General features: G+C 33.3%; 7 protein-coding genes across 9 annotated transcripts in view; 4 read left to right on the forward strand and 3 right to left on the reverse strand.

Annotated features, from left to right (window-relative positions):
• Positions 1-2,021: 2,021 nt before the first annotated feature.
• Pdk (pyruvate dehydrogenase kinase) lies at positions 2,022-48,455 on the reverse strand. Its single transcript, XM_090117473.1, has 9 exons — positions 48,168-48,455; positions 12,938-12,995; positions 8,937-9,086; positions 7,327-7,511; positions 6,801-6,995; positions 6,178-6,344; positions 5,825-5,939; positions 4,771-4,880; positions 2,022-3,743 (listed from the first exon to the last, which is right to left on the reverse strand). Exons 1-9 carry the CDS (start codon positions 48,268-48,270, stop codon positions 3,612-3,614), a joined length of 1,215 nt encoding a protein of 404 aa, XP_089973599.1. The 5' UTR covers positions 48,271-48,455; the 3' UTR covers positions 2,022-3,611.
• A 394-nt stretch (positions 48,456-48,849) lies between these two features.
• LOC149896570 (putative gamma-glutamylcyclotransferase CG2811) lies at positions 48,850-51,598 on the forward strand. Of its 3 annotated transcripts, none has more exons than XM_090117570.1 (5): positions 48,850-48,974; positions 49,370-49,565; positions 50,284-50,389; positions 50,846-50,977; positions 51,482-51,598. In XM_090117570.1, the coding sequence occupies exons 1-5, from the start codon at positions 48,906-48,908 to the stop codon at positions 51,528-51,530; spliced, it is 552 nt and encodes a 183-aa protein (XP_089973696.1). In that variant the 5' UTR covers positions 48,850-48,905; the 3' UTR covers positions 51,531-51,598. The 3 variants fall into 3 exon arrangements, with proteins under 3 accessions (XP_089973696.1, XP_089973695.1, XP_089973697.1); XM_090117569.1 differs by having other exon boundaries at positions 50,846-51,039; positions 51,482-51,589; XM_090117571.1 differs by having other exon boundaries at positions 48,930-49,052; positions 50,846-51,039.
• A 1,698-nt stretch (positions 51,599-53,296) lies between these two features.
• On the forward strand, positions 53,297-55,310 carry LOC149896571 (G patch domain-containing protein 4-like). Its single transcript, XM_090117628.1, has 4 exons — positions 53,297-53,447; positions 53,523-53,674; positions 54,186-54,454; positions 54,838-55,310. The coding sequence occupies exons 1-4, from the start codon at positions 53,402-53,404 to the stop codon at positions 55,289-55,291; spliced, it is 921 nt and encodes a 306-aa protein (XP_089973754.1). The 5' UTR covers positions 53,297-53,401; the 3' UTR covers positions 55,292-55,310.
• A 2,469-nt stretch (positions 55,311-57,779) lies between these two features.
• LOC149896572 (putative NADH dehydrogenase [ubiquinone] 1 alpha subcomplex subunit 12) lies at positions 57,780-60,369 on the forward strand. The gene is made up of 4 exons (XM_090117552.1): positions 57,780-57,955; positions 58,332-58,473; positions 59,007-59,063; positions 60,134-60,369. The coding sequence occupies exons 1-4, from the start codon at positions 57,855-57,857 to the stop codon at positions 60,269-60,271; spliced, it is 438 nt and encodes a 145-aa protein (XP_089973678.1). The 5' UTR covers positions 57,780-57,854; the 3' UTR covers positions 60,272-60,369.
• Positions 60,370-61,806: 1,437 nt separating this feature from the next.
• LOC149896573 (uncharacterized) lies at positions 61,807-91,231 on the forward strand. Its single transcript, XM_090117469.1, has 16 exons — positions 61,807-61,997; positions 73,314-73,414; positions 74,642-74,789; positions 77,007-77,188; positions 77,615-77,677; positions 78,354-78,439; positions 79,198-79,298; positions 79,689-79,833; positions 82,693-82,798; positions 83,428-83,509; positions 83,895-83,988; positions 84,313-84,558; positions 84,996-85,759; positions 86,599-86,680; positions 87,983-88,067; positions 88,610-91,231. The coding sequence occupies exons 2-16, from the start codon at positions 73,322-73,324 to the stop codon at positions 89,921-89,923; spliced, it is 3,591 nt and encodes a 1,196-aa protein (XP_089973595.1). The 5' UTR covers positions 61,807-61,997; positions 73,314-73,321; the 3' UTR covers positions 89,924-91,231.
• LOC149896574 (cilia- and flagella-associated protein 263) lies at positions 80,802-82,031 on the reverse strand. The gene has a single exon (XM_090117405.1). The coding sequence runs from the start codon at positions 82,029-82,031 to the stop codon at positions 80,802-80,804; it is 1,230 nt and encodes a 409-aa protein (XP_089973531.1).
• Positions 91,232-95,171: 3,940 nt separating the features above from the next.
• The window catches only part of qsm (Zona pelucida superfamily protein qsm), a 66,702-nt gene continuing 17,694 nt past the window's right edge, over positions 95,172-144,179 (reverse strand). Inside the window, exons 3-10 of the mRNA XM_090117464.1 lie at positions 108,192-108,287; positions 106,346-106,452; positions 102,733-102,878; positions 101,874-101,954; positions 101,053-101,202; positions 99,620-99,767; positions 99,169-99,307; positions 95,172-96,126 (exon numbers count right to left, since the gene is read on the reverse strand). Coding sequence (XP_089973590.1) covers positions 95,936-96,126; positions 99,169-99,307; positions 99,620-99,767; positions 101,053-101,202; positions 101,874-101,954; positions 102,733-102,878; positions 106,346-106,452; positions 108,192-108,287 — 1,058 coding nt within the window. The 3' untranslated portion in view covers positions 95,172-95,935. The remainder of the gene's footprint in view (positions 96,127-99,168; positions 99,308-99,619; positions 99,768-101,052; positions 101,203-101,873; positions 101,955-102,732; positions 102,879-106,345; positions 106,453-108,191; positions 108,288-144,179) is intronic.

Genomic DNA, 144,179 nt, shown 5'->3' on the forward strand with positions numbered 1-144,179 from the left:
GCTAACATTTACATTAAAATACTACAAGCTTGTTTATCTGTACAAAATTATGTCTATCTCATTCCCACATACACATCACGCGTTTGCTAGAGTGAGATAGAATATGGCTTGATGCTTTCTGTACTTAGACAATCTTGTACTAATGATTAATTTTATTTTACTTACAAAAAGATGATGAAATATGGTAAAAGTGCATTATTATTTAATTGTAATAAATACAATAACTGCATAAAATGAAATATAAGTATAATGAACTCAAAAATAATAAAAAAAGTTATGATATCCAACGATAACCGATCTACCAATTCTAATTATTTACTCTATGATATATTTTTCTTAAATCTACTTAAACCTAGATTATCTATTTACATTCGTTATCTATGGTCCGTCTTCTACGGTGTTGCTAGATTTAAATCATAATAAAAAAGTGAATAAATGTGATATGCTATGCTATATTATGAATATTTGCTACTTGCGCTAGTTGTTTTTATTTACAATGAGAAGACATTAATTCCTTTTCGCATTTATCATATTTCCGTCTCTTTCCATCACCCAGAAATATACGTTGATAGAGGGAGATAGCTAGTTATTAATTTTTAATGTTATGGAATTGCAACATTTGAAAATAATCCTTCCCTTTCTATCATATTACATTTTCGAATAACAGAAAGAGAGATGATGACAATTCGATACACATGAAATGTATGTATTCAAATAGCAATGTTAAAAAATCCAGTTAAATCTGGTTGAATATTAAAATATATATTACGGACGTGTAATTAAGTTCAGGGATAGTTATTTTCTAAAAATCGCACGTCACATTGATTCACTTTTTTTTTAATTTGCGCCATTAGCGCCAACCACAGATAAAACAATCTAAAAACGAGTATCACATAAAAACATCTCGCAGGATTCAAATCCCCATCGATGGTAATGAAAAGAAACTTATATTTTACGCAATTCCTTTTAAAATGTCAATTTTACATGCGCACGTATAAACTATCTCCGTCTCACTCTCACATACGCAAAATGGGCAGTGTGTGAAAGAGAGCCACGTTACAAGGGGCTGACATATCAATTTTTTCTGTGGCTATGGATACAAGTCCTTTTGTGCCATTAATAATACTTGTGCGACATATGTCTTATAAGTACTATTTTTTTTGTATTGTCAATTTTTTTGTCAAAATTAAAACAGCCCCCACTGAGTATTCCGCGAGTATTCTAGCATCTTCCGTCTCGCTCTGACGTCGCACGTTAGAGCGAGAGAAACGATCAAGTTATCACATACCAAACGTAAATTTAACCTTAACGAAGTTTTGGTCTTTTCATTGAGCCAAAACAATAAATAGCACAAATTATGTATGTCTACATACATATAGGAAACGGATTATTTTTTGGCCATATTGGTAAATTATTTAAAATCGAAAATATTAACATATAACCCAACTTTTTTGTAGTCAAGTTGTCAATAAATTTGCTGTCTTGCTCATTGTCTATAGAAAAATACGGGACAGCTTTATTAAAACTTAAATTTAACACCGAACATTCCACATATACCCGTCCCGCTCACACAACACACGTGGGAGAGAGACAGCACCACGCATACCTGCTTCAAATTTGGTCAAACCATCATACGATACACGTACTAGTAAATAATTAAATATATATATTATTACAATCAAAAGGCGACAAGTAATATCAGCCAACCCGCACTTGGCCAACGTGGTGGATTATGGCCTGTACCTTCATAATATGGATTGAATTCATTATAAAAATTGGTTGTCTGTAAAGTCGGTTTACTGACGATAGTTGAACGTGACAACGTCCGATTGTGCTTCTTTGTCGCTCGTTCCGCACTCTCGCTTGCACTTCAAGCCTTACATGGAACGCCTCAGAGCGAGGTAACGCCGCATGAGTCATGTTTTTTCGTGCGTGCAGCCGGCTCTATCGAATTATAAGACGTCGTCACGTCAAAAGGTGTAGATAGGTTAACTACACAACATTTGAACTTCAAAAACGGACACACAATTAGACGTCAAAGTGGCATGGCATGATATCTATTGGCCAACTATCGTTAGCGAAAAAGAGACTGAAGTAAAATGTGGCTAATTAGCCACATTTCAATGTGCCACCCACGGAGCTCTTATAACCTATCTACACATTTTAATATTATCATTACCTATATCCCTGCAGTGGTAATATAATCGGCTAGTTATTATAATTATTATTACAATAATTTGTCCTTTTTACCTCTACACGTATAATTAAATAAATAAATAAATAATAAATAAATAAATATTATAGGACATTATTATACAAATCGACCTAGTCCCACAGTAAGCTCAATTAAGGCTTGTGTTGTGGGTACTAGGCGACGATAAATATAATATTTAATAAATACATATATAGATAATAACACCCAGACCCAAGAACAAATAATTGAGTTCATCACACAAATATTTGCCCTGACCGGGGATCGAACCCGGGACCGTCGGCTCAGTAGGCAGTTACTTTACCACTGCGCCAACCGCGTCGTCAATACATATTATTACAAAAAATAATCCTCATACATTTATCTCGCTCATGCACGATATGTGCGAAAGAGATGAAGAACCAATTTAAGTTATACCTATGTACCAAGTTATACATATTACCAAAAATTGTACATCTATCTCGCTCGTGCACCATATGTGCGAAAGAGATAAGAATCAATATACATTATACATATGGCAATCATTTCTCACAACAAAATAAGTTATTAAGGTTAGTGCACACATTACAAAGATAATTATTATAGAAAATTCAAAGTACGAATATTTTGCATTGTAAAATTTGTGTGTGAAAAATGGTCTAAAATAGATGAATACAATATCTTTATTAATATATTTTAAAGTTGTATGTGTGCACTAACCTTTAGGGTCTACATACATCTAGCTTTGACAGCATATGTATTTAGTCCCTTAATAAATTTACTACATTTATTCGTAATACAATCTCTCACTTTTTAGTCAATATATGTGGGGGAGTAACAACATCTATCCGTGCATGTGTAACTAATATTTCGTGTGAAATAACTACGCTTTATACGGAATAGATTACTAGTTCTCATTTTATTATATGTATTTAATATACATATTTAAACTAAGTCATATATCTATACGACTACAAAAATACGCAGACTGCTACAACATAAGGTATACCAGCGGGACAGACTTCACCAAAATCTACCTGCAAAAGATAATAATAACTTAGTATATAAGTTCAACCAGTAAATGTTTATTTTAAATAATCATCACTTGATACTACGACCTTTATATCCCCCCTCCCTGTCATATAATAACACTATCAAAAGTAGTATTAAACATCCCGCTCGAAATACTCTATATAAGACATACATAGCGCCACCTACATTACTATACACAATGTAACTCAGTACAAACACTATGTATGTTAAACAGCGCCACGTACCCCGCTATCTCTATCCCGCTCGCACCCACACGCACCGTCACTGCCCACTATCTCTATCCCGCTCGCACCCGCACACTACACTATACTACACTACACACTCACCGTCACTCCCCACTTTCGCCGTCCCGCTCGCTCCCACAGCGCTACGCCGAGTGCGAGAGGGACGGGCGCGGCACGGGCGCCGACCAGTCCGCCAGCACCGGCCCCGAGCGGTAGAACTTGCTCGATGTTCGGTTGAATATTGGTAACAGTTCGTTCGCTTCGTTTGATAACGCCTGTAATAGAAGAATTACAAATAAATAATCTTAATATATATAAATCTCGTGTCACAATGTTTGTCCTCAATGGACTCCTAACCCACTTAACCGATTATAATAAAATTCGCACACCATGTGCAGTTCGATCCAACTTGAGAGATAGAATAGTTTAAACATGTAGGTACCACGGGCGAAGCCGGGGCGGACCGCTAGTTTTATTATAAAATGTAGAATTAAAAATTAAATATAAAGAGCAAAACTGGAGATATTCCTGTTTAATTCGAGAAATATATAAAATGTGTGACATTCATTCCAATCATTGACTCAATTACTATAATTGTAAAATGAAGCGTTTAGCATATATAATATTAAAACTATACAGGGTGTCCCACTGTTGGTATAATAAGCTCAAAGGAGGTTATAGTTTTGCATACGCTGAGTACGTGAAAAATACTTATAAAATTCCAGACGCAGTTTTTTTTTCAAATAGATGAATACATAAAACTCTATGTGTACACCCATAACAAGCAACCCGCCCAGCTTTGCCACCAGCACGTGACCTATCGTTTAAGATTATGTTTCCATAGATAAAATGCTCACATTAGCGAAGCGGTATATGCCGGCTGCGCGAAGCTAGAGAAGACAACATAGATTTTCAGAAAAAAAAATTGCAAAAATTTTTTGATGTAATTTTGTTGTTTAAGTATTTTTTACGTGATCAGTGTATGCAAAACTTCGCGTCCCTTCGCGCTTATTATATCAATAGTGGGACACCCTGTATACATTTTTCAATCTCAAAAAACATTTATTTAACCTAACCTTTGGAAACACATTTCAATCATCAAAATACAAAACGAAATTATTTTTCATCGGTTTGAAAAGCTTTTATAAGGCTAATGTAGGTTTAAGCCCATTTTAAACAAGATTACTAAACAAATATAAAAATTTCAGAAAAATCTTTAGTCAATCAATTACTGCAACAACATTTTGTTTTCAAAATTTACCTAATAACAACTTATTTAACATTATTAATAACAAAACTTACCTTCAAATAAATAACGGCGTCCGTGCCAAACCCTTCGCAGGACATCAACACCAGATCGCCGTGGAAGTAACGCGCGTACAACCGCGAAATTGGCAGACCGTAGCCGTAGCCTGGAAGAGTTATAAAATTTTAACTAGCAGTCCGCCCCGGCTTCGCCCGTGGTACATATTTACGTTTTCTCTACATAAGAACCATCCTCGTATTTCAAGGAATATAATAAAAAAAGAATTAACGAAATCGGTTCAGCCGTTCTCAAGTTATGCGCTTACCAACACATTTTGGGATTCATTTTTATATTATAAGATTTAAGTGTATTGTTTTGTAAGTGGTTGGGTAATATTCATAGGTATATTATTAAAGGTAAAAATAAAATAAAATCTTTATTATATTATAATGTTTAATTACCATGTTAATGGGTTACCATATTATACTGTAACCAAGTTAACGCATAACCATATTATTCTGTAACCATGTTAACGCATAACCATATTATACTGTAACCAATTTAATGCGTAACCATGTTATACTGTAACCGAGTTAATGCATAACCATATTATACTGTAACCAAGTTAATGCTTAATCATATTATAATATAATCAAGTTAATACGTAACCATATTATAGTGTAACCTTGTTAAAGCGTAACCATATTATACTGTAACCACGTTAAAGAGTAACCATATTATACTGTAACCACGTTAAAGCGTAACCATATTATACTGTAACCACGTTAAAGCGTAACCATATTATACTGTAACCACGTTAAAGCGTAACCATATTATACTGTAACCACGTTAAAGCGTAACCATATTATACTGTAACCACGTTAAAGCGTAACCATATTATACTGTAACCACGTTAAAGCGTAACCATATTATACTGTAACCACGTTTAAGCGTAACCATATTATACTATAACCACGTTAAAGCGTAACCATATTATACTGTAACCACGTTAAAGCGTAACCATATTATACTGTAACCACGTTAAAGCGTAACCATATTATACTGTAAACACGTTAAAGCGTAACCATATTATAGTATAACCAAACTTACCAGCCAGCGGAACGGTATGTGAATCAGACTTTGAAGGTTGCGGCGCCGTACTGTACATGTACTTGAACAGAAGGTCTGTCACACTGCGGGGGATACCACCGCCGCGGTCTGACATCTTAAAATAACAAGTAATTTCATTGAAATGTTGGCTTTCGTTATCTATAGAACGGTAAGTAATTATATAGTAAATACTTAAGTGAATTTATAAACAGTATAAAAAGTATAATTTTTTGATGAATTAATAAACAGTAGATGAAATAATAACATTTATGAATGTTCGTAATCTGCAATTTGTTTACATAATATATTTTTTTATATTGTCACAATATCCTAACTTTGCTCGAAATACTCACTTTGACCGATATATCCTCCTTCCCCTGTACAATGTTGACAGTGACCGGCGGCGGTGAATTCTCGTATGTCTCCATGACTGCTCTCATTGCATTCTTGAATAGCTCGAACAGCATGTGATAGAGATGGGATGGTACGTAGATTATCGGCATTGGACGTTCGCTTGGCACTGGAAAAATTGGAAAATATTATAAAGCGAGAAGAGTTTGTTCTGCGCCATACCCCACTAGGCAATTGACTTCATACCTTGTTTCTCGATCTCTGTTAAAAGGGTAACGACCCTCAAAATATCATGAATGAATTTCATACAAAAATGGACAAAACACGGCAGATGTAGCCACCCAGATGGCCGGAAGAGCGTGTTAGCATGCCTTAGGTATGCTATAGTTTTATTAACCTCGTGGGTTCAGTTCATGAACTCAAACTCAAACATTTATCTATACTTCTATAGGTACTAATACTAATACATAATATTATAAAGCTGAAAAATTTGTTTGTTTTTTTGAACGCGCTAATCTCAGGAACTACTGGTCCGATTTTAAAAATTCCTCACATAGTTCTATATACTCACCATTGTTCTGACACAAATTACCAACCCATTTACCCATTTTACATATTAACTTACCACCATTCTGCAATAGCTCCAGTTCCGGCGACGCCAAATAATATCTATCGCAGAGAAACCTTGCGTTTTCGTACGCGTCCCGCACTACCGCTGCGACGTCACACGCCGGGTCTATGGAGCCGATGTGACGACCTCCATTGCCCATACCGTTCACTGAGGCTTGTTTTGAGCCGATCTGTTCGCCGAAGAGAAGCGCTGGAAGGGATAAATAAATAAATCATTTATTTTCATATTATAATTTTACAAATCAAAGTGACCCATGCTATGTTTTGATATAGAATTAATGAAATAAGGTATTAGCATATTGAAGAGCACTGAGCACTATAAATGTGACATCAATTCAATCGATTCGTCCAAAGTCGGATTTCCTGGAGAAATTAACAAAAGTTTATATGATTCTAGCAATTAACTCTGCATAGCAAGATTTGTATGAAATAATAGTCTTGCGCCATTGTTTGTACCATTTCCACATGCCAATTACCTATGATCGCACCCCAAAAACATGTTAAAGCTAAACAAAACTTACTGTGCTGGTTGATCAGCATCCGTATAGATATTCTGCTCATATAGAACCGATCGAGGAAGTATTGTATCGAGCTCTCGATCCCTGGGTCCACTTCATGCGATTCCTTCAGTTCGAGCACGCCTTGCGCCATCGTTTGTACGACGTCCGCGTGGCGGTTGCGTATGTGTATGAGGCGCTCGCAAAACCTGGAAGAGAAGTTTAAGTCAATTTAGCTAACAGAAACTGGTAGGAAAATCTTAAGTCAAAATAACATTGGCTTTGAACATATGCAACAGTATTTTGAATATAGAATAGAATATCTTCCACGATATCAGAGGTAATATAATATCTTGGAATTCGAAGAGGCATAAAGAATGTGGACCCATAATCTGATCTAGTGTTGCATGACTCAAATCTTGCATATAACTTAACTTTTAATTCTTCTTCTTCTTCTTTTTCGTTTATGGCCAACCTTTAATTCAAGAAAGCTGTTAGAGCGAGCGCGCACGAGCAACTTTGTCTCCGCAACTATTTTGTCTCCGCAACTATTTTGTCTCTCCACCCATGGGCTAGTATGAAAGTGCGCGCACGTAGCGACGCAACTCCCCATACAAATTGATGGGAGAGACAAAATAGTTGCGGAGACAAAGTTGCTCGTGCGCGCTAGCTCTTAAAATTTAAACAGACGATACTTATTGCACGCCTCATAAGCGAAGCGTTGAGGTGGGTACTACTGTCACTTCGCGCAAAACATCTGATTTTTCAAACTTAAAATGTCTTTATGTATCATACATTGCACTTGTAAGATAATACATACACACACATATTAAGAAAAAACACTATTTTTAACATTCATGATATTTTTGATGTCATTTTTGTTATTTAACCCATTGACCACCGTAAGGCCCGATCGGGGCGCGACACAATAGATTTTCTATTGTGTCTGTGATTCCGAGGACTGATGGATTAAACTAGTTAAAAAACAGTTTAAAAAAGTTCTGTCTTGGACGTACGTGTGTCTGTATGTGCGGAGGATTTTCTTGTTAACACGATAGCGACCGAAATACTTTACTAATCTTTTTTTTCTCTTACGCTTGAGTATGCTCAGGAATAGAACCCTTTCATTTTTCAGGGTCTGATTCGATGTGGTTTAATTGTTATTAAATAAACAAAAATAATAATTAATAAATAATTATTAAAAAAAAATTATGAGGCGTGCACTTTTGGATTTTCCAAATTTATTTTTGATTTTCATCAATTCTTCGTTAAAAAACACGAATAAGTATTTAACTTTCCACTGCTAATAGCAGAATCCTGCATAAATACCCTATCAGACACATTTATGGCGGCCGTACACGGACTGCTCGAGCAGTAAACGGTTGAGCGACGTACAAGGACTGCTCGAGCGGTCGGTCGTTGACTGCTCGAGCTGTCGCTACAAACCGCGCAGTTGACGGCTTGAAGCGGTCGCGACTGCTCGAGCAGTCATGTGTACGGCAGTGAATAAACGTCTATAGTTCACCGCGCGGTCGCGGCTTCAAGCCGTCGGTCTCAACTGCTTGAAGCGGCCCGTGTTCTTCCACCCTTCGACCTGCTTTTTCCAACAAATTCTATAAAAAACCCATACTTACGAGCTCAACACCGGCTGCTCGGGCTCCATCTTCTCAAACTCAATGATCTCCTCAAAGGACCGCTCGTACCATTGGTTGACGAGGCCCACTGACGGCATCCGCAGTAAATTAGCTGGTAATAGTGCTATCTCTTTCATTATGTTCGCTAATCTGAAATTTAAGAAGACAATTGGAATTTTTAAAACTTTATACGAAAAGCTACCTTTGAAATATGGTATCATTACTAATATTATAAATGCGAAAGTGTTTTGTTTGTCTTTCCTTCACGTCGCAGAACGGTTTTATGATATGATCTTTGTGTTAGATAGGCTCTAGGCTACTACCATAGGCTTTTAACCATGGGTAACGGTATATCATTATTAATGGAGTGCCATAGTAATAAAAGAATAAATACAAATACATAACTTTTAATATTTTAAGCTATTGCATAGCTTCTATCGCGGGCCTTGAGCGCGGGGACCGAATCCAGAAATTCTGTAACGAAAAAACCTCACGCTCCCCACTCCGACGGGCACGGAGGTGTGGCTTGAAGGCATAGCATGCAATAGTTTAACCGCGGCAGTCCCCGAGTGCCACACGTCTTTTTTTATTAGTTTTTGGTTAGTATAATATTCGATACTTTGCTGAAAATCTAATATTATGTAATATCTCGTAACATATTTTATTATTGTTACATAGTTATGTTCAAATTATCTAACATTTCATTAAATATTTGTCTTAATTGTTTAATTAGTAATAGCTAACGAGATGATTGTATATTTGCTTTCTAATTGTGTTTTCTATAGTAATAGTTTATTAATTATAAAATATATTTGATATTATTGATCAACCAATTAATCATAATTAACAAAGAAATATACAACTCTGATTAGATTCAAATAAAAAATTCAAGATAAGGCGTGTATCAGATTTCGTAAACTGCTATTATTACAATACGTAAGATTATATTATTTATCCTTAGTTTATTTCTTTAAACTTAAACATATTTAGAAGTTTTGTAATCGTAATTTTCATCGTTTAAAACAAATCCGTTTCGAAGGACCAATTTTGCCGTCTACAGCAAAATCGTTTAAATTTCAACTTTATATGTTGAGTGTGTAATCTATACTAATATAATAAAGCTGAAGAGTTTGTTTGTTTGTTTGAACGCGCTAATCTCGGGAACTACTGGTCCGATTTGAAAAATTCTTTCGGTGTTAAATAGCCCATTTATCGAGGAAGGTTATAGGCTATATATCATCACGCTACGACCAACAGGAGTGGAGCCACGGGGGTGAAACCGCGCGGAGCAGCTATGCTTGATAAAAGTATTATTCTTATTATAAACTAGATTTTGAGAAGCAAGGAATAAACATTGATTGTATATCTTACAATGTAGTCTCATGGATATATCCATTTAAAAAAGGGGGTGGTCTTAAGCATATATTCCCACGCGATAATCGGATACAATAAACAATGTGTGTAAACCTAGGTCATGTATACACGCTTCAAGTATACTAAGCTTCAAGAAGGCAATAGTTTTGCATACGCTGAGTACGTAAAAAATACTTTTAAAATTCCAGACGAATTTTTTTGACAAATAGATGAATTCTTAAAACTCTATGTGTACACCCCTAACAAGTAACTCGCTCAACTTTGCCACACACGTGAGCTATTGTTTAAGATAATGTTTTCATAGACAAAATGCTCACATTAGCGAAGCGGTATATGCCAGCTGCGCGAAGCTAGAGACAAAAACATGGATTTTAAGGAAATATTAAGCAAAAAATTTTTGGCGTAATATTGTTGTTTAAGTATTTTTTACGTGATCAGTGTATGCAAAACTACAAGTCCCTTCGCGCTTAGTATACCAATAGTGGGACATCCTGTATACACTTTTACTGCGCAGTTGATCAAGGTCAGCATCAGTTTGATGGAAGGTCTAGGCTTACGTGATCACGTAGGTGGTAGCGAGATAAACACTAGTTATATAGGTCGATGCTGCTTGGGTAAGATATAAATTTTAACTAGGAATTAATAAGCTATTCCATGTCACGAAAATGAACCTTAACGCGATTGAAATAGGGAAAACAACGTCTATAGTTACTGTCATAAGCTATCGTGACGTGCAAATTTGTCATCAAATTAAATTGGATTAACCGTCTCCCTGTCCTTACTATCAACCCTGGCACTGGCTCTACACACATCTACATCATACATAATAGGCCCTCTTCACAATGGGCAGCATTGGCCCAACAAATAATCGTCGATGTTTGCCGCCATTACAGCGATTATGAATAAACATCTACAATGACGGTCGATCATAGACATTTGGGTCTTCTACACTATCCTGATTGCCTCTACTCGCCCAACGCTGCCCATTGTGAAGAGGGCCTTATACATAATACGTAACGGTGCATTTTCATTAAACGAACATAGAGCTAGAGCAAGAGCATTATTTCGTGATGTTTTAGTGTAAACGAAAACTGGAATTCAGTGTTGTATTAGAACATTGCATATAATCATTTTGAACTCACTAAGAACAAAGAAAGAATGCTCTACGCCTGTTTACACTAAAATAATTTGACATAGTAGGATTAGAATGAGCATTCGATCGTTTGATGTAAATGGACCTTTACATTGCACACGATCGCTCGGACGTCATTGCGAATGACGTGACGTCTCGTCATCCGACAATTACCGGTGTTGAATAAGCGGCAGGCGGAAATAACCCATCTTTCTATATACCACCAGCTGGCGGGTGCTAAAATTAGTTTAGTTTAGAACCACTTATGTGGTTCGCGAATTCGTGCAATAACTTCTCGTTGCAATCTACATCCGTATCTTTTTTAAGGCTATCATTAGAGCCCTGTACCATGATGTCTTAAAGCAGTATTTTTACCAGTGTAGAAAAATGACATCGCTATAATATACAGTGTGGACGTTTAATTAGAAACACCTAACACGATGAATTAGTCATCAAGTATTAGGTGTTTCTAATTAAACGTCCGTAGGTCGTCTAGCACCATCACTTTCCCACACTGGAAATAATCTAATATATATTATAAAGGCGAAAGTTTGTAAGGATGTATGGATGTATGGATGTTTGTTACTCTTTCACGTATAAACTACTGAACCGATTACAATAAAATTTAGCACACATATAGAAGGTAACTTGGATTAACACATAGGATAGGTTTTATCCCGGAAATCCCACGGGAACGGGAACTATGCGGGTTTTCCTTTGAAAATGCGGGCGAAGCCGCGGGCGGAAATCTAGTACAGCTATAACTGCTATAAGATATCATGATAATCTTCCAGTTTAGCCATCTAATCCATCCAAAAATGAATGCAGTTCTGTAAACCTATTCTGTCTTACCACAATAAACTTTAGACAGGGTTTAACTTTAAGCGCGGGTTCTCTTTAATCTGGTTTTGTCGTATTTCACATATACAACTATTAAAGTGACAGATCCTTGTTTTAAAGTTAGACTGTGTTTTAATTGTTTTGTGGTAAGACCAATTAGGTCTACTTTTGAATCCAGTGCGGTCATTAGAGCAATTGGTATAATCAAGCACTGGACTGCATCACTGGCCTACTATGTATGTATAATGTAAACCAAGCATGGAAGTAAATAACTCATAAATGCTAAGAAGCAGATGTTGTTTACATCTTCTGACTCCTAACTCCTGCTTTTGGTCACGTACTCATGTGGCTGAATCATCAATGAGTACACTACGTTTAAGGCCAATTTAGTATACCCATATCGTTGAATTGTTTCACTGTTTGATATGACATGATATTGTATAGAAAGTTTAACAGTTGGTTATTCATCTACCTGGTCCGGTTATTACTATCATACCCATTCCCTACAGTCAAGAGAAAATGTAACATTTGCCATTAGACATGCCCCAAGAATTATATTATCCTCATAACCATTTAGTAAACATTAAATATATACAAATTACGATACTAATTAAGATATTAACAAACACATGTATTAGTAATTGGAAAATCTTACCTCACTGGTAGCTCCTTCCTGAGGAACAGGTAGGACTTCCGCTCGCAAGCGTTTAGACCTGTAACAATTGATAAATAGCGTTATTTTACAGTGCCACTTATATCATTGCATACAATACAATATAATAAATGCGAAAGTGTGTTTGTTTGTCTTTATTTCATGTCACAGGAGTTGGTTGCTTTTTTATATAATTTTTAGTATATAATTTATTAGGTTTTAGACAAAGCGGGCGAAGCCGCGGGCGGTAAGCTAGTATCCAATATGATGCGCATTTGAATCACTACGACATAATAAATAAATTCCTCTAGATGCCGGTATATTAAAAATAATACATGTAAGACAAAAACTGGTAATTTTCTGTGATCATGAGGTCAAAGAAAATTACTATTCAATCGTAACAGATGAATCTATTTGTTTGCTTACTCCGAAATTACAATTAATCTGCATCAGCAGTTAAACCAATGAAGAGATTCCTGGCAACGTCTGTGTAAAGATAGTTATTTCGCTAAAAATTCCTCATTGATATACAATTAGATTTCAAAAGTGACCGCGATAAATGTTCGTCACGATGAGAAGCAAAGTCGCAGGTCATGGAGGACATTACAACACTCTTTGATACAATTTTTATTCACAGCACATTTTTATTAACATTTAAGCTGATTTTATTCATACTTTCTGGTCACGTTTCTATGCTGTTTTATATTCAATTCTATTTCTTAGGTCGTAGACTATAAAATCACGTAACATGTCGAAGAGTATAGTATACCTGTAGCCTGTAATCGATTTTGCCGACCGTACGGTTTGTTCAACACTCTAGTTCTCAATTGGACCTAATGTTTGCTGAACTAATGGTACATCTTTTAGTTTGAGCTAACACGTGTTGTATAAAATGGATTCCTACTACTATCGACTAAGTATTGTGTAGGTATACTAACTCTGAAGGGATTTCCGGGATAAAACCTATCCTAAGTGTTAATCCAAGTTAGCCTCTATATGTGTGATAAATTTCATTTTAATCGGTTCAGTAATATTTGCGAGAAAGAGTAACAAACATACATACACATACATCCATCCTCATAAACTTTCACATTTATAATATCAGTACCTACGATTTAAAATGGAGCCTCACACCCTAATTATATTGGGCGACAGACTAAAACCTATTTGTTCTCAATATATTCTTTCAGGTCACCGCTCTGCAAAACACTTATTGCTAAGAGCCAGCGCGCACGAGCAACTTTGTCTCCGCAACTATTTTGTCTCCGCAACTATTTTGTCTCCGCAACTATTTTGTCTCTCCACCCATGGGCTAGTATGAAAGTGCGCGCACGTAGCGACGCAACTCCCCATACAAATTGATGGGAGAGACAAAATAGTTGCGGAGACAAAGTTGCTCGTGCGCGCTAGCTCTAAGCGTAAATTTCAATTTACCATCCTATTGTCCCGCCATTTTCCGAGCTAATGATCGAGAAAACTAAATCCTTGGAGACATTATAGCTTCGTTCATGTGATCTAAATTGTCAATCGTTTCAGCTGAATGAACTGTCATTATACCACCGATAAAAATAAATAGTTTTCAAATGTTCACGACCCAACCGTATTTTTAATCACTATTCATAAGAGTTTTCAAACTTCAATTATGTATTGAGACAACAAACTAAGAATAACATAATTAGTAATTATTACTACCTACGTTTTATGTCATACACTACAGGCCCATGTTGAAAAAGTTATGGGTCATTTGAACCACCAGGTGACCTATCTAGAACGATATAAGAGCATAAAATAATAAGATTCAGCACTATGCTGTCACTAGTAAGCTGTCCACCTGAGTGCAGATGAGAATTCAAAATGTCTAAAACCTTAATTATATACTAAAGTCTAAAACCTTCCTCTTGAATCACTCTATCTATTAAAAAAACTGCACCAAAATCCGTTGCGTATTTTTAAAGATTTAAGCATAGGTACATAGGGATATAGGGACAGAGAAAGCGACTTTGTTCTAAAATATGTAGTGATTATATACGCAGTACCAAAGTCCACAATATTTTCGTATATATGCCCGTGTTATGTATTTCTAGTTGAAGGTCAAACTTGTTTATAAATAATGGAACGGTGCAAAGTCCAACTCTGTTTCATCCATCCGGAAATAATTTAGCTTTCTTTGTGAATGCGTTTTACGTCGACTTCAAAAAGAAATAAATTTTAGTTAACAATGAAATTGGAATTTCGTATACGCAAACTTAAAACGTTTTACTTCAGAAACGGATTTCATTCATTTGTATCGTTCAGCACGTTTGATTTTAATGTGAATACATGTATTTCGCCTATTATTTTTAAATGGAATGCGCGAGTCCAAAACCTTTAAATATAAATTCAAATACATAATTCGAGTCTAAAATCGGAATCCCAAATCTCAAATTTTCTACGGAGCACTATATTAGTTGCTTCAACTAAATTTAAACTGAAACCTATTTGTTATCAAGATAAACAAAAATCTAGATCATTCGAAGTTCACCTAAAATTACGATGTCGGTAAAAAAATTCCAAATCCTAAATGTCATTGACATTGCGCCAAAACTAAGAGAGATCGTTTACCCACTGTGTTGTCGCGCGTGAAAAAAATAAGAGCAATTACAAAGTACGACGTTTTTTAATGTTGAAAAATTGAAAATATTACAATACAACTTCATAGTATCTGTATTAAAACACGTAAATGGTTACACTAATATATATACAGTGCAACCTCGGTATAACAAATCTGAAGGGAACAAATAAATATTCGTTATATCAAGTAATTCGTTGAACTGAGGTTCGTTATGTTGAGGTTAGGTTGGTCTAAAATTCGTTATAAAGAGGTCTTTTATGTTTCTGATCCATTTCAACTTGAATCTTTAACAATAGTGACGAGCAGCAGTGTTCACATTACTTTCCAATTTAAATTAATACAAAAATGATCGTTTTACGAACAAAAGCATGTCGAAACCTGCCGCGACATGAATCACATACTATGAGATTAAGAGTCATTACATTGGTTGGATCTTTATATAAAGGTTTTGGGTTGACGAAATTCGTTAATTAGAGGTATTTATACTTTTCTTGATAGTTAAAAATTCGTTATAAAGAGGATGTTCGCAAAAAATGTTCGTAATGTAAAGGGATATTTTATATTGAATCTTATGGACAATTCAAGGGGATTACGAAAAATTTGTTAAATCGAGGAAATCGTTATATTGAGGTTGCACTGTATTTCCTCTCGTACCATCGGGAAGTGAATCAAAGTTACTTGCTACATTTCAAACTAGCAGTCCGCCCCGGCTTCGCCAGTGGTACATATTTCGCAATAAAAGGTAGCCTATGTTCTTTCTCAGGGTCTAAAGGTTATCTGTGCCAAATTTCATCAAAATCGCTCCACTAGTTTATGCGTGAAAACCATACCATACATACATACAAACAAACCTTTCCTCTTTATAATATGTACATTAGTATAGATGAGTCATCAAGTACAGACAAAAATGCTTATCAAATAAAAACTACTGGGCCTATCCGAATAAAATTTTTAGGGGACCAATTCGACACCATCCCGCATTGAACAAAGAAAGAATCACGAAAATCGGTTCTGAAACCTCGGAGTAATCGGTGTAATAAAAAAAAATATACCGACCGAATTTATAAGCTCCTCCTTTTTTTTGACAGTTAATTAAAATATCAGCGTTGTTATTATACACATCATTCAATTTAATCAATTCGCAGTTTTGAATTGCTATGCCCAATGTTTAATATAGAACATTGATTGAAACAATTTTAATTCTTTGCTTTGATCACAGCAAAATAGCGTAAACAACGTCTTCATTAAAACAAACATTACTACGTTAAACGAATAAACAGTAGATTTGTATAACAATATCTAAATACCAAACCCACAGTGTGTAAATGTTTACCATTACATCGTCTATACGTAAAGATTTCTCTAGTATCGTGATAATTTTTAAATAAACCGGCCAAGGGCGAGTCAGACTGGCGCGGGCGCACCGAGGGTTCTGTATGAAACATTTTTTTTTTATATGTTGATACATTAAATTTATGATTTTGACACTTTTCCTTTATCTTTGCTATAAGACGTTCCGTCGTAACAAGTTTCAAGATTCTTTGTTCACGGGAAGTACCCTGTAGGGTTTGATTCCCTTGTGAATATCGAAAATGTGCAGTATAAGCGACGATTAGGGCATGCACCCGGGTTTACCCGGTTCCGAAAAACCCGGGTAAACCCGGGTTTTTTGATGATCTTGAGAACCGGGTCTGAATAGTATGAAACCCGGTTCTCCCGGTTCCGACCAAAATATTAAAATATGAAGTATTATTTATATTTTTCTGCATTATTTTAACAAAATAATTCTATCTAGCAACGTCAGACTCACGTGCATCGCGAATTTTCGTGTCAAGCCTCAAGCGTGGCTCTGATTGGTTGTCTAACCTTAGATGCTATAAGTTTCCTACCAAAAAAAAAATTAGGCTTCGAAAATGACAAAAATTAGGCTACTGAAATATTTTTCGATTTTTCTTTAGGGACAAGTAGGTGATCAGCCTTCTGTGTCCTGCCAGACCGAGACTTTTTTTTTCGTCTCCACCGGGAATCGAACCCAGGACCCCTCGGTTCTACGCTCACGCGTCAACCACTGTACCGAGGAGGCGGTCTAGTCTCATGAACACAGAGCCTTTAAATTTCGTTAAAGTAACGTCTTATAAGTTATAACACAGATAAAGAAAAATTGCTAGAAACATAAATTTTAAAGTTACAACATTATAAAAAATAGGTTTGTTCGGAGCCCTCGGAGCGCGAGTCCGACTCGCACTTGGCCGGTTTTTTGCTTTACAGTTTGGGTTTAAGTTTATAATGTGATACTAGCTTCCACCCGCGACTCCGTCCGCGCGGATATGCGTCTTCGCGTGGATGGTTTATTTCTCCATATTGAGTAACTCTGACAATGACATTTTATAAAAAAAAAGAATACACTGCGGGTAACGCAACGTGTGTTCGCAGTTTCTACAGAACAGCGTGTAGGTATGGATAAAACTGAAAAATTTAGATTCATTTTTTTTCCACGTATTTTTCCAGGATAAAAAGTATCCTTTTTTATGCCCAGGATAATCCATACTAATATTATAAATGCGAAAGTAACTCTGTCTGTCTGTCTGTTACTCAATCACGCCTAAACTACTGAACCAATTTGCATGAAATTTGGTATGAAGATATTTTGATACCTGAGAAAGGACATAGGCTACCTTTTATTGCGAAATATGTACCACGGGTAGGGTTGCCAGGCCATAAAATGCAAAGGCCGGACTGCGCACTATATAAGGCCGGACATTTTAGCCTAAAAGCCGAACATGTTTTTTTTATTGCCAAACATAATGTTTTTACAGCTGAGCTGTTGAAAAAAGTATTTATACGTGGTGAAAAGTGAGGATATTCGATATTTATTAAAAGATGGACATAATATTTATAATAAAAAAACTCGTTTACGAATTTGAAATGTTTATTAAGTTACACTATTAGGGTGCACTCACACACATCAGTCACCGTCAAGTCACCGATGACTGATCGGTGACGGTTTGTGTACGTATCCACAAACACCAGTCACCGTCATGTTGTCCGTCAGTCACGTCGCCGGTTTGACTGAATCATTGAACACATACATCAGGTTAGTCAGTGATTAGACGTGTGTCACGCTAGAGAACATGTAGCAATTATTGACGGTAGCACGACGCTGACTGAACTGAGACGTGACGGCACCGGGTGAGTGGGGATATAAGTATGATACATGTATGGAAAGATTATTTGACGTGCCTGATCGGTGACGTCACTGATACATTTCGTGCCGGCGACTGTCGTGTGGGAACAGAGTCATACTAGAACTATTGATACATATTTTTTTTTAATCCTGTCCGGTGACGTGCCGTCACGGTGACTGATGTGTGTGAGTGCACCCTTACAGTTTTACTTACAAATGGATCATCAGTCTTTTGTAGATAATTAAATATTATTAAAACTAAAAAACAAATGAATATAGCTCTCTTTTGGCATTCTTAATACTATAAACTAAAAAATATAATAAAACAAATAAAAATAATCATTCTTCTGGAAAGTAACAAAAAGATAATATTAATTTTACGGCTAGGTAAGAATTTACTTTATAGTAGGTATTTATAGAACAATTTAAAATCTTTAAAAAATAACAAAATCTAGTTATACTTATATTTGGCACTTGCACCTACTTTGTCAAGAATTTCGTTTTCCTTAGAAATCATATCGTAAAATTCTTTACATGTTAATTTTAAATTGCATAACAAGAACATCATCTTAGCAATTGTATCTGTTTGTAGTCTACTGCGTTCCTTTGTCCACTGGGCGTTTATTAAAGAGAAAACTCTTTCAACGTTGGCATTGTGGCCTGGTATTGCAAAATAATATTCTGCCAACTTAAGCAGTTCCGAATAAAATTCTTCATTATTAAATGATTTAAAATACGAGGTCCACTTCTGATGTGCCAACAGAGTTTTAAAGTCAGAGTCATCTTCGTTCAGGTCGGGCGCTCGTCCGCCCATCGTCGTACGAATCGCCACTCTGACAAAAAGCCTGACAAAAGCCGGACAGGCCAAACACGTACATATTTGGCCGGACGCGACTGCAAAAAGCCTAACATGTCCGGCTAAAGCCGGACACCTGGCAAGCCTAACCACGGGCGAAGCCGGGGCGGACCTCTAGTAAAGTATAATAATTGTACCAAGTTTTATCGAAATCGAACCGTTAGTTTTCCCGTGATGTCAGCATATACAGAGTACAGACACACAGACAGACAGACCAAAATTTTTTTAATCACATCCCAAATATGTGATTAAAAAAATTTAGTATCGATCCAGTAACACCACCTGCTATTTATTTTTTCAATATTTTTAATGTACAGAATTGACCCTTCTACAGATTTATTATAATATGTAAAAATTATGATAACAAGGTACTTATAAAAGACTGATAAATAAAGAGAAGTATTGAAATTTTGTTTCTTTATTAATTTAATAAAACAAGACACAAGCCGCGTAAAATAAAAGGCCTATCAGGTACTTTTATAGTTACTTTTGTTTAATTTCGTATTTTTTTCCGAGGTATTATAAAAGAACCGGGTAACCCGGTTCTACCCGGTTCTGAGCTCGATTTGGAACCGGGTTTCAGAAACTTGGAACCGGACTCGGTTCTGCATGCCCTAGCGACGATAGACTTCGAGCATCCAGTACTAATTTTAGCTTGATACCTCTAAGTATTCTGGAGAAAAAAGGGTCTTGACTGACCGACAGACAAAGAAATGATCCTAGGATTCCGATTTTTCCTTGAGGTTCGGAACCCTAAAATAGAAAATTAATGTGTAAAAAACACATTTTATTACTCGTTAATTTTCTAGACGTCATGTTTACGTAAAACCGCGTTTACTGTGCTAAGCGTCACTTTATCTAAAAATAAACATAATTTACATTTTATAAATGTTTACGTTACCAATAGACCGGGAGATACTGACACAAAATTTCGAGTCATTTGTAACAGGATGGCGGTTCTACAGGGGTCTTAGTACGCAATGACAAAAAGAAAAACGATGGTGTGAACGCTGGTACCGGCGGCTTACACGCGTGGGCGTTAGTCGAACTCGTCGGAAAATAGCGAAAGTCAAACGATTTGTAACAGTATGGCACTTATTTTTCCTGTAAGTTTGAGGATCAACAAATATAAATACAAAATTTCAAAGATCTATGTGTTGGAAATCTTCACTTATATAAATTAATAATAAATTAAGTTTTCAAGTATGACAGCACTTTTTCCCCCTACTAGAAGTATGGCAAATATAATAATGGTCACATTTTATCAAATACTCTCCAAAAATCCAAATGCAATACTGGTACAAAAAGTTTGGCGAAATAAAAATTTTTTGCAGATTTTCGGCGGTATGGCGACCATTTGGAATCGTCCGAAAAGTATGGCATGGCGATTTTCGTAAATGGCTGCACGACGATAGTTACCTGTGCAAAAGTTAGCCTGGTACAAATGGTTGAATAATTGTTTTATTTAAATCAACACATTCGCGTCGGTATGGCGGGCTGTAAGTCACACCGGAAAAGTATGGCATGACACTACCGCCTACTTCTTTTTTATGGGCTATCGGTAAATTCTAAAATTTTTGTGTTACAAATCGTTTGACTTTCGCTATTTTTCCGACGAGTTCGACAAACGCCCACGCGACTAAGCCACCGGTACCAGCGTTCACACCATCGTTTTTCTTTTTGTCATTGCGTACTAAGACCCCTGTAGAACCGCCATCCTTGTTACAAATGACTCGAAATTTTGTGTCAGTATCTCCCGGTCTACAAGTAGCAATCTATATTTATGAAAATATCGCGTTTTTATGGTTTCTAACACCTTGAATTTCCTTTACTAATTTTCTTTGACAATTTTAAAACGAATGAAGAAAATATTATGTCCTATCAGCAATTATTATTTATTACTAATGTAGGTAGGTGATGGTGGTTGGTAGGTGAACAAAAATGGATTAATAATGACAATAAAACTTAAAAGCAATATGCATGAAGATTGATGTATTTTTTAATTGATATTATGAATAAAAATAATTTAAATACTAAAACACCACTTTAACATTATTAGACCTCACTAATGATAGTACTAAAAAATCAACCAGAATCAACCTAAAACATCACAAATATCTTTTATCTCTAACCCACTTAACGCAATCAAACAAACATGTTATTATTGAACAAAGATACTCTCACTCGAAAACAGATTTAAGTAAACATATCACATTATTTTCAAACACAATTAGCGGTGAGCACTGATCACGTCACAACTCTCTTATATCAGCTCGTATCATACTGCTATAACGGTGCATTTACATCAAACGAACATAGAGCTAGAGCAAGAGCATACTTTCGTTATTGCACGCCTCATAAGCGAAGCGTTGAGGTGGGTACTACTGTCACTTCGCGCAAAACATCTGATTTTTCAAACTTAAAATGTCTTTATGTATCATACATTGCACTTGTAAGATAATACATACACACACATATTAAGAAATAACCGGCCAAGTGCGAGTCGGGCTCGCGCACAAAGGGTTCCGTAGCAGCAAATATAATAAATTACAGTTAAATCAACCTATCTCAAAAACTATAAGAGATACTTTGATCAAACCAAAAATCGTTGAAAGAGTTAATTAGCATGCATCACCTCTATTTTTTTTAGAATTTTATACCCCGTAGTTATAAAAATAGAGGGGGGGGGACATACTTTTTACGACTTTGAGAGCTGATATCTCAAAAACCGTTCACTTTAAGAAAAATGTTTTTTAGAAAACTTTATATCATTTTAAAAGACCTTTCCATTGATACCCCACACGGGTATGTACATCGAAAAAAAAAATTTCATCCCTCAGTTACATGTATGGGGGGCCCCACCCCCAATTCTTTTTTTTACTATTTAGTGTCATATTTTTGTAGCGGTTCATACAACACATATTCCCATCAAATTTCATCACTGTAGTACTTATAGTTTCCGAGTAAATCGGCTGTGACAGACGGACAGACGGACAGACGGACAGACGGACATGACGAAACTATAAGGGTTCCGTTTTTGCCATTTTGGCTACGGAACCCTAAAAACACTATTTTTAACGTTCATGATATTTTTGATGTCATTTTTGTTATTTAAACTAGTTAAAAAACAGTTTAAAAAAGTTCTGTCTTGGACGTCCGTGTGTCTGTATGTGCGGATCCTTTTTCTTGTTAACACGATAGCGACCGAAATACTTTACTAATCGAGTCTTTTTTTTTCTCTTACGCTTGAGTATGCTCAGGAATAGAACCCTTTAATTTTTCAGGGTCTGATTCGATGTGGTTTAATTGTTATTACATAAACAAAAATAATAATTAATAGATAATTATTAAAAAAAAATTATGAGGCGTGCACTTTTGGATTTTCCAAACTATTAGAACTAGGGATGTAACGATACCGATATATCGGCCGATATATCGGCAAGCCGATATATCGTTATCGCCGATAATAAATCAACCGATACCGATATTTTTTTATTAAATTCTTTCTTTTCTTTTATGTTTTTGCATTGTATTCATTCATATTGTTTAAAACTACTTTCTGGCCACAGTGATCTGAAGTGAGTGTATTGAGAATATTTTTCTCTAAACAGTTGCAGTCGCAGTATATATTATCAATACAGGTTGCAGAAGTAGGTGTGATTCGTGTGGGTTCATTAAAAAGTTTATACAGATTAAATGACTGAAACAAATTAACAATTCGTGTTGCCGTTTGTGTTTGTAAAAGTATATCAATATTAAAATCACCACATACTATAACTTTTTTTTTACTCCTACTTAAATGCTTTAATATTTCTTCCATGACTGTCTCAAACATATTATAGTCACTGGAAGGGGGTCTATAAACGCAAACAATAACATAACGCTCCAGCTCCACACAGGACAGTTCAATGGTCCGTTCTACAGAAAGACTAACAATGTCAGTTCGTTCTTTACATTTTACACTATCATGTACAAAAATAACAGAACCTCCGTGAATAGCCTGTGTCCTAAAGTAATATTTCTGTTTATATATTAGTTATTTATATATTCTGTTTCTGTAATAGTGTTAAGGAAGAGCGGAACCTCCTGACACAAGCATTTTATTTGCTTACTAGGAGTGTTCCAATCACAAATTTGTTTATGTAAAGGAAAGAAATAAATAATTTTGAATTTTTTTAATTTTTAACGTGATAACGTTTTTAAAATCGTTTTAGTCGGGTGACATGTTCATAAACTTGTGTCACACCAAAACCTCACGAGCGCGATCGCAGGTATAACGAGAGAGAGACGGACCGATCTCCCGTTTCATCTCGAGCGCTGCCACTGCATTATGTTATCACGTAAACATCTCGATCGTAAACCTACTTTGCAAACAACCAATTTTTTTGATATCAAATAATTCAAAAATCCGCGCCCAATGAACGATGCGGGAGGCCGCCCGCGCGTGCGCACTTTGTTTTCTGAAAAAACTCTACCAATATAGTAAACTTTTATTAGGTACTGATTGTATGTGTATTACTTAAAGTTTAACTGACTTCGTAAAATAATAATACTAAAATAAATGGTTTTGTTGTTTTTTGATTTGGCATTTTTATTTGAAAGAATACGATTAACAGTCGTCTCTGTTAAATGTTGGTAACTTTTTATGCATAATTCACTATTTATTTTCTACCAAGCCATCGATATCGGTATCGGTATCGGTATCGCCGATACATTACTACAAATATCGGTATCGGTATCGTATCGGCAAAATCATGTATCGTTACATCCCTAATTAGAACATTGCTTGGGTTTTTTTCGAACGCACTAAGAACAACGAAAGAATGCTCTACGCCTGTTTACACAAAAAATTTGACATTCTGGGGTTGGAATTAGCATTCGCTCGTTTGATGTAAATGCACTGTAATAATATTATCGTCACGTTGTCGATACGAGGTTTCGTATGCATACAATAATTACCGTTAACATACCTAAAATGAAATTGTATATGGTAAATCTGGAAATGAGTTCCAGATTTTGGATATTTTAATTTTAATTGAAAAATAAATCAAAAAAAGGTACACACAGAGATATCGAAACATTGGAGAACCCTTACACTGCAATTACTAATTAGTAGTACAAGCCGATAGGCTTATAATTCTTGTACATAATATTATAATGAATTGTGAATTCGTACATTTGTATGTACATATATGACTTGTAAAAAATGTTAAATTAAACCGTTTTTATCTTCTATCCGTACCGTTTAAAAAAATGCCAGAAGTGTTTCCTTGTAAAAACCAAACATTTTGTTGTGTAATAAAAATACACGTGGAACCGCAAACTAATCACTACATAGTATAAAACAAAGTCGCTTTCTCTGTCCCTATGTCCCTATGTATGCTTAAATCTTTAAAACTACACAACGGATTTTGATGCGGTTTTTATTAATAGATAGTGTGATTCAAGAGGAAGGTTTTAGTATATAATTTATTATGTTTTAGACAAAGCCGGCGAAGCCGTGGGCGGAAAGCTAGTATAATATATATATATATATATATATATATATATATATATATAAATATCTTCATTCAGTTAAACCCAGTTATATTTAAATGAGGTGCACTCAACGTAATCTTTCATTATCCCACTATTACTTAGGCCTTCTAAGGTAATCCAAATCAGCTTAATGGATCTTTTATGATACCAACTAATCAAACAAATGTATTCCAATAAAGAGAAAATAAGGCCAAATGTTGAATCGGTTCGAAAATATTATTTAAAAACAGACTACTGATTCATTTTCAAACTAAATAATATACATTGTAAATAATCGTCAATGAATAGGTATTTGTTTAGTGTAGGTACGTCATTTTCTATACTACATCCTAAAGTACAGTTTCATGAATGAATGAGCAACTATTTTTGGAAACACGTCAGAGACGGCGAAAGTGACTAATATTTTGAAATGAATTATTAAATATGATTTCTTATTTACACGGATTCCTTCAAAATGTTCCTGAAAGCGAACAAAGCCTTAATATCATTGAACATCACCTTTATCATTTAAAAAAAGGTTATTACCTAAAACTCGGTTGACTTTCATTAAAATAACCATCCATTTAAGACCAACACAGAACATTCTAATGGGCAGCGTTGGGCGAGTAGAGGTAATCACGATAGAGTAGAGGGCCTTAATGTATGATCGGCCATCATTGTAGATGTTTGTAATGGTGGCAAACATCGACGATCATTTGTTGGGCCAACGCTGCCCATTGTGAAGAGGGCCCATAACACTAATCGGTCAAATGAAACAGTATGACAAGGCACCTTAACGCCCACTAGGAAAATCATGCGCAGGCTCTAAATACAAATCCGATAATCGTGTAATTCTCGTCTTTTAGCACTTTGCTTCTGTCACGACGTAACGTGTGACGTCACGTTACATAATGACTGCTATAATTACTGCACTATAGTTAATATATTCACACTACAAACTAGTATTTTTGGAGTTACTTTTTGTTCGCACCATCTGCTTCTTTTAAACCCGATTTTATTAGCTTCATAGTTCATATAGATGAAGCTAATAAAATCGGTATATGTAACAGACTCACACAAGAGTGACCTTTAACTAGAATATGGTATTTCTAAATTTGAGACAAGTCTAACGAATTCCTACTCTATTTTCACATATAGAAATTATAATTATAATGTATATAAAAGCACAAATACCTAAGACAAAGGTAAAAAGGTACAAAGGTACAAAGGTTTCTTATATATTCGTTATCGGTTATATCTACTATATGAACCCTAAAATAATTATCAGTTTTACTTTGAAAAAATATGTGAGAAATGTCACCTTGTTACATCGTTTCAAACAATTGTATAGTTTTTTCATTGTCATCATATTATTGATATTTCATACAATGTATCCTAAGGTCAAATAGGCGATCAGCATTCCTCTCTCATATATTGAATTACTACGTACATCCATGTTATGTTAGAATATACATATGTATACTTTGTATTGTTATTTGTTGATGGAAATTGGAACTGTTTAATATACAGGATATATTTTAATTATTAAGTTTATCCATGAAATGCTCGTGCCATAAGTTTTTAACCAAAGACTTCTGAAACGATATTTATGAAATTCGATATAGGTAAAGCAACAGAACAACATTTACCTGTTCTATATAATTTAAATCATACAAATGAATCGCTAAATGTGTTGCTAAGCTTCAACTTGAGGACGGTGGAGAGAAAACAGCACGAAAAGGGTGCAATAGGGCAGACAACGATTGCCGGGACAGCTAGTGTTCTATAAACCTAATGAGCAAACCAATTCAACCCACTACATATCAATAATTCACTTCCCCAGTACCAAAAGTTCCCAACCCTACAAATAGGCATCTAAATTCTCGAACATTCGAGAACAGGTCCCAAATCCCAACCCTATAACTAAACAATCAAATTCTCGAACCTTCCAGAAAAAACGAGAACAGGTCACCTATACCATTAGTTCCCAACCCTATAACTAAACCATAATATTCTCGGAGCTTCCAGAACAATCGAGAACAGATCACCCCCACGTAGTATATATACTTACACTCACTATAAAACATGGTTCATGTCAATGACAGGTCAAGGTCAGGAAGCCCTATTGTGAGATCGGAACAATGTTGACGTGCTGAATGTGTTATGTAAACATCGTGTACTTGGGGGTATTAGTTTTCTGGCATCGTATATCGGAGATGTGGAGTCAGTTTAATTTTTATGGCTAAAGGTTTTAGTATATAATCGAACTTAAATAAAATAGTAGAGCCATTTTAATTAAGTTCGATTATATACTAAAACCTTCCTATTGAATCACTCTATCTATTAAAAAAACCGCATCAAAATCCGTTGCGTCATTTTTAAGATTTAAGCATGCAAAGGGACATATGGACAGAGAAAGCGACTTTGTTTTATACTACATATGTAGTGATAAGTACGGATATTTTTCAGCAAGGACACTAAAATTGAATGTATGTAATGCTATTCGCAGTATATTCAATGTAATTAATAATAATTGTTATTATGAGGATATCCTCGTTATGTCTGTTATGATAATAATATTAATAGTCATAACTGTTTCGGTGAAATTATATTAGATGAAAACACACGTGGTACATAACTAATTTACATAGGTACTATATTGTGGACTTACTGAAAGAGAAATATGCAAAAAATTGTAAACAGACAGACACACACACGGACAACAAAGTGGCCAGCTAAGGGTTCCGTTTTTTTTTTAATGTAATTGTTGGCGTTTGTTTGTCTGTTACGAACTTACAAATGCATAAACCGCAGCACTGATTAATATTGGCAAATAATTCTACCTAGTTACAGGTCTATTGTATACTCTTTCCCCGTCCGATTAGGGCCCTTCCGGCCTCCTCCACTCAAGCGACAGCCCAAGCCGAGGTTCGAGATCCCCGTCAACGGTCAAGGGGGGACGCCCTTGCGCATATGGCCAGTGACCAGGGTGAACCTTCAGTTCACCCACGCGTCCGCGTTAAAATGAAGTAGCCCTTCTGGCTAACATTGAGAATCACCACACAAAAAAAAAGTAGGTATACTCTTTTTTAATAATAAATGTTTCAGCAGACGGTTCTAAATTTAATTTTTTATGGCTTCTTATAACAAATAATATTGTTGTTTTTTATTTAATTTCTTATTATCATAACATGCGTATATTATATCAGAATTTTTATGATTTCTAAGTACACCTTGATTAATGTAATTTTATTATCGACTATCTACTATCAATAACAACCTTGTATAGGCCTTACATCTGGAAACATCCACTTATTGATTAGAACCGATAAAAACTTGTTTTTTTTTTTTTTAATCTACACCTACGCACTTTTATTGTTATTTTTATTTAAAATGCGTCAAAGATAAAGATGTAATGTGTATAATATCATTGGGTACACTATAATCAACAAAAACGAAACAGCTTGTACGAACTACTTACATACCTACATCACAACTCTAACATCTTTATACGGCTTCATTACCAAACCGAGACAATCAACAACCAAACTAAACATGTGCTAAACATTCACAATTTCTTCCAACCTTGACACAGTGACAATCAAATTAACCCGTTTAAGATAAGGCCCTGTGCTGTGTGCAGAACGACTTGTTTTACACGCATGTATAAGGAAAAATGGAGCGACTAATTCGTCGTATATGCAGATTTGGAAATTGTGCCCACGTCTTTATGTTTTGTTAAAGTGCAAGGATTCCTAAATGTTCAGGATTTATTTGACTGTACAAAAAGTACCTATTACACCACTAATCAATTTACAAAATTTACAAGTAGCTGTCCACAAGCTTTAAAAATATCAATTAATATTGGAACAGCAGTTTAAAAGATGTTAAAAGTTACATCAAAATTTTTTCAATGTTAAGTCTATATCTAGAAGTGGAAACCAAAATATATCAAGCCTCTTATTCCTAAAACTTGGTTGTGTAAGTGAATTTATTCACACCAAGTTTTTCAACTACAATTTATGCCTAAAACAATGCCCAAAAAAGTCCGCTCACACCCATTCTGCACACAATCTTACTCATGCTAGCCAAAAATACGTTAGTAGGTCAGAATCAGATAGTTTAGAGACACCACGATTCGCGCAAGTAAATAACGTTACTGGCCAAGTGCGAATTTTTATGAGGTACCTATTTTATTGTATCAATCCTAGACCCAAATAGATTTGTTTTATATGTATACGTATTATTTTTGCTCTATATTAGCTAATATGTATCAAACAAATTTTCTATTTACATTTTTTTTCTTAATTAACATAATATAAACTCATCAGTGTGTTCTATAGCCATATTTCCTAAAATATAATAAAAATCGAACGAACAACGTAATTGGTCATAAGTTATTTTCATAAGTAGAGCAAAATTAGCGCTACATCGAGACGTTTTTTATTTATTTTGAGCATAATTATTACTTAGAATAAAAGTTAATTATTATACTTAGCAATATTAACAAAATAACCTATCTATGCTAATACATATTATAACGCTGAAGAGTTTGTTTGTTTGTTTGTTTGAACGCGCTAATCTCGGGAACTACTGGTCCGATTTGAAAAATTCTTTCGGTGTTAGATAGCTCATTTATCGAGGAAGGCTATAGGGTATATATCATCACGCTACGACCTACAGGAGTGGAGCCACGGGGGTGAAACCGCGCGGAGCAGCTAGTTAATAATATAGTTTATTAAAGTAAAAGTTTATAAAACAAATAAAAAAAAGGCACGTGTAAATCCACGCGCACGATAATTCTATTTATTTAGGTTGAAGAATGTATGATTATTAATGAGTAGAAAGGTTAATTATATGCATTGGAATCTAATTCAAATAAATGCTATTGATTACGATCTATTTACTTACTCGTTTATTAATTGCTAGAGTGTCGCTATAAGCAAAATTGCTTTCTCCATTTTGAAGTAAAATTTGAACATTTTTTAATCTGAATATGAATTGCTGTTGCAAATTTTGCAAGAGAATAGAGCCTAAAATGCAAAAACAAACAATCATTTACCTAATGAGAGGAGCGAGCCAGCTTGTCACAAAATTCTAAACGGAATAATAGTTAAAATTAAATTAACTTTCAATGATAAATTAATATTACATTGTTGGGTTGCCTGGTAGAGATCGCTACCTAGCCATAAGGCCGCCCTTTGCTGATTCTGTATCTTGTTTTTGTTATATTATGTATTTAATATTTATGTATTTTCGATGCAATAAAGTATTTTTCATTCATTCATTTTCATTAATTTATTATTATTTATTAGCCGATATACGTTCCCACTGCTGGGACACAGGCCTCCTATGAGGGTACGGGCCATAATCCACCACGCTGGCCAAGTGCGGCTTGGCGGATGTCACATGTCTTCGAACTTTTGATTCTCCGACATGTCTCGTTTCCTCACGATGTTTTCCTTTGTCGTTTCGAATGAAATAATTAATTATTTTAATTCAAATGTAAAACTTTAGTTAAAGTAACCAATTCGGTTAATAAAATTCAAATGTGGTATAAATCTGACGCCAACTTGCGCAGGCGCATAACCGGTTACCACCGTGTGATTAAGCAGTACACTTTTTATCGTTTATTATTGTTTTCATTTGGGAAACGAGTTTTTAAACTATTTTCTTAGTACCACAGATTACTAAAGAGGTAAGTACTGGTAGTACATGACATGTTCTATGTACTAAACTGTGTACATGTCTTTTTAAATAGAACAAATTATATAAAACAGTGTGAGATATGAATCGTCGATACTCGATACTAATTACTTTGTAGTTTGTATGTTTGTTATGTTTTCGCTCCGCTGAATATATTATAATAAATTATTTATAATGAGAGCCTGGAATTTTTATGAGGTACATGATTAAAATTATTAAGACAAACTTATCGAAAGGAAAAAAATAAAAAATCTAATTTTATAGTAACTAGTACGCACCTAACCTTATTCGTACACAGTCATATACCTATATAAATCATATTATCTTCCCCAATGTCAAAGAAACACCGACATTCCGTAATTGTCTTCAAGCTGTTAATCAGTCCAAATATACACCCTAATCCTCATTGTATAACATAAAACATGGTAGCATCTTTACAAGGGGGCTATTATGCACAAACACTATCAAAGCCGCTATTATGTAATCGCACGATAAACTTATCTTTCAATAAAAACCGCATCAAATCGCCATTCGCAATAACAATGTGTTATGATAAAAAAACATTACCTTGAATTAAGATAACGATTTATATTTCTACATATTGCATAAATAAACACTTGATCTTTGGAATATAAATAATAAATTCTTTAAATAGACTATAATATTAATATTTAATTGAACAAATACAACAATAACAGTAAATGGATTGCAGAGTTGCAAAAATAAGATAAAGACTCTAAAAAGTTGATGCAATTGGCATTAATTGCATGGTCATGTTTTAGTTAGATTTCTGTTTTGTTTGTTCTGTCTTGTGGAGTCGTATAAACGTTTATTCCTTTCCTACTTTCTATAAAAAAAATTCATGACATCGAATAAGTACATAAAAAATAAAAATAAAACTAAGATAAGAAGCCTTCTTCTTTGAAGTGACTTAATAACAACAACATTTTCATCATTCCTAATACAAAACATTACACATCATTTCTAATGTAGTATCTCAATCTAGATTTTTATTTATCTAGACCTCGCTAAAGGACTCAGCCTTCAATAAGTACCGATAGAGAACAAAAAACAACCACTCGAACTGTATAAAAGTGTTTATGTACTTGTCACATGTACTATAATCTGTACAAATATTTGTGAAATGATAAGTGCTAAAATGTATCTATTGTTTTCTATGACGTCGATTGTTTTGGATTAGCGTTGACAAGTAGTATGTATGTATGTGTGCGCGTATGTGTATAATGGCGCGCGTGTACATGTGTGTGTGTGCTCGTGTATGCATGTGTGACGATATTCACACGTGTATGTGTTAATTAGATAATCGACTACTAGAATAATTATTATCACATAATAGATGTGATAGATACAATTTAAGAAGTTCGTCTTACAAAAATATACACACACATACACACAAGTAATTATTATGTATTTACCTTTTACTATATATGTATCTAAAGTATAGATAATCCATCTACTCAACATAATAACCTTATCAAACAAAAACAATAATACGTATACGCACGAATCATACGAATACTTACAAAAAAAATCGGTCAAGTGCGAGTCAGACTCGCGACCACAGCTCGCGACACTTGTTCCGTACATATTATACGCTATTAGCTTTGCCGCGCGGTTTCACCCATATTGCTCCGCTCCTGTTGGTCTTAGCGTGATGATATATAGCCTATAGCCTTCCTCGATAAATGGGCTATCTAACAACGAAAGAATTTTTAAAATCGGACCATTGGTTCCTGAGATTAGCGCGTTCAAATAAACAAACTCTTCAGCTTTATAATATTGGTATAGATATAGAATAAGAAGCAGCAGCAAAAAAGATTTCATCTATCCAATTTTATATCGCGCCAACCGTTGATTTACCTCGAATTTATATTGTTATAGCGACAAAAGAAATACATCAATTTTGAAAAATTAAACGGTCTAAGTAATTATTACCACGGTTCATGACTCATGAGATACTGTTTAGTGACAGACGGACGGATAGACAGCGAACTCTCAGTAATAGGGTTCCGTTTATCTTTCGGTACGGAACCCCAATAAAATGATATTAAAATAAAATACACAAGTAATAAAATAAAAATGATTAAGGTGAATGTTCGTTACGATCTTGAACTTGTGAAGATAACCTCTTTTTTTATATGTTTAAAATATTATTGCACATCGCACATATCTTTTGAGCAGTTCAGTAATAAAGATATGGCATAATATGTTGTATAACCATACATAAAATATACCCTTTGTTTGTTACCCTTACACGCGAAAACCATTGAACGGATTTTGATAATACTTGGCAGTGATGTAGCTTGAGTACCTAATACATTAACTACAAAAGTACTAGCTTTTGAGGTGGCGTAACTTGTTAATTAATTTATAAATTATACAAATTTAAAGAGAAGAATATTTAAGTTCTAAATATATCCCACTATCTGTGTTACACGTGATAAAATGATTATAATAATTACGCCACGGGAGCGGCTATTTTTGGCGCCAAAATATTCTTCAAGTAGCGTACAATTTACATCACCACAGACTACTTAATAGTAGCCATCTCTACATAGTAAAAAACAAAGTCGACTCTCTGTCCCATTTTCCTTATTCCCTATGTATGCTTAAAGAGAGTGCTCGAAACTGTTTTCCTCGGTTCCACAACTGTTTAATTATTTATTTAATTGTATGACAAAAATTCTTTGAAAAAAGTATAACGTCGAGGTAAGGATAAGACCAAAACAATCATTGTTTAAGATTCTCATAGTTTTAATAACTCGTAATTCTTTTAACCTTTAAAAAGAGATCAAATAATCATCTTACATTATATAATTAAAAGATAGAACCTACAATTACATTTAATTTTGACATTAAATACAAGAAACCCTATAATGAATCTATTTTGATATATAATAAGGCAATTTTGACCGACATATCTATTTTGGTAAATAATAGACCGACAGATCTAATAACTAATTCATTGTTAATTGCGTAGAAATCTGTTTATTGGGGCATAATATGGAATATTTATCGACACGATACAATTTATTGGGAGCACGTAAGATAAATAGCTATGCATTACTAGTTGCTAGCACTGGATCCGTCTGTTTGTCTTTCTTTCAGGTTGCAACGGAGCGATTTTATGGCAAAATATTGCCTCATCAACTTTCATCTCCTATTTTATCCCCGTATCGGTAGAATTTACCAAAATTCTTTCTTAAAGCATACCTAAATTATATCTATAATAGTGGAACTTCTTATGTATGGAGGCGGGCGTTGGCACCTGTGCCGCAGCTTATTTAAGCTTTTATGGGTGCCATCGTTCATAAAGTTTTTGTAAGGTGTGTTTTTATTGTTCCAAATAAACAATTTTGATTTTTTTTTTGATTTTGACATAATAATTATGGCTATCTGGCTATTATCATTGTGGCTTTATGCAGGCTAAATTTCAGCCCGATCGTCCCAGTAGTTTTGGCTGTGCGTTGATAGATCAGTCTGTCCTTTACGTTTTATATAGGTAGATACTATGTATTAAGATTTTTGTGTCTGGAGAAGGAGATAGAAGGGGGTCTATATCGGGCAAAGCTGTGGTCAAGTACCTGTTATGATTTACATAATATATTGTTAAGGGCCCTTAGTAGGTGAAAACGGAAAAATGGACTGTTTTCTATGAGCTATAATTGAAAATATTGAAGTTTTTTCGCACTGAAATTTCTAATATGTATTACAGAACGTATGTGTGATGGGATGACTGTTTCCAAAACACGATTGGAAAAATTTTGCTCGATAAAAAAAAAATCCTGAAGTTACCTCTAAAATATCATATAAATTCATGACATCGAATAAGTACATAAAAAATAAAAATAAAACTAAGATAAGAAGCCTTCTTCTTTGAAGTGACTTAATAACAACAACATTTTCATCATTCCTAATACAAAACATTACACATCATTTCTAATGTAGTATCTCAATCTAGATTTTTATTTATCTAGACCTCGCTAAAGGACTCAGCCTTCAATAAGTACCGATAGAGAACAAAAAACAACCACTCGAACTGTATAAAAGTGTTTATGTACTTGTCACATGTACTATAATCTGTACAAATATTTGTGAAATGATAAGTGCTAAAATGTATCTATTGTTTTCTATGACGTCGATTGTTTTGGATTAGCGTTGACAAGTAGTATGTATGTATGTGTGCGCGTATGTGTATAATGGCGCGCGTGTACATGTGTGTGTGTGCTCGTGTATGCATGTGTGACGATATTCACACGTGTATGTGTTAATTAGATAATCGACTACTAGAATAATTATTATCACATAATAGATGTGATAGATACAATTTAAGAAGTTCGTCTTACAAAAATATACACACACATACACACAAGTAATTATTATGTATTTACCTTTTACTATATATGTATCTAAAGTATAGATAATCCATCTACTCAACATAATAACCTTATCAAACAAAAACAATAATACGTATACGCACGAATCATACGAATACTTACAAAAAAAATCGGTCAAGTGCGAGTCAGACTCGCGACCACAGCTCGCGACACTTGTTCCGTACATATTATACGCTATTAGCTTTGCCGCGCGGTTTCACCCATATTGCTCCGCTCCTGTTGGTCTTAGCGTGATGATATATAGCCTATAGCCTTCCTCGATAAATGGGCTATCTAACAACGAAAGAATTTTTAAAATCGGACCATTGGTTCCTGAGATTAGCGCGTTCAAATAAACAAACTCTTCAGCTTTATAATATTGGTATAGATATAGAATAAGAAGCAGCAGCAAAAAAGATTTCATCTATCCAATTTTATATCGCGCCAACCGTTGATTTACCTCGAATTTATATTGTTATAGCGACAAAAGAAATACATCAATTTTGAAAAATTAAACGGTCTAAGTAATTATTACCACGGTTCATGACTCATGAGATACTGTTTAGTGACAGACGGACGGATAGACAGCGAACTCTCAGTAATAGGGTTCCGTTTATCTTTCGGTACGGAACCCCAATAAAATGATATTAAAATAAAATACACAAGTAATAAAATAAAAATGATTAAGGTGAATGTTCGTTACGATCTTGAACTTGTGAAGATAACCTCTTTTTTTATATGTTTAAAATATTATTGCACATCGCACATATCTTTTGAGCAGTTCAGTAATAAAGATATGGCATAATATGTTGTATAACCATACATAAAATATACCCTTTGTTTGTTACCCTTACACGCGAAAACCATTGAACGGATTTTGATAATACTTGGCAGTGATGTAGCTTGAGTACCTAATACATTAACTACAAAAGTACTAGCTTTTGAGGTGGCGCAACTTGTTAATTAATTTATAAATTATACAAATTTAAAGAGAAGAATATTTAAGTTCTAAATATATCCCACTATCTGTGTTACACGTGATAAAATGATTATAATAATTACGCCACGGGAGCGGCTATTTTTGGCGCCAAAATATTCTTCAAGTAGCGTACAATTTACATCACCACAGACTACTTAATAGTAGCCATCTCTACATAGTAAAAAACAAAGTCGACTCTCTGTCCCATTTTCCTTATTCCCTATGTATGCTTAAAGAGAGTGCTCGAAACTGTTTTCCTCGGTTCCACAACTGTTTAATTATTTATTTAATTGTATGACAAAAATTCTTTGAAAAAAGTATAACGTCGAGGTAAGGATAAGACCAAAACAATCATTGTTTAAGATTCTCATAGTTTTAATAACTCGTAATTCTTTTAACCTTTAAAAAGAGATCAAATAATCATCTTACATTATATAATTAAAAGATAGAACCTACAATTACATTTAATTTTGACATTAAATACAAGAAACCCTATAATGAATCTATTTTGATATATAATAAGGCAATTTTGACCGACATATCTATTTTGGTAAATAATAGACCGACAGATCTAATAACTAATTCATTGTTAATTGCGTAGAAATCTGTTTATTGGGGCATAATATGGAATATTTATCGACACGATACAATTTATTGGGAGCACGTAAGATAAATAGCTATGCATTACTAGTTGCTAGCACTGGATCCGTCTGTTTGTCTTTCTTTCAGGTTGCAACGGAGCGATTTTATGGCAAAATATTGCCTCATCAACTTTCATCTCCTATTTTATCCCCGTATCGGTAGAATTTACCAAAATTCTTTCTTAAAGCATACCTAAATTATATCTATAATAGTGGAACTTCTTATGTATGGAGGCGGGCGTTGGCACCTGTGCCGCAGCTTATTTAAGCTTTTATGGGTGCCATCGTTCATAAAGTTTTTGTAAGGTGTGTTTTTATTGTTCCAAATAAACAATTTTGATTTTTTTTTTGATTTTGACATAATAATTATGGCTATCTGGCTATTATCATTGTGGCTTTATGCAGGCTAAATTTCAGCCCGATCGTCCCAGTAGTTTTGGCTGTGCGTTGATAGATCAGTCTGTCCTTTACGTTTTATATAGGTAGATACTATGTATTAAGATTTTTGTGTCTGGAGAAGGAGATAGAAGGGGGTCTATATCGGGCAAAGCTGTGGTCAAGTACCTGTTATGATTTACATAATATATTGTTAAGGGCCCTTAGTAGGTGAAAACGGAAAAATGGACTGTTTTCTATGAGCTATAATTGAAAATATTGAAGTTTTTTCGCACTGAAATTTCTAATATGTATTACAGAACGTATGTGTGATGGGATGACTGTTTCCAAAACACGATTGGAAAAATTTTGCTCGATAAAAAAAAAATCCTGAAGTTACCTCTAAAATATCATATAAATTCTCATTACAACTGTATTTTACGATAATAATTCGTATAAAATCACAAATACATAGGTATTTACCTTCTCGATTTCGTGACTGTTTTAGATTTAGAAAATACTAAATATTTTCATTCACTTTTTGATAAAAATGTGAATGGCGCTTACGATTTTCAGTTTCGAGCACGTTGATTCCATACTAAACGCGGACCCCCTCACCGCTTACCTCAGGCCCGAATAGCTGAATTTTCGCTGACCGCCTAACCCCCCTTAATGAATAATACGAAATTGTAACTAATAAAGTTACAATTTCGTATGCCATATCCGACATTGACCCACAACGCATGGCCGCTCGCCAAATAGTACTGTTGGCAACACAGCAAGTTTCCTCCATACATAGGTAACGTTGGAAAGTCGAAATATTCATACATGACGCGTAGGTACACTGTACAGTGATAAATTAACTAAAATTAAAGTATCTACAATTGAACGCGCTAATCTCAGGAAGTACTGGTCCGATTTGAAAACTTCTTTCGGTGTTAGATAGCCCATTTATCGAGGAAGGTTATAGGCTATAATAGCCTATATATATCATCACGCTAGGACAAACAGGAGCGGAGCACTGTGGGTAAACCGAGGGGCAAAGCAAGTCTAACATATACGTAATTGTATATATACACATTTCATAATATTTAGATTACCCGTATGTTGCAGCTAAAATTTTACCATAGAGCGAGCGCGCACGAGCAACTTTGTCTCCGCAACTATTTTGTCTCTCCCATCAATTTGTATGGGGAGTTGCGTCGCTACGTGCGCGCACTTTCATACTAGCCCATAGGTGGGAGAGACAAAATAGTTGCTGAGACAAAATAGTTGCGGAGACAAAGTTGCTCGTGCGCGCTAGCTCTTATGATAACAAACTGTATCTACCAAGGCCTCGTGCCAAAAATGAAGTTTATACTAACTAGCCAGTTTTGAACTGGGATATAAATTAAACAAGCAAATAAAAAACGGCGTGATTATGAAACTTTTTAAATTAAATAGTCATTGCAGTAATTTATTTTTTATATACAGCGTCTTATACATAATTATAATAATTTTCATAAGCTGTTTAAAATTTAAGAGACAAACAATAAAATGTACATACTGGTTACAGTACCAATACTACAAGATACACGCGCAAAAATAAAATATGCAAGACGTAAAATTTTAGACGAAATATATTCCGTTCCTATTCGTTTCTATTCGTTTAGCTATCCGTTTCTGGAATAAACATCCGTTCCTATTCTAGTCATTATAAACGATGACGTCATTATACTACACTTAACATAAACATTGTTTTGACATTTCTCGCGATAATAGAGGCCGATTGAAACCGCTGAACGATAAAATTTATTGTTGTTTATTTCGCGATGGACATGTGTGTGTGTGTGTGTGTGTATCTACATATACACGCTTTAGTGTTTGTGTGCGTGCCATTGATACAAACATTTATGGGTAGTGATAAATATTATGTATACAAAATATGAAAGAAAGATAGAAACAGTATGAATATTATTAGACAGTGCGCGCACGAGCAACTTTGTCTCCGCAACTATTTTGTCTCTCCCACCCATGGGCTAGTATGAAAGTGCGCGCACGTAGCGACGCAACTCCCCATACAAATTGATGGGAGAGACAAAATAGTTGCGGAGACAAAGTTGCTCGTGCGCGCTGGCTATTAGCTGCGGATTTTTTTATTTTTTGGAACGAAGTTCCTTATCGCGCGTTACGAAAGGGCTAGACGGAAAAAATTAAGACGAAAAGTTGTAACGACACGTGTATCTCAGTCTCTCTGTATCCAGGTGTCCCTTGACATCTCTCAATTTTTTTTTTAATTTCTCAATATAGCAATACAGAAAATTACTTTTCAATACAGAAAATTACTTTTCAACACAATGTAAACATAACGAATTTCCTATTCATAATTTTCCGCGATCCTCGAGGAAAATCGCAATATAATTCGGTCAAAATTAATAATTATTATAACATGACGTCAGCAAAACATTGCACCGTGCCAAGTTTTTGGCGGTTGAAACAAAACTACCGTTGGTGTCTAATCATTAATGTTTATCAAATACATAATGTAAACATACTTAGTTATGATATTTACTGGATCAAAGTATAATCTAAAAACTAGAAACTGAAAACTATCTATTCATCCAAGATAATATAAAAGACAAAAGTATTATATTTTTTCATTTTATGTTACGATTTAATTCGAAAAAGTCGAAAACTACTAAACCGGTTTTAAAAATTATAATATGAATATATTCTATAAACAGCAGTAAAAACAACTATCAAGTTATCAACCTTAAAAAAAAATGTTGTGTGGTTTTATGAAACCACGGTAAAAGTGAAACTGTTCGAACGGTTCCGAACACTGCTTTGTGTAGCGCATGTCGCGTGACGGTAGGTATACCTACTCGGCAGCCGCGATACACGCGACATGCGCTACACAGACCAAAAAGTTTGAGACGATGTAATAAAAGTTTCACTTTAAAAACCTATTCTTAATTCTTATCAATCTAATATTCGGAATAAACGGTATTATATAATCATGACTCATAATCTGATTATAAATTATAATGCAATCCATAATACTAACACAAGGTCACGTCACGTGTTATTAATTCTAATAATATCACAAAAACAATAAAATAAAGATGATACTATACCTACCACTTACCAGACTATACAATTATAGTCTTATGACCAGACTTTTGTATACCTAGTCTGGTCATAAGTTCTGTCATTATTTTCCATTTTCAAACTTTAAATGTGTACCGCTTTTCTTTTCACGTTCGATTTCTTGAATATTGCGTATGCGTATGCGTTTAAAAAAGAAACAGTTACGAATTAGAGCTAGCGCGCACGAGCAACTTTGTCTCCGCAACTATTTTGTCTCTCCCATCAATTGTATGGGGAATTGCGTCGCTACGTGCGCGCACTTTCATACTAGCCCATGGGTGGAGAGACAAAATAGTTGCGGAGACAAAATAGTTGCGGCGACAAAGTTGCTCGTGCGCGCTAGCTCTTACGATGCATTTAGATCAAAGCGACAACTATAGCAAAAAGTATCGTTACAACTTTTCGACTTTCGCAACGCGCGATAAGGAACTTCGTTCCAAAACTAAACATGAAACAAAATACATAGCTATAGAAATATTTACTAGGAACGGCTTATGCGAGCGTAGAACTGCATTCTTAAAACTAGTATCTTTGTAAACCAGGTCAAGGTCTATCTTAATGCGAAATATCATCAAAATCCATTCAGTGTTTTACGCGCTATTGCAAATCAAACTTTCACATTTAACATGTAAATCTTTTTAAATATCAAGATTGTTATGTTATACTATAGTAGAATAGATAATACGTTTTATAGCTGACTCGAAAAACCGGACAAGTGAAACCGCAGCGAGGGTTCCGTATAAACTATTTTTTATAAGTAACTGTAAATAATTTATACTTTTCACAATATAATTATCTCTATAACTGTGCTATAAAACGTTGCTTCGTATCAAATTTCAAGATTCTGTATCGACGGGAAGTACCCTGTAGGTTTTGATTTCATCATAAACGGCTGTATATTCTGATTTCAATGAAATGAACCTTTATCGGTTTCAGAAACGTCACATAAAAGGCAAATATTCACCAAATTAAATTATCTAAAGCTTCCTAATTTATTTAGCAAACTAACGAGCCTCTAAAGTCTAAACTCTAAACTGATACTCATAATGTACGTATACATAAGGTACACGTGTTTGCGTACGTGACTTCAAACTGCTTTTAGCGTTAAAACTTAAATTATTATTTGTTTGTTCACAAAAAGCTTTTAAGAATTTCACTTGCCTCATGATGCATCATGCAACATCCTTTGTGATTTTTACTGCAGTTTTCCTCAAGATACATCTTTATACATTACTCAAGGTACATTATAAGAAATAAGGTACTCGAAATTAAGCAAACTACAATGATCTTATTAACTAGCGATCCGCCATTTAACTCCAAAATAATAGGTACCAAAATATAGAAACGTTTCTTAACTTAGATCACTACATAGTATAAAACAAAGTCGCTTTCTCTGTCCCTATGTCCTTATGTCCCTATGTCCCTTTGTACGCTTAAATCTTTGAAACTACGCAACGGATTTTCATGCGGTTTTTTTTAATAGATAGAGTGATTCAAGAGGAAGGTTTATATGTATAATAACATCCATTAAATAGTGGAGAAGTACTGTTATTTTTGAGGTTTCTAATGTGATGTCGTAAAAAATTACATTTTTTCCGCTTACATTGCAAACGCAGGCTGAACCCTACGAGTTTTATCAAAATAATGTACTAAGTATTATACACATTGAAAAGGTCTACAGAAAAGTCCGCGATGGTATATGTCTATCTCTTGTGGATAACCCACAATAACTTTTTTTTGTCATTTACTTTTTACGACAAATAATGGCTAATTTTCGAAGCGATTTTAACCAATACACTATTAATCCTTAACCAATTAAATACATTGAATACATTATTCATTTAATATAGATCTATATGGCCCTTTACACCGTATGATTTAAGTGAATATTTTCGAAGATATTACAGATTTAAAAATTGCGGGACGTAGCGTTTGCGGCGGTACCGGCCGGCCGCCCGGCTATATATTATTATATTGTATACCCGTGCGCGGTGCGAAGCCGGAGCGGGCCTCTATGTTTTTATATATGTATGTACAACGTTCTCAGTTTTTCTGTAGTGTATTTAGTATCAGCATTGAACCCGTGCGAAGCCGGGGCGGGTCGCTAGTTAATATTAATAATAAATAATAATTCGTTTGAATCACCTGTGACGTCACACAATTCCTATCCTTAGTTGAATCGCTGTTCTAGAACATTCGACACCAAAACAATGACACTTATATCACATAACATAAAACATACATATCACATAACATCATGCATGTACGACACTACCGCAGAACCTTGTCCAAGGTTTCACCTCAACCTTCGCAGGACACGCTGCACTTCCGTTAATAACACCTCGTGACTTTATTACGCAGTTTATCTTCACTACATAGTACATAATATGTAGGTTATATTATATAAATAAACATAGTTTAGAAAACTAAAAAAAAACGCTCTAATGAGATAACAATATACTATGTATATTGTTTAGGCAGCACACGCAACGGATTACGGAAGCCCTCAAAAAGGAGTATTTTGCCGGTCGTGCAATATTTTTCATTACTATGCCCCGCTCCGATTAGTCGTAGTGTACTTTGTACTTAACTTTGCAAATATAAAAAACACGTGATTGCAAACAATTGTAATAAATAATAATAAAATTATCTTTACTGTGATTCCTAGTCATCTGATAAAAACTCAAATCGATAAGATGAAGAAAAAGCCTAATTTTACCCTTTTACAACTCTGACACACCCACCTCTCGAACTATAATGATTGACCACGAAATTATCTAGTTTGTGACGTCAAAATACCTACATACACATACATAATAATTAGAAAAAACATTAGCCCTTTTCCGTTAAAATCGTTTAAAAAAAGCATACAGATAACACATGTTTGTTTGTCATGATATCAAATTCCATAAAACAATAGACACTGCATTTATCATATTCGATGTAGGACAGCATTAAGTTACTATTGAATGGCATAATTGTTTCTCACATTAGCGTTGTTTTATTGTGCGCTGTTTAGCCGTTTAGATAGCTGTTATCATTGATATTAAAATAGTTTTATCGTCAAATGAACGTGACAGTGTTATGATATTATAAATTACTAGCGGCCCGCCCCGGCTTCGCCCGTGGTACATATGAAAAATAGATGTTGGCCGATTCTCAGACTTACCCGATATGCACAGAAAATTTCATGAGAATCGGTCCACCCGTTTCGGAGGAGTATGCAGACTAACATTGTGACACGAGAATTTTATATATAAGAAGATTATCAATATCTTCCATAATATAAAAAAATGAGTAGCAAAATGTAAGCACATAACTCTAGAACGGCTGAACCGATTTCGATAATTCTTTCTTTATAATATTCCTTGAAGTACGAGGAGGGTTCTTATGGAGAGAAAAATTAAACATGTACCACGGACGAAGCCGGGGCCGCTAGTTGATAATAATCCAAGCATTGTGGATACATTGCTAGCATGTTTATTTTCATTATTTTTTTAGCGTTGACGAAAAACCTTTTGTGACTTCCTAAAAGCTTTTTTAATTTACATTCAAACATCATATTCATTGCAAACATTTTATGAGCAACAGTTTATCAAAAATGTTGCCGGTAAGTTTCTTTAAATGCTGTCAGATGTCAGGATAAATTTTCAAGGTCGCGTCATGGCAATACGGTCACGTCATGGAGTAAGGCGACGATTTTTGTATCTCTGAATCTTGCCAAAGAAGTTTCACTTCTGACACGTGTGCTCGGCACACACGCTGTTTTTTTAATATGTATTAGCCTGCGATGTTTCGAATCCGAAACACCACGATTGTTACGTTTACGACCTAACCACTGACCCAACGCGTCAATCACAAATATATGTAACTAGCTTTCCGCCCGCGGCTTCGCCCGCGTTTTTAAAGAATAACCCGTTCCCGTAGGATTTCCGGGATAAAACCTATCCTATGTCCTTTCTCGGGTATCAAAATATCTCTATACCAAATTTCGTGCAAATTAGTTCAGTAGTTAAGGCGTGATTGAGTAACAGACAGACAGACAGAGTTACTTTCGCATTTATAATATTAGTATGGAATATGGATTAAATTCCACTAATTTAATTTAGTTCTTGAAATTACATGAACCATCGCTTTCGTAATTCCCAGTTTAATTTCACTTTCGCGAAGGTTTCGTATGAATCAACAGATCATAAGGAAAATTCTTTGAAAACAGTTGTTTTGCAAGCTCAACCTCACAAATCACAATAACAAAGTTTAATTAATAAAATACAAAAGAAACGGCGGAAAGGAGAATGGGCAAATTGGGCCTGAAACTTGGGCTAAGACCAATACACACGAAATATTGTTTTTGAGATAGATCATTACACATACCTTACGAAAAAAATAAAATAAAAAAATAAATCAACCGGGTTCTTGTACAGTCAAGGCAAAAAGTTTTATTTATTTGGCTCTTATTTTGCGCACAATAACGGTGTTTTTAATTCGAGTGAAGTAAATATAAATCTAAATGTCACTGGAGTGACTGAGTTTAACCACAAAAAAACGTCTAACTACGTTGAATTCTTGTTGAATTATAATAAACACGGTATATAAAGAATTATCGAAATCGGTAATTGAGATACCAAATAGAAATGGAAAACATCGAAACAGCATCAATTAATCATTTTTCTGCAATGCAGATATTCTGCCAATAAAAACACTCTGAACACTTATAAATACCACTATCTTTGAACACTATGTTAATGCGTTGTATTGTTCCCATTACATATTTTATGAATATTATATTAATTTATTAAATTAAAACTGTGACTGTAGGTATACATATAATATTTTGATTGTATGTTACTTGTTTGCACTTCAATGGCTGAAGAAATTTAGATGAAATTGTGTGAACCTGATTGTGTGGATAGAAGATGTGTTATGTATATATGATTTTTTATTCATTTTAATTTAACCGTTAATATTTACTGCTTTACCAAATTCTCTAAATTCTTCACCAGTAGAAAGCTACACTATTCCTACATAACATATGTAACATTTTATTTTGTCTAGATAGGCAAAGCCAGAGCGAGCAGCTAGTCAACATTAAATAGAACAAACTCTGCCCTATTTAATTTAAACGCAAACATTGTAACATTGCTTTCAATTGAACTCAATATTCATTATTATTAATTCTACATTCAGCTATTATTGTAGGACGTAATAACAAAACAATGTATATATTGATAGAAGACGAATTGCCATGGGTTATGTTTGTTTCATCATCATCATGTTATAGTGAACTCGCTGGTCTAGCAAATATAATTCTCACAGGACACTTTTATCAATTAGAGGAATAATAATCCATACTAATATTATAAATGCGAAAGTAACTGACTGTGTCTGTTACTCAATCACGCCTTAACTACTGAACCAATTTGCATGACATTTGGTATAGAGATATTTTGATACCCGAGAAAGGACATAGGCTACATTTTACCCCGGGACATAGGATTATCCCAGAACTACCACGAGAACGGGAACTTTACGGGTTTTTCTTTGACTGCACAGGCGAAACCGTGGGTGGAAAGCTAGTATTAAATATTTTTTCAAAAATAAAAAATAAACTAACTTTAGGGTGCACTCACACACATCAGTCACCGTCACGGCACGTCACCGGACAGGATTAAAAAAATATATGTATCAATAGTTCTAGTATGACTCTGTTCCCACACGACAGTCGCCGGCACGAAATCTATCAGTGACGTCCCCGGTCAGGCACGTCAAATAATCTTTCCATACATGTATCATACTTTTATCCCCACTCACCCGGTGCCGTCACGTCTCAGTTCAGTCAGCGTCGTGCTACCGTCAATTGCTACATGTTCTCTAGCGTGACACACGTCTAATCACTCACTAACCTGATGTATGTGTTCAATGATTCAGTCAAACCGGCGACGTGACTGACGGACAACATGACGGTGACTGGTGTTTATGGATACGTACACAAACCGTCACCGATCAGTCATCGGTGACTTGACGGTGACTGATGTGTGTGAGTGCACCCTTAATGTTACTGAATTAATTGAAAAGTACAACAATAATTAATACAGTCCGTTAAAAGTGAATCAAATTTGAGTCTAAAACAGTTGGTTACAGTGGTGAGTGGGTTATAAACAAACATACATAAGTGTGTAAAAAAAAAGGTAACAACATAATATTTTTTTTTGTTTATGTCAGAGCAAGCAAAGGAGCAGATGGGCCACCTGATGTTAAGTGGTCACCACCGCCCATAAACACTTGTAACACTAGGAGTGTTAATATTCTCAGGCCTACCAAATGTACAAAATAAATTCTATCAAAATCAATCAGAGCCCTTACAGGAAACAATATAAAAAAATATGTTTGGAAAGTGTTAGGTACATTCTGTTTAATATTTTATTAATTTTACATTTACTTTACTAAGTATCTGTATCATTTCATTCGGAGTTAAAAATTGTTTATCTACTATGTATTATGTACTTAATTTACATTCACTAAAATAAGTCATATAAGTCACTACACTTAGACTTATATAATTATTATTGTATGATAAGCTTCAGAACATATCTTTATCATATTACTAGCTTTCCACCTGCGGCGTCGCCCACGCAGTCAAAGAAAAACCCGTATTGTTCCCGTTCCCGTGGGATTTCCGGGATAAAACCTATCCTATGTCCCGGGGTAAAAAGTAGCCTATGTCCTTTCTCGGGTATCAAAATATCTCTATACCTACCAAATTTCATGCAAATTGGTTCAGTAGTTAAGGCGTGATTGAGTTACTTTCGCATTTATAATATTATAGTCCTTTTCATTTAGGATGATTCCTGTGACACTTCATCGTGTTCCGAATTACGTCTTTTATGTTTAAAAAGTCAAAATAATTTTAGTGCATAATATTTTTATTTTATGGCGGCATTATTACCAAAAATATAAAAATGAAACATCTTAAGCTTATAAATCAAAAACAGTATTGTTTAGTTTAATATAATGAAAAATAAAATAAAATAACACAAAAATATAATACCTACGCAATTCGTGTACATGAAATGGATCGTTGAAAAATCATAGAGTTGGAAAATCATATAATCGGCGCCCATCTTGTGATCGTTTGTCAATCGAGTCAATCGTCTGTACGAGTACGTCAACCTTGTATACAAGTTTCATTTTTATATTGATACTTTACGTGGTATTCTGTTATTTTTACTAATTGTTATTGTTGACTTTTTGTTGCTGTTGTTTGCTAAGTTTCCTTAGTTAATTGTTGGCGAAATGCCGAAAAAACTAATTTTGGTACTTTATTCAAATCGATTTCATTTCCATATAGAATATTATCGATTATCGGAAACAATTGATACGATTTCAGTAACCGACATCTCTACACGTGTCAATAATCGATGTGTCACAGAAATCATCTTAGGTGGAAAGGACTATAGTATGGATAATAACATTGTAGGCCTAAACTGTATAATATATTTAAATTAAACCGTCCTTGACTGACTTTCATAACGTGTTTTAGTATCAAGTAGTACTATTACTAGGACCTTATTCATCCATAAATTATGGGATATCCATTTGACCTTGAAAGTTTGTTATGATGAGATATCAAAAATCGATGTAGAAGAATGTAAAATGAAGTATTTTTTTAAGACGAAATATTATAAATTATAATATTTTTTTAATAAAGCAAAGATACAAAACAAACTACGAACGTTTAATATAGTAAAAGATATTGCGTTCATAATGAACTCTGATCCAATGCTTGAAATGGCTTGATATAAATACAGGAACTCGCTTAAATATAAATGTTGACTTACCAAAATCTATAAACTGCTTTATTGAGAGCGGCGATGGATTAAATTGCGAATAAAAGTCCAACATCTTCGTCACATTGCTAAAAATCGTGCCCGCCAGCCTCATTTTTATTGATTTCAATTAAAAACACAGCACAAAATACGAAAGAGTGTTAGTTATTGTTCGATAGTATCGAAAAATACTAAAGTTGATTGCAAAACATAGTGTTTTATATTCAGCGAAATACTGTATCAATTTTTTATCATCACTAATAAACACAACAACTGCGTCGCAATACAAAAAATCAACTGAATGGCGAATGCCTGAATCATGAATGGCAGAGTGAATGACTGAATGGGAGTTGGGACTGAGTCGAATAACAACGGATGACGTTTATAATCAATTTTTGGAAACCAAATCGATATGTCATTGACCGATGGTCGTCGATTTTATTACAGATTCTATAAAGATTTTTTTGTTGTTTTTGTTAGGTATATAAATAATTATTGTTATTAATAATTAATTAATGCTGTGCGATTACCTAATTAAAACAAACTCTACAAAACACTAACAAAGACTTTTAGCACTTTGCTACAGGCAAACTCAACTTTACTTACTCTGTGCTACATAGGTAGCAATGTCAAATGCCAATGTCATAAGTTTTTAATTCTGACTTTTCAATTTTTTGCGAAATATCAGGGGCGCGGGGCGCCCAATTTTAAAATAATGTTAAATGTTAGTTTCAAAGTATTTATTGATTAATGATTAAGGTTTTGAGTGTAGTTTTGATAACTAATTTTAAAAATAATAATTTCATCGCTTATCGAGACGTTAGTATTTTCTATAATAATATATTGACTAATATTTGTATTTTAATTAGATCTCCTTTGATAGACAGGCAATAAAAGGTAGTGTTAACAGTTAACACGATAATATTTAGTAATATATAATACAGTAGGTATCTCGTATATGTTATTTAGGTAACCTTACTATAAATGCTTAATTGAAGGATAACTACATCATAAAATTGTTCAATTGTTCTCTGACATTTACATAAACCAATATTATAACCATAAACCTATGATTGTACTATTATCATGTAATTTAGAATTAATAGTGAATGTAGTATGTATATCATTGTGATAACACATCCTTTAAACATTAAATGATCATTCAAAAGAGATCTGTTATAAACTAATACTAATTAATTGTAATTATTTTATAGATGTCTCACAAAGTATTTGTGTATGGAACGCTAAAACGCAATGAGCCCAACCACCACTGGCTTACAAACCCTGAACATGGCACAGGAACGTTTCTATCCGAAGGGATTACTAAGAATAAGTACCCACTTATTATAGCTACAAAGTATAATATACCATTTCTCTTATATAGCCCTGGTGATGGACATCATATTAAAGGTATTTCATTCATTTATGTTCATATATTTTTTTCTTTGTGTGAAATTTTATTTATATTAGTTTGTAATTCACAACTTCTGGATATAATATAATGTATGGTTTAATAATTAATTGTCAATTAAAATTAAAAAGACGTGTGGCACTCGGGGACTGCCGCGGTAAAGCTATTGCATGCTATGCCTTCAAGCCACACCTCCGCGCCCGTGGGGAGCGTGAGGTTTTTCGTTACGCAATTTCTGGATTCGGTCCCCACGCTCAATGCCCGCGATAGAAGCTATGCAATAGCTTAAAAATATGTATAAAATTTTTGTATTAAAATATTATGATAATTATGGATATAATCATCAAGATATGGCTAGCAGGATCTATGTATTTCATTTTTTTGGGCATTATTACTTACTAGCTTTCTGCCTGTGGCTTCGCGCTAACCTAAACTCAAACTCAAACTCAAACATTTATTTATTCAATTAGACTTCTTCGAGAAGCACTTTTGAAACGTCAATACATACAGATAACGTCAATACACCTAGATTATAAGATGGAACCTATCCAATGTCTATTTCAGTTTATTAACTATCATTGTACCAAATTTCATGCAAATTGGTTGAGTAGGTAATTTAAGTAGAACAGACAGACAAAGTAACTTAAAATATTAGTAGGGATTAGACTTATAACAAGCAAGTTTGCTATATTTAATAAAGAAATCTGATATTTTCAGGAGAAATCTATGATGTGGATGACATCATGCTAAGCAAATTGGATATTTTGGAAGATCATCCCAAATGGTATATTAGAGAAATTGACGACATACTGGTTAAGAAACCGTATGTACTTATATATTTTTTTTAAATTTCAGTCTAACTTGTTTTTGGTCTTATTAATAATAATAGAATAGTATCTGAGTTTTTTATACATTGAAAATTAAGTTCTTTGTCTCTAGTATCTAGTCTATGGATTTGAAAAATAAAAAGATTATGAAGTATTGAACATTATAAATGCAAAAGTTTGTGAGGATGGAAAGTACATATATAATATGAGGCTAAAACCACTGAACATATTTCGATAATACTTGGCAGTGATGTAGCTTATGTATCAGAATAATACATAAGCTGTAGAAAAACTTGCACCTGTTCATCCACAGGTAGAACCGCATGGCTCAGCTAGTAATTAAATAATGAATAGATCACCTTTAAAATTAATTTAAGAAAGTACTAAGTATCAAAATTTTACTGTTATAGTCATGTATTAAAAAAAATCTAATATAGAGAAACAATTTTCAGAGGCTCCAATGACGAGGAAATAGTAAAATGCTGGGTGTATTTCTTGAAAAACTTTCGACCGGAATTATTGAAACGGCAACTTTTTGCATGCTACTCTTCTAGCGGTACACATGGCTTGAAATATTTGGAAAGGTCAAAACGCGATCCTAATCATAACCATTATTCTGAAGTTAAGAAATAAAAAATGCTTTTGGGTATGAAAAATTAAGTTAAGATGTCTATGGTTTTGCTAGAGTTTTTGGTAATGGCAATTCTTTTGTGATTAAGCTTGTCTATGGTGTTTTTATGAGTGTGCAACCCTAGATGAGTAATAAAACTCCTTTACATAATGGACCATATAGAATCAATTGTTTATACTTTATGTAATAATTTAAAATGTTAAACACAGTATCTACCTACCTTATAATGCTATAGCAATACCTTTTTATTATATGCACTATGTTAGATTATTCATATATTTTATAAAGATTATAGTTAACTATACCAAATAAATATATGACACATTTTTTGTGATATAATAACATAAGTTTTTAGCACTTTTTAGTCGGCTCGTATATTTTAAGCTAGTTTCGCTTTTTTTATCGAACCAGATAAAATTGCTTCTTCTGTATTTTTATTTTTGTATTTTTTTTGCAGTGAAGAGAACGAAGCAACCTTTGAAGACCTAAAAGAACTGCAGAAGTAATAAATATTGTATCAATATCTTTGTATGATAAATTATTCATATACATATTTTATATTAATCTTTATGTAGGTACCACAGACATGTATCAAGATAGACTAAGCGAGTGTATGTACTTCCCGTGTCCAAACTAAGATTATGAAACTTACCTGACGCTGGCCTACACTCAGTACGCGCTTGCAGTTCGCCAAGGAAAGACGTGAAGCTGAATAAAGTAAAATGCCGAATTACGCCGTTATAAACTGTAGAAACTCCACAGCTGTGAGTGGCCGAGTTAGCAGAGATGTTTCCTTCCACCGGTAAGTAATTTTCTAATCAGAATATGCACTATTTATTTTAAAATCAAATAAAGAATATCTGTGGAAAACGATCGTGACAAACACGGATACCAAATCATACGAAATGATTCGGAATACATTGCGGCTTTTACTTGGCACGGTAAAGATCGAGTCGTATGATAACAAGCAATGAATAGCGTCTTCTCATTTTTCTGTTCTCATTCTTCTGTCCAATTTTGTGGTTAGTGATGTTCATTTGATGCAACAGTTCTCGATTCTAATCGATTTTATAATCGAACAGAAAAATGATAATTTGAAGGAGCAATTTTTCAGAAAAAAAGGCATAGATTTTTTTTGTCATTTAATACGACTTGACCTAGAACTTTTAAGTATTTTAATACAAAGGTACTAAAAATAAATATTATGACATGGACGCCATTAGTTAAAGTGTCATCTTGGGAGTTTTTTAAGAAAACTCCTTATTGCTTAGACTATGTTTGTTTTTTCAGTTTTCCAAGTAACCCGAACATAAAAGAAAAATGGATTGATGCAACGGGACATAAAGATTGATTGATTGACAGTTTCATTACTTTCTTTCGATGGCCTCTCTAGTACGTAGTACATGGTAACTCAATGGGCATATGTAAGAAAAAGCTAAAACACATTAGTTTACTTGTTAGAATATTAAAAGGTTTATAAATTTATTTTATCATTCCTCTGTCTATGGTAATTATCATTTTTCTGTCTTGAATCGATTTAGTAATCGATTACGATTCATTTATTTAATTACCTCTTAGACATAGATCTAGTTTGATCTGATTTCTTTCGATTTACTTCGATGGGATAGGACGATACTAGAATCGCCGCGCGAGTGGCGTCCTAATCGATTTAGCGTAAAATGAAATTACCATCACTAAAAAGCGCTCGTGACGTCATAACGCGTCAAGGTCAGTACAAAAAATATGACACGCTTGGTTTTCATACAGATCGCGGTACTTGCGTAGTCTATCTATGTCTGTGGTAGGTACCTACCTGTGTAGTTGAGACATTCCTATGTGATTGAAAATTATACATCGTTTGTTATTATAATAAAATTGTTCCTATAGAAGATGTTTGAAATTTATTGTAAAACAACTCATTAATTAATTATTAATGGATAACTAATGCTCAATTTTATATAATACTAGTTGTAGCACGCGACTTCGTCTGTGTTGCTATATGTACAATGAAGATTAATAGTGTTTATCTCTCATTTTTAACTTATTAAATCTGAAATGTTAGTCCTTTTTTCATTACACATAATTATAATATTAACTGCTTTTCTACCACATTTCTTACATATTACATTATACATTATAATGCAATTTTTAATATTTAGCATGCTTTTCAGAAAACCCGTTATGTAAAAGTTCTTATTTATCTTTGTTAACTTTTAGCCTATTTAGATAGTCTGTAAGAATTTGTCATGTGTCAAAATCATTCGACACTTTCAAAACAAATCAATGTGGTTAATTTTAGGTTAAAAATATTATCATAACAATTAGTACTTTATTTTTATTATTAAGAGTTATGATTTAATTTAAATGATATAAAGCAATGGATTTCGCACGCAAACAATTGGAGAAATATGGCTGGACCGATGGTAAATATCAACAAACCTCAACACAACTTTATCGTCGATAGTTTTACGTAAATATTTGTTTTTAAATTTTTTTAGGCAAAGGTTTAGGAAAACATGAAAATGGTATATCGGAAGCGTTAAAACCGAAGTTGAAGCGTAGTGTCACGGGTATTGGGCATGATGCAGCCGCGGAATTTACAGAACATTGGTGGACGAAACTGTACAACACGGCTGCTAGTAATGTTGAGGTAACTACGTTAATATATCACTATAATCAAAGACATACTAGCTGCGCTCCGCGGTTTCATCCACGTGGCTCCGCTTCTGTTTGTCGTAGCGTGATGATATAATAATATAGCCTATAACCAACCTCAATAAATGGGCTATCCAACACTGAAATAATTTTTCAAATCGGACCAGTAGTTCCCGAGATTAACGCGTTCAAACAAATAAATTTTTCAGCTTAAATTAGTATAGATATACAAAAAAATACGCTTAAACTCATGAAATTATTGTCACTGATTGTTGATAAGTGTAAGTTAGAATTAAATCTGTCTGTTTAAAGGTCAAAATCAACTCTAAAGGAATTGATTACATACAAACCAAATTTATATGAATTGAATTCTTATGTAACTGAGAAGGTGATTTTTAAACATAATAGCAGCAAGTCTATTATGAGTTAAATGTTAGAAAACTGTATTATTTGTATAAAACAGTAAATAATTAACATCCTCATACATTCTTATTTATAAATTTCAGGTTAAAGAGAAAAATGGAAAGACAAAGGCAATAAAAACTAAAGATGACGAGTTTGAAATAACAAACAGTTCTTGGACCTACAAAAAGAAGAATAAAGATAAATCAAAAGAGGAATATACAAACTTTTTTGTTAAAACCTCCATACTATCAAATGGCGGTGCTAAAACTGAAGATTTGAATGATCAAGGAATTGTAGAAGAAACAGTACCAGGTGTGAAATTGAGTGATGAGGAGCTATTTGCAGCTTGTGAAGGCAGAACTGCTCATAAGTATGGGATTTGTATTGCTATTAATATTATATTTTGTACAGTTTAAACTTTAAAGTAAGTTAAAAAAGTTGCTTATTATAAAAGAGACTTTTTTACATAAGCCTGGTCAGTACATATATATGGCATATTTCAATATCTTGATGTCCTTCAAGTACCTACTACCTTTTAATTTCCATGTAAAAATAATTTAGATAATTTTTTTTACATGAAATTTTATAAAAAACTTTTCAATTTCAAAATATTAAAGTTAGCATGTTCAATATCTATTACTATTTTAAATATCTTTGTAAACAAAAAAAGTGTCACTGTACTGTGTATTATACTGTTTCTAAAATTGCAAAAGGTTTGCAAATTTTTCATTCAAAATATTATTTATCTTTCAGAGGTGCCCGTCATGGTCTAAAAGCATTGGGTAAATTAGCAAGGATTGAAATGCAAGAACAGGCATTATTACAACAGGCTAAATATAAAGGTTACTCTCAATCCAGGAACAATAACAGTGAAGATGATATTTCAAACGAAAAAAAAGTAAAGAAATCCAAAAATAAGTCAGAAGCACAAGAATCAGACCGTTGCCATGAAAATGAACCTGTAAAAAAAGTAAAAAGGAAAGCAAATGACAGTGATGCCAGTAGTGAAAATAAAAATGTTGAGTTAAATGATCAAGAGGAAGGAGTAAATGAAATTGATACTCTAGATGAAGAAACAGTTCCCAAAAAGAGAAAGAAAAAGAAAAAAGATAAGAAGACTGTTGATGAAGAACAAATTAGCCAGACAGATAATATAACCGAGACAGATGTGCCTATAAAGAGTAAAAAGAAGAAGAATAAAAAGTGAAATGGGATTTAAATTATTTTTTTTAGAACATTTATAAATATAATTTACACTTGTATTTTTTGCTCTTTGGTATCACTTTTTAATACTTTCTGCCCGCGGCTTTGCCTACTTTGTTTAACACCAAATAAATTATGTAGTAACTTCCTCTAATATCATTTAAAAACCACACCAAGATCAGTTGCGTAGTTTTAAAGATCTAATCATCACACAGACGGTGGATAGTTTTGTTTTAAAATGCTTTAATCTTAGATTATACATTTAGCTTGTTAATGTAGCAAGCTATATATGCGAACCTTTTTTAATATGCTGTAAGCACCAAGCACACTGCAGCTGTAACTTTGAATAATAGACTACAAGCCCGCATAGGACAAAAATATGGGTCAAATGAACCACCAGGGGACATATCTAGAACGATAGCTGAGCAAAAAATAATAAGATTCATCACTATGCCGTCACTTGTAAGCTGTCCAACTGAGTGCAGATGAGAATTGAAAAGTACAGGTAGACTCGGTAAATTTTGGTCATATATTTTTGTACGGCATTCTTAACCATCGATAGATCCATTAAAAATAATAACAAACCGCTCAGTGCCGTACAAAAATGGTGGTCCAACAAGTCGGAATTTTTATTTAATTTCCGAGAGTTACCGGGGGTAAATTTGGTCATTTGACCATGTACGGCATCTGTGTCATACTATTGCTATACTGCTTTTAATCCATTATTCCGCAACGCCGTACAAAAATCATGGGGACAAGGGGAAAAAATCGAGAGTTGCAATCCCCTCTCTTTCCCCACTCCAGAGGGTCATTTGACTAAGTACGGCTTCGGTTCCAAAACATTATCTAGCACTCAAAAGTACTATTAAAAGCAATGCCGTCAAAAAATAATTGTTCTTTTAAATGTATACCAATAATCATCTTAATTTCATCAAATTCTTGATATAAAGAGCTGTAAGGTCATTTGACCCTGTACGGGAACTTTTTTTTTAACATGATATTGTAAAATTCAATTGTTGTATAGTATTGCCGTTCAAAAGAAACCGTTCTAAAAAAAGTTATAGAGAAATGCAAAACCAGAAATTTTGTTAAAGTTTAAACATCGTAGATTAATGAAATATAATAGTTTTCTACACTTTATCCGTTGTTTTAAATAGTATCAACATAGATAAATTATAAAAAAACGATGCCGTACATTTTTGTGCAGACCACATCTTTTAGGCTGATGAAAGCGACGAAAGCTACAATTTTAAGGGTGCTTTATGGCCATTTGATACAGTACGGCATTAACATATTTTTACCCAACTACGGCAAAGCAAAAGGAGGGTTATGGTTGTTTACAGGTCATGTATGTATGTTCATCTATTCCCTCGTAACTTCTAAACTACTTATCAGAATTCGACAAATGACATATCATTCGTCGCGTTTGAATTGTTCACTGGATAACCAGCAACCAGCTAGCTAAAGGCTATATGGGGTTTCACAAAATCTAATGTGGCGCCCTCTAGCGGACAAAACATACAGAGTAAAAAAATAAAGTTAAGATAAATATGCAGTGTTTGGTATCATTTGAAAGCGCTTTACTTGTACATTTTGATATGTATATATTACTAGCATTTGCTTGTGACTTTACCTGTATTCATGGACTGATTGCATATAATTCACACCTTTTCGTTCATAGCTTTTTTATTAGTTCATCAATTTAACGGAGTCCATTCCACCTGACTCCGACTTTCTAAGGTGATAATTAACCACCTCGAGCTTCTTAATATTAATGTATATTTATATTTTATTATAAAAATATAAAGCAAACATTTCGTTATATGGATTTTTTTCTTTTTCAGATTTTTCCCCTTTGAACTAACGAAAATGTACGGCACATGAAAAAATATTATCTATGCATAAAATACTTTAAAAATAAATTTATTTCGTGTTGTGTCAAATGACCCCCTGGAGTGGGGAAAGAGAGGGGATTACAACTCTCGATTTTTTCCCCTTGTCCCCATGATTTTTGTACGGCGTTGCGGAATAATGGATTAAAAGCAGTATAGCAATAGTATGACACAGATGCCGTACATGGTCAAATGACCAAATTTACCCCCGGTAACTCTCGGAAATTAAATAAAAATTCCGACTTGGTGGACCACCATTTTTGTACGGCACTGAGCGGTTTCTTATTATTTTTAATGGATCTATCGATGGTTAAGAATGCCGTACAAAAATATATGACCAAAATTTACCGAGTCTACCTGTACTTTTCAATTCTCATCTGCACTCAGTTGGACAGCTTACAAGTGACGGCATAGTGATGAATCTTATTATTTTTTGCTCAGCTATCGTTCTAGATATGTCCCCTGGTGGTTCATTTGACCCATATTTTTGTCCTATGCGGGCTTGTAGTCTATAAGACCCAGACTACATTATTTATTTTTACTACAAAATAATATTTATTCTGGCAATATTTTTAATTCGTCAAAAAAATGACAGCAAACATCAAATACACTTTTACGTCAAAGTCAAAGGGGAAAAATACGAAATTCAGCTGATATTTTTCATACACTGTAAAAATGTCGATCGCCAAATACTTGGCGTTAGATAAAATATCCACACTTTTTAATACGATAAAACAAAACGGGGGCATTCGGAGCTCCTTGTTCAAGTTATACAGGTGATGTTTTGCTTTTGTTATTATGTAATTTATCAGGTAACCTATGTTAGATTTCTGCTCATTTTTGATAGCATTATTTATAGCTTCATCATATAATTATTAATAGAAAAGTATTAAGTGAATGCATCCATGCAGAAAGTTACAGAATATATTTTGCAGTCGTGTTTCTTGTTGATGTTCAAGTGTCAGGCTAATGTTTTCATTTCTATGAGTTATCACATAGCTGTAAAATATCCATAATTTCACTATAGAAATAAAGCTAAAAAAGACTTCGAGGTCGCCTTAATACTTAACAGTAATTAATCAAAAAATAAATACAATTTTTGCAGCACAATACCACACAACATATTTAACAGATTATTATTTTTTATTTCAGACAAGATGAATTAAAAGATGGTACACTCGTCGGCGAAGACAGGTTCGGTAACAAATACTTTGAGAACCCAAGATACTTTTTCGGCAGAAATCGATGGGTGGAATACTCGGAGAAGTTCCATATGAACTATGACGGTAGTCAGGTTCGTATTATTCTTTGTATGTATGAAGATAATCTTAATAGCCATGACGTTTCTTAAGTATAAGTAGGTAAATATATTTTTATAAGCTTTCCGCGAGCAAAGAAAAAAAAACGAATAACATTTAAATCTCTTTCCTTCATGATATGATCAAAATTATAATTTACTAGTTGTGCCCCTCAGTTTTCAACTCCATTCCTGTTACTTGATAAATGGACTATCAAACAGTAAAATATTTTTACTAATATTGGACCCATGGGTCCTGAGTTCTGCGCATTCAAGCAAACAAACATGAGTATGTTTGTTGCAGATTTATAATACTATTAGCATAGATACTTTACGAAAAGATTTTCCTCATACCATTATGAATATATCCCTGCTTATAAATTATTTAAAATTAAACTAATTTAATAATCTAGGTTCCCAGTTGTCTTAATTCTTGTATTCTGTATCAATATTGATATACTTGGTTGGTAATTTTAAGATAGAAATAAAGAAAAAAGTTTAAATTATATTAAAATATTGTTGAATTCCAGGTGCCCGCTGAATGGTTTGGCTGGCTCCATTACAAAACTGATCTGCCCCCACATTTGGTAAGTTTAAGAAGGATAAGGAATATTACTTACTAGCTGTGCCCTGTGGTTTTACCCACATTGCTCCGCTTCTGTTGGTCTTAGGGTGATGATATATAGCCTATAACTCCCTCGATAAATGGGCTATCTAACACCGAGAGCATTTTTCAAATCGGACCAGTAGTTCCTGAGATTAGCATGTTCAAACAAACAAACTCTTCAGCTTTATAATATTAGGACATATAGATTTTTTATTTATTGCATCAAAAATTATATCAAATCTCCATAATATTAATATCAAGTTCTGTTCTTGAGTTATAAGTGGTGTAAGTCGTAACTAATACTACCTTCTTTTACAAGCATCTTTTAGATTTTTGCAATTTGAAAAATAAGGAGGTAGTCTTATTTGTACCTTTCTATTTTGTTAATTTCGTTTTATTTGTAAATGGTAGATAGCTACTAAATAGTAAATTCTTATTGCAGTCCCATTTTATATGATAGTGATTTATTATGACAATGCACCATTGTGAGCAAGTACACACATCCTATATCAATAAAAATAAAATGACATATAACTGGTAAAATATTGTAAAATGATAATATTAAATAAATAATGTAATAAGTATACTAACATAGTAATTAAGAAATTACTAACAAGTAACAAGTGGACCTATGTTGTTCTGATAATAAATGGATTAAATTAATAATGTATTTGCACGCTCAACTATGAGCAGAATGTTTAAGGATCTATATTATCTGTACCTACCTAACATCTTTGTAATTCTACATTCTGCAAATAAAGCAACTTGAATTTGAATGCATACTTAGTTAACTTTGCCTGCATTACAATTATTAGAAACTAGCGGTCCGCCCCGGCTTCGCCCGTGGTACATATTTAGCAATAAAAGGTAGCCTATGTTCTTTCTCAGGGTCTAAAGATTATCTGTGCCAAATTTCATCAAAATCGGTTAAGAGGTTTATGTGTGAAAACAATACATACATACATAATTACAAACTTTTCCTCTTTATAATATTAGTTTAGATGTATTATTTGTACCACCTCTTGAACTTAAAAAAATATTGTTTTTCAGGACCCAAACCGCCCCAAATACAAATGGATGCAAGACTGGAACGAAAATTTATCTGGTACCACTGGTCAATACACTCCATACAGCACGACCAGGGCTAAGGTTGAAGCCTGGGAGCCAAAACCTAAAACGAGTGTTTAAAAAAAAATAAAAAATAACAACCACAGACAAAAAATGGCTTGATTATCTGTCATTGTGTATAGATTAAGTAGAAAATGAAATAAACTGTTATCATTTTATTGATGTTTGTGTTTTATTTGATTTGGTATAAGTTGATATGATTTTTGTGAATTTGCAATTGGTTGATTTTAAAACAAATGTTCAGTCAGGATACATACTTATTACCTTACTTACTTATTACTTAAGCAGCCAGACCTATATTATATTCATTAAAAATTAATAAATATCGAACAAATAAAAAACCTATCCTTAATTCCTTACTAATATTCTCAATTAAAAGTACCAAATAATTGTAATTCAAAGTGTTCCTCATTTCTTTTCTTTCGACAAAGCGTTGCAATTTAGCCTAAACTTTCATAAGTAATGCAGGTAATTGAATAAAAATAAGGCGGTGAAAATAGGGGATTGATAATTATTTAATATGTAGTAGGTACATGAAATGGCTATCACATGATAACGTCCCATCGCAAGCAAAGCTGTCGGCAGAAAGCCAGTTAGCTAGTAGACAAAGACAAAAAACTAAAGCATCATTATATAATTAATCATCCAATAAAAAAATGATTCACCATTTTAAAACTATAATACACAGGCAAGTTTTCGGCAAACGCCTAGATAACAAGCTAAAATGAGTTAATTCATATTGGGGCCTTATTTTATTATTTCTCTGAGAAAACCAGTTCCGTTCTACGGGTCCTGGCCTGAGGTTCTCAAATTGTTAACTTAAATTGTGGGTCAAAAATTATTCATTACGCGGCTTTTAGATCGTGAATGGTCGGAATCATGGTCGAATATAATATTAAAAATGAGGTTTAGATAAAATATAATAATTATATCTTAAACTAGGATAGGTCATAGGACTAGGATTTCATGGAATTGATTGTTTGACTATATGTATTTTGATTAGGAAATGATATTTTACCATACTTAATGTGTGTGAAATTGAAGTCATGTTCCTAAATAGGTATTCTAAATTCATTGAAGTGGTGAGCACCTATATTATTTCTTATGTTAGTTACGATTTTAAAAGGAACTAAATTATTTACTAGGCAGACCAATAAATATTTATTAAATCAAAAGATTTAACTTTATTTAATTGTAGTCCAACCATTAATAAAGATCAACATTCATCTGCTTGTTTATAAACGTGTCAACTAAAATAATGTTAATACCATAAAACTTTGGAAAACTTTGATTCCGAACAACTGCCCATTACATACATACAAACGCATAATCGTGTAAAAGCTTCATTCACAAACATGTGACTTTATAGTCTATTACCATAGCAATAAAGATAATTTTCTAATAACTCCACCGTAAGCTTTGACAACACAAATGCAATAACAGCTTACAAAGAAAAATGGTCCTTCAGTGTAGACGTTACGTTCTAAATTTGGCGGCAAAATTGACAATCATGTTCGTGCACATTTTTTTTTCTGTCAGGTAAAAATATCTCGATTCCTTATTCAGTCAAAATGCGACGCGCTACAGTATTAGTATCGTCCGTGAGTTTCGTTAGTTTTAAACTGTTTTAAATAGATAAAGTTGAATAAAAGTGTTATTAAAGTAGTTATTGTTACAACAATATGGTGGCTGTATGGATGTAAGCTATCGTTTGTGATTAAAGTTTAAAAAAGTTTATGTGCAAACTGCAAAATGTTCGAGTGAACAGGATTTGTGTTGTTTTACGGTAAATAATTTCTTGTTTTATAATTATTAATGTTAATTTGATAAATTAGTTAGTTTTTAAACTTTCTTTTAGTTTATACGTTGATTTTAAAACTTTAAGCTTCATGATTTTTTTGTAGCGGTATAAGTTCGCGTGGGTGTCGTATAGTAATAGTGATGTATGGTGTTTTATCGATAAATGATTGATTTGCATTTCACGCAATTAAATGTGGAATGCAAATTTACGTTAGTCAATTTGAATTTTAAGTAAGGAATTACAAGTGTTTATTTAGTGTTTTCTATACATTTCCAAATTTATTATTTCATTGTACCGAATCATAAAATGAAACTAGCAGTGTGATTACTACGTTTACTTCATGCTTCAATGTAAATATTGAGTTGTTATAACTGTACTGTAGAGGTAAGATGTAAGATTGAAGCCATAAAGATTCACAATCTCGTTGGTATCAAGGAACAAAAGCGTTCATTTGTTTCGATCCATTAACATTCCGTCGTTGGGTGTCGGTCTAATTCTCTTCACGATATAGATATGACCTTAGTTCTATTAATTGAATTGGTAAAAGTATTTGGATTATCTTCTTATTATTGCACAGTAATTTCTGCAAGAATGTATTGGTAATGTATTAGTAAATAAGAATCGCAGGCGCATTCCTTTGAATCGTTAATACTGGCCTTTAAAATGTTTTGTTCTCTGGATTAGTGATCCTTTTCCCTCGTTATAGCTTTTTTTTGAGAAGACGCAAACCTTTTTTTTGGAGGAGTGGCAAATAGCAGGTATAAAATATAATATGTATAAACAGATATGTACCTAGTTCCGTTTATAATAACACAACAAAATACACTGATGAACTAAACTAAAATTGATTTATAATTTGAAAGTGAAGTGAGTTGTTTATAAAATCATTGTTTAGGTACTTCCATGAAGGTAATATTGTAATTTGTCGTACGTATTCTAGGTAAGAACGTATATTTAAACAAAGCATACCTAATAATCATTAACATAAACAGTAATTATAGGTAGCAGTACTGCAGTATCAAAATCATCAGTGAGACAACCGAAACTAGTAGGTAATCGTTATTTCAAAATTCCTAGCTGAAGTGTTTTCATTCACCAAAGCTAACTTGAATCAACAAAGAAATGTGATACCATGCCCGTCATCGCTGTAAACAGTTAATAAAAGAAACTTCTATAATCCGAGTCAAACAGTAACCATAACGAGCGGAGTGCGTGACAGTGAATGCTTTTAGATACAGATCTGGCGTTGCACGTGATTCCTCTTTTCTGGAATTCCCTAGTCGTGATCAACAGTCGTAGATTGATTGGACGCACTCAGCATTGTCACTCGATTCTTGCGTAACTATCGTTATGTACCTACATTGTTTCACAAATAATTGTTGGAACTTGGAACATGAATGTGACGAACAGACCATTTGAAGTTAAGTAGTTTGTAATGAGCTCTTATCGTGATGATTGCGTGGCATCGTCTTGTGAACTTTTTTGTTTCAATAATAAAATTGACAAATTGTAAGTTAGATCCATTGTGTTGAAAATTCCCAGTTGTTGATGCACAACAGTACATAACAAACATACTTAAGGTATTTATCTCTAAATAAAATTGATACTGCGTCATGCGTGAGAAATGAGCAAATAGTCTATTTCTTAATAGTTTTGGAACATCTTGACCAATATTTATAAACGAATTCATTTATAGCTAGAATAAAATGTATTCACTTTAATACGTAGGTAACCTAGATTCAGAAACTGGATACTCTACATAGAAGAATATTCTTCATTTTTCAATTAAAGAATGTAATGCACGCTAAGTATTTTTATTAAAACATATAGAATAATAGCACGTAATTCGACCACAAAGGCCACATGTCAGAAGTTCCGAGCAAAATGATTGATATAAAGCTGCTCGATTAAACAGGAATTTCTCCCACAGTTATCGTATGTAAATAAAGCCATATTCATGCGAAAGGTATTATATTTTTAACATTTGAAGTTAATAAGTGGCTCTTAATCTTGGATGAAAACCAATCAACGCAAGTTTAAGCTATATAATATTGTTTCAAACGAAAATAAGAAGAAATAATTATTAAAAATTGTAGATTGGGAAGAGGATCAAATTTTAATGTTTAAAAAGATGCAGTAGAAATTTAAATGACGACAAGCAACAAATTTTTTTTAAAATTGAACTAAAATATAATTCACACATTATTATAATATGTATATAGGTAATGAGATCAATTTTGTCAAGATTTCTGGAAGTAAAAATGGTTTTAAACGTATACTTTCAAATAATTTTGCATTACTTTAGTAGTTCATAAGTTAACTAGCTTTTAATTAATTAAAAGCTTAATATAGTCTTAATAAGTATGAGAACGAGGCGTGTTACTTAGCGCGGAACTAATTGTAAGGTCAATGACATTAATTGCTTATATTTATCGATACATTATATCACATCACCATGGAAGAGCTTTAATCTTCTTCTTCTTCTCTTATATATAAAAATGAATCGCAAAATGTGTTGGTAAGCGCATAACTCGAGAACGGCTGAACCGATTTCGATAATTCTTTTTTTATTATATTCCTTGAAGTACGAGGATGGTTTTTACGTAGAGAAAACGTAAATATGTACCACGGGCGAAGCCGGGGCGGACCGCTAGTACATAATATAAATAATTTGTAAATCTCACCATGACTGTTTAAAGTCACCTAAGACACTTCTGTGTCTTAGGTGTTTTGGTAGAAATGAAAACATGAATAATCAAATCACGTAATTACAAACATGTGATTTATTATTTTAAGAATAAGTATATGTTAAAGCTAAAAAGCAGTATAGATTGAATAAATTAAAAAAGGAATTAGGTAGAACATAAAAAAACAGTGCCTTGATTCATTCAACGATTATTAAAATTGCAAGTCCATTTTGACTCGAACAACGCTCGGCATTATTCGAAATTAACGAACTTTCGCACAAGAATCCTTTGAGAAGGGCCTTATGGAGAATTAGTAAATTGACCTTTGACCCCGGCCACCATGTATCATATGTACCATATTTTTAGGGTTCCGTAACCAGAGGGTAAAAACGGGACCCTATTACCGTCACCAGGATGTATCTCAAGAACCGTTGGCACGGTCATAAGCAAGATGGGTATTATTTTTTGTAATTGTTCTTTTTTTAGCTTATAAATCTGTACCGAACCCTTAGAGACATGAATCCGACTCGCACTTGGCCAATTTCTTATACGACATGCCGTCTCCAGATGTCGCTTCACCGAATTACGCATGCAAGGTGCATACAAGGATATTTTGACAATAACTTTCAGTCGAATAAGCATGGATAGATTTACATATGAGTACCCTGAGAAAATATCTTGTAAAACATCTGCATCGTCTTTTGTTACACTTTTCATTAATGAGCAGCTTATTTACTTAGGCCTCCTATATGCCTCCTATATCCTATAGGCCTCCTATGAAGGTTTAGGTCATAATCCACAAAGATAGAGAACTACCAAATATAGGGAGTGTGGATAACGTGCGAATATATAGAAAAGTCAATTTGAAAAGTCAAATATGTTTTGTTTGAAGCTGGAGGTCCATGTCTCTGTTGTTCCGATAAACGTTTGTGGACAGATGTATTTCACATCTGCTGATTGATTTTTGTACTTTCTGTATAATGAGCATTGGAAGCTTTAAACTTTAAATAATTCTCAGAATAAATAAATAAGTAATATTAAACAACGATGACTAGCAAAACTAGGTGGTATCATATCATACAAAGAAATGGAACAACTAGCCCGGCGGGACGTGAAATAACATTCATGAAGAAGTACCTTCTGTATTAAACTTTCATTTCTTTTAAACACATACATCTAGAACTAACAATAAAACTATCGACTTATTTTCATGAACATCATAATAACATATAATGACGATACTTACCCAATACATATCCTAATAGTATATATTTTATTGAAATTCTTCAAAAAAATATCATGCCTATATCTTAATAGTATTTTACTCATAGATCATGCTCTATTAGTGATACGTTACAATCCATTGATATGAGCTTAACATTTCTCCATGTGACATAGTTCTGCCAATTGACTCTGTACCGTCACAAGACAATTCCTAATCATAAAACATAACTGTCGCATCCCACGCGGATGGTGAATTAAGAAAGACTTGAAACGTATGTATGTATGTACCTACGATCTACATTGTGAAACGTATGTATGTACCGACAATCTACATACTGACCGTACTCTTTGGAACACAAGTTGTACTATTGAAGAATGTATAATTATTGATACCTAAAGCTATATGAATTGAAGCAAAATCTTATTTATATTTATCGAAATTCTATCGTATGTAATGTTCGCTTATACACACGGCATGTAGGTACCTACCGCATTTTAAATCTAATGAAATAATGAATAAGCTCAGAACAAACAATGTACTTAATTTAAATATAAAATATGTATTATTTTTCCTGCAACTAAAAAATTGAGTACTATTTAAATTTAATTTTATCGATAACACTGCATCGGAATCACATTACTAATTTTTTATTTTTGAATTGAAAATCGTTCCATATTCTAAAAGGCATCGGTTTTATATTGTGATGCAATTTTTAATTGTTTCCTATGCCCGTAACTATATAAAAAAAATACGTGTGGCACTCGAGGACTGCCGCGGTAAAGCTATTGCATAGAATCGCATCCCTGTGCCGGTTGGAGTGGGGGGGGGGGGGGGTGTTAGGTTTTTATTCTTATAAAATTTTAGGTAGGTACATACAGTTATGGAATATTGCAATATTATGTTTATAACTGGAAAAGAGAAATCTAAAAAAATAAATTGTAATACACAAAACGAATTTGAGATTGCTTTGAATGTTCTCAATAATAATAAAAATTGATTGCTATAACGAATTACAAGCAAATATTGTTGCAAAAGCTATTTAATTTAACTACTATGACCTTTAAAATACAGCGTTACATATTGTATTTTATTTTTATAACTAGCTGTGCCCCGCGGTTTTACCCGCAGTGCTCCGCTCCTGTTGGTCGTATCGTGATGATATATAAATTGTAGCCTAGCCTTCCTCGATAAATGGGCTAGCTTAGCTAGCTAACACCGAAATAAGTTCTCAAATCGGATTAGAAGTTCCTGAGATTAGCTCGTTCAAACAAACAAATAAACTCAACTTTATAATATTAAGCATAGATATTTAAATAGAAAGCAAGACATAAACATTGCAATTTGCATGTAGTGATAATAAAACTGATTTAGTTTGTTTGCCTGAACGCGCTAATCTCAGGAACCATGGGTTCGATTTGAAAAATTATTTCACTGTTCGATACTTATTCCGTTTTTCGAGGAACTATATATTATGTACTGTATATATTATGTACTGTATATCATGTACTGTATATATTATGTACTGTATATCATCACGCTGTCCATTTTTCGAAGAAGGCTATAGTACATATATCATCACGCTAAGACCAATAAGAGCGGTGCAATGCGGGTAAAACCGCGCGGTACAGCTAGTATTATTATAATAGGCGTGTTTAAAACAATAAGAAAGCTCAAATTAATGGTTCAGTTTTTACTTTCTCTGACCTCCGACATGAGAACGTAACGAAAATTATCACTATTGTTGAAATTCGCCATTTATATAAAATGGACGTATCTGTGAATGAAGTCACGTTATTTTAATATCTATGGTGATAATTAACAACTACTTCGTCCCGGTTTTGCTCGGTTTTAAGGTCTCTTTTAGTTGAAATTTGTACAGACGGTAGTTTACGATAAATTTATGAAATTTGGCTTGAATTAACTTTAATTTATTGAATCATGCATGTAGGATTGAGTTAATCGTACAAAGATTACACTTTTATAAATTACTAGTGGTCCGCCCCGGCTTCGCCCGTGGTATATTTACGTTTTCTCTCCATAAGAACCATCCTCGTACTTCAAGGAATATAATAAAAAAAGAATTATCGAAATCGGTCCACCCGTTCACGCGTGATGCCGTGACCAAGAACTAAATTTACTTTTTCTTTTGATGAAACGTACGGACAAAAAAAATTGACTTCAGAATGTACATTTTTTATTTTTTAAATTTAAATTAAATAACTGAATCCTTATTATGTACCTAAACTCGATTAAAAGTCTAGATGGACAAAAGACTAGGTACAATTTCTAGAAAGCCAAGCGTTGTGTAATTTAGTTAGGTCACAGTTCAAGTCACGATTTGGCCTAAGTCTGTACTAGAAGTACCTAGTGTTGTGTGTTTTGCCAAAATTAAACATGTTAGTTATTGTCAATATAGGTACTCTAGGGATTTTTAATCAACGTAGAAAGTTTTATTCCTTACAAAATGATTTTATATGTCTAACTCAAACAATAAAAAATGTTGTGTGGTTTTATGAAACCACTTCCGAACACTGCTTTGTGTAGCGTAGCGCATGTCGCGTGTCGGTCGGCTGCCGAGTAGGTATACCTACTCGGCAGCCGCGGCCCGCGATACACGCGACATGCTCTACACAGACCAAAAAGTTTGAGACGATGTAATAAAAGTTTCACTTTAAAATAATAATTAACACAACTAAACACAATAGATTTGTTTTTAAGAGAACTATAATCACAGCCCATACTTAATGTTGGTTATTGCTAAAGCCTAAAATACTGTATAGGTATGTAGTTGAAATTATCTCATCCCTGAGATTTTGAAGTTCAATACAAATATTGTTGGTTTTTGTAAATGCCAAATTTCGTGTTTTGCACAGATATGTACCTACCTATCATGGACTCATGGGTCATACGAAATCATTGTGAGAAGCCTTTTCGTGCTTACAATAAAGCTTTTACCGACTTAAGATTCCTAGTTCGATGATAAAAAATCTATACAATAGTAACTAGATGTATTCGAAACTGAAGGATAGAATTGGAACTTTCGGTATGCAGAAACAATTCATTACTTGACCTTTTGCCTTCAGCCTTCTGTGCATAACATGATAAACCTACTTTTCCAAGTCTATTTTGAAAAGAAACCACTCATATCAACATTCGAATGGACTATAATAGTATAATAATTGTAGTAGGTATAATAATTCTTTAAGATCAGTGAAACAGATCTATATTTTCATTCCCACGAAAGCATTGTTAATCAACCTTGCTTTGCCTATTAAAATATTGTATTTAGACTACAGATAACCAATATCGATGCTCTTTATAATATCACCTTGACTCCATAACCTAATATAATGTATTACGTCATCAACTTTCTAAACGGACAATAGCGACCAGAATATATGTACCAAAGTTCGGTACCATGATGTCTTATAGCAGTGTTATTTCCAGTATGGGAAAGTGATGGCGCTATACTACCTATATATAGCGCTGTCTCTTTTCCACACTGGATATAATACTGCTTTAAGACATGGAACGGAGCAGGTAAGTAAATATACAATGGGTATAACATGTGAACTTTTTGCAATATCACAAAAGATATCAAAAGATGGCTGACTTATTATCTGATAGTTTTCAATTGTGTTACTTTCAATTCGTGGGTATGTTTTTTTATAAATACTGCGCGTAGAAGGTGAAACAGGTAGGTATGTGGCTTTTTGGTAGACTTGCAGGTGGTTTGAAAAGAGTTTTTTCCGTAGTACTTAAATAAATTCTTTTGAAGCTTTTTTGTTATTTGTATGAGAAGTAATAACTCAGTGGCTTCAATTGAAAAGTCACAGGTTCGAGCATAATACTAGCTAACGCTGCGCTAGTTCGAGGGTAGACAGGCGTGCAATAACAATTGCTATTTTTCATTATATTTATGAAATTAACGATTTATTCATGATTTCTTTTACAGAAGGATAAATAATATAAAGATAAATGCCAAAAAATGCCAATAATTACCGGCATATCTAGGTAAACTCTAGTGTAACCACACCAGTTCATGCAGTAATTTAGACGGTAATTTAATGCCTTAATTATTGCGGTAACAGCCCGGATATTCGCGCAAAATCTAACACAATAAAATACCTACTAAATCTGCAAATAAATAAAGACCCCTAAACATACATATTGGTAGATACATTGAATTCTATTAATTTATTGTAAATTAGATTTTCTATGTATGTGGAATGTAGAACCGTAAATCAACAATCGTAGACTAAAGTTTTAAGAATGAGGACAAATATATCATAGCTTATACTTTATATACTATACCTAAAGTATAAACTTAATTTACTATGTCAATATTTAGTGTAAGTTGCAAATTTTTATGCTTTCTGAACTATACTTTTAATTGGCTTTATGTGTAATGTAATTACATATTTAATTAACAAGCTTTTATAAGCTTTACCTGTATGTTTCAATGTTTGTATGTATGTATGCTTTGAACGCACAGATTCAATTATTTGTAGCTACACTTAGCAAGGAGCAACTACGGAGTTTCTTGCCGGTTCTTCTACGTTGAAACTGCTTTTTGAATCGGTGGTAAATGGCAAAACTATCATATGACCTTTAGTATTACATTATATGTTAATATGTGGTTACGACGATTCAAAAGTGCTTCTAGAAGAAGTCTTATTGAATAAACTAGGTGCGTGCCGCATTTTCATCTGCGTGGCTCCGAACCTGTAGGTCTAAGCGTGATGATATATATAGCCTCTGCCTGTAGCCTTCCTTGATATATGGGCAAAGATTTTTTCAAATCGGACCAGTAGTTCCTGAGATTAGCGCGTTCAAACAAAGAAACAAACTCTTCAGCTTAGTAATATTAGTATAGAAATGGTATAGAAGTAGTTATAGATAAATGTTTGAATTTGAGTTCATGTACTGAACCCACGAGGTTAATAAAACTATAGCATACCTAAGGCATGCTAACACACTCTTCCGGCCATCTGGGTGGCTACATCTGCCGTGTTTTGTCCATTTTTGTATGAATTTCATTCATGAAATTTTGAGGGTCGTTACCCTTTTAACCGTGATCGAGAAAGAAGGTTAAGTCAATTGCGTAGTGGGGTATGGCCCAGATGTCCTAGTAATATTATAAATGCGAAAGTTGGTATGTTTGTTACCCCTTCACGCGAAAACTGCTGAACCAATTTTCATGAAATTTGGCACACACATTCAGGTTACCTAGATTAACACTAGGAACCGAACATACACACACAGGAACGTCAACGGTTTTTCTTTGAAAAAACGGGCGAAGCTGCGGGCGGAAAGCTAGTATTTCATATTACTTACATATTATAAGTATATTTTATTGATAAATTTTCTTTGTGGAAGAACTTAGGTGGTTACTAAAAAAACCAGCATATAGTAAACATATCGAATAAACGATTACGTAAGTTTGGAAAAAAAGCAAGCTTAAAAATATCGCATTAAAGCATTCCTGTATTACACCTGCCTCAATCAATCACTAATTAACGATATTACAGCGATGACGTAATCACAAAAACAATTATAGATGTCGGATCAAGTTGACATACAACTTACGGGCACTGACCGTGTGTTTATGGCAAGGTTTATGGTGTACGATTGACTTATGTACTAGCATTATTACGATAAAATTTCTATGTGTGCTTATGTTCTACTGTAGCTTTGGATTGTGGATTTTTATGCAGTTAAGGTTATTTCGACCCTGGCTTCATTATAGTATGGTTTACTTATATGCTGCAATGCGAAAGTCGTTTTGTAAAATGCACATTTTCAACACATAGGTACTCGTCTTGTTTGATTTAAGAACTGAATTATCTCATAATGCAAATATGTATGTACATAAATATTTTCATCTTTCACATCTCGCCCCGGATTGGCGTGAAAGGATGCGGGTTCAAGTCCCGCCTCGTGATCGAATTTTTTCTATTCTAGATATAAAATTTTATATTTTCCATCCTAAGTTTCCATCTATTCCATAGTGAGATATGTATTGATTAAAATAATATAATTTATATTTTTAAAATGAATAATGTTTTCATTGTTATTTTAAAGAACAAATAAAAAAAATAAAAAAAGTTGAATCATTGGGTTGTATTCCAATTTTCTAACAAGATATTGTCCGCAGCTACGCCTGCATGGTTAAAATAAATTTTCAAGGTACAAAGTCAGTACTTTCATCGCCTATTTTATCTTCTTAGTTCTTACCTTCTCATATGTCCCTACTCCCTAGTCACTAGACGTCTAGGTATAAAATATAAATGTTAACAAACTCCCCCATCGTTTAAAAAACTAATTGCTCTAGTATAATTGAACTATGCGATACGAGGGTCTTTGTCCCTAGCAACCCTTGGAATAATTAAAGGGTTTATTGACTGCAAATATGTATAAGAATTTTGCCGGTTTGTGGATATGAATTATTTTGTGTAGGTATATAGTAAGTTCTAAGGCATATTTTATTATGTGATATCACAGTATTGTGTCATGTGTGTGTGGTATAATAATAGTACTGTGATATCACATTATAATTCGTCAATTAATTATTATTGATATGCATATTTTTTTTAATGTTACTATTTACCTTGTATGTACCTTGTATGTAACTTACTATGTACCTACACAAAATAATTCATAACAACAAATCAGCAAAATTCTATATTATACTTGTTTATATTTACTTTTTACCCATATGTATACAGGGTGTCACACTATTGGTATACTAAGCGCGAAGGGTCTAGTAGTTTTGCATACACTGATCACGTAAAAAATACTTAAACAACAAAATTACGCAAAAATTTTTTTACTAAATTTTTCCTGAAAATCCATGTTTTCTTCTCTATCTTCGCGCAGCCGGCATATACCGCTTCTCTAATGTGAGCATTTTGTCTATGAAAACATAATCTTAAACGATAGCTCACGTGCTGGTGGCAAAGTTGGGCGGGTTGCTTGTTATGGGTGTACACATAGAGTTTTAAGTATTCATCTATTTGGAAAAAAAATGCGTCTGGAATTTTATTAGTATTTTTTACGTACTCAGCGTATGCAAAATTATAACCTCCTTTGAGCTTAGTATACCAACAGTGGGACACCCTGTATAATTGAAAGACAAATCCTTAATTGAAATAAAGGCATAGTGACAGAAACCCAAAAGGGATGGAATTTGGAAACCCACAGCAGCCCCACGCAACTTTAAATATTCCGATAAGGATTTTTTTTCGAGTAATACCGATTGTAATGGTAATTACGGCGACAGATATAGGTACGAAAACAATTATCATTTTCACATCCAAACCAATATCAACGAATTTACTACAAACAGCCATAGACAAAGTTATTTATCTACAATTGAAAATCTTTCAGCATCCACGATGGCGGAAGTGACGTCATCCCGCAGCTCGCCAGCGCCGGAAGCGTGTCCCGAGTGCGATACGGGAGCGTCGGTTACTTCCGATTTGCATAAGGTAGTATTTATTTTATGAAAAGTTAATTAATGGTATTTAATATTAGGTAATAAATTGTATCAATTATGTGTTGGCAGATGAGTTCACAAAGACGTAAGTTTGTCTGCTGTACAAAAATATTTTTTCAATTCGAACTGAGATTGAAACAACTTTTTAATATGTATATGAATAGATTAAGATGATAGACTGCTTTGTGTATTCTCAAAAATCTAGAAAATTCTGTATTGATTTTGATTGCACTCAATCCGAGTGAAGACTGTTCTAATATTTTTCTAAATTTCATATCGATGTAATCAATGTATTTATAAACCTTTTATAAACATCTACATTTAAAAAAAAGGAAAGGAGATTATGCATATATATACATATTACGTTGTATTTAGTAGTATTTACTCCACTTGCTATATTTATTTCCTAGAGATTTCTAAATCCTTAGGTAGCCTGGAAGATATTGCTATTTAGTGATAAGCCGCTTGTTTATATCTACCGCTTTCCTTTGTACTCATTTCGATGCTTTTATTTTGTGTATCTTAAATTGTTATTGTGAAATTAAACTTTTATTAGTTCTTATTATTTGAAGATGTTTATGTTTGTCCGCTAATTTCTCCGAAACTACTATTAGCATTGTTAATTTTATTGCTTTATATTTACTACTTCTACTAAGAAAAATTCAAAATACAATGCATATATTATACGGACTTACACCGCCAGGTTTTGAGATAATTACGAATATTTAAATAATGTGAACTGCTTTGTGGTTATTGAAGTTAAAAATATCTCTTTATGACAATATTTCTAATAGGTATTCATTCATTATACAAACATTACAATAGCTTTAAAAATTAAAACTATTGAAAAGTGTAGAAGTAATTATATCTTGTATTTCAAGTCGTAGCTAAACCAAAATTAACGTCATTTCATCTCATTTCCACTATAGTACCAAGTGGCATGCATATGCAATAATGCAAGCCGGCCGCGCAGTACGCATGCGCGGACGAGATATGTCGTAGCTTCCACAAAATTAACGTCCATTTTATAGTATTGTCTGTAAAATAATTATAAACTAATAATATTTTATAAACTGTCCTTTATAGTACCAAGTGGCATGCACAATGCACATGTACCCGACCGCGCAGTATACGCATGCACGGACGAGATTATGAATTTTACATTTTAATGTCGTAGCTAAACCAAAACTAACGTCATTTTATAAACTGTCCTTTATAGTATCAAGTGGCATGCACATGCAAGCCAGCTGCACAATACGCATGCGCGGACGAGCCGGGCCCCCCGCCGCCCGCCAAGACGGACACGCCGCCCGCGCTGCCCCCGCGCCCGCCGGCTAGTGTGTTGGCGACCAACAGACGACATAATGGTGAGTTTGTTGGTAGGTTAGTAGGATAGTAGGTTAGTTAGTTAGTCAGGCACTTAGTTAGTATGTTAGTTGGCGATTAACTGTAGCCACTTTCGAAATTTAGCGATCAACGGGAGGTATAATGGTGAGTTTGATCGTTAGTTTAAATAGTACGCTTGCCAGAGACGTAATACATACTGAGTTTGTTAGTTAGTAGGTTTACAGATAATATTGAGTTAAGTTAGCCAGCGTCTTGTCGACTTACTGAAGACATAATAGTGAGTTAGTAATTTTATGAGGTAATTGTGAGTGAGGTTAACAATAGCTTTAAGGAGCATTAGTGGTCATTTAGTTAGTGTGTTGGCGACTACATAACTGATTTAATAGTGAGTAAGTCAACCGGCAAGATGCTGACTAATTCACGAAGTACTAATATTGATGAGTTCATAATATATCATCTATATTTATAATATCCATAATATGAAAAATTTACTATAATAGAAGCCCCCCGCCTACTTAAACATAGGTTCTTATGAATAGTATTTTTTATGAATACGAATAAAGCTTAATAATAAATTTAAAAATAACAATTGAAAAAATAACAATAAATCGCTTAACAATCTGCATCACTAGCCTTTATGTAAAATGTCTATTCAGTGACATTTATCTGTAACATTGAAAATGCTAACAAAAATCACAAATTTATGCCTTCCGTTTGCTCCATTTGTAAAAAGATGTCACACTGATTTACGCAAAATAAAAATTCACATACATTCGGAACAGGTGTCCAAAATTCCCACAAACCTTTATCAGGCTTTCAAAAGTAAGAATGTTACTGTAACAATACTATTTACCTGTTTTTTTTAGTCTATGGCTAAGGTTTTATGTCAACGTAATCCCTTTTTACCTGCTGTAATGGCGTACTGCGCCTGCGCGAAGCAGTCCCATTGTTGTACTCTACATAACCTAGTCGCGTCTCCAGTGCTAAATAGTAAATAATATGTTAATTACGAAAACAAATACTAAATTATAAAGCAGTGTTCGGAAATTAGACTGTCATTTTTTTAAAAGCATACTCCAATTGGAATTGCGCCCTATACGTTTAAAAAAGTGATATTAGAAAAAAAAATTGACGTTCTTTTTTTTCGGATTATCAATTGTCAATTTTATAAACAGCCAGTTCATTTAATTACGGAATTGTTTTTTTATAAGCAGTATGTGCCAAGCGTAGTGTTTGCGTGTAATATCGATTTTCCGAAAATGGCGCGCGTTTCGAATTGGTTCTCAGATTTGAATCGGAACTTTTGACAATCGATATTTATTCATGTTGTGTGTGTATTAGTGTTTTTGTGTACATGTGTGTGTTATGGAAACTTGTCGTATAATGCAAGTGTTACAATATCAAGTGTCAACACCACAGTCAACTATCGCCGCTGACGTAGCTCAACATTATGTGCCGCCTCCACCGTATTTTGGTAAACAACAAAAATATAAATTATAAATTACAAGAAAAAAATATTATTTTGGACCTATACAGGGTGTCCCACTTTCGGTATACTAAGCGCGAAGGGACTTGTAGTTTTGCATACACTGATCACATAAAAAATACTTAAATAACAAAATTACGCGAAAAATTTTTTGCAAAATTTTTCCTTAAAATCCATGTATTCGTCTCTAGCTTCGCGCAGCCGGCTTATACCGCTTCGCTAAAGTGAGTATTTTGTCTATGAAAACATAATCTTAAACGATAGCTCACATGCGGGTGGCAAAGTTGGGCGGTTTGCTTGTTGGGGCCTGGGGGTGTACACATGGAATTTTAAGAATTCCTCTATTTAAAAAAAAATGCGTCTGGAATTTTATAATTATTTTTTACGTACTCAGCGTATGCAAAACTACAAGTCCCTTTGCGCTTAGTATACCGAAAGTGGGACACCCTGTATACTTCAAACATATCAGCCCATTTATTTCGTGAAAATTATAAGGCTTTACAACAAGTTTTATATCTGTTCTTAGAAATATCGCCAGTGATATGTTAGGTTTACTTATTTTTTGATTACATTGACATATGACCGCATATCCTGTAAGGAACAATAATAATCATTTATTGTAAAAGAAAAAAATATTTACTAGTACACCTACATATAATTAATTTTGGTTCAATCTAATCTTCCCTGTGATTATTTTATAACCATATATTATATTTTATCAATACATTTATCCATATATCCTCGCTTCCAGCGCCAGTCGGTTGCACAGACACGCCATGCCGTCGCAAGAAATACGCCTGGTGGTGTTGTGGCTGCGGGGCCCTAGCAGCTGCGCTCGGCGGACTGCTAGCGGCACAGCATATACTGCTGCGGGCGTATACAGCCTCGCCGCATCATTTGGAGACTGTCCCCGCTGCTGTGCCCGCTGCTATGGTAAGATTAATAGGGAAAGGGGAAAAAACGAAAAAAGTGGGAAAAATTCGCAAAAAAATCTCCAAAAATGCTCTTGAAACATGCTTAATTATGAAAATGGTATACATGGTTTTTAATGAAAAAGGTAAAAAAATGGTTCCCATACAAACTATACCAAAAATATATGAATAAAATAATGCTTTTGCTACAGGCAATATCACATATCACATAATGAATATAAGTGTGATTTTGTGATAAAAAAATGCTTTTCATAAGTACATGCAAAAAATTGCAAAAATGATGGTGCCTTCGAACCTCGCCTAAAGTAGCAAAAAATAACACAGTTAAAAAATCTTCTCTCACGTAAATTCGCTGTATTTTTTCATGTACATATTTATATATAATATGATAAAGTGTACACTACTAATAAATATATTTTGTCCGCAGTTGGTGCTAACAGGCGTCTGCATTATGAGTCTGGCCCGCAGAAGAAATCGGTACAGCTATATGGTAAGAAAAGTATGTTCGATTCACATTTATTGGCATGATTTATCGGAATTTTAGCATGAATAAATAAAATAGCATGGTATACAAAAAATGTAAAATATGAAACCGTAAAACAGATTTTATGACTTACAAAAGATAGCTCAAAGTAAATGTATTTAAAAAATGTACTTTTAAAGTGTAGTCTTAAATATTATGTATACTTAAGAATTTTCGAAAATTTTTGGAGGCGGATAGTTTGAATGAAACTCTGTTAGTTTTGTAGATAAATGAAACAAAAAAGCCTAACTATAAGCGTAAGTTCATGCATGCTTTTGTTCAATAAAATTACAATGAAAATTTTCACCTTTCATTTTGTTTTTTTGTGTAAAAAAATTGCCTCATTGCAATGACTAATATGCAGACTATACATATTATATCAATTAACAAGACACTATAATTTAATATTTTGTCGATATTAAAGTAAAAAGTGAATCTTTTTGGTGACTTCTTAAACATTTTTATAACCAGTTAAAGGATACACCTTTACACCAATACTGATAAAAAACATTATTCAATGTACAATCCGTCACCAAATTGGCAAACTAGAATAAACGTTATTCTCCCTTACTCTGATAAAGAAAAATGCCAAACCAAAATAAACGTTACTCCCATACACATAAAACACATTTTTCTATTCCAGATCAAAGTGGTCGGCGCTTGCTGTCTCGTGTGCGCGCTCACTTGTGTGTTAGTTACTATAACAACGACGGTTATACATATGAATAAGTTAGTATTTTTTAGTTTTAGTTATTAGGAATAATTTTTTTAGTAATTAGGAATATATATTTTTGAAGCATTTTATTGTGATGTAATATGAGAATTAACTTTATAAAATCCTATAATATACTCCTCAATAAACGGATAAGTATAAAAAAGCGAAGTTAAAGTCATAAATGTAGTTAAAGTACCTAGCTGAAATTATTATACTTGAGAAAAAGTCTTCAAAATCGTTTCAGTAGTTTCGAGAAAAACATACTAATAAACTGACACTATAAGTATTAATTGTTCGTTTATTTATGTGAATGCAATTACATAATACAATAATAGTAATTTATCCAATGATCCAATAATGTAAATTTTGTCATTTGTTTATATTATTATATTTGCCTTCAATCTATGTTTATATTAATTTAAAATAAAGAATTAAGTAGGTGCTATCTAAAATTAAAATTTCCTTATTTTGCTCGAAATTTAGCTCTAAAACTAAATTTTAATAACAGCGCCATCTAGTACTAAAACACGTTACAACATTTTTAAATTGATATTATTGTGATTGCACTAATAATTGTAAATGGAAGGCACACACTCCTGAATAACAGTCTTTACTATTTAGGGACTGGGGTGGCTTTTAATGATTTTATGCAGAATTTAGTTTTAGTTTTATGGCATTCAAATGCTTTATAAATATGAATTTATAAAGAATAGAAAAAATCGTTCCCGCCTCTTGATTTTATGCAATTAAATGATTTATTTATTTATAACAGGCTCCAAACTCTCAAGTATTGTGAGTACACTCGACTCACGCGCACGTGTTCCTGTTTCTCGATATCGCCTGAAGCACAGCAAGCGGGTATTGATGATGATGGTATGTATTATTAAACGTTAACTTAAACTCAAACTCAAATTTAAACTCAAACTTAAGTTCATACATAAATACAAACTTAAGCTCGAACTTGAACTGATGACTGACTGATGATGATTAATCTTAACCTCATACATAGACGCAAACAAATTATGCCTTGTCAAAAATCAATATTTTTTGTTGTTTTTTTTTTTAATTTTTATTAATACACTTGTATAAGCTTCACCTGTATGTTTGTACGTAACCGACATGATTGTATGTATCCGATACATTTTATTCCGATGCACTTTAAATGGACAGATTTAATTCAAACCTTATTCAAACTTTTTACACCTATCAAGGATCTGTGAATACAATAATATCATGTGTTTATTTTTATTTATATAATTATAGGTGTCCGTTGCGTATTCGAAGGCGTAACCGACTGCGCAGTAGTACACGGCGCTCTATACTGGTGCCTGCGGGGGGTCTTCGCGTTATCTGTGACCGCTGTTCTCGTGTGCATATTTAGTTGCATGCTCGCGTATCAGCTGCTGAGGTGAGTGAGTGTGAGTGAGGGAGAGCAGAGAGGGAGAGGAGAGAGGGAGAGGAGAGATGGAGAGGAGGGAGAGGGCGAGGAGAGAGGGAGAGGGAGAGGGCGAGGAGAGAGGGAGAGGGAGAGGAGAGAGGGTGAGGGAGAGGGCGAGGTGAGAGGGAGAGGGCGAGGAGAGAGGGAGAGGGCGAGGAGAGAGGGTGAGGGAGAGGGCGAGGAGAGAGGGTGAGGGAGAGGGCGAGGAGAGAGGGTGAGGGAGAGGGCGAGGAGAGAGGGTGAGGGAGAGGGCGAGGAGAGAGGGAGAGGGAGAGGGCGAGGAGAGAGGGAGAGGGTGAGGGAGAGGGCGAGGAGAGAGGGTGAGGGAGAGGGTGTGGGAGAGGGAGAGGGAGAGGGCGAGGAGAGAGGGTGAGGGAGAGGGCGAGGAGAGAGGGTGAGGGAGAGGGTGAGGGCGAGGAGAGAGGGTGAGGGAGAGGGCGAGGAGAGAGGGTGAGGGAGAGGGCGAGGAGAGAGGGAGAGGGTGAGGGAGAGGGCGAGGAGAGAGGGTGAGGGAGAGGGTGAGGAGAGAGGGAGAGGGCGAGGAGAGAGGGTGAGGAGAGCAGAGAGGAGATGGAGAGGAGATGGAGAGGAGATTGAGAGGAGAGCAGAGAGAGGAGAGGAGAGGGAGAGATACCATTTTTGTACAATAACAAACAAAATATTTCTCGTCGATGTTTTTTATACTGATTGTGTATGTCAAGGAAGAGAGGTGCATGTGCCAATATAAGCTTATATGAACATAGAAGTGACACGCGCTCTATAGCTTGCTAATATAGGTATACTTTTAAACTTAAAAAAATCAATTGCTAAAATATACAGTATATGAAGAGACCTATAATGAAACTATACTATTTACAATGTGTGTGAAAGTGAGGCTTTTTTAAATAAAAACAAAAGTAACAACAAATAGATTTTAATAAATAATTTAAATACACCATTTAACACATAAACATCATATTCAATTTCCTAGTTAAAGACGTTAACGCAATCTGTTGTATATGTACTCTGTTTTCCAATAATTTTATACTATGTTTCAAATCAGTGACTTCAGACTTAATATTTACATAATCCATGATATCTGGTACCTCATAAGCGAGTCTGACTTTCTTAACATCGTCCAACCTTTGAGCTAAACTATCCGCTTGAACTTGAATAACATCTCTTTCTTTGTCAAGTTCTTTCGTCTGTTTCTGCTTCAATTTAATCGTTTTTATTACGTTTGTCAAATAACTATTTTGCTCCATCATTGATTTTTTATGCACTGTTAGGTTTAAATTCGCGTCGCCCGTCATTTTCTTTAATTCAGCTAGCTGTTGTAATTTCATGTCTATAATGTCTTCGCATTCGTCGTTCTCTATTTTGAGTTTATCAAAGTCGACAGGGCGTAGGCTTTCGCTTAATTCGGCTTTAATTTTTATCTGTCCCTTCAGTTTGCTATACTGCGTGTTTAGTGTACTAGTACGTAAACGCAATTTACCAATCTGTCCGTCGACTATTTTAACCCATTCTGTCATGAATCTGATCCATATTTCAGCGGGGATCCTTTGAGCTATTTTATCCCAACCCTCAACTATTACTTCATGTTCGAACATTTCACTTGCTTTTTTAATTTCCACCTCTCGAATACCAATTTCTTCCAACTGTGCTTTTAATAGAGCGTGCTGTTTGTCCGCTCTGTTCCTTGCCTTTTGTAAGTTATTGACTAGAATCTCCATTTCTACACCGACTAATTCATGTCGCTCAAGGACGTTTATTCTCGGGCCGCTTCCAAAGATAACTGTTCCGCTAAATTTGGCGGAAGATTCCACACGTCGTGCGGAAACTTTGGAAGGGCTTGTTAACATTCTAGAAGGGCTAGTTACTGATTCCATACCTAATTTAGAAGACGATTTGATGAAACTGCTTACGTTTAGAGATGACCCACTTTGCATTTTCGCAGCAAATTCCAAAGCCTGTTGTATTCCATGCATTAAAGCTGGTTCTAGCCTCATAATAGTTCGTTCGAAGATCTCGTTTTCTAAATTTAGTACTCGTATCTGTTGTTTTAGATCGTTTACTAGTTTCACAAGTTCTGAATCGGACAATTCGTCCGTATCGTTTAGAAATTGACACACGGATCGCGAATGTTGGCTTATACTACTGCGATGGTGCGTTTGTATTTGCGACATGATTTTTAGTAAATGGTTATAAAATTCTTGTAAATAGAGTTGTATTGACGCGTCTTGAATGTTTTTGGCGTTTGACGTGTGTGGTTCTTTTGAGGGATAATGGTATTTATTCGGTAAGAATTAAGGAGGATTTTGGTGTGAATAAAATGACGTTGCCGTTGCTATGGCAACAATGCTACCGTAGAAATTAGGTTTCAGTCAAGGTTGTATATGACGTAAATAGAAAATTGGATAGAGTTCAATGGATTTGGGTTATCGTGTTGTGGTTTTTAATTTTACTGATTTTCACCGATGGCTATATTATGCTCGTGGCGTCGTTTGAATTTTTTTTTTGCTGTCTTGTTTTCTTTAGTTTCCAAAATATAGCTTCCATAGTTTCAACCTTTCAACTTTCACACATCACCATCGTATTTAAATTTTTCTGATATTTTGGACAAATGTTTAGTTTATTGTAATTAGAATTACTGACTAAATTTCATGTGTGATAATATTGTATGTACTTATCATCTTTTAACTTTTTATTTCGCCCTTTTTATTTATCCAAACATTTTGACTACGCTTTCATCATTCAATATCTTTGGAAATATTATATAAATTTGTACTTCTTATACTTATTAACGTGAAGAAATAACAACAAATAATTTTTTATCTACCCTCACAGCCACGAACGTAAGAAAATGTACTGGGAGCAGTTAGAACTGCGTTGTCGCTCGCTGTACCGACCTCCGGCTGGACAAGCTGCTGCTACTACTGGAAGACCTGTACAGGTACATCTATACTTATACTAGCTGCTCCGCGCGGCTTCACCCCCGTGGCTCCACTCCTGTTGGCCGTAGCGTGATGAAATATAGCCTATAACCTTCCTCGATAAATGGGCTATCTAACACCGAAAGAATTTTTCAAATCGGACCAGTAGTTCCCGAGATTAGTGCGTTCAAACAAACAAACAAACAAACTCTTCAGCTTTATAATATTAGTATAGATTATAGAGCTGAAGAGTTTGTTTGTTTGAACGTGTTAATTTCAGGAACTACTGGTCCGATTTAAAAAATTCTTTCGGTGTTAGATAGCCCATTTATCGAGGAAGGCTATAGGCTATATACCATCACGCTAAGACCAACAGGAGCGGAGCTATGCGGCACAGCTTGTTATTAAATAAATATTATTTATGTTAAGTAATAAAAAATATGTAAATTCATAAAATAGATAAGAATGGATTTTTTCTGAATGTCGTTTAGCCTCTAAATTAAAAATACGGCAATCATAACCAATAACTTTTAAAAAGTAGTTTATAGTACAATTGTAAAAGAAACAGAAAAAAAAAGCATTTTTTTATAGATTTTACTGTTTATATAAATCTGTAAATTGTAATAATATTTCTTTATTATATTTGCAGAATAACTGCAGCTGCTGCGCTCAATGTCATACAACACAACCGGCTTGGGATTTTAGTTTACAACATAGATTCTGGGCGCCTGGTAAGGTTTTTTTTAAACACAATTTTTTTTGGAAAACACACACACACGTTTACGCACATATGCACACATTCACATCATACACGCATTCGTACATACACATATAGACAAAAGCACACAAACACAAAAAATACGATATACATAATATTACATATTTTATTGTTGAGTCGAAGCAATAAATTAAGTAAAAATTGTGATTTCTCTCATAATTGTGTTTTTTGTAAGTATATATTATTTACACTTTTCACATATTATACGCAAATACACATAAAAAAATAATAAAACGTCTTGTCGTGTGTAACTTAAAAAAAAATCGATGAAAAGTGTTTTACTAAAATATGTACATAAATTATGGATACTTTATCAAAAATATAATTTAAAATTGCAGGTCGTATAGGTAACTTATATTCTCCGAATCCTGGCTCTGGAAGAAAGACATCGCCATGGAGTTGGTTCCCTTGGCCGAGAGGGAATAGTCAAAAGTGAGTTGTTGAATTTATTTTCAACTGTAGATATTATAAATTATGCCGGTGGTACTTTTATTGAAAACACTATGATTTTTTGCAAATCATTTGTTATAAAAATTTATAAATAATTTTTGATGAATATATATGGGAACTTTTACTCGTTTAAAATTATATAAATAAATTACAAACCGGTCCTAATTTTTGTAACAAAAATAAATTTTAAAAGTGAATAAAAGTCTACCTATGAAACAAATGGTTCAATAGCTTCTTCTATTCATTTTTTAATAATAAAATCTAAATTATTTTTATATATTTTTAAATAAAACCCACTTTACCCAGTTCCCGCTGTCGCATGGAAGGCGTCCCGCAATCAGGCGACAGTGCTTACGGTTTCTGCGACACTGACCAACCGCAAACACAATACCCAACCTTCGAGCAGTTCGGGCAAAGCGGGAATTACCCGCAGACTTCGGGGTTGCAAGGGTTGCAAGGGTTGGAAGGGTTCGAGGGGTCCAGTTTGGATAATCAAACTGGGGTTTGGGGACCACCGCCCCCGTATAGCCCGCAAGGCAGGAGTGGTAGTCGGTAAGTTTTATATTTATTATTGAGTTAAATTTTTACATATGTGACAGTATAATATAAGAAAATTCTAAATGTGTCGTTTATTATTTTTATATATTATGTTTAATAATGAAATTAGAAAATATGTTTCTTAAATAATTAAATCACACTTTTTCTAACAAGTCAACAGCTGTCGAATTTGGAGTATACTTGATATATCTTTCACAATATATTTTGTCAGTTATATGTATAGTAGGAAAATAGTTTAAAAATGATTTTGTGTATGCCATAAGATTATCATAGCAATAACGAACAACCGGTTTTTCAGATAAATCTGTCTCTGTTTGTCTATCTATCTGTGTTTTATGTTAATTTGTGTGTGCAATAAAGAGTAATCTATCTATATATAAATTGAAGTCATTCTCAACTTTTTACTTTAATCCAATTTAATTAAATTCCAGACACCATTTACACCAAGACCCAGCGACCACCACACTCCTTCACCACATCGATGTACACAGAACAAACGAACACAACGCACAAACACACACGTGTACAAGAAATTCGTATTTACACCAGGATATAGTTCGATTGAACCCGGAAATAGTTAGGATGAACCCGGAATTGTTGAGAACCAATCCAGAATTGTTACGTAACCCAGAACTATTACGTAACACAGAACTATTACGTAACACAGAACTATTACGTAACCCAGAACTATTACGCAATCCAGAACTATTAAGAACCAATCCGGAATTATTACGCAGTGCAGAACTGTTGAGAAATAATCCGGAATTGATAAGAACTAATCCAGAATTATTACGCAATGCAGAACTACTACGTAATCAAGAACTATTACGTAATCAAGAACTATTAAGAACCAACCCGGAATTGTTAAGAAATAACCCAGAACTATTGAGAACCAACCCAGAACTATTACGTAACCCAGAACTATTACGCAACCCAGAACTATTACGCAACCCAGAACTATTACGTCTAAACCCAGAATTGATGAGACTAAACCCAGAATTCGCGCACATGAGTCAAGAAATACATTTATACCCGCAAGAAATTCAAGAAATTAACCAAGAAAGGTTTAATACTTTAAGGGGTCATTTGGTTCCGTATAGAAATTGTCCACGTATGGGACTAAGTGTGGGGAATTTGCATAGAGAATGTGGGGAGGAAAATATGGAGTGTGTACATCAGAAAAGTGCTAGTAAAGGTAAGCGTTTTTATTATCTACACTATTACTATACATATTATAAGGCTGAAGAGTTTGTTTGTTTGTTTGAACGCGCTAATCTCGGGAACTACTGGTCCGATTTGAAAAATTATTTTGGTGTTAGATAGCCCATTTATCGGGGAAGGCTATATAATATCATCTCGCTAAGACCAACAGGAGCGGAGCACTGCGGGTGGAACCGCGGAGCACAGCTAGTATTTTATAAGATAATAGATAAAGATTATTAGGATGCTTTTCCACCAATAATGTGCGAGGATGTATAGCGAGGAATGTGTTTGTAAATAACCAATAGTATCGCTTCAAACGCTAGTGCTGGGGCCACACTAACGGGAAATGCCATTAATTAACGCGATAATGGACGTTAACTTTAGGTGTAGCCAGTATTATTTAACAACGGCATTAACATTGCCGTTTGGCGAGGTGATAGCTTTATCGCGAGAATAAACGCAATGAAGCGGTCACACTACGTCCATCTTGCTAGAATTTTAGTAAAATTAACGCCGTTTTTATCGCCAACAATCGGCATTCACGTTGACCGTTCAAGTGTAGCCACCCACTTAACGTCTTAAAAATGATCGGAATAATTATCGCGATAAAGGGCATTAGACGTTAGACGTTAGTGTGGCCCCAGCATAAACGCTTCAAACTTCAAACTAAATGAAGCGATACTATTAGTCATGTAATATATATTTTAATGTATACATAACATTAATGTTAACTTTCTTCCTCCCTTTTAAAAGTAATGTTTATGCAAATTTAGATTTAAATTATTTTTCTTTATTTTTCATATATTATGTAATAACAAATATTTATTTCAGTTTCAGATCAAAGCGCTGAATCGTGCATGAAGCAAGGCAAAGAGAATTTAGCGTTTCAAAACGATAAACAATCTCCAATCAGGTAATACTATAAAAATTACTCACAACTTAGGAATGGCTAGATCGTTTTTGATAATTTGCCCTAACCTCCAAATAGTAGATGAAATCAAATATCTCGGTGTCATAATTGACAAGAAACTAACATGGAAGAGCCAATCACATGCTTTAAGCTCCAGAGTTCGTAAACTCATGTACATATTCAAACTATTAAGAAATGTGGCTGATACAGAAACGATACGCATTATATACACAGCGCTGTGTCAGTCTATTCTGTGTTATGGAATATGTGCATGGGGTGCAGCTTGTAAAAGCATACTACTGAGGGTGGAAAGGGCACAAAGGGCAGTAATTAAAGTGGCGCATAAAAAGCACTTTCGATTTTCAACAACGCAACTGTATCTAGAAACCGGCTTTCTTAGTGTACGGAAGTTATTTTTAATGGCACTCATTTTAAAATTTCATAAGACAGCTAATAGTTCTTTAACAAATCCAGAAAGCAGACGTCTTATATGGCAAACTCCAGCCACTCACACATTTTTTGCTCATAAATTCTTCTCTTTCTTAGGTCCTTACTTATATACTAAAATAAACAATAAATTAAATATTTTTAAAATGACTAGATGTAAACTAAAAAAGTCCCTAAAAGTATGGATGCAAGGTCTTGATTATACTCAGACTGAAGAGATCTTGAAACTGGAAGTATAGAGCACTATCTAAATTACTTACACACACACCCACACACACACACCCACACACACACACACACACACACACACACACACACACCCACACACACCCACACACTCACCCACACATGCACCCACACACACACCCACGCACAAACACACATATACACATACACATGCATGTTTAAGAGTGAGATTTATTTAATTTATATTGTATAATTATTAAAAATTTGTTTTTTTTTTTTGCAAAATTTTTACACATCTGGAAGAAACTTGTTCCCACGACACAGGGAATCCTAGTGTGGGAGCAAGGGTTCTTATATTGTATGTATCATATTATTTTGGATAATAAAATTATTGAATTATTGAATTATTGAATTTGCATGCCTGTTTGACCATAATAGGAGAATAAAAATAATGTAATTTATTTAATAATATAATTTATTTACTCATTTGAAAAACATTCAACTTAATACTATTTTATTGTCTAAAATAAATTAATACTCATCTTTGTATAATTTTCTTTTATTTTCAAATGTTAGTATGTACATACATAAAATACCAATACATTTAAACTGGCAAAAAATCTTTTGTTTTTTTTTTATATAATATTAATAATACAATCAATTTATACCTAGATCTTCAATGCAAGACTGTCACCGTGGAGGAAACCCTAACACAGAATCTGAGGTGTATTTCGCAGATGTATCTAGCTGTTGCAATGTGAGTATTAAGAATTAATAATTTCTATATTATTTAGCCGTTTAAATCTTATGCTTCGCACTAGGTCAATTTAACCTTTATCATATTTTTTTCATAATTTGCTTAACCATCATCTAGTGGTTACATATTAAAATGAAAGTACAGATTTGTATCTATTTTTTAAGTAATTTTTATGAAACGTAGCGTGAAACAGCATAATAGACAGACAAACTGACATTTACTACATAAGCTTATGTTGAAATTACCTTGAAAAGTGATTCGATAAAATTATACCCGTAATATGTATTTATATAGAACTAGCGGTCCGCCCCGGCTTCGCCCGTGGTACATATTTACGTTTTCTCTACGTAAAAACCATCCTCGTACTTCAAGGAATATAATAAAAAAAGAATTATCGAAATCGGTTCAGCCGTTCTCGAGTTATGCGCTTACCAACACATTTTGCGATTCATTTTTATATATAAGATTATGTTTATGATACACTGTGAATAATATTTTTCTATTTACAATTCTAATGTTAAGAAATCTCTTATTAATTACAGGCGGATTGCTGCATAAATCCCAACGTATCTGCATTAGTCGGTACAATAGAGAATCATCCAGAATCAACATCGGAATCCGATACAGGCTCATTCACATTAACACGACAACAAAGACCACAGCCCCAAGTGGGTTCCAAACGTAGACCCAGACAGACAGACAAAAAAACGGACAAAATGCGACAGGACATAAACAACTCGATACGTTTGACGGAACAACAGATCGAACAGTTGAATAATTCGATGAGAATGAATGAACGGAATGATAGAATGGATAGAATTGAACGGATTGATTCTAGAGATCGGTTAAATGATTCTAGAATTGATGGGAGGTTGAATGATTCTAGAATCGATAGGAGCGATGGTAGATTGAATGATTCTAGAATTGAAAGAAGCGATGGAAGGTTGAATGAATCTAGAATCGAAGGCAGATTGAATGATTCTAGAATCGACCGTAGCGATGGAAGATTGAATGATTCAAGAATTGATAGAAGCGATGGTAGGTTGAATGAGTCTAGAATCGACAGGAGTGATGCAAGATTGAATGACTCTAGAATTGATGGACGATTAAATGACTCTAGAATCGAAGGCAGATTGAATGACTCCAGATTCGATAGAATGAACGAATGCAGACATTCTAGAATCGATAGAATCAGCGACATGAATGACATGAACGACTCGAGATTGAACGAATCTCGCATTGAACGAATGAACGAAGCTTCCAGAATGGAGAGAATGGATCGCATAGATTCTAGAGATCGGATTGGCGAAATGATTGAATCGAGAGATAGAGTCAGAATGAGTGACAGAGAACGCATGAGTGACAGAGAAAGAATGAGTGACAGAGAACGCATGAGTGACAGAGAACGCATGAGTGACAGAGAAAGAATGAGTGACAGAGAACGTATGAGTGACAGAGAAAGAATGAGTGACAGATTCGAAGATAGACGAATGTCAGACTTAAACTCGAGCCTCAGAATAGAAGGGAGTCCTAAAATGCGGCCACATATAAGTCCTCTAAAAATGACAAAGAGAAGTCCTAAAAACCCACCTAAAGATAAAGAATTTCAAGCTCCAGTAATATCGCCTCTATCTCCTAACACAGAAGAGTCATTATTGTCTGATGATGATACGAGACAAGAAATAGTATATTCTAACGAAACAGAGGCTAAATGTTTAGGACCAGATTCTCAATATGAGCCAGTGAAAAATGTGAAAGAGGAAATATTGAAAACGAACCACCATCATTGCTATAGTGATACAAATACTATGGACTCTGGTTGGCAGAGTGGGTCTGAGAAACAAGTTACAGATTGATTTAATGATATTATAAATCGGTCAAGTGTGAGTTGGACTCGCAAGGATTCCGTATAAATAAGCTAAAGAGCTAGAAAAATGAGTAACCCATCCAATTTATGACCGTTCCGATAGTTACTTAACCTCATTATTTATTATTTGTATAGCGGCAACAGAAATACTATACAGAAATACTATAATTTCATTGTCTATCACAGTTCATCCTGTCATCCATCACGGACGAACAGGCAGACGGACAGTGAAATCTCAGTAATTTTTTTACTGGACCAAAATTTTTACATTTTGGGTACGGAACCCTAAAAAGTTATGGATAGGTTACCTAAACAACATTCGATCTTCAAGAACGGCACACTAACGCACACACGATTAGACGTCAAAGTGAAACGGCATGATTCAACTATCGTGAGCGAAAGAGACAACTGTAGTCAATTGTGGCCAATTAGCCACATTTCGACGCTTTTAGCTTATACACCTTTAAGTGTATAATATCATTGTTTTTAGTACAAATGGTGTTTTTTTAAACGTAAAATAAATGCGGAGGAATTTTTACATGGGTTTGAAAGGTTTCTAGATACTGATTTTAGTTTTAGTTTTTAAGGAAAAAGAGCACAAATAAATCTAAGGTATGATTTAAAATGGTTTTCTTCGTTAAGTGAAAATTTTGTATTTAATGTTACTTTGCTAATATATTTGTTCCTAAATCTTTATTTTATGTATTAGAATTAAAAGGGACATTTTTTATGCGATTATTATTTGTCTATGATTTTTCTTCAATATTTTTTCTAATATTCTAGTTAGATAAAATTACTTTTTAGACGCTTTATTGAAGTGAAACTTCTTTATCGGAGTTGGAAAAAAATTTAGTGTAACATTTTTTCGTTACGCGTGACATTTTTCCGTTACGCGCCATCTTATTTTTATCCCTACCACGCGTGATTGACGTATTGTAAATTATTTTTTGAAAAATAAGGTCATAAAGAAGTTTCACTTCTTACGTGTGTACACTGTACACTAGTACACGCACACATTTTTTTTCTTAAATATTTTATTTAAAAATAACAACGATGTGTTTTAAAAGTAATTAATATAAATAATAAAAATTGGAATTGTTGACGGAATATTATAACCAAGATGGTTGGTAATCTTCAAAATTTCGATACAAGGCTATAGAGACGTTGATGTAATCAAAAATGAAAATATAGTACCAAAACTTGATTTTTAAATATTCAATTTACTATTAAAATTATTTGAAAAATCTCAATTTAACTTGCAAAACCATCTCTTTCTTTCATAATTCATAATATTCAATAAAAAAAGTTTAAAAATGTTTTTAACTTTTTCATTGGAACACAAAGGTTCATTAATATTTAATAATAACAATAAAAAAAGAAAAAGCTCACTTATGAACTTACTCATTAAATTTTCATAGACTTAAAAGCAAAAAAAAAATCTAGCCTAGTAATATATTTTTTCTTGATTACATCAATGTATAGAATTAATACAACCGTGTTCACTATAACGATACTGTTTTTTGAAATTTGTATTGTAGGAACATTAGTCTATTGTAAATAATAACGATTTTTTTATGGCTCTCTAATTATTCCAATACTCGAATTGCCAAATTTTGTATTCCTACAAAAATCTTCGAATTTATTTCCTACCTTCTTTTATTAGGAATAAAAATTTTATTCTAAAATAATACGCACATTTTACATATTCAAGCAATTTTATTTATAAAACATGACATTTTATTACAACGCATGACATTTTTGAAGTGAAACTTTAGGCGCGTTGAAAGTAAAATTTCAAGGTCGCATCATGGCAATACCGTCACGTCATGGAGTAAAGCGATTTTGGTATCTTTGAATCTTGCCAAAGAAGTTTCACTTCTGACACATGTGCTTGGCATACACGCCCTTTTTTATTATGACGCCACAAAAATGTCATGCGTATGTCATGTGCTCTCTAAAAATGTGAATAAAGTAATCCATTCCATAATAATAGTAAAGTTTCTGATACTTTTATATATTTGATTTATTAACTAAGAAATTTCGTAGTTTTGTATGTGTATGTGTATAGATACTGTGCCAATTTAGTAATATGTATTATAGTGTAAGAGCTTATTTTTATCTGGTAACAAAATTATGCATTTCTCAATTAATTGTTTTGGTAATACTTTGGAATAATAGCTAAAGAAAGTTCTTTTATAGAGATAAAAAAATGTTGTGTGGTTTTACACGGTAAAAGTGAAACTTATCGTACGGTTCCGAACACTGCTTTATACCTACTCGGCAGTCGACCGTCACGCGACATGCGCTACACAGACCAAAAAGTTTGAGACGATGTAATAAAAGTTTCACTTTAAAAATATCACCTATCTCACTCTATCATATATACTTAACGTTTAAACCATCTCTTTTTGTTGCTATATTCCAATCTTAATAAATTGACCAAGCTCAAATTTGTCCAAATGTTTTTTCCTTTATATTCATTTTATTCATTAAAGATTTTAAATATTCTAAATTTCAAACGAATTTAGTGTCGCCGGAATGGCAATGGCCATAAAAATACTTCCAAGTAAGCAATATTTTGTAAATAATTTAGACTAAGAATGTATATTTAAAACTATTTCGTAAAGGCGGGAAACATTTTTGATCAATTTCAATTAATTTTTACTTATCTATTCCCACTTTAACGAAATAGGTTTCTATTTTAAATCTATGTCCATTATAGTAATTGAACTTGTTATATTTTTAATTATTTATGTGTCTTTGGTTATCATAAATATCTTAGTTATTATATTGATATTACATATAGTAAAACGTCATTTTAATTAAGCTGTAATGCAAAAAGGAATTGTTTTCTTTATTGAGATTAAAATGTATTGTAAATCGTAGATTATATTTTTTATCTGTGAACAAAATTTGACAGCTCAATCTTGACTAATTTCTACTATGTATTCTTTTTTATGGCAATAAATTGATATTATATTCTTGCCAGAAAAAAAAAAATTAAATGTCATAATTGACATATTTTTAATTGTGTTACCATCTTTTTCTTGCTATAATAATATTATTAATTATTACTAAATTGTCTGTCCAATTTTGTATACTCTGTGCTTTGTGAATGTATTGTTTTATAGACGTAATATTTTTAATTTACTTATTTAGTACGTAGATAATTGTTAGTTCAATCAGTTACATGGTTCTATTAAAAGACTGAAATCTTTTACTGCCTTTTATTTTTTTACCTTACACATTTAATGGTATCATACTACTTAATTTTTAACATATATTGTGTCACTAAGAATTAAGCTTCCCTATTAATTGATGAAATCAGACGTGAAATTAAACATTTTCATATTTTTACAGCAAAATTTCATAAAAAAATATCTAAAATGTCTATGAGGACGTCTTAAGATTAGGCTAAGTATATCATGTAGAAAGGTGTTTAGAATTTTACTTTGCACAAGTTTCACACTTTCCAATTCCAACTAGCATTCCGACATTTTCCATGATCTCATCCACTAATCTGTCTAAACTGTAAAGACACTCACGCCATCTATTGAGAAGTGAGAACGTTAGTTAAACATCTCAACTAGAAATTAGATATCTCAATTCTCAACCGAAATGAAACATTATTTCATTGATTACAAATAATTACAATATACTGATAATCTATAGAAGACGGCCTCTTTAAGTGCCTACATGATTTTTATATTTATAGCAATGCAATTATAATAATGCAGTTAATTAACACATTCGAAAATTAATTCACAGTTGTATCAATGCAAATAAAAAAAATTTAAGTGTATTCTTATTTGTTACTAGCCGCTCCGCGCGGTTTCACCCCCGTGGCTCCTCTCCTGTAGGTCGTAGCGTGATGGTATATAGCCTATAGCCTTCCTCGATAAATGAGCTATCTAACACCGAAAGAATTTTTCAAATCGGACCAGTAGTTCCCGAGATTAGCGCGTTCAAACAAACAAACTCTTCAGCTTTATAATATTAGTATAGATAGGTCACTCACATTCCCAGTTTACGCTGCATATGCATATAGGTACCCGTATATTTGTAGATTGGTAAAGGTAAAAAACTGAGTATGATAATGTGTCTTTAAAATATGTATATATGAGACTGATATTTTCAGTTCAAAAAAGTCAATGTTTTCTCACAACATTTTAAGAAGACTCCAACAAACCTAATAATTATGTACAAAATATTTAGGTACTTACTTCGTAAATTGTTGAAGTGTAAGGACCACGGAGTAACTATTCACAGTGAACCGTACTTTAATTTACCAACTTATACTTTTATTCAATCGTTAGGTACATATGAATCGCTATATTCATATACTTACACTTCAATATGTACCTAGTTTATGAACACATGCGAAGTAGCTGACCAATTTGTATGAAATTTTGTGTATAGAACATTAGAGTAACTCCTGTACCAACTACTAATTTTGTAAATTGTGAATACCACTTGAGCATCGTTTTATTATGAGACTGAATATTGTGAAGGTATCGCATGAAAACAAACGGGTTCGATAATAATAGCATTGATATTTGTTTCATCATTCACTAGTTTAATTTATTATTGCATTTGCCAGTCATCCGGAATTACTCTAATGCACTTTTGTTTATTCGGTAGAATATTGACGAAGATTGACGAAGTTTACTATTTTTATATTCCTATGCTGGGTCACCTAGTTATAGGTGTAGGTAATTTACTGCGATTCGAGCGATTTTATCATTTTTAACACGCTTTTATTAGCTTCATCTGTATGTTGGTATGTCCACTCCTTTCGATCGATTTTGATTTTAAACAGACATTTAATTCAAACTTTGTTCAAATACTTATCAGACAACACTATTTTAATGAGTTTATCTTAGAAAAAGCGTGTGTTTAGTTTTTTAAATTTTATTTATTCTCCCTAGGTTCACTCTATACTCCATAAAAGATACATAGAAAAGATTTCATAATATGCAGTATTTGACAATATAATATTTTCTTCTATCATTCTATCGTAGACTCATTCAGGTGAGTTTTTGAAGTGAAACTTCTTTAGGTGCGTTGAGAGTAAAATTTCAAGGTCGCATCATGGCAATACCGTCACATCATGAAGTAAGGCGACGACTTTGGTATCTTTCAATCTTGCTAAGAAGTTTCATTTCTGGCACGTGAGCTCCACACACACGCTCTTTTTTAAGAATATGGTGTTTGGGAAATAAAATAAAAATGCAATATTAGTAAAATAATAACTTTATTCACGTTAAACTACTTATTACAAATTATGAATCACAAATGAGAAATACGTATTCGAAGCACCTCAATGTTATAATTAAAATTAATGTCGAGTAAATAAGAGGTTTTTGTAGACACTGTTATTTAAAAAGCATTGAAAATTCGTAATTTTTCTATGAATTAGTAACTTTTTAAAACACAATTTTATTAGTGTTATAAGAATATAAAAATACAGTCAGACAATAAAATTATGGTTGCCAGTATTAATAACTATAAAATTGAAATAAAGCATCTTATGTCTATGGTAGAAAATGGTAGAAATTAACTATTTCTTATGGTTTAATTTTATTTTAAGACTAGTGGGCTTAAATGCTACAGCATTAACTAAATTAGGAAGGCACTTATTTTAAATTAACTTTTATTAATTAAAATGGACGGATTCGTTATATTTAAGTTTTGGACGGATTTTTATAATTATAATATCCTAGTTAAGTAAAGTTGTAGTACATACATACAATTTTTTTTACAATTATGTATAAAATAAAATACCACAAAAAACAATATTTTGAAATATTGTAATTACAATTATTTAGTCCCAAATACAGATAGATAATATTTATTATAATCGATATTCGCATGTTTTAAAATCATATTTTTCGTATAGAAATAAATCGTTCACTGAGATCACAAATAAAACTTCTCCATTTCTTATCTGTGCAATTTTTTACAGATTTCAGTGTTGCCATTTTTTGTCATTTTTTTCAATTTACTTGAAAATGAGTAAAGCGAGGGAAATAAAAATTAACAAAGCGCTATATTTATTAATATTAGTGTTGGATGTTTGTATAACTAGTTTGTTGTCCTGTGTGTGCTCGGCAACTGTTGCTGGAGTTCCGTCTGTATCGCCTAGAAGTTGATTCGCTACTTTTAATTTTTTTAGTAGCGCATAAATGTCTTCTGTAAAAGAAAAATAATTTATTAAGATATTATTTTTTCATTAAAAAGTAAAAAAATCTAATAGGCTCTAGTTTTCTTAGAAAGGAAAAAAAAGGTGAATTATGCATATGGTTCAATTAATATTAATAAAAACAATACTACTTTAAATGTTTTCGAAGTTTAGGTTTAAATTGGGGACTAAAGTAACTTCGAGAGATTGAGTAACAAGAAACACATAGAAATATTATATTAAATTGTAATGTCTAATGTGGTAAAAAAACATTAATTTGATATTTAGCTTTGAACATTTTTAACCGACTTCAAAAAAGGAGGTTATCAATTCAGCCGGTATGTTTGTTTTATGTATGTACACCGATTACTCCGAGGTTTCTGAACCGATTTACGTGATTCTTTTTTTGTTTGATGGGGAATGGTGTCAAATTGGTCCCATAAAAATTTTATTCGTTCTCTGTGCTTCGTCTTGAACGTGGCTGCCCAGTTTGTTTGATATTAATAATAATTGTCGATCCCGTTTGCTCGAACTTCTTGACCCAAGCCACAGAATACATAATAGTAGCTACGCTACAGAACGGACACTCTCCGCCTCCCGCCAAATTTAAACACTTACCTCACCCCGCACGATCGTGATTAAAATGGTCTATATTTTTCTGCAAGGACGATACGCAACGAAGATTGACAACATTAATCAAATTGACTTAAAGTAATTTTATTATTTTGGATTTGTGATTATCGTTTTTCGTAGAAAATGGTTAGATATTGTGCTGTTTACGGATGTATTTCATCAGAAAAACGCGAATTTTTTTTTACGCTAGTCACAAAATGTGCCAACCATAAAGCGTTAACACACACATTTGCAGTCTCTACAGTGTGACTGTCAAAACGATAATTTTGTATGGAGTGTCCGGGGTGTGCCCAAGCTATACTTCAATTAACACTTTGGTATCCAAGTTGAATACAGATTACAATAGTGAGTATTCATTTACACGTTGTAATCTGTATTCAACTGTGAAGAGGCATGGTAAATTAACGTAGAATCGTTGTTTTAGTAAAATTGTTTTACGCAAAAAGCACGCTGCCGATCCGTGAAGATCTACATCTTGACTAAAATTGCATTAAGTTATGCACAATTTCCCACCACCCGCGAGCGCTTATCTGTCACTGTTTTTAAGATATCAAGTTTTGCTATTTCCACAAATTGGCCCACCTTGTATTATTTGTGCCATTTATACAGTTCAATCAATATTAATTACCGTTATAATTTATATAATTACTAGAGGTCCGCCCCGGCTTCGCCCGTGGTACATATTTCGCAATAAAAGGTAGCCTATGTCCTTTCTCGGGTATCAAAATATCTCCATACCAAATTTCATGCAAATTGGTTCAGTAGTTTAGGCGTGATTGAGTAACAGACAGATAGACAGAGTTACTTTCGCATTTATAATATTAGTATGGATTACACACGCACATTTTTTTAGGAATAGAGCACACTCAGATACTAAACTTACGATCATCAACCCAATTTTAAATATTAAAATAAATAATTAAATGAAAATCGTATGCAGTAAGATATAAAATGACACAAATAAATATTATAACAAATAACTTAATTATATACTTCATAGTTCATACATATTGTAATTACGTGGTAAACCTAATTACACACAACATACATACAATACAATACATACATACAATCTATATATATAAAACTCAAAGGTGACTGATATAGTGATCTATCAACGCACAGCCCAAACCACTAGACGAATCGGGCTGAAATTTGACATGCAGGTTAGGACGTTGGCATCCGCTAAGAAAGGATTTCCCGAAATTCTTGCGGGAACGGAGAAAAACGGAGATGCACGTTCAAAGTCGTGGGCGGAAGCTTCAAGCTAGTCTAAGATAAACCAAATCTGACTAGCTGTCAGATTTTCCAAAAATTTCAACAATAAAATCTTTAAACTCGCTGTTTACAATAATATTGAGCCCGACCATTCGAAAATTATATTAATATACACCAAAAAACTTTGCTAGCGCGATTCAATTCTACTGAACAGCGTGTAGCGTCATCTATTTTCACTGAACGAAACTTGATACTCGATATAACATTTTTCTCTACCTTTGTTTTGAGATGATTTCTGTATGTGTTTAAATAAATGTTCTTAAATTTTAATTTGATAAGGTCAGGTCATTACTTAACTTATATATCCCCACTAGCTGTTGCCCGCAGCTTCGCTTGCGTGGAAAAGATAAATTTTCATGGTATAAGTTTTCATCCCCTATTTAACCCCTTTAGGGGATGAATTTTCTAAAATCCTTTCTTAGCGGATGCCTACGTCCTAACATCTACCTGCATGCCAAATTTCAGCCCGATACGTCCAGTGGTTTGGGCTGTGCGTTGATAGATCACTATATCAGTCACCTTTGAGTTTTATATAGATACTAGCAGTCCGCCCCGGCTTCGCCCGTGGTACATATTTACGTTTTCTCTACGTAAGAACCATCCTCGTACTTCAAGGAATATAATAAAAAAAGAATTAACGAAATCGGTTCAGCCGTTCTCAAGTTATGCGCTTACCAACACATTTTGGGATTCATTTTTATATTATAAATAGATAGATTGATTATTATCATATAATAATAATTTCTCAAGGTATCTAGAGCATGCCTTATTAAATTCGCACTTTAACCTCGTAAGACCCAGCCTAAATTTTGAGGCCTAGTAGTTTTTTTAAAGAATAAAAACTCTAAAAAAGCAATTTTTAACTTTACTAAATTTACCTAGCAATATATTCGTAGCCATACATCATAATATTATTAAATTGAGATAAAATTAATAATTAAAAAAAAGACGTGTATCACTCGGGGACTGCCGCGGTAAAGCTATTGCATGCTATGCCTTCAAGCCACACCTCCGCGCCCGTCCCCGTGGGGAGCGTGAGGTTTTTTCGTTACGGAATTTCTCGATTCGGTCCCCGCGCTCAAGGCCCGCGATAGAAGCTATGCAATAGCTTAAAAATCTTTTAAATTTAATAAAATACCAACCAGCATCTCTATTCCCATCCACATAGTCGACTTTAATGAAGGTAGTCAACGAAACCTCATATACTTTATTAGCGTCCGCGCTAGTTGATATTTCCCGGCGTTTCCTGCCGTATGCTGTTACACCGTTACTGCATTGTACCTGTAAAATAATATTATTAAATATATTTAAATTGAATTTACTTATGTACATTATAAAAATATTATGTTTTTTTTTTTTAATTAAAATTTGGAGTGAATCATCACTTAAAACGATAAGTAAAAATTGTTTTGGGAGTTCTTTTTAATTTCTGGTGTTATTAATTTTATATCTTTTATATTTGAAAAATCTAATACCTTCTTGTATACTTTAGTTGGTTACTTGTTTCTAAAATTTTTAATTCCACAAAAAAAAAAATCTAGAAAAATGACAAAAAAATCCTTAAAAAACTTACTTTTAATAAAAAAAACTCACCCCCTGACATTTATCCAAGCAAACAGTGACCGTCCCTTTAAACTGTACATAAGTTGTATCTGGAAACTTAAACGCTTTGAAGTTAGCGGTTAAGTTATCTCCGTCTTTTGTCATGAAGTTATCGAATAAGTACGGGTCTATGGAACAGCTGCAAATATATATTAATATTTTATTATTAAGTAAGTAAGTGAAGTCACGTGTTCCCGTAGTGGGGTAAGGGGCAGATGCATTATACATCTGTTTCACTGATCGATTTTCTTTAGAGACAAGCGGGTGATCAGTCTTCTGTGTCCTATCAGACCGAGACATTTTTGAAGTGAAAACTTCTTTAGCGGCGTTGGGTATAAAATCTTAAACTCGCGTCAGGACACGTGGCCTGATCGAAAAAGCGTAAGACGGATGTTTTTTTTTTAGCCCTTATATTCCATGCGTAAGACGGATACCATTCCAAAATATCAAACATGCTCAACTTTAATAATCAAGTTTTCACTTCTGCCGGCACTCCCGCAGTGCAACCCGTCTTTTTTTTATTACTAGCGCTCCGTCACTGCCGTAAGAACTAACCTTGTACTTCAAGGAATATTAGGCGCGGGACATATAAAAGCGGCGCGCTGCCGGCGTGCATCGGGTGCGCTATTGGCATTTTGTCTATACAAATATTATAAAGAGGAAAGGTTTGATTTTTTGTTTGTTTGTTTGTTTGTTTGTATGAATTGAATAGGCTCCGAAACTACTTGGCAGATTTGAAAAATTCTTTCACTGTTGGAAAGCTACATCATTTCTGAGTGACATAGGCTAGGTTTTATCCCGGAAATCCCACGGGAACGGGAACTATGCGGGTTTTTTTTTGAAAACGCGGGCGAAGCCGCAGGCGGAAAGCTAGTATGAAATAATTTTGGGGCGGCGCAACCATTGCACAACCGTGGCGTGCCGTCTCGACGCCTGTCCAAAATTCTTTCATACAAAATGTATAAGGACGGGTTGCACTGGGGGAGTGCCGGCAGAAGTGAAAACTTGATTATTAACGTTTATTTATTTATTTATTTATTACACTTTATTGTAATACATTCACTTAAAAATAGGAAACAATAAAAAGAAAATATGGTATAAGAAAGATGTAGTACAATCGGCGGCCTTATCACTAAGCAGTGATCTCTGCCAGACAACCAAACGGAATGTAATATAACGTTCAGAATGTTTGATATTTTGGAATGGTATCCGTCTTACGCATGGAATATAAGGGCTAAAAAAAAAACATCCGTCTTACGCTTTTTCGATCAGGACACGTGTCCTGACGCGAGTTTAAGATTTTATACCCAACGCCGCTAAAGAAGTTTTCACTTCAATAACTATCGAAATCGGTTTAGCCGTTTTTGAGTTATGCGCTTACATTTGGCGATTCATTTTTATTAAAATAACTAACTTTAACTCACCCATTAAAAATAATAGTTTCCTGCTGTTTCCCAGTATCAGTGACGTGCATGTAATTAACAAGAAGTCCATAAACTGGCGCAGACGAATTGTCCAGGAATATCTCCATTGAGAGCGGAGTTCCGGGGGATACTGATATTTCCCCGGATACCCTGGAAAATATAATAAAGTTGAAGTATAATTAGTTAACTATAATAAAGTTATAATATTATAAAACTGAAAAGTGTGTTTCTTTGTTTGAACGCGCTCATCTCAGGAACTACTTGTCCGATTTGAAAATTTCTTTTGGTGTTAGATAGCCCATTCATCGAGGAAGGCTATACGCTATAGGCTATATATCATCACGCTAAGACCAACAGGAGCGGAGCAATGCGGGTAAAACCACGCGGCACAGCTATATGAGTCGAGATAAATAAATATACAGATGTTTATTTATTTAATAACTGACCCGACAATGTCCTGTCTTGGACCTTCGTGCGAACTGTCAAAAATGTAAATTATGTTTTCTTATATTGTTTTTATACATATACTAGCGGTCCGCCCCGGCTTCGCCCGTGGTACATGTTTACGTTTTCTCTACATAAGAACCATCCTCGTACTTCAAGGAATATAATAAAAAAAGAATTATCGAAATCGGTTCAGCCGTTCTCGAGTTATGCGCTTACCAACACATTTTGCGATTCATTTTTATATATATAAGATTATGTAATGATTGAGCCAATCTCCTCAAATTTCATTACATCCATTCTATAACATAATTAAATCTCTTCAAAATAATTTTGAATTTTATTAAATTAAAATATAAATAAACATAAAAACTCACTGTTTCCCATTTTGTCTCACGATCGCACCCAAAATCGGTTCAGGCGCTCGTCCTTCTTCATATCGAGTTATGTCAAGTACACTGGAATACAAAAAAAATTCAATTAAAATTCATAATATGAAAATTTTGTAAAAATAACATTGGAAATCAGTCCATTTCTGGCAGAAAATTTCAATATAAATTCGTAGATGGACATAGATGATAGGAGGACCTTCTAAAAAGTTGCGGTATCATCACTCAAATTATTCATAGTAGGTTTAAGAGTATAAAATCGATACGGCCTCTAATTGATACTGTCTGTCAATAATTCACGCAAAATTATTTCCTAAGTTCAAGAAATTACTAGAACTTCTCTTTCTGAATCTGTTGAAATATGTACAAAATTTATATTTTTTTTATATACAAAAACCAACTCACTCCGGCTCACTAAAGTCCAAAGAGAACGGTTCGACCGCTCTCCGTGTGATCGCCCTCTTGTTAGTGACAACACAACGCACTGTGACGGTTTCTCGACCGCCTGATAACGTTTCGATTACTATCTTGTGACATTATCAATTTGTAGAAGTTCAAAAACTTATTTTTTAGAATCAGTTCATAAGGGTAATTATTATAAAGCATGTTCATTTTTAAACTATTTTAGATTTTTTACCGTAAATTTATATTGACGCGTAATTTTTCGTAATTTTCTGTAACCTATAGTTATACTAACCAACTACACTTGATTAGTTTAATTCTAAAATGAATTTCCAAGTTCCAGATTATACTAAAACTTAGTTTACAATAGTAATTACTCCGCGTAAATTTGTTTTTGATTATTCTGAAATACTTATGCAGGTACATAATTAAAAAACCAACTCACTCCGGCTCACTAAAGTCCAAAGGGAACGGTTCGACCGCCCGCCGTGTGATCGCCCTCTTGTTAGTGACAACACAACGCACTGTGACGGTTTCTCGACCGCCTGATAGCGTTTCGATTACTATCTTGTGGTAGTATGTGCGTTTGCCCTGGAAATTATGTAAAAAATAATAAATATGCAGTTCCCGCAAAAAATTTGGACACTTATATGTCGCCAATCCATTGGGCGGAGGATGTGCACATAAAGCCATGGCGTAGTGGATTTCGCAACCGTAAAACGACACAAAACTCCTAAATTAAAAACTATTTGTATGTTTTATCAAAACGTGCGTGGTTTGCGCACAAAATTAGATGTATGTAAGAATTCTATATTAAGTGAACAATACGATGTTTATGCTTTAACTGAAACTTTTTTAAATAGTAGTGTGTGTGACTCAGAGTTGTTTCCAAACGATTATGTTGTATTGCGTAAAGATCGGTGTAATGATTCAGGTTGGGGTGGTGTATTGTTAGCTATTCGAAATTGTTATAATATAAAAAATATTTGTGTTAAAAATTACATAAGTAGTTGTACTGATTGTCTCGAAATTACAGTAGCTACGGTAAAACGCAATGGCATTAAAATGTTATTGTGTGTGTTGTATATACCACCTGGTTCTAATGAGGACATTTATTATGATATTTTTAAAATATTAGAAGAATTAAGTACACGTTTCTCATCATATAAAATTGTAATATTTGGCGATTTTAACTTAAATTCAGCATCAAAAAATGTTATTTATAAATATAATAATATGATTTCCTTCAGTAAGTTGCATCAGTTTAATACTATTAAGAATAAGATGGGTGGAATTCTTGACCTTGTATTAAGTAATGCCAGTAGCAGGGAATTACAGGTAAGTAGTGACACACCACCACTTGTCCCCATTGACAGTTATCATCCGTCTTTGTTGGTGAAATTAGCATATTTAAGGACTTACAATATAAACGATTCATGTGTACGGTCTGGTAGTAAATTAAATGAATGGAATTTCCGTAAAGCAGATTATAATGAATTATATGCGTGCATACAATCATTGCGTTGGGATGACGTTTATTCCTGTACTAGTGTAAATAGTGCCGTAGATAGATTGTACACACAATTATTTAATTGTTTCAATAAATGCGTCCCAAAAAAGAGACATGTTATGAATAGTTCACGATATACTTATCCGACGTGGTTCACTACGGAAGTTGTTACTAATATAAAAATTAAATATTTTAATTTAAAAAAATATAAGCAGTTTGGTCTACAGTATAACCTTGAAATGTTTAAATACTATAGAAGTAAAGTAAAAATACTTATTAATCAGGCTTATCAGAACCATATAAAAAAAATTGAAACCAACATTAAAGACGATCCCAAGAAATTCTGGGCATTTGTAAAGGAGCAGCGGTCATCTAGTAAGTTGCGTATCGAATATGACTATGATGGTGTTAAAGTAAGTGGTATTGACGCCGCAAATATATTCGCTAAATATTTTCAATCAGTATTTTTAAATGAAAAACCAAAACTTGATTATAAGGAGGCTTCGCTTGTATCCGGCGTCGCTTCATCACGTATTTCTATAGATTACATTTCAAAATCTGATATAAAGCTTGCAATTCGGCGCCTTAAACCGCATTCGGCAGCAGGTCCGGATAATATACCGCCGTTCATTATTAAAGACTGTATATCAATTTTTATTGAACCTCTTCACTACATATTTAATTTGTCTCTCCAAACTGATACGTATCCTACCGTATGGAAAACTTCGCGTGTTACACCGGTTCCAAAGAGTGGCTCCAAAGTGAGCATTGAGAACTATAGACCTATCGCGGTGCTATCTACTTTTGCTAAACTACTAGAAATTATTTTAAATAATCACGTCTCACAACAAATAAGTTGTCGATTATCGGATTGTCAGCACGGTTTTCGTGCTCGTAGATCAACATCAACAAATTTAATTAATTTCGTAGACTACGCTTCTAAAAACTTAGATCGGAAAAAACAAATCGATGTCAGTTATTTCGACTTTAAGAAAGCGTTCGATCGCGTAGATAATGACGTCCTTTTGCGCAAATTTTCTATGATTGGTTTCACTCCCAGGCTGGTAAAATATTTTGCAGACTACCTCCGGGATCGTTTTCAATTTGTACAACTTGGTAGTTATCGTTCAGATCCATATGCCATCAATTCTGGTATCAGTCAAGGCAGTACCCTCGGACCTACTCAATTTCTGGTAATGATCAACGATCTTCCAGATGTTATTAGTTCTTCCCAGTGTCTTATGTTTGCCGACGATCTAAAATTATATTTGGCTGTAGGAAGTATTGAGGATTGTCAGGCATTACAAAACGATATAAATAGCGTCTGCGAATGGAGTAAAATGAACCGTTTAGATCTTAATGAGGCAAAATGTAAAGTAATGACTTTTACTAGGAGTAAATCCCTACATCTCTATGACTATAAAGTTTTGGATAAGATTGTAGCTAGAGAGAATTCGATTCGTGATTTAGGCGTATTATTCGATCGTTCCTTAAGTTTTAATGACCACATAATTGATTTATGCCATAATGCATATAAAGCCCTTGGATTTATTTTTAGGCAGACTGCTCGTTTTAATGACAAAACTGTTATCACTAGCCTTTATTATGCGTTTGTACGTAGTAAGCTTGAATATAACGCTATCGTGTGGAGCCCGCATGAAAAAATTTACACGTTAATGATTGAAAAAATTCAACGTAAGTTCTCAAGATGCCTTTTCCGGAAGATGTATGGATATTATCCCTACTTATATCCATCCTTGTACGTTACGGGGATGGTTGGAATGGATACACTCGAGCTACGACGCGAGCGCGCGCTTATGGTTCATTATTATCTGCTGTTAAATAGCAAAATTGACAATCCCGTGGCACTGGGGGCCTGTGGTGTGTGGGCACCGAGCTGCTCCGTGCAGTGGCGCTCGCGTCCGCTGTTCGCGGAGAGCCTGCTCCGGACGCGAGCCGCTTGGAGTGCACCCACCCATCATGCACTCAATTTGTTAAATAAATTTTTACGTGCTAAATCTGAAGTGGACCTATTTAATGTTAATATTGTATCGTTTGTCTCTAATTGTACCTTATTTTTAAGTCAGACTTTGTAATAATTGTTATCTTTGTGCGTTTTGGTATGTTTTGTACTGTAAGTCAAAGATGTATAAATAAATAAATAAATAAAAATAAAAATAATAAAAAAAATAAAATATACATATTATTGTGAAAAGAGATAAAATTACACAGATAAATTATAAGTGTACAAAATTGGCAGCCATATTGCTTAGAAATGCACTTGGCCAATACATTACGTATTACATATGAATTTAATTATTAAAACTTTAGATAAAGTATAAAGATAGTGCACCTAAAAGTATCTCTAAGGTTGTGTTGATCTGCTACAAAAGCTGCATCGCTGTAAAATCATCAAAATTCGTTCAGTGGTTTTCGCGTGAAAAAAAAGCAACATTTAAGACGATAGTAAGATATATTACTTAATCGTGATTTAATATAGAAAAAAAGTAATATATTCTCAAGTATAAATAAAATAATTAACACTTACAGTAATTTTATTAAGCACTTTGGTGACAGCACATTTGTGGTAATCCTGAAGGTCCAACATGTATGAAGCCGCTGTTCCCTCCATGATGGGTTGGCATGGGGAATACTCTGAAATTTACAATATTACTTAATTAGTAATGTGTCAATTAAGCTATAATAATATTATAAAGCTGAAGAGTTTGTTTGTTTGAACACGCTAATCACAGGAACTACTGGTTCGATTTGAAAAATTCTTTCGGTGTTAGATAGCCCATTTAATGAGGTACTAATAGGCTATATATCATCACGCTAAGACCAACAGGAGTGGAGCACTGCGAGCAAAACCGCGGGGCACGGCTAGTAATTAATAATTTTGTATTAACTGCATATAGTCGAATCATTCTTAAGACGACTCTTTAAAAAAGGAAATAGTAAAATTATAAGGCAGTAAAACCCCTGATATGAAAGTTTTGATTCTCTTGTGAATGTCATAAATTTGAAGCATAAACAGCTGTATCTCATGCTTATGTTGTCTGTTGTCAAAAGTTTGATTTTTTCGTAGCGTATTTTTCGTTCTGAGTGAACAATATTAATTAAAAAAAAAAAAACAGGCAGTCGCAGAACTAAGTGATCTTATAAAGGTTTTCCTTTTATCGTTCGGGACCCTAAAATAGCAGATAATCTAGGCTATTTATTATACGAGTTTGCAAATTAAAAAGATCAATTTCGAGAGAAAAAAGTAAAATTTCATTAATAAGATCCGTTTTTATATTATAAATTGATAAACAGTTAGGAAACCATAAAAACTAACTAACGGAGTCTTATCATCTAATTTTAAAGAGAAAGTATCTTTTACTCACGAAAAATACACAAAGATTAGAGTTTACGATAAAATTAACAATTATCTGATAATTTGTTGATTGTTTAACGGTTTGTATTTAATCGATTTTTAGTAGAGAAGTTTGTATCTGATCTACACTAATATTATAAAGAGGAAAACTTTATTTTGTATTAGAGGTCTGCCCCGGCTTTGCCCGTGGTACATATTATTATTTCGCAATAAAAGGTAGCCTATGTCCTTTCTCGGGTATCAAAATATCTCCATACCAAATTTCATGCAAATTGGTTCAGTAGTTTAGGCGTGATTGAGTAACAGACAGACAGACAGACAGACAGAGTTACTTTCGCATTTATAATATTATAGTATGGATTGTTACTTTGGTCTGTATTGTAATGAATAGGCTCATAAACTAATGGACCGATTTAAAAAATTCTTTCACCATTCGAAAGCTACATTATCCACGAGTAATATAGGCTATAATATATCATCATGCTAAGACCAACAGGAGCGGAGTAATGCGGGTGAAACCGCGCGGCACAGCTAGTGTTTAATATGTAAATGGCAAATAAAATAAGTAAATTTATTGGTCATATTGATTAACTAGGTTCATCATAATTATTTAAGAAGCTTTTTAGCCGTTAAATGCGCCGCAAGGTTTTATTTTAAAATTTTACCTTTTTCTGAAGAATTGTAAAAAAATACTAATTTTCTCACGTGGCTTAAAATACTTAAATAACAAAATGTCATGAAGTCAATATTTTAGTTATAAAGAGTAAAAAACCTTGGTAAGTGATAATTGATTTTTAACAGATGATTTCGAATCAACGTGGGATTCTCAATGTATCTTTATTTATATATATATATATGTTTTTAAGTAAAACTTCTTGAGAGTAAGATTTCAAGGTCGCGTCATGGAGTAAGGTGACGAATTTGGTTATCTTTGAATCTTGGCAAAGAAGTTTCCCTTCTGACATGTGTGCTCTGCACACACGCTCTTTTTATAGGTTTATAATATAAAGAAACTTACCTTTTAATTGGTCGAGGTAAGATATTTTCCTATCCCCATCCATCGGCACTGTGACCTTCATGTATTCTGGTGTACATTCGATTTGCGCTTCTGATCCTGTAAAAATAATAAATATAAATAAATAAATGGTCTGTTTACGATAAATAACATAACTTATATTAAGTGTTTTCGTCATTCTTTTTATTAAGAGTAAAAGTATTTTGGTACCTTGTATATTTTGGTACTTGAAACCGTTACTCGTATAAAATATTAGCTGTAACCCGCGGTTTTACTCGCATTGCTCCGCTCCTGTTGGTCTAAGCGTGATGATATATAGCCTATAGCCTTCCTCGATAAACGGGCTTTCTAACACCGAAAGAATTTTTCAAATCGGACCAGTAGTTCCCGAGATTAGCGCGTTCAAACAAACAAACAAACAAACAAACTCTTCAGCTTTATAATATTATAAGTATAGACTAGCGGTCCGCCCCGGCTTCGCCCGTGGTACATATTTCGCAATAAAAGGTAGCCTATGTTCTTTCTCAGGGTCTAAAGATTGTCTGTGCCAAATTTTATCAAAATCGGTCCAGTACTTTTATGCGTGAAAACCATACGTATACATACATAATACAAAGTACAAACCTTTCCTCTTTATAATATTATATTATGTAGTATAGATAGAGAAGATATTCTTCACTATTATTACAGTAACAGTAACACACATCTCCAAAAACAAGTCCTGGCAAAACGAAAAACCGTTAAAATTCGTCAGCTAAAATCAGGTTTTGTGAAGCCAAAAAACTGGTAGGATTCAGTTGACCTCCGTTCGAACGTGATTACATCATTCTTTGTCCTGTTAAACATATTCAAGTACATATGATATCTTTGAAATAGATACGTCTTAGGTTATGGGCTACTAGAGGTCCACCCCGGCTTCGCCCGTGGTACATATTTCGCAATAAAAGGTAGCCTATGTCCTTTCTCGGGTATCAAAATATATCCATACAAAATTTCATGCAAATTGGTTCAGTAGTTTAGGCGTGATTGAGTAACAGACAGACAGACAGAGTTACTTTCGCATTTATAATATTAGTATGGATGGCACAGTATTACAATATGTATAATGTATATTGTAATACTGTGGTTATGGTATGAAGATTGTAGTTTAGACCACTTATTTTATCTAGGAATACAATTATACGCAAATAAGTGTGTTTAAAAGTGCTTATCTCAGGAACTCTGTTTGATTTAAATTATTATTTGTGTTGAATAGTGAATAGTTCATCTACCGATAAAGGTAAAGGCTCTATAATATCTCTATCTAATTATATCATTATTGGTCCATGATTATATTACAAAATTGGAAAATAATTTAGATAATAATACACTCTAAATTTAACCCTCTTTACATGGACAGATTCATTTGTAAAGGATCAGTGACAATACAGTAATTTCATGAGTTTAACTCTCTGAAAAGTTTGTTTGTTTGTTCATCTCAGGAACTACTGGTACGATTTGCAAAATTCTGAGGAAGGAGCTATAGCGGGTAAAACCGCGGGGCACAGCTAATCTAATCTAATATTATCTAATATCTAATATCTAATATATATTATAAAGGCGAAAGTTTGTAAGGATGTATGGATGTATGGATGTTTGTTACTCTTTCACGTAAAAACTACTGAACCGATTACAATGAAATTTAACACACATATAGAGGGTAACTTGGATTAACACATAGGATAGTTTTTATCCCGGAAATCCCACGGGAACGGGAACTATGCGGGTTTTCCTTTGCAAACGCGGGCGAAGCCGCGGGCGGAAACCTAGTATTACATAAATATTAAAGCGATTGAGCTGCGTCTTTACCGATTTACATTTTTGCTATTTATGTATTTCTTTATTGAGATTGATTCTACTTTTTACCGCGGTGAAACATTTCATTCCAATGCGAATTTCCTTTGACAACCTAGCCAAAGTGGCTAGTTTTTTTTAAACCCCAGAGCACAAAGATAAATTACTAATAATTATTATAAGTGATTATATAAGACTATGTATTCTGTATTCACTGTGACCGGTCGACAACCGTTCCGCGGTCTGGCGCCCGTGTGAAAACGCCATCAAAAATGGTATAATATGTTTATATTCTATTGTTATACTCTCATTGTTTTATATAATTGATGGAGCGAATCATTAGATTGCTGTTAACATGGTGATAGGCTTTGACGGTGTCTTGTCTGTATATTTTAACTAGCTTACCGCCCGCGGCTTCGCCCGCTTTGTCTAAAACCTAATAAATTATATACTAAAACCTTCCTCTTGAATCACTTTATCTATTAAAAAAACCGCATCAAAATCCGTTGCGTAGTTTTAAAGATACATATATAGTTTTTAAGCATACAAAGGGACATAGGGATATAGGGACAGAGAAAGCGACTTTGTTTTATACTATGTAGTGAAGAACGTTTATGAAAACTTTTTGTCAACTAGGTATATTGTCCTATAGTAGGTATATATTTTGTTGAACTTTGTAAGAGCAATGTGTGTTATTTTGGCCTATGGCTTCAGTTTATACCTATGTGATACCCGGATTAAAAGTATAATAAATATTAAATAATTTTCTGGGCTTTTTCTATAAATTACTATCCAAATTATATTTCAATAAATTACACGCGAAGCTTACGAAGTAATATCATAATAAATATAAAAATTAAAACTTCAAGCTATTTTACTAATGTTGGTTCATATTTTTAAGGTGTTGCGTGATAGAGTGACAAACAAGCATACATACTTTCCGAATTACTATAATATAGGAAGTAATAAATACGAAGATAACAAAATAACGGTAATAAAATGGGATATCAACTTAACGAAAATAGCCTCTAATCTGATAGACTTAAAACATGAACAAAGCCACGCGGCGGAACTAGTAGGCTACTATGAACCGTGAAAAATCTTCCTTGAGTGAACAATTGCATACAGGGTGTTTCTTTTTTATTTTAAAATAAGTGATTTGAATATTCTACTCTTATTAAAGTAAGTTTGTATGTATGTTGGCCAAATGTATTGGTTTAATATACCTATATATGTTTTTAGAAGTAATGTTTATAAATTGCTGTAACAACGTATTGTATTTTATTTTTTTTGTATTTTAAATAGTAGCTTTTTTTTTCTCTCTGTTAGAATTTTTTTTTCTCGGTTTATGTTTGTTCCTGGCTATAGCTTGGTATAGATATGGATTAGGAACAAAAACATGGTCATAATGTAAACGGTTTTTGTTTTTTGGTTCAAAGCTGTGTACGGTATTAATTGGGTTGTAGAATTTATATGTATTATTAGATAAGAGCTAGATATAAGGAATTGTTCTGCAATCTGTTACTGATAAAATAAAATAAAATAAATAAAAATATGACGTCTATAAAAATTATGAATAATTTAATTGAATTCTTAACCAAAGTTTATGAATAAATCTATTTCTTATGCATCACTTAGTAAATATAACGGTAAGTAAACCAAGTTTTATTATGTATCTACAAAATACAATAGTTGTGGAAGTTTCTTTGCTTGTCTGTTACAATTTTAGGGCTAAATTATAGTCAATTTATGAAAAAAAAATTGGCTCAAATATGTCTTTTTGGCAAAGGTATAATAACAGTATTGGTAAAGTCCGGTCGCGGAGCAGGAAGAATTTCGTACATTAACCTGTTATTACCTGTCACTGTCACTCCCTTGTAAAAATAATGTGTCTTGCTCGCACAGGTGCAATGACCGCCGTCCTTAGGGATTGTAAACCTTTAACCTGAGAGCGTAAGGTTTGTGTTTGCTTGATTGGTGTCAGGTGTTCAATTATGATTTTGTGAATTCAAAATTTATAAGAATAAACCTCAAACTCTTTATGTCCAATCAAAATCCGCCTGAGTCGAAATCGCGTGTTAGACTAATGTATTTCTGTAATATTGTACATAGTAAATTATTTATTGAAAAATAAGGTCATAAAGAAGTTTCACTTCTTATGTGTGTACACGCACACTTTTTGAAGTGAAACTTCTTTATCGGGGGTGGACAAAAATTTTGTGTAACATTTTTGCGTTACGCCGCGCGCGTGACATTTTTGCGTTACGCCGTACTCGTGACATTTTTGCGTTACGCCGTACTCGTGACTATATACATTATACATGTTATATTAAAGTGATCAGCAAAATCAAAGGGTTTGTTTTAATTCTAATTCCAGTGAATTTCTAAAAAAAGTAAATAAGTAATTACATCTATTTTTCTAATACTTAGGTGTAATAATGGTATTTATTTTTCTAAGTTATTTATGATTAACCTCACTTTTTGATTGTATTTTTCAATACACTAACACGTGGGTGGAATTATGGTATCAATTTTTTCTAATACTTGAATGTTGATTGTGGTATTTATTTTTCTAAAATTGTATTTAAAGTTAACCTCAGTTTTTGATTGAATTTTTTAAAACACCAACACGTGGGCGAGATCATGTTATTTATTTTTCAAGTTATTTAAGCTTAACCTCTGTCATAATATGTATATACTATGTGCGTCATTAATTTCTGACTGTTTCGAGATTTCGACATTAGGAATTTATATTTATTACCTCTATTGTTCGAACAAAAATAAGTTACCGCCTTTAAGAACTTGCCGACAATGTAAGTACAGTATTGTTTCTTAGAAAACATTTTAGGAGTATACGATAATAAATCTATGACTCACGTTAACACGTGTTTGCTTGATTGGTGTTCAATTATGATTTTGTGAATTCAATATTTATAAGAATAAACCTCAAACTCTTTATGTCCAATCAAAATCCGCCTAAGTCGAAATCCTTTATAAGTTGAAAACTCTATATAACTCGAATTTTTTGGCGTCTCCCTTGGTCTTTTGAACTACCGCACGAGCTGAGCGAGCGAAGCGAGCGAGTCGCGGCAGTGGCCGGCGTAAATATTCAAATAGGTAGCGAGGAGCGAAGCGACGAGCATCTTAGGTTAACTTTTGAACTACCGCACGAGCCGAGCGAGCGAAGCGAGCGAGTTGCAGTAGCGGCCGGTGTAAATATTTAAATAGGTAGCGAGGAGCAAAGCGACGAGCATCATAGGTTAACTTTTGATTTTTGAACTACCGCACGAGCCGAGCGAGCGAAGCGAGCGAGTTGCAGCAGCGGCTGGTGTAAATATTTAAATAGGTAGCAAGGAGCGAAACGACGAGCGTGTTAGACTAACGTATTTCTGTAATATTGTATACAAGCTGTGCCGCGCGGTTTCACCCGCGTGGCTATGCTCCTGTTGGTCTTAGCGTGATAATATATAGCCTATATTACTCGTGGATAATGTAGCTTTCGAATGGTGAAAGAATTTTTAAAATCGGTCCAGTAGTTTATGAGCCTATTCATTACAATCAATCAAACAAACAAACAAACAAAGTTTTCCTCTTTATAATATTACTGTAGATAGTAAATTATTTTTTGAAAAATAAGGTCATAAAGAAGTTTCACTTCTTACGTGTGTACTCTAGTACACGAACACATTTTTTTTATATAATATGTATATCGTTGTTATTAAAAAAGTTAAAATGTAACTAACTAATAAGTATTGTAAATGAATGAGGAATGATGAAGGAGATTTATTTAATAAATTAGTAAAAAACATTTTCTCCTACAAATATTTCATGTAAACTGCACTTCATTCAAAAATGTTTGTGGCCACTGTCAGTAGGTAAAGAGGTCATTGTACGAAATTCTTTCTGCTCCGCGACCGGACTTTAGAGATAAACTACGATAACATGGCGCGCCCCTCCAAAATTCAAAACGTTTGAAAGTATTTGTGAAAGTATTTACAATGCACCACCAAGATTCACAACGCATGTGTGCGTAATGAGACGGCCGTCAAACAAAAACAAATCCACGGATTTGTTGCTCGACTAGTCACGCTCTAATCGCTCATTATTATTAGTAATGGCGCTGCACTGACGTATTCTATGAAAACGACACGTGCGTTGTCTTGGGCGCTCGGCAACTTATGATTAGTTGACCAACAAATCTGGACGTAAAGTACTAAAGACGAATACGTACAACTACATACAAACTCCTTCGTAAGGATGTCACTACACACATTGAAACAGTAATTTGGAGGGGCGCGCCATGTTATCGTAGTTTATCTCTAATCCTATATTAACAAACAATCATACATCAACGAAAGGTCAAGTTCGTAGGCGAAAAGGTAGCATCAAAAACTTTTTGATTCATTAGCGGTATCTTTTCTATAAAAATCTTTACTTTAAATACAAATCTACACCTTAAATGCTAATTGACTGCTGTCACTTATAAACGAGAAAGATAAACTGCCGTTATATTACACTTATTGGTAGTTAGTCTACATCAAGCCAATCAGCATCATTAGATTGGATTTTATTATATGCAATATATACACCTACACTAATAATATGAAGGTGTTTTTTTTTGGTTGTTAATAACGGATAAATTACTTAATCGATTTTGAAATTTACTTCATCAGTAGAAAGGTAGAATGAAATAACCAAAATGCTCATAACAATATTGTAGAATAGAGATCGATATACTGTGTATTAGACTAATTCTGTAGAATTATCCTCTGAAGTGCGAGCACGAAAACTCTCATCGAAGTATTCAAATTGTAATCGAGAGCATTTAGATGGGAATTTGAAAAGCGCCCCTGTCGTGCATAAATGGAACAAATTATGTAAAAAATGTAATAATAACGCCATGCCCTCGATGACCTCGCGTCATAACAATACCGCCACGTCATGGAAGAAGGCGACGATTTTGGTTTAAGTTTCACTTCTGACACGTGTGCTCGGCACACAAACATTTTTTTTGAAAGAAAGTTTTGATTACTTACTCATATTTCATTTTTAGTTTATACTTATAACTACATTGGTCTAATGATGAAGCAGTATTATATACGTCTATAGTAAAACCGGTTACTATCGTTAAGAAGTGATGACAGGCAGATCGATTGAGATTCATTACCACGTAGTTATAATTGTACGATGTGATTTGTTCTCACCGTTGTGATATGGTTTTTAATTGTGTGATATTATGTTTTCCGTATTCTCTGCGTGTTTCAGTATTGTTAAGTCTTATGCTTTTTTAAAAACATTTATTGTTTATGATTTAATTTTTAAAGTGAAACTTTTATTACATCGTCTCAAACTTTTTGGTCTGTGTAGCGCATGTCGCGTGTATCGCCGACCGACACGCGACATGCGCTACACAAAGCAGTGTTCGGAACCGTTCGAACAGTTTCACTTTTACCGTGGTTTCATAAAACCACACAACATTTTTTTATTTTAATATGTCGGATCAGAAGGTAATACGTTATGTTTATAAATAAACCAATAGCGGTATAACTATTACTTGAAATTTATGTTAGTTCATTATTTTAATATATTGTGTTTATTTAAACATGTTCTACGCATTTATTTTGAAATACGCAAATAACTTATTTAAAAAGATTATTATGAAATTCAAATATTTGAAAAAATACAGGAGCACTCTGTATAATGATTACGACGCGTTACGAGATCAGATAATTTTGATTGTGCTCAGACTGTTAACCTGTGGTCAAGTATCTGTTTACTACTATAGTTTATTACCTTTTGTATAATCGTTTTCAGCTCAATCTAGAGTCTATAGAGTTTTGCTTCCTACTAATATAATAAATGCGAAAGTTAAAGTATAAGTCTTTCACGCAAATACTACAGAACCGATTACAATGAAATTTGGTAGGTGGCAGAAGACACAGAATAAGATATAGGCTACTTTTTATCCCGGAAATCCCACAGGAACGGGAACTATGCGGGTCTGTCATTGAAAACGAGGGCGAAGCCGGGGGCAGAAATCTAGTAATTCTTATTGTAACAATTTTGAAAAATATCCTAGTATCAAATAAAATTAGAATTTTGTAGATTCTGATTCCCAATCAGAGGCGGCTCGTGACAAAATTTTATGGGTGTTCACTTGAAATAAAACACTGAAAATACATGGTGTAAATCAGTACAATTTATTAAAAAAAAATTTACTTATAAAGGAAATGCATACGTCTTTCTTTTTGGTGTGCAAAAATATCTATAACTTTTTTGTGAAAGTTAAAGCAATTTGAAATGCACCACAAAATACGACAATCCATTATCCTTCGTAAAATATGTCTGTTTTCATCGACACGGTCATTGAACTCGCGTATTGACTTTCGGTACGCGGAATCTAGTGCTTTACGAATGTCTTGTCGTCCGATAGACGCCAATTGCAGTTCATTCAACAAATGGTACCGAGATTGTGAATGTTTTCATGTTTTTTCATCTTGATTGAAAGATGAGCTAAGTCGTCAACGCCCGTTTCAGTCCAAGCACTCTCACCTCCGCCGGCCGCGCCCGCTTTAAATAAAAGACACGGAAAACAAAATAGTTTGTTGCTTTCATCACAACCACGGTGTTTTCACATATTGTTCAGATTTAAACACACGCGTATATGTTTTCGTTTTTGTCGTACATTTTTCCGTAAGATCAAGTTAGCGGTCCCTTAGCTTTACATTCAAGCCGAATTTGTAACGATTTATCACACTTTTTAATGAACGCCACATTATAATTATTGTTCATTTTAACACTCACAAGTAATACTGATAACTACATGCTATTTCAACACGTATTTTATAATTTTAATTAGAAAATTGCATGAATCGCGCGCGTGCATTGAAGTTGACTCGAGGGAAACTGGCAACGTCGCGCCGCGCGCGCAATCGCTGTCCTGCCGGGCGGTAAAAACGAACCGGCACGTTTGTTTTGAATCTTGCTACTTTTCCATAGAAAATCTTTTGTTTCACGCGCAGGGCTCTGGCAAAACCCTCTCTTTCACTCCTATTGGATTTCGTATTAGGAAATGTACTAAATCTTTTTTCATTGGAGCGCAATCGTGAGCGCTCCGCTTCGCGCGTTACATAATACAGTAGGTATTATACAGGTGTATGGAATGATGGAATGATGGATATATTCATTGGTATTAACAGTAGTTTTAAAGATTACGATTGATTTTAAATTAAGGAGTATGATTTTATTATAATTATTTATGGGAGTTCACTGCACCAGCGCTCCTTAGGGCGAGCCGCCTCTGTTCCCAATATGTCTCTCTCTATTGATACTTGTCAAAATACACTCAAAATCACACTATTATTCCCCTTTTTACTTGAACTTTTTTATTAACATTTATAATTATGTAGGTACCAATTTAAACTTTTAGTTACTGCGTGTTTGCTCTCTTCATACGCTCTACACGAGAAAATATATCATTAAGGATTATCTAATGGATCAAAATCGGTTCAGCCGTGCTTGAGTTATAAATAGTGTAACTAACAAGACTTGCTTTTATGTATTTTCATGATATGTAATTTTTGGTACTCAACTCGTTTGAACACCGCTACACTCGGTTTTACGGTAAAATGTTAATATTTACGTTACAAAAAAAACCGTTCCTTTTTACGTTGGAAAAACGTTATTACCGCTTATTTGGTGAATCGTAAATGAAGTAAGAAATTCTGCGTAATTTGAGTCATGTTTATTAAATAAAACGATAAAAGTAATATGCCTGAATATAAATAAACCTACGTAATATTAATATGACGATTTGCTCTGATTCCGCTCGAATGTACATTATTTTTTATATCTATGAAATCGGTTAAAAACAAAGAATCAAGAATGGTATTGTTAATATGTCTATTATATTTTACTTTCCAACTAATATATTAAGTGTCTGAAAAAAGTATCAAAAACATACGCCTATAAAATACATAGGTATTTATTATTACATATACATATGTACTAATAGATATTATGTACTTAGTACATATTTACTAATAGATTGTAATTTGTAACGTAGGTATGTATGTGAACTATGAATATAACAGTTTCAATAATTTTACATATAAATAAGAACTCTAGAAGGCTATCCAGAAATACCCACAAGACAAATTGCACTTTATAAGCAAGTTATCCGCAATAAAAATAAAAACCATTATTTTCCATACAATCGCGGTAATTTCAACGCAAACGCATGTATGGAATGGCGGCAAATTTAATATTGTCATTCGGTTTTCCTTTACGCATATATTGTGATGTCACAAGGCAATATGGCGGCGCAAAACAAATTATTAATTTATTATAGAATGAATCATTGTTTGTGGCAATGATTTTTCAATGGCTTATAATATTAGCATATCAAACGAGCAGAGCTTCTTTAATATTATGGTTTCTATGAAGAAATGTTTTGCGTGATGTGAATTTAGGTGAATGCAGAATAAACGAATGCTATTTTTTGGCTAAGTTTAAATATATCGGAGTACAATGTACATTTACAAATGCTGTGTTAACTGTGAAATTCTTTAAAATAAATAAGTAACTTAATAAAAAAAAAACATATCAAAAACATCTTTTGTTTCGTCAGGGCATTCGATAAACATTCGAATTTCGCGCCACTTCAAATGCCATGTGTCATTCGGTTTGTTTTTTTTTCGTCGCGTCACTAGGCAAAGGAGACGAGCTGATGACATAACTGTCAATGTCAAATGATTATTATGCAACACACGTATTTGGGACGGATGTCGGCCCGTCTTATGTGGCCCATTTCACTATTGTTAATTAATTTGTGAGCCTCTGAGTCTTGCATATATCATGGTTATGTGGCTACCGTTTTGTGAACTATATATTTATTATTAAATACGTTGAATGTAATTATACTGGATGTAGGCTATAAACTATGTATCGGAAAATTATATTGAAGTCTCAGTATGTGTTCTACTAATATTTCTGTATTGTTTATTTGTCTTCACGTCGCAACGGAACGATTTTATGATATGATTTTCTGTCTGGAGACAGTTGGGAGGCTACAGAGTCTTATACTAAGTACATATAAATTCGTTTTCATTCACTATTTAATATATCCTTCAAGTCATTTTTGTACAAACAAAGATAATATATGTAATACCATAAGAACGTATAGGCAAAATATAAACATAATTTATGACTCGCATACCAAGGCGTCTAATGTGTGAAGGAAAAACAACAAAAATACTCAAGTTTACCGACAAAGGTCGATAAATACATCCAAGTATGCAATTGTTAATAATTTGTATTTAGATTGATAAAATTCTACTCAGGCCATTTAAAGTAAAGAATCTGATGACAATGGAGATTAAATGCGCCGGCGCATGTCTGTTTGGTATTTATTCTATTTCTTTTTATTGTGCTTAGAAAGATTAAGCTTCAAGCTGGAAAGTTTTTCTTTTAAGTTGAGATTTATTTATGTGTTTGTATAGTATCTGTGGTCTTTTTAGATAGAGATAAACGTATTTTTCCAAGCACGTTTATTTTAGCATTTTCACTAGGGATGTAACGATACATGATTACCGATACGATACCGATACCGATATTTGTAATATAATATCGGCGATACCGATACCGATACCGACATCGATGGCTTGGTAGAAAAATAAATAGTGAATTCTTTTTGTTATAAATCTACTATTGTCGATTCTTATAAAGAAAATTAACACTCATCTAAAAGACAATAAATACATTGCGAATTCTAAAACATTATGTGAATCATGAAAAACAGAAAAATGAAAAGACCACACCCAATGTGAAATAGAAACCCCTCGGGGGTAAATACATGCTACTTGCATATTAGGGTAAATGCTTGCATTATCCTACCAACTGCAAGCCAACTGCTATAAAACGAAATAGACGTTTCTGATAAGATAGTATGTATTTTAATTAATTACAAAGATTAATATTTACGTATTGGAACATTATAATTTAAACTCTCTGATAAATTTAACAGAAAATTGAAAAATAAATACTTATCAATAAAAAATCTGTTGACCGTCATGTCATGGAGTAATGCGACGATTTTGGTAAGTATCTTTGAATGTTGCCATAGAAGTTTCACTTCTGTCACAATATGTGCTCGGCACACACGCTCCATTTTTAATAACCGCCACCGTAGTGGATGCCACATACATCCATACTAATATTATAAATGCGAAAGTAACTCTGTCTGTCTGTCTGTCTGTTACTCAATCACGCCTAAACTACTGAACCAATTTTCATGAAATTTGGTATGGAGATATTTTGATACCCGAGAAAGGACATAGGCTACTTTTTATCCCGGGAAAATGACGCAATCCCGGAAATCCCACGGGAACGGGAACTATGCGGATTTTTCTTTGATTGCGCGGGCGAAGCCGCGGGCGGAAACCTAGTACATAATATATTACTTTATTAAATGTTCCTAATTTCATAAATCTCAAGTAAATGCAAATTCCGAGTGAGAAACATTAAAATTAGGGATGTAACGATACATGATTTTGCCGATACGATACCGATACCGATATTTGTAGTAATGTATCGGCGATACCGATACCGATACCGATATCGATGGCTTGGTAGAAAAATAAATAGTGAATTATGCATAAAAAGTTACCAACATTTAACAGAGACAACTGTTAATCGTATTCTTTTAAATAAAAATGCCAAATCAAAAAACAACAAAACCATTTATTTTAGTAGGTATAATTATTTTACGAAGTCAGTTAAACTTTAAGTAATACACATACAATCAGTACCTAATAAAAGTTTACTATTCTGCCGTCCTTTAACTAGAAAGCCGTTAAGCCCACGAAGTGAGTTTCGAGTAAATGGCAAAAAACACGGAAATCGTTATTTCTTAAAAATTATGACACTTACAATAATTATTGTGAGATACATCGATCGACATTTAATTATATTATATATAAATATTAGTTTTTACCCAGAAACTGTTATAATTTATTTTTAAATTCACTTTTTCTCGTTTAGTTCAGCACTAGATTTCCGCCCGCGGCTTCGCCCGCGTTTGCAAAGGAAAACCCGCATAGTTCCCGTTCCTGTGGGATTTCCGGGATAAAAACTATCCTATGTGTTAATCAAAGTTACCCTCTATATGTGTGCTAAATTTCATTGTAATCGGTTCAGTAGTTTTTACGTGAAAGAGTAACAAACATCCATACATCCATACATCCATACATCCTTACAAACTTTCGCCTTTATAATATATATTAGATATTAGATATTAGATATTAGATATAATCTGAAAATTTTAACTATTTACTGGACAAGACTCAAACTCAAACTCAAACTCAAACATTCATTTATTCAATTAGACTACTATTTAGTAGCACTTTCGAATCGTCATTACATAGTATTTTAACATTTACCACCGATTCGGAAAGCAGTATCTATGGAGAAGAATCGGCAAGAAACCCATAGTTGCTCTTTTAAATAATGTCAATAAATTTACATAATATGTAACTTATATCTACCTAACTACATAATATGCCAAAGAACTGTCCTGTGGTTTTTACGCGACAACCCTCCATGGGTCTTTATCGTCCATATATTCCTGAATACTGTAGTACGCTCTCTGAACTAGTACATTTTTTATGTAAGTTTTAAATTTAGTACTACTAAACTCTTTAATATTATGAGGAATTCTATTGTATAAGCGTATACCTTGACCCATAAACGGACGGCCGTTCACATACCATAGCGACTTTTTAGCTAAGTAATTTAGTATTTTTATTTTCATTTTGTGATTTTTTTTTATTTATTAATAAAATGCTTACCTAAAACGTCGTTAAGCTACTATAACTACTTTTAAGCTAAGACTTTCGTTTTAATTTAAATTTCAAAAACTTTATAATCAGCGTTTAAGGGCTTTTGGATGCTTTTGTACTATGATTCTATATAGTTGTACTAAATTTTAATCTTACTAATGTTAAAAATTTGCTGCTGTCTGAGGCTTTGCTCTCGGGAATTACATCCTCTAGGTCAACCAATGGAAAGGAAAAGGATCAAAAGCTTTTAGGTTTAAGTATTAAGGATTTAAACACTATCTAAATTAATGGTTTTAGCGTCTTATTGTGAGTAACAAGTATTTTAAACTCTTTTACTAAATGACTCTTTTAAGTTTTCGATAAAATTAACCTTTATTTCTCGTCATGTTCACGTTTATTTCATTACAGTGGCTCATTAATGGGTTAAGATTGAGATAAATCTTCTCGCTTTTCTTTTTTGGAACCGTATATTCATTTAGAATTGCAATTTTAACGTTATTTTATAAATATTCTTCTGCGAAGCCATCATGCGAGTCACGGATATTGAGTACATATAGAACCACAAACAATGTAAACATAAATCGTTTCCTGAAAAAAAAATTAAGACTTGTGCACAAGGTTTTTGAAAAAATACACCCTGGTTTCAATAGGGCTTCAAGCTCTTACATGTGGGATGCTCTTAATAAATAATGTAGAACCGCTTATCAAATGATTAGAAGACTCTTTCATCCACATTCAGAAAATATAATATACCAGAATATGTGGAAAATAGTAGGAGGTAGAAAACTTTTTATTTGCTACAATGTAAAAAATACAAATCTTAATAATCCAATACATATAAAGATAAGAAAAAATAGCAATAGTTGCAAAATGGACTCCCCGTCAGCGGGTCAAAGGTAGTGTACTCCTAACAATTTTTGTATCACCATCTCTAGTACATTGCTTGACAGTCGATTACTAATTCCACCCAAGGGGTAAATTACATAATTAATAAATAGTTTTAAAAATTAAATAGTACAGACTGTCTTTCTTCTCTTTCTCGGTTACAGTGACAAATCAGAGTCTAAACAGAGAAGTACGATTGAAAGTTCGCACTGTCGTAACCATTACCTACCAAATTTTCGTAACTTTGACTTGTTATATTTTCCGTAATTTAGCTGCTAGATTGTTTAAAACTTAGTAAACCTGATCAGAAACAATACGTCTCGTAAAAGAAAATCAAAAACAATCGGTACTCTGCTTGGGAGCGACATTATTTCATCATCACTCTCATCCCCAAAACTGATGCATCACCAGAATCGGATAACTGCCTTTTAGCTAAAAAATGAGGGTTAGCTGCTTTGTAGCTAAGCAAAAAAGTGTTATTAGAATTTTTCCTAAATAAAATTACTTAACTAAAAAAGCGTTAAGGGCGAGTAACTGCAAATAAGGTAAGGATTTCCATTGGAATCGTTATATGAAAGCATATCATAAAGCAGTTATAGTCCTTTTGCGTCCCTATAGTCAAGTATAATCTGATAACGTACTTTTAGTCAAGTAAAAAGCCAAAAAATAATTATTAAATCTGGCGGTTAAGGTACTTTAAAGGAAATTTAGCGAAGTAGTGTTGGTTAGACGCTTTCAAGTTATGGAATCGCTGAAAATTGTGTTACATAACGGCTTACAATATTTTCATATATTTATAACTATTAATGATTCTTAGACAGAAAGATAGAGAATTCTGAACTCTATCACCCTACATTTAAAACTGAAAATTGACCATTTGAGGGTTAACGGCTTTTTAGTTAAAGGACGGCAGTATTGGTAGAGTTTTTTCAGAAAACAAAGTGCGCACGCGCGGGCGGCCTCCCGCATCGTTCATTGGGCGCGGATTTTTTGAATTATTTGATATCAAAAAAATTGGTTGTTTGTAAAGTAGGTTTACGATCGAGATGTTTACGTGATAACATAATGCAGTGGCAGCGCTCGAGATAAAACGGGAGATCGGTCCGTCTCTCTCTCGTTATACCTGCGATCGCGCTCGTGAGGTTTTGGTGTGACACAAGTTTATGAACATGTCACCCGACTAAAACGATTTTAAAAACGTTATCACGTTAAAAATTAAAAAAATTCAAAATTATCTATTTCTTTCCTTTAGTTACATAAACAAATTTGTGATTGGAACACTCCTAGTAAGCAAATAAAATGCTTGTGTCAGGAGGTTCCGCTCTTCCTTAACACTATTACAGAAACAGAAATAATACAATATGAATGAATACAATGCAAAAACATAAAAGAAAAGAAAGAATTTAATAAAAAAATATCGGTATCGGTTGATTTATTATCGGCGATACCGATATATCGGCTTGCCGATATATCGGCCGATATATCGGTATCTGTATCGGTATCGTTACATCCCTAATTAAAATGTAATCGTACGCACGAACGGGGAATCGAATCGGTTATCTCTATTCGATCGGGGAATCTCTGAACCACGGATTGTACTTAGCTCCTGACTAACTGTGTAAAGGGGTATGTGGTTTTGTGTGGTTTAAGGTATACACTTCAGGTACTTAAGGGCTTGGTCTAGTAGTGCAAACAAATGCATCCTGTCATCCTATATGTAAATAATACAAATGTACTAAGGGAAAGTTGCTCCACTTAATTTTTAAAAATTAAATCATTCGTATGCATAATTTAATATTCGTAATAAGTACCAAAAATGACAATTTGAAACAATTTTCGTGAAAATTACACCGGGTGATTTTTTTTTTATCAGTACACAAAATTTGCGAATACTTTCTATTGATATCTTCAACTTCATGTTTATATAACTGATCAACTTTTACAAAGAAACGAAATATAAAAAAATAAGCTTTCCATACAAAATGCATAACTCTATACATTTTTTTCGACCTAAGTTTCTTAGTGAAAGTTGTTCAGTTTAACTAATAAAACGGATAAACAAATTTTGTATATAATAAAAAAAATGTAATGTTTGTGTTAAAAAATTATAAAATAGAAAAATACGCAAATGAAAACAAAAGATATTTATTTCTGACTAGCTTCCGCCCGCGACTCCGTCCGCGCGGATGTCGGTCTTCACGTCTTCTACAGATTTATTATATTATGTATGTATAATATATAGATTTATATTGATAAACCTAATAAATCTTTTGCTAGCATTCTGATGCTTTATCGGTTGCACTGGATTTATCTCTTTTTTTTTTCAATCGCTTGAATGATATAGGATGGGTCCTTGATGGGCATCGAATGCTGAAGTCTCGAATCAATCAATTCTGACAGTAGGCAATTTATGTAAAATCTTGATAATGGTCCATCATTTTATTTTGCCTAAACGTTACATACTTTTTTATATATTCTATTTTTAACGAATGATTCACTCCAGTCCAAACAGCAAATAAGCAGACTTCTGCTTCTGCAACGTTTAGTTGTCCCTGAATTTGGAAAAAATAGTCACGATTCTTATCTATGAAAAAAGTGTTATTTTTTGCATTGTATTTCAAATATTAAATTTTTTATTTTTAACTGCATCTACCGCATTCATGTCTTTTGCCGGAATCAGACATTTAACTTCTACTAGTCCCATTTTCCCTTTTTGATACGGGAGTGTATAAAGTAAATTTTTTAGATATTTCTCGTTATACTTTTAAAAAGTTATTATTGTCATTTTGCTCATTAGGTAAAGTAATTTCGATATCAGTTTTAAGTTTTTTGATACCTGCAATAATAACATCATAATCGCCTGCACATACTTATCGATTACACCCTGTATACAATCCACCATCCACATTCATAATGTTTTCCTGTCCTCCTCTCTTTTACGCTGTTCACCGATACATTTTAAATGAGTAAATTTGCTACCACTGAAGGAAGGACATTGTGATCAGCAAATTTTCACCACTGTTGTCGATTATTTTGTTTTTCATTTTTAATCAGCAATTGGGAATCATCATCATCATCAATACGTCGAAAAGGGAAAGCATCAACGAATTATCGTTTTCGTCCTCTTTTTTTATTCTTCGCGTCTCTGTTACTTGTGTTTGTTTAGTTCTCAACACCCACTGAATTTTCTATGTTATTGTGATCTTCCATTACATCTGGGTTTTGATGATGACATGATAATCCATTCATTTTAATATTGGTACCTAGAGTTGGTGGATTAAACTCGAAATGGCGGACTAAATTTGTCAGCGCGTCTGTAAGATCAGAATATAAAACCAACATCCTGTATTTAAGTTACAAAATTAATAATCAAACAACATGCCGCTACGTTGAAAATGACTGGAAGAAAAAATTAAAACACCTCGGCATATAATTTTGGAGTAAACAAATCATTTTCCTTGGGGATTTCCCCGGATGAACTTGGGAAGTTCAAGTTCTCAATACAAGTTTATATTATATTTCGTATTTCTCAAACGAAAAATAAACATTTTTGGAACTTCAAAAAAAAATGTTGTGTGGTTTTATGAAACCACGGTAAAAGTGAAACTGTTCGAACGGTTCCGAACACTGCTTTGTGTAGCGCATGTCGCGTGTCGGTCGGCTGCCGAGAAGGTATACCTACCTACTCGGCAGCCGCGATACACGTGACATGCGTTACACAGACCAAAAAGTTTGAGACGATGTAATAAAAGTTTCACTTTAAAAATTATAGTATAAGAAAATTTATGAGCTTACTTTAGTTTTAAAGAAATATACATCCCTTTACTGACACTCCGTAAAATAAAGAAATTGTTGCCAATCACCTTTGCAATCTATTTGGTTTCATTAACTTTATGTTCGAAGATAATTTTTTTAATAGTAGTTACACGCGTATTTTTTTCGTTTATTTTCCATATCGAAATCAAATGTTTAAAAATACGAATATTTGCACAAAACTAAGATAAAAATAATCAATTAACAAAAATATTAAATTTAATGAAGTAGAGCAACTTTCACTTCGGTATGAAGGAAAATCGAGCGTAGAGCACACGTCAGAACGCTCCGGCCCAAGGAGCGCGACTAAAGAAATTCGCTAGGATTTTTCCTAATTATTTTAAATATTTTTTTAATATTTAAAGAATTATCAAAATTCAAAAAAAAATTTTTTTAAAGGATTAATACTCATTGGTCTTCAACCAACTCGAATAAATTAATGGAAAAAATAACTTTTAGCAGTATTTATCAATAGATTTTGTAAGGCAAAAAATGGGAAATTTAATGAATTTATAACGTTCTAATTAGGAAAATCATAAGTTTTTCGGCAATTGTGTTCAGCAGTTTTTAATAACGACTATATAAGGATAATAATGCGCTGATCAGATTGTGTAAATTGTAATCGGTTGCAACGTAGTGAGTGCACAAACTTAGCTCGAAATGTCTTTGGGGGAAAGAGACTTATTTTGAAGGCCTGATTAAGGTAACATAAAGTAACTTTACAAATGTGAAAAAATTCACGCGCATTTCTTATATAACACTAATTGATAAACAAGAAAAAAAAATTCAGTTTATCATTTCATTAGCCGGGAATAAATTGTCAAATAACTTGTTGAAAACGCAATTTTGCTAGACTGCAGCCTTAAGACTTCTTAATATTTGACTATCTCAAAACAAAAATCATTCAACTATCTCAAAACAAAGAAATCCATAAATTTTTCATTAATAAATTACTTCGTTGGATTTAAAAATGTAATAAAAATCGAGTCTAAAGGACTTAGAAGTTAGATACATCCAAACATATCAGTTACATACAAACATAGGCTAATAAAAGCATGTTAAAAAGAATGAAGACATGGAAAAGCTTCACCGAATTTTATGATGATTTAGAATTAGATCATCATAAAATTCGATTTATTGACAATTTGAGAAGACTACCTGAATGAAAAGACACGCAAAAAATCAATAAGTGTATTATTTACAAGACTTCTAAAAAGACATAAAAAATTACTAAGCGTATGGCTTACACCACTTTCACATAACATTTGAATAAACTGGTTGAATAAATACTGTAGCCATGTTGAACTGGAAGCTTTTATTGTGAAAATTCTATTAAATGAGATGGAAAATAAATCCATTAGTGATTACCCATAGAGTTGATGGGAGAGACAAAATAGTTGCGGAGACAAAAGTTGCTCTTGCGCGCTAGCTCTTATGTGTACATGAGGATGGAAATAAAATACTTTTTAACGGGATTTTAATGCGATTTATACATCATAATAATTAATACTTGTCATTCACTCAGTGCCCATGGCCACACTCGCTATAAGGTGTTCGAACTTTAGTACCTACATCATTATAAAATCGTGATTAAAATCCGTCAAAATATCCTCAACTTATTCTTCTTACTTTTTTCTATGACCTTCCACACAAAATAATTTATAAAATGTATTGTAATATAAGTCACGTAAAATCAAACAAAAACGTACTATATTATACTATCTGTGCTCCGCGGTTGAACCCGCAGTGCTCCGCTCCTGTTGGTCTTAGCGTAATGATATATAGCCTAAGCTTTCCTCGAAAAATAGGCTTTCTAACCCCAAAATAATTTTTCAAATCGGACCAGTAGTTTCTGAGACTAGCGCGTTCAATAAACAAACAAACTCTTCAGTTTTATAATATTATTAGTATAGATATATTGCGTTTAAAATCCGTCAAAATATCCTTAACATTCAAGTAAAATACACACGTTAAGGGCTTGGTCTAGTAGTGCAAACAAATGCATCCTGTCATCCTATATGTAAATAATACAAATGTACTAAGGGAAAGTTGCTCCACTTAATTTTTAAAAATTAAATCATTCGTATGCATAATTTAATATTCGTAATAAGTACCAAAAATGACAATTTGAAACAATTTTCGTGAAAATTACACCGGGTGATTTTTTTTTATCAGTACACAAAATTTGCGAATACTTTCTATTGATATCTTCAACTTCATGTTTATATAACTGATCAACTTTTACAAAGAAATTTGGACGAAATATAAAAAAAAATAAGCTTTCCATACAAAATGCAGAACTCTATACATTTTTTTCGACCTAAGTTTCTTAGTGAAAGTTGTTCAGTTTAACTAATAAAACGGATAAACAAATTTTGTTTATAATAAAAAAAATGTAATGTTTGTGTTAAATGAAAACAAAAGATATTTATTTCTGACTAGCTTCCGCCCGCGACTCCGTCCGCGCGGATGTCAGTCTTCGCGTCTTCCACAGATTTATTATATTATGTGTGATATATAGATTTATATTGATAAATCTTTTGCTAGCATTCTGATGCTTTATCGGTTGCACTGGATTTATCTCTTTTTTTTCAATCGCTTAAATGATATAGGATGGGTCCTTGATGGGCATCGAATGCTGAAGTCTCGAATCAATCAATTCTGACAGTAGGCAATTTATTTAAAATCTTGATAATGGTCCATCATTTTATTTTGCCTAAACGTTACATACTTTTTTTATATATTCTATTTTTAACGAATTATTCACTCCAGTCCAAACAGCAAATAAGCAAACTTCTGCTTCTGCAACGTTTAGTTGTCCCTGAATTTAGAAAAAATAGTCATGTTTCTTATCTATGACAAAAGTGTTATTTTTTGCATTGTATTTCAAATATTAAATTTTTTTTTTAACCGCATCTTCCGCATTCATGTCTTTTGCCGGAATTAGACATTTAACTTCTACTAGTCCCATTTTCCCTTTTTGATATGGGAGTGTATAAAGTAATTTTTTTAGATATTTCTCGTTATACTTTTTAAAAGTTATTATTGTCATTTTGCTCATTAGGTAAAGTAATTTCGATATCAGTTTTAAGTTTTTTGATACCTGCAATAATAACGTCATAATCGCCTGCACATACTTATCGATCAGAGGCGGCTCGTGACAAAATTTTATGGGTGTTCACTTGAAATAAAACACTGAAAATACATGGTGTAAAGCAGTAGGTACAATTTATCAAAAAATTACTTATAAAGAAAATGCATACGTGATACGTCTTTCTTTTTGGTGTGCAAAAATATCTATAACTTAAAGCGACAAGACCGATAGACGCCAATTGCAGTTCATTCAACAAATGGTACCGAGATTGTGAATGTTTTTTCACCTTGATTGAAAGATGAGCTAAGTCGTCAACGCCCGTTTCAGTCCAAGCACTCTCACCTCCGCCGGCCGCGCCCGCTTTAAATAAAAGACACGGAAAACAAAATAGTTTGTTGCTTTCATCACAACCACACAACCACGGTGTTTTCACATATTGTTCAGATTTAAACACACGCGTATATGTTTTCGTTTTTGTCGTACATTTTTGCGTAAGATCAAGTTCAGGCCGTGGCGGTCCCTTAGCTTTACATTCAAGCCGAATTTGTAACGTTTTATCACACTTTTTAATGAACGCCACATTATAATTATTATTGTTCATTTTAACACTCACAAGTAATACTGATAACTACAGGCTATTTCAACACGTATTTTATAATTTTAATTAGAAAATTGCATGAATCGCGCGCGTGCATTGAAGTTGACTCGAGTGTTTGTTTATATTATAGAAGTGGTAACTGGCAACGTCGCGCGCAATCGCTGTCCTGCCGGGCGGTAAAAACGAACCGGCAACGTTTGCGGGTGCGACGCTCCGAATTTTGCTACTTTTCCATAGAAAATCTTTTGTTTCACGCGCAGGGCTCTGGCAAAACCCTCTCTTTCACTCCTATTGGATTTCGTATTAGGAAATGTACTAAATCTTTTTTCATTGGAGCGCAATCGTGAGCGCTCCGCTTCGCGCGTTACATAATATAGTAGGTATTATACAGGTGTATGGGATGATGGAATGATGGATATAATCATTGGGATTACGATTGATTTTAAATAGTAATAATTAATGTTAATAATTAAATTAAGGAGTATGATTTTATTATAATTATTTATGGGAGTTCACTGCACCAGCGCTCCTTAGGGCGAGCCGCCTCTGTTATCGATTACAACCTGTATACAATCCACCATCCACATTCATAATGTTTTCCTGTCCTCCTCTCCTTTACGCTGTTCACCGATACATTTGAAATGAGTAAATCTGCTACCACTGAAGGATGTTTCATTGTGATGCAAATTTTCACCACTGTTGTCGATTATTTGTTTTTCATTTTTAATCAGCAATTGGGAATCATCAGTTTTGTTTTTTGCAGATTGGTGATGTACCCTAACAATACGTCGAAAAGGGAAAGCATCAACGAATTATCGTTTTCGTCCTCTTTTTTTATTCTTCGCGTCTCTGTTACTTCTGTTTGTTTAGTTCTCAACACCCACTGAATTTTCTATGTTATTGTGATCTTCCATTACATCTGAGTTTTGATGATGTGATGATAATCCATTCGTTTTAATATTGGTACTTAGAGTTGGTAGACTAAACTAGAAATGGCGGACTAAATTTGTCAGCGCGTCTGTAAGATCAGAATATAAAACCAACATCCTGTATTTAAGTTACAAAATTAATAATCAAACAACATGCCGCTACGTTGAAAATGACTAGAAGAAAAAATTAAAACACCTCGGATCAATTTTGGAGTAAACAAATCATTTTCCCCGTATGGGGATTTCCCCGGATGAACTTGGGAAGTTCAAGTTCTCAATACAAGTTTATATTATATTTCGTATTTCTCAAACGAAAAATAAACATTTTTGGAACTTCAAAAAAATTATATTACTTATAAGAAAATTTATGAGCTTACTTTAGTTTTAAAGAAATATACATCCCTTTACTGACACCCCGTAAAATAAAGAAATTGTTGCCAATCACCTTTGCAATCTATTTGGTTTCATTAACTTTATGTTCGAAGATAATTTTTTTTCTAGTATGTAGTTACACGCGTATTTTTTTCGTTTATTTTCCATATCGAAATCAAATGTTTAAAAATACGAATATTTGCACAAAACTAAGATAAAAATAATCAATTAACAAAAATATTAAATTTAATGAAGTAGAGCAACTTTCACTTCGGTATGAAGGAAAATCGAGCGTAGAGCACACGTCAGAACGCTCCGGCCCAAGGAGCGCGACTAAAGAAATTCGCTAGGATTTTTCCTAATTATTTTAAATATTTTTTTAATATTTAAAGAATTATCAAAATTCAAAAAAAAAATTTTTTAAAGGATTAATACTCATTGGTCTTCAACCGACTCGAATAAATTAATGGAAAAAATAACTTTTAGCAGTATTTATCAATAGATTTTGTAAGGCAAAAAATGGGAAATTTAATGAATTTATAACGTTCTAATTAAGAAAATCATAAGTTTTTCGGCAATTGTATTCAGCAGTTTTTAATAACGACTATATAAGGATAATAATGCGCTGATCAGATTGTGTAAATTGTAATCGGTTGCAACGTAGTGAGTGCACAAACTTAGCTCGAAATGTCTTTGGGGGAAAGAGACTTATCTTGAAGGCCTGATTAAGGTAACATAAAGTAACTTTATAAATGTGAAAAAATTCACGCGCATTGCGTATATAACACTAATTGATAAACAAGAAAAAAAAATTCAGTTTATTATTTCATTAGCCGGGAAAAAATTGTCAAATAACTTGTTGAAAACGCAATTTTGCTAGACTGCAGCCTTAAATCAAACCAAAATGTATCATACATTTGACGTTATCCTTAACACAAAACCCACATACGCAAATATAAGCCTATACACGTAGCACTTAGCTCGTTTGCCCTTCTAGTGCTGATATATGACAGTAATACGACTGAAATGATTAGCACCTGCTCTTCGGGACTCGTAAACTGTCCGCTACTCCGGCCGTATATTAGTAACATCTGCTTTGGTTTAGGCTGGTCGTGGACTGAGCGTTTATGTTTTATTATTTTATATTCCACTATATGAATCTATATTGCTTCGGGATGCGAGATGCCAGGAATTTTATACGTCTTGAGAAACATCACTGCAAAAGAATAATTCTAGTTATTATTACTTTATTCATTTCAAATGTTCCGAGCACATGTATTGAAGTGAAACTTCTTTAGGCGCGTTGAGAGTCAAATTTCAAGCTCGCGTCATGGAGTAAGGCGACGATTTTCGTATATTTTAATATTGCCAAAGATAATAATAAGAAAATAAGAAATATTATTTTGCAGTGATTTTTCTCAAGACGTATACAATTCCGAGCATCTCGTATCTCGAACCAAGCGATCTATATAGATACATACACATATTTTGGAATAATTAGATGATACATATTAAATTTCACCCAACAAATTCCTCACAGTCTCTAACCAGATGTAAAATAACTAGGTTTATGATATGTACATAATAATTAAAGTGTTAAACGTATCCATAAAGCCACCCCTTTACCCGTTCGTATCTAAACAGCCTAACGACAGAGTCCTCGTATAAAAACACAGGCGTAACAGTGAAAACTAACCAGTTCGTACGTTTTACGAGTTGAAAAAGTGGCTCAGGAGGTAACTGTGACGTAGTGATTTGCCTGAATATCGATGTTTTTGTATCGGTTGGGAGATACGTGCCTAGTATATGTAGGTACATAAGATGGAAGAATTCAGGACAAATGTATGCTACATAGTAATAACATTTGTAGGAAAGAAAAATGATTTTTGTTTTTCGTTGTTATTTGTAACTACTAAGGCTATTAATATAAATATAAAAACAAACAAAAACAATCAGTTATGCTGGCAAAATATGATGTTATTACACACGTCATTGGTTCTCAGTCGTTTCCTCTATAAAAATTTAAATTTATTAAGCTATTATTAAGATAATTAAAATGTATGTAATAATACTCATATCCGGGTAGTGCATATTGTCATGCATCATTTGATTTGCTATTTATTTTAATATCTTAATACCTGTATTATTACAATTTACTGGATTTGCATATAGGATAGCTTTTTCATGAGTATAACACGAGCGAAACCGTGGTAATTCATTGTCTATTTCTACAGATTTTTGGAAGTATCAAGTAGGTACGCAAGCTTTCATATCACTTACTTGTCTTTAATTTTTAATAGAGCAATAAGAATGATATTTCAACTAGTAGTCACTGATCTGTCAGCACTATATACTCGATAATTAATTGATAGTGATGTAGTTATCGATTATTTACGATTAATTGCCTTTATTGCGCTTCCATATAAATACCATCTCAGGGTACGTAATCAGTTTAATTACCTGCCGTATCTTATTTTTAAAGGGTTAAAATAAAACTAATGATGCACAACTTTATTACATCGATAATATCGGTAATTTACCGGTCTTACACATAGATAATAATTAATGCTTTTTCTGTTTTTTATTTGAATCGTGTGTGTTTAAGAATTCTAAATAGTTACGTACCTAATTGATAATAATATGTATACCGTTTAAAGGGATTGTTAATTTTTATAGTTTTTCGTTGTTTTATTTCATTTTTATAGCATTCCCTTTGATTATATTGCCTGGGAAAGGGAAGGCATACTATTGTAGTTCTAAGTTTAGAAAAAAAAAGGTATTTCCTCATAGATTTGTGCAATGATGTGAATAATTATTGTTTAAGTATAAAGCGAATGTTTGAGCCCTTGAAGTATGTCTGAGGAATTTTAATGGAAATAATTAGAAAATTTAAAATGAATTTAATTGTTGGCTCGGTGCGGATTCCAACTGAATCAAATTCTTATGCTGGCATGTTATCTTATTACTTTGTGACCAATTTGTACATTATTTACTACGTTTTATAACATAGTTTGTAATTAATTGTAATCGATATCTATATATACATCCCTACTGTGCAAGATTGGGTATGTATGGATGAATTTGCTCGCAACGCAACATCAAAATACAAATAATTATCTTATATTATTGTGTAAACTGTAAATCATAGAGTATTCGTAAGTATATTCAAACGGAATATTTTATATTATTTATACGAAACTTAGTATAGTATTGCATTTTACAAGGCTATATAATATCAATATCTGAATGTACAACCGCGCATTCAACGGCAGCCTTACTAAATAACAAAAAAAGTATCGATAATCGGTACAACCCTATTAATCCTACCAATACGCTCGATGTAATGGACGGCGCTTGTAATCTATTTTTAAACCGATAACTTAAAACAACCGGTTAAGGTTTTTACGATTCTTAATGTTGAGGAATTTCAAAATGAAATGTGAGGACTTTTATTACGCGACACGACCGAGACATCGTTACGATAATATAATATCGTGTGGTGTAAATGGATTCAGGGAAAGTATAACTGGCTTTGTTTTGAAAATAAGTGTAGTACTTGTATACGTAGTATATTATTATTAGTCTGTGGTAGTACCTACGATGTGGTTTTTATTATTGTTAAGTTGTATATTTTCTTTAATGAATATTGTATAAACATTGGAAAAAGAGCACAATCTTATATCGATTACAATTTACAAACATCGACAGTTAAAGAAACTATCTTCTTATATTTGAGTATTGCTGTACTTCTAGGAACTGATCACAATTATTGTGTTGTAACCTGCCCCCCTAGACAAGTGGCTTTCTATTAGCGTAAAGTTCAATAGAATAGATTATGAATGTATGAGATTGACGTAATCAATCGTCGTCGTCGTCGTAATCAAACGTCAATCTCATACATTCATAATCTATTCTATTGAACTTTACGCTAATAGAAAGCCACTTGTCTAGGGGGGCTGGTCCACACGGTTTTATTCTAACTGATACATTAAATAAATTGTTTACATGCTAACAAGTTGTCATTAAGTTGTGCCATAACATTACAATAACTTTACAAGTTGTAATTGTATACTTACGCGACTATAATAGTCCAGGAGGAATCGGCGCATGAGTACCGAAAACTATTCCACCTCAATTTTTTTACGTGATCCTCTTCAAATTGCCCTACTGATGATATAAATGCATGTTGCCATGGGGCAACCCGGTGCCATATTGTTTAAACCGAAATTGTTTAAACAATTGCAAGGAATTGTTATTTTTCAACCGGACAAATTTTTTTTATATTTTTTATCGAAATACCAATAAAAAAGGTCCAATTACTTTTCACGATAAAGTTAATATTTTCAAAGATATGAATTTTTTAAGGTTTGAAAAATCTCAAATTTGGGTACTTTCGACCCATGAAAAATATATTTAAAAAAAAAATAATATATAAGTAATATTTTTTTTTCAATTCTCTATACAATAGTTAATAATATTGTTAATAGAGATTTAAGAAAATTTCATTGTTTATATCTGTTTTTTAATTGTTAACTTCGCGCGCTCACAAGTACGCGCCGCTTACCTTTAAGTATCGCCGTCTCTCTCTTACTCATGCGCTGCATCGGCCTCTCTGTGTCTTGAATCATTATTTATCATTTATCTTAAAAACTATCAACTTTATCAAGATTTCTAAAGAGAGCAATCTTATTAATAATTAAATTGTCTACAATTTGTTTCTTATATATTTTTTTCTGAAATCAATTTTTTTAAAGTTATTTAAGCATAAATTGAAACATGTAATTAAAATTACTTTTTTGTCAGTTTATATTACTTTTTTGTTATTGAAACAGCAAGTAAGGTAAAAGACCCAGTTATTGACACTGGCCTAGTTGTTTGACACTCGCAATTTGATTTTAATTAAAAGAATGAAATGTTCTCAAAAAACCAAAGATCTTAAAATTTTTAATTCAAAAATTATATTTATTAATTTATTAGAATTGATTTGTTTTTTTTTTAACTAAAATAAAATTTAAAGTGTCAATAACTAGGTCTTTTACCTTATTAATTACATTGAATAACTTCTTCAAACGAAAGTTATAGATGGAGAAGTATGAAATAATAAAACAAGATTTAAAAATAAGTATTTATTTATTATCAATATTATTTTTATATATTATATTCTTACAGTCTTCTGAATCACAACCACATAGAAGTATGCAACTTATATTATTTGTGAGCGCGCGAAGTTAACAATTAAAAAACAGATATAAACAATGAAATTTTCTTAAATCTCTATTAACAATATTATTAACTATTGTATAGAGAATTGAAAAAAAAATATTACTTATATATTATTTTTTTTTTAAATATATTTTTTCATGGGTCGAAAGTACCCAAATTTGAGATTTTTCAAACCTTAAAAAATTCATATCTTTGAAAATATTAACTTTATCGTGAAAAGTAATTGGACCTTTTTTATTGGTATTTCGATAAAAAATATAAAAAAAATTTGTCCGGTTGAAAAATAACAATTCCTTGCAATTGTTTAAACAATTTCGGTTTAAACAATATGGCACCGGGTTGCCCCATGGCAACATGCATTTATATCATCAGTAGGGCAATTTGAAGAGGATCACGTAAAAAAATTGAGGTGGAATAGTTTTCGGTACTCATGCGCCGATTCCTCCTGGACTATAAGGTTTCATTTATTATTCTGATAGATATGAACTTAATTCCGTAAGTAAAATATGTATAATTCTTATAATCAGTTACTTATTACGTATTAGGTATACAATATACATAGGTAATAGGTATATCTTCTTCTTCTCTTATATATAAAAATGAATCGCAAAATGTGTTGGTAAGCGCATAACTCGAGAACGGCTGAACCGATTTCGATAATTTTTTTTTATTATATTCCTTGAAGTACGAGGATGGTTCTTATGTAGAGAAAACTTAAATATTATATACCACGGGCGAAGCCGGGGCGGACCGCTAGTACTCTAATAAATCTAGCTGTCCCGGCAAACATTGATCTTTACTCTTGATGGTAATTGACCAATTTGGAAATTTTGGTGTAGGTAAGTATGTTGGTTAATTATTTTCGACATGGAAAATGTTTAAACTAAATTTCTTATTGCTGCATTATTCCAAATACGACAGAGGTTTCAATTCTTTTTTTGTTACTTCGTCAATCCGGCCAATAAAAAACATAAGATAACTGCCCTAAAAATATTTTAAAATAAAAAAGAGCGAATGTGTCAGAAGTGAAACTTCATAGGCAATTTAAAGACACCAAAATCGTCGCCTTACTTCACGACGTGACGGTATTGCCATGACGCGACCTTGAAATTTAACTAACAACGCCCGTTGAGCTAATGAAGTTTCACTTAGGGCCGATTTTTCAATGCTTGGCTAAAACTTATTCGTCGAATAATGTATAAAACTACCATTTTAAAAACGTATTCTAATTGCCAGTATTTGGCAGTTTACGTGACATTTTAATATTAACGTGTAATACTTTATTGGACGGATAAGTTTTATCCAAGCATTGAAAAATCGGCCCTTAAAAAAATAACACCCTGTAGCTTCAGGCAATAACAAGCCAGTCAATAGCAATGATATGTAAATCGTGACGAAGCAATTCCAGTTTATTTTATTTGTATCGAACCTTTGTTATAAAGCAATGACCTGTAGGAAGTGAGAAAATATTTTTTCAATACGTTAACAGCTTAATTGGATAACATGACGGACAAATATTGTATACTAACTGTATACTACTGTATACGGGTGTATACTAATAGATACATATTTAAAATGTGTTTTTTTAATTTAATTTAGATGCTTCATTGAATTACATGACAGGCAATTTAAACAATTTAGACAAATATTTTAAGGGTCTGTCTGCTTGTAACTCTTTCAAGGCTACGATAGTACCGATTTGAATGAAATTTGGAATAAAAATAGTCGAAGACATAGGGTAGCCTTTTTTTTTTTAAAATGTACCGAAAAATAGGTGAACCTTTTTGCCTGTTTATATACGAGGGTGAAACCACGGGGCACAGCTAGTGATAAAGTTAAATTATTAAGTTTCTAAAAATAAAGTTTTAGTTCTTTATAAAGTTTTGTATTAAAACGTAAGTTATGCATGCCACTTCACTTAATTTCCTTTTAAAACAATAGACTCATTTTCTAAAGAGAAAGTATTTCACTGAAGCTTTCGACATTGTATTACGACGTACAATTATTACTGAAGATATAGGTATAGGTTATAGAATAAAGCTTAATCCATACTAATATTATAAATGCGAAAGTAACTCTGTCTGTTTGTCTGTTACTCAATCACGCCTTAACTACTGAACCAATTTGCATGAAATTTGGTATAGAGATATTTTGATACCCGAGAAAGGAAATAGGATAGGTTTTATCCCGGAAATCCTACGGGAACGGGTTTTTCTTTGAAAACGCGGGCGAAGCCGCGGGCGGAAAGCTAGTTGTGTATATATCCTGATTTCAGTTGAAACGAAATAAAAAATGTAGTATGTATAAATGAAGCTTTCTAGTGAAAAAAATATTGTCGATTGAGACCATTTTGTAATAATCCCTACCTACTAAAATTATAAATGCGAAAGTAACTCTGTCTGTTTGTCTGTCTGTTACACTTTCCCGCTTAAACCTTTCAACCGATTTTGATGAAATTTGGCACAGACAAAAAATCATTTAGGATAATAAGTAGATACTAGTAATCTATACTAATATTATAAAGAGGAAAGGTTTGTATGTATGTATGTATGTATGTATGGTTTTCACGCATAAACTACTGAACCGATTTTGATGAAATTTGGCACAGATAATCTTTAGACCCTGAGAAAGAACATAGGCTACCTTTTATTGCGAAATATGTACGGGCAAAGCCGGGGCGGACCGCTAGTATAGTATAATGAGCAAACTGTAAGTATAGTAATTACTAATTAGATTCAAAAAACATTCTCTATCAATGGAAACAGTTAACATTAACAACTATAGCATGTAATTGTAGAATTTATTAACTAAAGAACTAGATAAATAGTTCAATAATACATTTTTTATCTATGGCAACCCTATCCAATCCCACAAGAAGGGCATGCGGATATAAAAACTACAGGACAGGTTTCCATGATTGAGTTCTAACGATGGAAAGTAAAGTATGCTAGCCCCGATTACCTATATTCACACTAGGACGTATATTTTTTATTGATGGCAACATGTGAGTCCGGCTTGTGTCCGGCCTGGTGTGATTTAAAAAGTTAATATGTCACTTTGACGTTTCTAGAGAGGCAAAATATGTTTAGATTAGAAATTATTATTAGTATATTGATTTTTCGTTGTTGTAAACAATTGCTAAATGCTATATAAGTAATTAAAATTCAAAACTGAAGCTTTCCAATTGGATAAGAAAATTCATTCTTACGTAATTTATAGGACTCTTTTTGAGGAAGGTGAAATTTTGAGATTAAACTAAGTACCTTACGAATGTTCACAATTTTGCGAATAATTTCAAAGCAAAAGCTTGTTTACAATTTAAGTTAAGAAAACAACAACACATACATTACATTTATAATTAGAACATTATATTTACACGGTACACCTATGTAACTTATAAAATTTATAGCCCCTTTAATAGTCATTAGAAAAAACCTTAACGAGTAGAATTAAAACATTAACATGTGTGCGTTTGTACCATAAATTCTAGTCTAGACTTAAGTAATAACTAACTTAGCTTACCGTAGTTCCTCTTGTAAGGAAACCTGGGTGATTAACATAGTTTCTTCATCGATTTACTCGGAAAGGCAAATACGGTACGCTTGTAAAATGTAAATGCAAAAATAGAGAAACAGTGCGATAAGTTTTATTACACGCATGTATATTAAAATTACTGTTATTTGTATTGATAAATTTAAATAAAAAAATTCGAATATTGTATGCACCTGCTAATTTTTATGCTTTTTTGTGAAATTTTCGACGTTTTGATAGATGTTAAACTCTATCACATTAATTTTAGAGTTCAAAGCTAACCGTCATCATCTAAGATCTAAAGCAATGTTTTTTTAATATTTTCTCCGAACCAGCTATTAGGTTATTTTTTTGTACTTTAAATATATTTTGAATTTCAAACTTCATATTATATCTAATTTACTACTTTTGGAGTCGATAATTTAAAATAGTGTTTACGGCACTGATGACAGATAACTACAAAATAGGCGGGCGCCATCTTGAAAAAAATTAAGAATAAACTTACCGTAGAATGAAGGCGGCCATTATAAATTATGTACAGTGACAATTCACAAGACATAAAATATATCAAACGATCGTGCGAACGAATTATTCTTGAAATGTAATTCTGTGATATGGATCAGGCTTTTTGTCTTGAAATAATTACGTGAGAATTTTTTTATTATTGGTGTCGATATAATTTATGTATGGTGAGACGGTCTCTTTAGAATGTAAAGAAAAACTTAGCTTGTCTGTGTTTCTATTTTTAAAAACCTTTATTTTTTTTTGTTATTGTTGAGCAATGGAAGATATTGCAAGAGCTTTTCCTGTGTATTTACAGTGTCGCCATGATAGCCATAGTTTAAAAAATGTAATGTATGCAACATAAAGCTAGATAATAAAAAAATGAGCACGACTTTTATCCAAGCTAGCACTTTACAACTTAGACAGGTCATGCGATTATCTATACCTATATATAAATCAGTTACAGCTTCTTAGTATTACGAGAGTATAAAATATGAAACACCCGAAACTTTGTACTGATTATTTTGAAATGAAATAAATAAGATTATACATACTGTCTGTGTCTTTATATGAAGTCGTATTTACTTGGCTCTCTGATATTGAACGTAAATACTTATAAGAACATAATGTATGAAGATATTAAATTAAAAAAATATATAACTGTTGTACGATATACAGAAAGAAATAACAAGCAACTAGAATAACAATCAACCTCGCTCTTTCCATTAATCAATACTTAAAAAAAAACATATCAAAACTCGAACACAAGCTTTTAATGATACAATACGAAATGTAATTAGTTACCTTTTACGATTGCTAACTGAACACCATATAAAAACCTTAATTATCTTTATAATCAGCTATTTAGTTAGTAGCAGTTTGTAAAAGGCATTTTAAAAACAATGCAAAAAGGCGAGGCTGGTTTGCCTGAGAAATATTAATGTCGTTATAAAAAAAGAAAAAACGCCGCGGCGGGAACGTGTTCTATTTTTAAAGCAGTGTCAATTTTGCTTTTTTCCCGCCAACCTGCATCCGTTCGGTGTGGTCAGCATAGAACATAATACAGATTATATCGACGCGTTCACCGATGACAGCCCGTTTAGCATACTGTTCAAACCATAGATTTATATCGGCCTTCAAGAAACAATCGTTTTTAATTTATTCACGTTGTTTATGGTGATATTTTACTGTGTGCCTGTAGATTTTATAGATCGAGTAACCAGTTTTAAGCGTTAAATATAGTTTTAATTGAAAATGCTATACGATTGTTAATAGTCTTCTTTTTAAAAGAACATAAAATCCTACTATACGATGGGGTGTAATAATTTATTACGTTATTTATATTTGTATCGGAGTGTGTTAATTACAGAATTTTTATAGCCTTTTTCTTTCATTATTTAATCCTAGGCCATAATAATTATCGCGTCAGGACTAAAAGACATGTTGAAGACTTTAAGACGAACTAATTATAATAATATTGTTATGGCAACACTCAATCTGTACGTCATGGAATGCAATTTGTATTCTTAAAAACGTTTGTTGTTTGAGATTATCTAATCGCAAAATAACTATCACGTCCGCAGATATGTAAAAGCTAGGGTTGCTACGTGTTTCTTTTTGAAGTGAAACTTCTTTATCGGGGTTGGAAAAAAATTTTGTGTAACATTTTTTCGTTACGCGTGACATTTTTCCGTTACGCGCCATCTTTTTCTTATCCCTACCACGCGTGATTCGACGTATTTCTGTAAAGTTGCATATAGTAAATTATTTTTTGAAAAATATAAAGAAGTTTCACTTCTTACGTGTCAATTATTTCAGGCAACATGTTTGTGTATTACCGAGCTTAATATTACCTATGCTTAATGATATACGTTCTAGGTAGAAAATTGAACAATAATATTTAATTTTTAAATTTTTTAGTGTGCCATTTTATTCACAGTTCAATCTAATTTGAACTTTTGGGAGAAAAAGTTTTCTAACATTCCTATTTACATATTCATAAACCTATTACATACTTTATCCTACTAATATTATAAATGCGAAAGTTTGTGAGGATGGATGTGTGTGTATGTTGAACCGATTACAACGAAATTTAGCACACATATGATGGTAACTTGGATTAACACAAAGGATAGGTTTTAACCCTCAAATCCCACGGGAACGGAAACTATATGGTTTTTTTTAAACGCGGGCGAAGCCGCGGGCGGAAAGCTAGTTACAACATAATTTTTTATTCCCTTATTACTTTAAAATGTTATCATCTATAAGTATTCTATGTATTTATAACGCCCTCAATAAATAACAAAAAAAAAACAAATTTTTAGAACTAGCAACCCTAGAATTGGTCCTAAATTTTCTCAGCCTTCAGGCGTTTGTAGTACAGGCTACAGGGTGTAGTTAGTATAGCATGTTAATACTAAAAACAGGTTAGAGAAAGCCGTAGGCAGGAGCTTTGTTCGGTAAATTACTGTGTAAAAAGGAAAGTAAAGTGAGGTACATATTGTGATGTGTTTTGGACATGTTTCATACGTCGTACCTGTATTCTAAATATTTCGTATTATATTATCTGTATAACACAGATTACTAAATAGTAAATAGTTGCTACACTAGCTTTCTGCTTCCGATTTTGTTCACGAGAACTTATTTTATTTATACGTATTATACGTCTATCTATACTAATATTATAAAGAGGAAAGGTTTGTATGTATGTATGTATGTATGGTTTTCACGCATAAACCACTGGACCGATTTTGATGAAATTTGGCACAGATAATCTTTAGACCCTGAGGAAGAACATAGGCCTATACCTTTTATTGCGAAATATGTATCACGGGCGAAGCCGGGGCGGACCGCTAGTATATTATACGTTTGAGGTATCCAATATCCATTACAATAAACTGAAAGTCTACAATAATATATAATTTTGCCATATTACGAAGGAAGTTGCAAAAAATAACTGTATATTATTTTAATTTTAAAGGTACTTTGCTAGAATTTTTAACGTTATTTTTTTAAATGAACTCAAGGTACACTGAAACCCTACCCACAATTTCCTTTAAGCTCATCAATGTCTCGTTGCGGTTGTTTATTGGTGACGCGCGTCGCCTACCATTAAGTGACGTTTGTACTTGATAGACTATAATGATTGTAGACACCTTTGATATTGAAAATTCTTTAGAAGCACTTAATTAGGAGGATTTTTGTTATATTTTTGGATACATGTAGAGTCACGATGTTTGTTGTCTAAACTACTAAGCGATCTTCAATATGTTTTGTTGTATAAGTAATCCGTTTCGAGGCAGACTATACTAGTAATCTTTCTGGTCCGTTCTACAAGAGATCCCGGAGTCCCCGCTACCATGCTTTGGGTTT

Source organism: Colias eurytheme, chromosome 28 (genome assembly GCF_061535395.1).
Source record: "Colias eurytheme isolate Ceu_HAF_F1 chromosome 28, ilColEury1 Martin Lab GWU primary, whole genome shotgun sequence".
Lineage (NCBI taxonomy): Eukaryota > Metazoa > Arthropoda > Insecta > Lepidoptera > Pieridae > Colias > Colias eurytheme.

What these genes read in the sequence shown, in the direction of transcription:
- LOC149896573 (XM_090117469.1), top strand. Translation starts at nt 73,322, where the DNA reads ATGGCGGAAGTGACGTCATCCCGCAGCTCGCCAGCGCCGGAAGCGTGT. An exon ending in TTACTTCCGATTTGCATAAG is followed by an intron (nt 73,415 to 74,641) that starts GTAGTATTTATT and finishes TGTCCTTTATAG; the next exon opens with TATCAAGTGGCATGCACATG. An exon ending in ATGTATCTAGCTGTTGCAAT is followed by an intron (nt 88,068 to 88,609) that starts GTGAGTATTAAG and finishes TATTAATTACAG; the next exon opens with GCGGATTGCTGCATAAATCC.
- LOC149896574 (XM_090117405.1), bottom strand. Translation starts at nt 82,031, where the DNA reads ATGTCGCAAATACAAACGCACCATCGCAGTAGTATAAGCCAACATTCG.
- LOC149896570 (XM_090117570.1), top strand. Translation starts at nt 48,906, where the DNA reads ATGATTAAGGTTTTGAGTGTAGTTTTGATAACTAATTTTAAAAATAAT. An exon ending in ATTTCATCGCTTATCGAGAC is followed by an intron (nt 48,975 to 49,369) that starts GTTAGTATTTTC and finishes ATTATTTTATAG; the next exon opens with ATGTCTCACAAAGTATTTGT. An exon ending in GGCTTGAAATATTTGGAAAG is followed by an intron (nt 50,978 to 51,481) that starts GTCAAAACGCGA and finishes TTTTTTTTGCAG; the next exon opens with TGAAGAGAACGAAGCAACCT.
- LOC149896571 (XM_090117628.1), top strand. Translation starts at nt 53,402, where the DNA reads ATGGATTTCGCACGCAAACAATTGGAGAAATATGGCTGGACCGATG. An exon ending in GAAATATGGCTGGACCGATG is followed by an intron (nt 53,448 to 53,522) that starts GTAAATATCAAC and finishes AAATTTTTTTAG; the next exon opens with GCAAAGGTTTAGGAAAACAT. An exon ending in GAAGGCAGAACTGCTCATAA is followed by an intron (nt 54,455 to 54,837) that starts GTATGGGATTTG and finishes TTTATCTTTCAG; the next exon opens with AGGTGCCCGTCATGGTCTAA.
- Pdk (XM_090117473.1), bottom strand. Translation starts at nt 48,270, where the DNA reads ATGAGGCTGGCGGGCACGATTTTTAGCAATGTGACGAAGATGTTGGAC. An exon ending in GAGCAGCCGGTGTTGAGCTC is followed by an intron (nt 7,512 to 8,936) that starts GTAAGTATGGGT and finishes CTTCTCTTCCAG; the next exon opens with GTTTTGCGAGCGCCTCATAC. An exon ending in ACGCCGTTATTTATTTGAAG is followed by an intron (nt 3,744 to 4,770) that starts GTAAGTTTTGTT and finishes CTTCTATTACAG; the next exon opens with GCGTTATCAAACGAAGCGAA.
- LOC149896572 (XM_090117552.1), top strand. Translation starts at nt 57,855, where the DNA reads ATGTCGATCGCCAAATACTTGGCGTTAGATAAAATATCCACACTTTTT. An exon ending in TGAACTATGACGGTAGTCAG is followed by an intron (nt 58,474 to 59,006) that starts GTTCGTATTATT and finishes GTTGAATTCCAG; the next exon opens with GTGCCCGCTGAATGGTTTGG. An exon ending in CTGATCTGCCCCCACATTTG is followed by an intron (nt 59,064 to 60,133) that starts GTAAGTTTAAGA and finishes ATTGTTTTTCAG; the next exon opens with GACCCAAACCGCCCCAAATA.